General features: G+C 44.0%; 2 protein-coding genes across 2 annotated transcripts; both read left to right on the top strand.

Annotated features, from left to right (window-relative positions):
* The first annotated feature begins 3,819 nt into the window (after positions 1 to 3,819).
* lpcat3 (lysophosphatidylcholine acyltransferase 3) lies at positions 3,820 to 27,348 on the top strand. The gene is made up of 13 exons (XM_072460728.1): positions 3,820 to 3,971; positions 11,068 to 11,175; positions 15,379 to 15,485; positions 16,344 to 16,437; positions 16,567 to 16,604; positions 18,340 to 18,512; positions 20,328 to 20,436; positions 20,516 to 20,602; positions 20,885 to 21,051; positions 23,111 to 23,258; positions 23,334 to 23,489; positions 25,518 to 25,651; positions 25,751 to 27,348. The coding sequence occupies exons 1-12, from the start codon at positions 3,887 to 3,889 to the stop codon at positions 25,635 to 25,637; spliced, it is 1,392 nt and encodes a 463-aa protein (XP_072316829.1). The 5' UTR covers positions 3,820 to 3,886; the 3' UTR covers positions 25,638 to 25,651; positions 25,751 to 27,348.
* A 2,977-nt stretch (positions 27,349 to 30,325) lies between these two features.
* On the top strand, positions 30,326 to 99,930 carry clstn3 (calsyntenin 3). Its single transcript, XM_072460080.1, has 19 exons — positions 30,326 to 30,446; positions 34,034 to 34,100; positions 49,911 to 50,033; positions 56,322 to 56,532; positions 62,106 to 62,314; positions 68,703 to 68,852; positions 71,098 to 71,283; positions 74,169 to 74,456; positions 76,611 to 76,723; positions 77,541 to 77,700; positions 80,561 to 80,608; positions 80,941 to 81,089; positions 82,928 to 83,076; positions 90,177 to 90,403; positions 91,204 to 91,365; positions 91,727 to 91,872; positions 92,613 to 92,748; positions 93,810 to 93,994; positions 95,716 to 99,930. Exons 2-19 carry the CDS (start codon positions 34,043 to 34,045, stop codon positions 95,863 to 95,865), a joined length of 2,850 nt encoding a protein of 949 aa, XP_072316181.1. The 5' UTR covers positions 30,326 to 30,446; positions 34,034 to 34,042; the 3' UTR covers positions 95,866 to 99,930.
* Positions 99,931 to 103,584: the final 3,654 nt, after the last annotated feature.

Raw genomic sequence — 103,584 nt, 5'->3', positions numbered from 1 at the left:
TAATAATACTAATAAAAATAATAAATAAAACATACAAACACTAACAGTAATACTAATAATAATACAAATACTACCACTGCTGCTGCTACTACTACTAAATAATAATAATAATAATGATAATAATACAAACACTAATACTAACAGTAATACTAGTACATAGTAAAGTGAATAAAGGCACAGGAGGAGTGGTAAAAGGAGGAGACTCTAATAATAATAATAATAATAATAATAAATATAGCCGCAAGCGGCAATGATCGGCCCTCGCCACGCCGCCGCCACGCCGCAAGAGGAGGGGGCGCTAACGCGCCCCAATTGTCCTTTTATTGCGCCTACTGCTGAATCTGTGACGCTGTCACATCTTCTCCCCTTTGTTTTACCATGAAAAAGCAATTTTATTTTGAATTCTTGGCACAATGTGCGGCTTTGCCGCACAGACACCGTGACTCTTTGAATAAAAATGTGGATCACTTTTGATGGTCCACCCCTGAAGATGAGTCTCACCAAATTTCAGGTTAATAGGGCTAACGCCCTAAGAGGAGTTTGTGAAAGTCTAAAGTGTAAACATGTTCTGGCGATTTCCCCATTGGAATAACATGGAAGGTTTCGGTCATCGTTACGGCAACGCCATAACAATTATGACATGGCTCTCATTGACTTTTTTGATGGGGATGCTAAAATTGAGTTGTGTGTCAAATTTCATATAATTTCGCAAAACTAAACATTTAACCTCCATATAAAATCTGTAGGGGGCGCTGTGGCGCCAAATGAATTTATTTCACTTCAAGTGGGTTTAGGGCAAAGAGTTTAACAACTGATTCTAATTTGACGCAATTCGGACTTTATCTGCGCAAACGGCAGAAATTTTAAATATGGGAGATTTCTGAAATTCTAGCTACAGTTTGCGGCTTCGCCGCACAGAGACCGTGAGAGGTATCCATGTAATTTGGATAACTTTTGATGTCCCACTCCTCAGTAGCATTTTCACCAAATTTCAGCTTTTTAGGGCCAACGCCCTGGGAGGAGTTCGTAAAAGTACGACGTTTGGAAAAACTCCAAAATCATGTTTAGCCATTTTTGAAGCAATATGGCCGACATTTGGTTGGGCGGACGGCGTTGCCGTAATAATATTGTTTACTTCTCTTGTCACCATCTACCTCTGCGCCAAATTTCATGATTCTACGATCAGATTTTTTTTGGGTCATTTCCCATCTCTCAATGCATTTTTGGTACATTTGGGGGCGCTGACGCGCCAATTTTTTTTATTTTAGAAAAGGGAAATAGCCAGAATGTAGAGAGGCACGATTTTTAGAGGTGTGAACATTTTTGTGACTTTTCGTCAATGTTCACTGGGTGAAAAATAGGGGGGTTGGTCTCGAGAAGAAGAAGAAGAAGAAGAAGAAGAAGAAGAAGAAGAAGAAGAAGAAGAAGAATATTCCGATGCGAAAACAATGTTTCCCATTTTTCAAATATCATAAACTATACATTTTCGGAAAGCGCTCGCGCTTTCCTACCTCATGGTGTGGGTCCCTGGTCACTGACGGGTACTTTCGTTAATTTTGAGTGGGCTCCGCCCACTTTGTGTTTTTGGCCCTCTATACAGTAATAATGTTCAATTTTTGCATTACATGCTTATATGCACAGAACATGCAAGAGATGGGGAACGTATTCGTGAGCTACTTAGCGCAAATGAGTGCTTTATATGGGGATGACGACCGCTTCGCGGTCGTCATCTCAATGTAAAGTGCTCGTTTAGTGCGCACTTTTGCACGGGCTTCGCCCGTTTACAACGGTAATGTTCCATTTTCCTACTACTAATTAGTATGCACGGGGCGTGCATGAGTGAAGGAGTGCGTTAGTGAGTGTTTGGAAGTGGGCGAGCGCTTCGCGCTCGATTTCGTGCGCACTACGTGCGCACTTTCGCAGCCGTGCTTTGCACGGCCTTACGAGATTAATAGGCCTCTCACCAGCTTGTGGCGCTCGGGCCTAAATATAGCCGCAAGCGGCAATGATCGGCCCTCGCCACGCCGCCGCCACGCCGCAAGAGGAGGGGGCGGTAACGCGCCCCAATTGTTCTTTTATTGCGCCTACTGCTGAATCTGTGACGCTGTCACATCTTCTCCCCTTTGTTTTACCATGAAAAAGCAATTTTATTTTGAATTCTTGGCACAATGTGCGGCTTTGCCGCACAGACACCGTGACTCTTTGAATAAAAATGTGGATCACTTTTGATGGTCCACCCCTGAAGATGAGTCTCACCAAATTTCAGGTTAATAGGGCTAACGCCCTAAGAGGAGTTTGTGAAAGTATAAAGTGTAAACATGTTCTGGCGATTTCCCCATTGGAATAACATGGAAGGTTTCGGTCATCGTTACGGCAACGCCATAACAATTATGACATGGCTCTCATTGACTTTTTTGATGGGGATGCTAAAATTGAGTTGTGTGTCAAATTTCATATAATTTCGCAAAACTAAACATTTAACCTCCATATAAAATCTGTAGGGGGCGCTGTGGCGCCAAATGAATTTATTTCACTTCAAGTAGGTTTAGGGCAAAGAGTTTAACAACTGATTCTAATTTGACGAAATTCGGACTTTATCTGCGCAAACGGCAGAAATTTTAAATATGGGAGATTTCTGAAATTCTAGCTACAGTTTGCGGCTTCGCCGCACCGAGACCGTGAGAGGTATCAATGTAATTTGGATAACTTTTGATGTCCCACTCCTCAGTAGCATTTTCACCAAATTTCAGCTTTTTAGGGCCAACGCCCTGGGAGGAGTTCGTAAAAGTACGACGTTTGGAAAAACTCCGAAGTCATGTTTAGCCATTTTTGAAGCAATATGGCCGACATTTGGTTGGGCGGACGGCGTTGCCGTAATAATATTTTTTACTTCTCTTGTCACCGTCTACCTCGGCGCCAAATTTCATGATTCTACGATCAGATTTTTTTTGGGTCATTTCCCATCTCTCGATGCATTTTTGGTACATTTGGGGGCGCTGACGCGCCAATTTTTTTTATTTTAGAAAAGGGAAATAGCCAGAATGTAGAGAGGCACGATTTTTAGAGGTGTGAACATTTTTGTGACTTTTCGTCAATGTTCACTGGGTGAAAAATAGGGGGGTTGGTCCCGAGAAGAAGAAGAAGAAGAAGAAGAAGAAGAAGAAGAATATTCCGATGCGAAAACAATGTTTCCCATTTTTCAAATATCATAAACTATACATTTTCGGAAAGCGCTCGCGCTTTCCTACCTCATGGTGTGGGTCCCTGGTCACTGACGGGTACTTTCGTTAATTTTGAGTGTTTGTGTTTTTGGCCCTCTATACAGTAATAATGTTCAATTTTTGCATTACACGCTTATATGCACGGAACATGCAAGAGATGGGGAACGTATTCGTGAGCTACTTAGCGCAAATGAGTGCTTTATATGGGGATGACGACCGCTTCGCGGTCGTCATCTCAATGTAAAGTGCTCGTTTAGTGCGCACTTTTGCACGGGCTTCGCCTGTTTACAACGGTAATGTTCCATTTTCCTACTACTAATTAGTATGCACGGGGCGTGCATGAGTGAAGGAGTGCGTTAGTGAGTGTTTGGAAGTGGTCGAGCGCTTCGCGCTCGATTTCGTGCGCACTACGTGCGCACTTTCGCAGCCGTGCTTCGCACGGCCTTACGAGATTAATAGGCCTCTCGCCAGCTTGTGGCGCTCGGGCCTAATAATAATAATAACACTAACACTAATAAATACAGTACTAGTACATATAGTAAAGTGAAGGCACAGGAGGAGTGGTAAAAGGAGGAGACTCGAGCCTATAAAGCGCCGCGCTCGCGCCGCTGTGAATCAGGAGACTTCAGTCACGTCGCGTGGACACGTTTCCGCCCCCAAGAAAGATGGCGGCTCCCTTGTTGGAGAAACTATCGGAGTCCTTAGGATCGCCAGAACCAGCTGTTCGCCTCATTTTGTCGATCCTAGTCGGTGAGTAACGCGTTCCACTGACTGAGAGTCGCACGCGGACGCCCGGGCGACGCCGCACGAGCCCGCGGGCGGACGACACGAGCGTTTACCGCGCGTGTAGAAAGTCAACTCGCCGCTAATCTCTGCCAAGTCTGCAAAGATCTGCTCTCGGAAGGATGCGCCGGAGCGACACGGCGGTGCGCGCACTCGAACCGAACCGCGTGCTAAACGACGGTTCGGTCCCCGGCGTCGTCCACGGCCCGGTCCCCGCGGCTCTGTCAGTCCAGAACACCCGCCTTGTTGTTGTTGTGGAGCCGCTGGGACCGGTGGGGGGGTTTAAACCGTGGCCTGAGACGGGAGAACGTGCGCCTCTCGTCGGGTGTCAGACGTGGCCCCGGACCGCCGTGTGCAAAGACGTGTGGAGGGATTAAGGCTCGAGGATTGACGTAAACACCACGAGCCCCACGAGCCACTGCTGACATGTTTCACGGTTTATTTATTTATTTCAGATGACAATGCGTTACATGAGTGGCCGAAGTATTGATGGTGTTCGAGTGGGTTCCTTGCCTGCTGCTTGTGGCCTCTGGGAGTGTTGTTGTTGTGGTTGTGGTTGTTGTTGTGGTGGTGATGTGTCCTCCTCCTCCTTTAAACTATTGCAACTATTCATATTTGAGTATATTCATAAGTACTTTGGCCTTTTTGACATGTCCACTGTGTTTATCGCTGACGCTGCGATAAGTTAATCTGTTTCGGATGAACAATAAATGACAAATCAAACATTATGGTGATTTGGAGGTGTTTCGATGTAATGTTACGCACAGAATGTTACTGGTGTTTTCAGAGGATGGACACAAACGGGACTAAAACGATATTGTGTCTGAGGGAGCGGTGCAAGAAGCGCAAATGTTGAACTTTAGACGGTTTTATATTGATGACGTAAAAGCTTTTGTCTTGTTTTTAAAACTTACTCTTGCACAAATGCTTTGACTGCGAGTAAGAGCGTGTGAAAACCACCGTTAAAAGTGCAAGTTCTTACACGTATTCGGATAAGTTTGTGCGACCTTCCTCTGATCGTAATCGTGCTTTTATGACGTAATCGTGCTTTTGAGATGTAATCGTTATCGGAACTATGCAGACTCTAAAGACCTTTTTATGACAGAGACGGCGGCGTTATTGAATTAAAAAATGTCAAAAAAGAAGAAACTATTTCAGATTTTGCCTCAATAATAACCTTCTTTCATAAATAAACCTCAGGTCACGATAACCAATATAAAGACTTTAAAATCCATAGCAGTGACCACTTATTTATGTTTGTGAACTGTCCTCTAAATGAACTAAAATAATAACAAAATGTACTTCTCTTTTTGTGTAAACATAGAGCATTATTTTAAGCCTTATTGCTCGTCTATATCTGTGTTTATTTGTCATTGTTTAAAAAGACAAATTGATCCCGATACCTGGGGAAACTCTGATAATAACACGTCGCAGAGTCGCGAGTTTGAATCCCGACTTTGCTGCATGTCCTCCCTCCTCTCTCACCCAGAGTCATACTGACTCTCCGGTCTCAAGACTACGGGGCCAAAAAAAGAAATAAAATAAATAAATGTATGTAAAAGGTCATTTTAAACATAATCTCTGTAAAACAAGAGGCCAGATGTGTAATAAGGATTTACAAGGTTATAAGGTTAAATACATGTAATAACAATAACTATAATTAAAGCCGCAAGCGGCAATGATCGGCCCTTGCCACGCCGCCGCCACGCTGCAAGAGGAGGGGGCGCTAACGCGCCCCAATGGTCCTTTTTATTACGCCTACTGCTGAATCTGTGAAGCTGTCACATCTTCTCCCCTTTGTTTTACCATCAAAAAGCAATTTTATTTTGAATTCTTGGCAAAATGTGCGGCTTTGCCGTACAGAGACCGTGACTTTTTGAATAAAGATATGGATACCTTTTGATGGTCCACCCCTGAAGATGAGTCTCACCAAATTTCAGGTTAATAGGGCTGACGCCCTGGGAGGAGTTTGTGAAAGTATAAAGTGTAAACATGTTCTGGCGATTTCCCCATTGGAATAACATGGGAGGTTTCGGTCATCGCTACGGCAACGTCATAACAATTATGACATGGGTCTCATTGACTTTTTTGATGGGGATGCTTAAATTGAGTTTGTCAAATTTCATATAATTTCGCAAAACTAAACATTTAACCTCCATATAAAATCTGTAGGGGGCGCTGTGGCGCCAAATTAATTTATTTCACTTCAAGTAGGTTTAAGGCAAAGAGTTTAACAATTGATTCTAATTTGACGCAATTCGGACTTTATCTGCGCAAACGGCAGAAATGTTAAATTTGGGAGATTTCCGAAATTCTAGCTAAAGTTTGCGGCTTCGCCGCACAGAGACCGTGACAGGTATCAATATATTTTGGATAACTTTTGATGTCCCACTCCTCAGTAGCATTTTCACCAAATTTCAGCTTTTTAGGGCCAACGCCCTGGGAGGAGTTCGTAAAAGTACGACGTTTGGAAAGACTCCGAAGTCATGTTTAGCCATTTTTGAAGCAATATGGCCGACATTTGGTTGGGCGGACGGCGTTGCCGTAATAATATTTGTTACTTCTCTTGTCACCATCTACCTCTGCTCCAAATTTCATGATTCTACAATCAGATTTTTTTTGGGTCATTTCCCATCTCTCAATGCATTTTTGGTACATTTGGGGGCGCTGACGCGCCAGTTTTTTTATTTTAGAAAAGGGAAATAGCCAGAATGTAGAGAGGCATGTTCACTGGGTGAAAAATAGGTCGGTTGGTCCCGAGAAGAAAGAAAGAAGAAAGAATAACATTCCGATGCGAAAACAATGTTTCCCATTTTTCAAATATCATAAACTATACATTTTCGGAAAGCGCTTGCGCTTGCGCTTTCCTACCTCATGGTGTGGGTCCCTGGTCACTGACGGGTACTTTCGTTAATTTTGAGTTTTGAGCCCACTTTGTGTTTTTGGCCCTCTATACAGTAATAATGTTCAATTTTTGCATTACATGCTTATATGCACGGAACATGCAAGAGATGGGGAACGTATTCGTGAGCTACTTAGGGCAAATGAGTGCTTTATATGGGGGGCTTCGCGGTCGTCATCCCAATGTAAAGTGCTCGTTTAGTGCGCACTTTTGCACGGGCTTCGCCCATTTACAACAGTAATGTTCCATTTTCCTACTACTAATTTTTATGCACGGGGCGTGCATGAGTGTAGAGTGCGTTAGTGAGTGTTTGGAAGTGGGCGATTTCGTGCGCACTATGTGCGCACTTTCGCAGCCGTGCTTTGCACGGCCTTACGAGACTAATAGGCCTCTCGCCAGCTTGTGGCGCTCGGGCCTAATAATAAAAGCTTTACTATGAGGTAAATTCTTATTACTTTGACAGATGAGTTTACTGGACATCTGGGGCTTTTTTTTTTTTTACTTGTTTGAATTAGTTTTATTTGTTTCAATATATTTCTAATGCATTTTATTTATCAAAAGAAGAAGAATTAAAGAGCATTATTGTTGTCTTTGTTCTTTTTATTACTGGGGCTGAAATGAGTAACTTTAACAACTTATTTACTGAAAACACCTCTGTCTTTTTTTGAGTACTTTTGACTAGTTTTGAATAATTGTATTAGTTTCAAGACCGTTCCAACTCTTTTCAACGCGTTTTATTCGTCCGACGTACAATTTAAGCGCACATAGACGTTTAAAGTAAAGTAAAATCATCCGTATTTGCTAAGGCTGATTAAATTTTATGCGTCAATTTTAACCACTTAATAGGTAACGGCACGACATGGACGATAAACGTTGGCCGGTGATCGAAAGAACACAGTGTAATAGTCAAATATAAGATTTTCTCGGTCTGTTTAACGCGTGGCAGTGATGAAAGAACAGCCTGTGCTCACACGCGTCCACCTCGGATTGAGTAATGTCCGAATCCTCTGCCTTCTGCCTGCTCCTTGCTCCGGCGTTGCCCAACAACAGCCGTTGCGTCATATTGCGGCCGCATCGTAACGTCGTAACGCTCGGGCGATTTCCACACGACTGGAGTTCAGCGAAATGTTGTGTTTATGTGTCGTTTACAGTCACGGTCTCCTCAGAGCTGCTGCTGCAGAGCCTCATATACCTGATGTACTGGACTGTGTCTTTAATGCTTTTTATTGTGACTTTATGTTTTATTAATATGTTAAGCAGTATTTCGGCTGATTTATTTATGTATTTATTTATGCTAGCTCCTGGATGCATTTAAAATATAAACTGCCACATTTCCCAGTTTATATTTTCAAATTCATCTTGTTATAAATGAATAAAAAATAAACGCATAAATAAATAAGTTAAAATGAATTAATAAGTAAATATAATTCAGCCAAAATACAGCTTTACATATCATTCATTCAGAAAAAAAAGAGAGAATGATACGTTAAGTTGTATATCGGCTGAATTATATTTATTATTTATTTGTTATTTAAAAACAACAGATTAATTTCACGTTTGCAGTTTATATTTTGAATCTATCGAGGGCCTTGAAAACTGAACAAAATGTAAGGCTATCAGGGATGTCACGATGTCAAATGTTAGCGCTCGGATTATTGTGAGAAAAAGTGTCACAATTTAACGATTATTCGCGATTTATTATTGCGACGCGCTACTATTTCTCAAGTTACTGACCAGATTTAAGTCATTTTACTTTCCGAAAGACAAAATAAAGATAAATGTGACAAAAATGGCAACAAATAATACAAAATTTGTCTTCTAAATTTTTCACGTTTGACTTGTTGGTTCTTACGATTGTACTGCGACTTGAATAATCCTGATTATCGATTAACCTAATAATTTAGACATCCACAGCAATATCACTCATACACATTTTTGAAGGATTACAGCCTTTTTGTGTAGTGTTGTTTCTTCTACTACTACGACTACTACTACTACTACTACTACACTGGATACTACACTGATTAACACTGATTTTTAATGACTACAAAGCAATAAAAATATTTCATAAACGTTACAATGTCATTTTCAACACAAAATCAAAATACTATTTTTGTATCTGCGTTTTTGAGTATTTATTTTCAGTATACGACATTTAGTATTGACTATCAGCCTTGTTTTCGATACTTTTCACAAGCGTCACATACTTTACACTGATCATATACAACTTCTTTAACTTATCCTTGAGCTGGTCTTTCCCAAGCTTCTAATTTCACATTTCTTAAATACTTTTGTCATTGTATTTCAGTCATTCCGAGGCCGCATTTCCTGAGTAAATGAATGAGAGAATGTGACGTGGCGTTTACCTCTCTGTACTCTTTTATTATGAGTGCAAACAATGGCTTACTTACAAATCCACTGTCACGTTTTAAGCTCTATATTTGCAAGTTGCTGTGCTCAAAAGCAACAATTCAGCCACTATTTTGAATGCTTTTCCCCTACTTTTATCATTCAAATTTTGTCACATTTAAGACAACCTTTTATAGTATTTATGAGCTATTGTGTCAGAGTCATTTCCTTTTGTGGATCAATAACGTTTTTCTATTAATTGACGCCGTAGCTTTTGTAAAATACACCGTTTTGACCACAGTTTGTCACCATCGGCTTCAAATGTTTCGATGCACTGCTGCCTTTTTTATGTTTTATTTACGCCGATGCCTTTTATTATTGATGAAGCAGTTTGTATTGTTGTTGTCGCGGGCGGTGCTCGGCCAATGGCGTCACTCAACTGAACGTCACGCGACTGAACCGCGGGCGGGTGTTTTGTCGAAAGCACAGTCACGCGTTTGTCCTCGCTCTGGGTTCGGGACCCGTATCTTCACCTCGATTTACCACTCTGGCAGACGCACTCAAGCGACCGCCGGTCACCCCAAAGGTCGCCACCGGCCCCGCGGTACATTTAGGGACTGGCAAACCCGCAGCCGTCGGCGTTTAGTCTGTTAAGCGGTCGATGGCGTCTCAGTCGGCCAAATGTTCGATTCTTTGAGTAATCGTTTTATTAGAATTTGAAGGATTTGCATGAACAGCAGCAGCACGTTTTTTATTGTAATCTGCCTTTTTGAGATAAGATGAGATAACCTTTATTTGTCCCACAATGGGCAAATTCCAGTGTTGCAACACAGATTAGGAACAGAAGTAAATAATAAAAAACATAACTTATAAAAACACTTGTAGAAAAACTCTTAAAACAAGTTTTACCAATTTTTTTTAAAAAAAACCTCTTATACGCTTAATAAATATAATAATAATAATAATAATAATAATAATAATAATAATAATAATAATAACACTCTTATTTACTGCTGTTATATGGACCAGGATGATTTTTACTTCATTTACTTGTACTTCGCATAGTTGTTTTTGCCTGGGATTTCTAAAATTTAAAAACAAAATGTCAGAGCTTTTGTCAGAGCCACGCCCACTATATTAGTTCATTAATCGATGCACAGAGTCTGGCTTTTGTCGACCAGTTTACAAATAATTTATATACATTAACAATAATATGGATGATTTAATATATTGCCCATCATTTTACAAGCTAACATTTTAACTTCTAAACTTATCTTGGATTTATTCCATTACTAGGAGTTCATTTTTTATTTTTTCCCCTTCAAACGTAGCCGTTGTCCAGCAGAGTTTTCCAAAGCAGAATCTGATTTTAGTACAAAAAAACCATGATCGCGCACCTTCTTGAGCAAATCCCTTCATCGCTTCATGTTGTGAACGATTTGTTTGGACGATGGCATCAAAAAGAACAAAAAAATGCGACAAATTTTCTAAACCGAGACGTCCGTTTTTGCAAATTAACTTTCAGCTCTTATTTACAACAAATTGCTTTGAAAAACATGCAATCTAACTGTGGCTGAAGTGCACGTTTGAACAGCAAAGCATTCAGTTGTATTAAAGTGCGGTAGAAAATATGCTCCATTTGAGTCTGAAAACGATAGAAAATGGCATAAAGAACCCAATTGTCAGTGAAAAATGTCACATGACCCTTGTGCAAACTGATACGGCTCTAAAAGGACACGTGTCGAGCTTTGCGTGTGTAAAACTAGCCTTGCCCGAGTCCTTCTTTTAACACGTGTTTGTGTCTGTTTTCAGGATATCCTTGTGCGTTGATTTATCGGCGTTTTCTTTTCTACCAGCCGCCCACTGTTCTCCACCTGTTCCACACGCTTTTTGGACTCTCCCTCGCCGCTTTCAACTTCGGTAAGACCCTGGAACAACTGTGTGTTTGAATGAAAATGAACGAAGCAAGTATAAATGTCCCTTGAAGAAAATAAAAGAAAAATCAAGGTTAACATAAGCTATTTTGTCTGTGATTTCATGGTATTTTAAACTGACAAAGCATGAAAAGTGTGGCTTCCCTCTGTTCCGAAAGCGTCTACACTTCCTCTTGATTGAGTTTAGTTCTTCTCACATTTATTTCTAGACCTGCAACAATTCATCGACTAATTGTGACTAGTCGATGATAAAGAGTAATCGTATATCTGGACAATACAAACTCTAAAACGCACAAAAACTGACGTTATTCAACCAAAATATGTGATAAAAGTATACGCAATTTGACTTCCAATGCTTAAGGTTAATGCCTCGTATGAGCTGGTCTTTCTCAAGCTTATTATTTCACATTTCTTGAATTTGGAAAGGCAGAACGTTTCGTGCTTCTAAGCCCTGTTTCACACGTAACCTTTGACCTCACGACTTGCTCCGATTAAGAAGGAATTGCCACTTTTACATACATCTCTCAGTGTATTTTATAGTTATTCAGCCATTTCGAGGCCGGTTTTCCTAAATAATGTGATCAATGCGACGAGGTGTTACCTGTTCTTTATTATGAGCGCAAACAGTAGCTTACTTACCAAAATTACATTTTTTAAGGATTATATTTGTAAGTTGCTGTGTTCTTGTCGTTCAAAAACAGATGTGCGTTAGCTCTAAAACACACAGGAAAAGCCCTTTTTTCAATAATAAACTGACATAAATCAAAATGTCAAAAAATAATAAACAATTGGTCATTTCCATCAATAGATCACTTTATTTAGTATTCTCTGTTTAGAAGGCTTCAGTCACCACATTTCAACCTGTTATTCAGTTAGAATTGTGTTTAAAAGAAGAACATGTAAATAATTCCGCTGAACATGTAAATAATTCCGCTGGACACAATAGCCCATTGTGCCGTGTCCAAGGGCAGCCGTGCAGCAGGTGCCTGGGGAGAGGGTCAGAACACACGCTGGTCAAATTGCACGAAGGCCACTGTAAAGTCCAGGAAGAGCCACTTTAACACTAAAAGCTTTGGTCGAGTTTAGTCTGGGACAATTAGTTAAATCTAGGGAGGGGGCAGTGGAGACTGTGTCCATCATTAAAGATATAAAAGCTCCACACATCAGGTGGAGGCGTCGCCGAGAGGGTCTTTTTAAGAAAATACATACGCTCAGCACAGACGTGTGCAGAGGCAGATAGCGTGCTGACGTCCAGGGACCGTCAAACATGGGAGAGAATCAATCTAAAAGCGATGTGTCCGTCCCGGAGACACCTGGCGGTATTTTCAAATAAATATGGGAAAGAGTGTGGGCCAGTGTGGGCCAGTGTGGGCCAGTGTGGGCCAGTGTGGGCCAGTGTGGGCCAGTGTGGGCCAGTGTGGGCCAGTGTGGGCCAGTGTGGGCCAGTGTGGGCCAGTGTGGGCCAATAGATGTGGTTTTCTAAGCAGAGATAAGATTCTAAGCAGAAGACTCATGTCAGCAAAACTGTTGCATTGAATGAATAGAAATGAAGTCTTGATGTTTTAATAGAAATCATCGTTTGACTAGTCGACTACTGAAATAATTTTTAGTCGCAGCCTTAATAATCACCACATCAAAATTTTAACTGAACCCGGACTAGAACGGGACAAACCTCAAACTGGGCTCAAACCCGGATTAAACCGGTACAAGTGAAGTAATGTCCTCTTTCTGTTTTTATTTATGAGCCGCCATGTTTGTTTTGACGTTTCTCTGATTAACTCTTGTCGATCCCGCCCACCGCTCCCACACTATTCATCTTTTGTAAACCAGTGGACGCGTGTTGTCTTTGCTGACCTGGCAACGCTGGTAAGACCAGATAAATGACTGCGAGTGCAAAAGAGGCCGGAGCCAGTTATCACAGATTGACAGCAGTTATTTACTGTGAGGCTAGAAAAGTCCAAACTGTGAACCAAAAACTCCCATAACTACATTTTCTTTTCTTTTATTATATCGTCTTTTTTTTCTTCTTCAATTTTGGAAATATAAACTTATACAAAACAAAGAACAAGACAAGAGAGCAGGCGCAAGAGAGAAAATAAATAATCATCATCATAATACTAATAAGACAATTAATAATAATAATAATAATAATAATAATAATAATAATAATAATAATAATAATAATAATAATAATAATAATAATGAAAAAAGAAATACAAAATAAATATTAATATTAAATTAATAAAATAAATGCAATAAAAGTAATACAATGAATAAAATAATACAATAAAAATAATACAATAAAGATAATAAAATGAAATAAATACAATAAAAATAATAACACAATCAACACAAAAGGCACACACTAATAATTCAAAAATCAAATTGTAGCACAGTCTGTCCTACATATGTGTCCTCATAACTAACTACAGTTTCAATATCTGGTTTTAATGGAACATTTTTTTTAAAAATCCTGAAAGTTTCATTCATGTGGCACAAATTCTTTATTTTTTTTGGCTTAAATCTCCACATGATGAGCCAGAAGGCAAAACGTGTTGCCGCCTGGATTCGACTAGGCAAACCGGTCGCCGCCTCCTCCTGGATAATTCCCTTTTACAGATCTTTCTTTCTTCTTCCCATAACGTCTGCTTGGACTGGGTCATAAGTGCGGTCTAAAAATGGCCAATTCTTTGTCTGCACGGCGACTCTTCAAACCCTGAGCTAAAAACGACACTCCCCGAACCAGCACACGTGTTCTGAGGCTTCAACCGTGCAGCTGAGAGCGTCATAAAACTCACCTGTCGTTCAAGTATTTCAGGCTTTGACATTTACAACTCTTCCCTTCTCTCTGTTGTGTCTGTCAAAGTGCTCCAACAGCGACTCTCTCCTGTGTCGTTTGTAACTAATTAAAGCTTTTGTCTTTTATCTCCGCCGCTCTCGGACGCCGCAGCAGGTTTGTCACTTCTTCTGTTCGCTCCTCGGGCCTCGGAGGCAGAGCTTTTTATTTTACAGCAAATATAAGTCATTCTACCGCTGTGACCTCATCGCGTTACGGACCTAAAAGCCCGAGTAAAGGCGTGGTGGATGTATTAAAGCTGTGGTAGAACACGCTCGTCTGAATGACTCGCTGTTACGCGGCACTCGACTTTTCAACGCTTGGCCCTCGGTGTCACAGCAGTCTGGACGCCCCGGGCCCGAGTGCGTGGAGGCGGGCGGTAATATCCACGTTTTGTAGAGGCCAATCACGGCAGGATTAGAGAAAGTGTTTTAAACGGGGGGAAGCAGGAAGTAGGTGCAGTATTTAAAGTGCCTCTGACAGGTCGGACGACTCATTGAACTGAAAGGCAGATGAGGTTTATACATTTGAAATTGTGCTAAACATTGTAAAATTGTCATCACGAAATAGCGTGTTTATAATTTCACTTCCTGTTTGTGATTGATGGCATCGCAGTAGGAAATTACCCAGCAAACACTTGGCAAAAACTCATCTAATGTCACACATTGTTTTTTATTTGACAAATAAAACTATATGAGAGCAACTTTATTTTGTTGAATTCATGTGAAATCATTCTTTTGCTCTTGTTTTTTTTGTCTCTCCCTCTCCCCCCCTCTCTCTCTCTCTCTGTTTGTCTTTCTCTCCCTCTGTCGTTTTGTCTCTTTCCGTCTGTTTTTTGCTCTGTCTTTTGCTCTGTGTTTTTGTCTCTCTCTGTTTCTTTCTCTCTCTGACTTTTGTCTCTTTCTCTCTGTCCCTCTCTTTTTATCTTTCTCTCTCTCTCTCTGTCTCTGTCTCTTGCTCTCTTTCTGTCTGTCTCTTTCTGCCTTTCTCTTTGTCTTCCTTTTGCTCTCTCTATCTTTTGTCTCTCTCTTTCTCTCTGTCCCTCTCTTTTTGTCTTTCTCCGTCTGTCTCTTGCTCTCTTTCTGTCTCTGTGTCTCTCTCTGTGGCTGTGTCTTTCTCTCTGTGTCTGTCTCTTTCTCTCTGTCTGTCTTCCTCTTGCTCTCTGTCTTTTGTCTCTCTCTTTCCCCGCTTGACTGTCTATATTCCGTTTCTTTCATTCATAAATGATCGCTTCTTCTTCTCTCTTTCTGAGTCCATTTTCCTTTTCATTCCGCTTATTCTATTGATGTCTCTTTGCTCTCTCTCTCTCTCTTTTACATACAACTATTGACTCTTCTTCTCTCTCTGCCGCAGGAACTCAGCTCAGTCACTCTACAGCATGTGTCCTTGTACAGTTCTTGATGCTGAGGCTCATGGGAAGGACCATAACGACGGTCCTCTGCAGCTTTTTCTTTCAAATGGTAAACGTCACATTTTCAGTCCGCGTGTGCTCGGAAAAAACTCACGCTGCATTTCAAGCTGTACTTTGACCTTATTTTACAGGCAAATGAATTCAAACGTTTTTACATAAGCTTACAGAAGAATGGTTTAATTATTAAATAAGATTTAATCCTGTTGGAGATGGAACATTAGAGGCTGAATACCACTGAATACTGCAGAGACAGAGGGCTGCTTTTCCTGAATGTACTTCTAACAGAGTGGATGGACTGTTTAGTAGAGATCTAACAAGGTTACGGTTTATTCTGCTCGACATAACAAAAGTAGAAATGATATCGAGAAGATGTTTAGTATTGCAATTGTTCTAATTTATTTAATTTATTTAATTTATTTAATTTATTTAATTTATTTAATTTATTTAATTTATTTAATTTATTTTATTTATTTTATTTATTTTATTTATTTTATTTATTTTATTTATTTTTTATTTTTTGAGATTTATTTATATTTATTTTATTATTATTGCCAAAGCACGTGGTTTGGAGAAGAGTTCAGACTTTGGATTAAATTTACAAAATGTTTTTCATTAAATGACACTGATTTAAAAGTCGGTCTCATTGATATTAAGGAAATTAATATTGAAAGCTCTTTTTTGTTGTCTGTCCTTTTTATTAAATTAAAATTCTAAAATTCTGCTTAATCAAACACAAAAATAAGTGGCTTTTAAAACATGAAACGCCAAACATGACTTTTCTTCCTCTTTTGACGACACATGTAAAAATAGTGTCACATTTCTGTCGCTTCACGCTTGCTTCTTCAGGTTTTAAATTACTTTGAAGCTTCTCTTTTCTTTAACGTCTTTTTAAAATACTTGTGTTCAGATTTACCTGTTGGCTGGATATTACTACACAGCCACAGAAGAGTACGACATCAAGTGGACGATGCCTCACTGCGTCCTCACACTCAGACTCGTAGGTGAGTTCAGACTCTTTTATGAACTTAAAGTTAAACTGGTGTTTGACTCGACCGGTTCCTTTTTTTTGAATGAAACCACAATGTCAGTGTAAAAAGTCCAGATTAAAGTGGTGCCTCTTCTGATGACAGGTCTGGCCTGGGACTACTATGATGGTGGACAGGAAAACGTGAGTCTGGCTTTATTTGGTTCCATTTTAAACCCTTTATTTATCTATTTTAAACTTATTATTTTGACTCTTCTCACATTGTGTAGCTGTTGTTTTTAAGTACAAATGAAAAGAGGGACAATAAGTGACCATTATTATGATTCTGTATCTCTTCTGTCTCACAAAGCTTCAGTCTCATCACACACGGTGGAGAAATGAAATATGATTGCAATATTTGATATTTAAATATATAATACCTTGAAATATCAAAAACTTCGGAAGGTTATGCTTAAAAAAATCTCATTAAAAAGTAAAATAAACAAATAAAATATATATAAAGAAAACATTCAAAAACAATATGCAACTTTCTAGTAGTAAGAAGTGTAAGTTTACTTAAAAATACAGACACTCACAGCGGCCCTGAGGGCCTCGGGGCATTAGGTTCACAGGGCCTCAGGACCACAGGGTCAGGACCTCAGGGCCACAGGACCTCAGGGCCTCAGGACCACAGGGTCTCAGAGCCACAGGGCCTCAGGACCACAGGGTCAGGACCTCAGGGCCTCAGGGCCTCAGGATCACATGACCACATGGCCTCAGGACCACAGCGTCAGGGCCTCAGGACCACAGGGTCAGGGCCTCAGGACCACAGGGTCAGGGCCTCAGGACCACAGGGTCAGGGCCTCAGGACCACAGGGCCTCAGGACCACAGGGTCAGGGCCTCAGGACCACAGGGCCTCAGGACCACAGGGTCAGGACCTCAGGACCACAGGGTCAGGACCTCAGGACCACAGGGCCTCAGGACCACAGGGCCTCAGGACCACAGGGTCAGGGCCTCAGGACCACAGGACCTCAGGACCACAGGGGGTCAGGACCTCAGGACCTCAGGACCACAGGGTCCGGACCTCAGGACCACAGGGTCTCAGGACCACAGGGGGTCAGGACCTCAGGACCACAGGGGGTCAGGACCTCAGGACCACAGGGTCTCAGGACCACAGGGTCAGGGCCTCAGGACCACAGGACCTCAGGACCACAGGGGGTCAGGACCTCAGGACCACAGGGTCCGGACCTCAGGACCACAGGGTCTCAGGACCACAGGGGGTCAGGACCTCAGGACCACAGGGGGTCAGGACCTCAGGACCACAGGGGGTCAGGACCTCAGGACCACAGGGCCTCAGTTGCTCAGTTGGACTATTTAGAGACGCCGACTGAGTTTTAGTTTGAACTCTTGAGCCGCTTCAAATACTAAACCCTGAGGGTCTGAGAGGAGACACAGGATAAAAGCAGATCAGATAAACAAATGGGACTAAGACTGTTCAGACTTTCTAAACCAATAAAAGTCCTTCAGCCCCTGAAACTCTCAAGAGCCAGTGCAGATGCTTCAGCTCAGGGTTGTGCTCGCTCTGCCTGGAAGGTTCAAAGGTGCCAAGTTTTCTCTGCCAGACCAGAAAAACGAGCATGGCTGTTCAGCATGGTTTGGAATGAATGCATGGATTAATGTGTCTGCCCCGGACTGTTCTGACAGGTCAGCTCTGTGGAGAGACTCACTGTTAAAAAAAAAAGCATGTTTTTGATGGTATTTTCGAGCAGCAATGTAATTGAATAAAGGATCACTTTAATGCCATACTGTGGGACATTCCAGGCAGATTAAAAACAAGATGTTGATCCAGAAAAACGACATAGCAGTTCCCTCAGTAACCGTGACAACGTGCCAGGGTTCATAAAGCATAACTTAAGGCTCTTTCTCTCTCGTCTCCAGCTGAACGCGGAGCAGAAGAAGTCGGCCTTGTCGTCGGTGCCGTCTCTGCTGGAGATCTTTGGCTTCTGTTACTTCTACGGAGGCTTCCTGGTCGGGCCTCAGTTTACACTACGCAGCTACCAAAGACTGGTCGCCGGGGAGCTCACCGACTGCCCCGGGAAACCCCCCAACAGGTACAAGGCAGGAGACCCCACGCCCTGAAGGGTCCTGGGTAATGTCAGGTCACAATGCACATTTGAAATACCTCCAGGAGTGTTCATATTCCAGAGTGAAATATGAAGTAATACAAGATTCACATGTAGTTCTGAACTCGGGTACCACTTTAAAGAATGTTCTGTCATAAACTGTTTATAAGGCATTAATAAGCACTAGTTATTAGTCTGTGCACTTTAGGCGTTTAACAGCATTTGTAGGTGGCTGGAAATACTTTTATAAATGTCAATGAGTCATCAACAAAAACATGTGTGTTATTAAACCATGAACTAAATGTTTGTTAGAGCATTAACACGATGCTTATTTAACTAGTTTTAACAACCATGAGATAAATGCTTGTGAATTAGTGCCTATGCACAAGTAACTAGTGCTTATAAACACTTATTTAAATGGTTTACTAAGGGACTTTATCTTCTATGTTTGTGGAGGTCTAAACTACAGCAGGTTTTACAGAATAAAAGCAGGGAATTTGAATATTAATTGTTCAGTGGTGGAAAGTAATGAAAAGTACTGTACTTCAGTAAAAGAAAAATGAGGTATCTGTACTTTACTTAATGTGGATACTGTTTACTTTTACTTTACTGCATTTTATTGCAGGAATCTGTACTTTCTGCTACATTTTTAACTGCTCTGAAAAGTAAAAAGTACTTTTCATATGATTTTTTCATGAGTTATTTTTCGACTAAAAATCTGGAGTTCGAGCAAGATAAGATAATCCTTTATTGTGTGGACAATAAAGGATTATCTTATCTTATCAATCAAAAATATACACATTCAGTGTACACAAATGTATACACTAATATACACAAATTCAGTGGAAAATTAAGAAATGTATTTGAATTGACCTTGAGTCCCAACGTCTAACTTCACAAAATCTGTGTGAAATACCTTTACCTTTTTGCTCCAAGTACATTTTTAAACAGGTACTACAATGCTTTTACTTAAGTAGGGTTTTTGTTTTATGTGATAGTTTTACTTTCTCTGCATTTTAATGATTATTCATGATTATTTACACCAAGCACAGACAAACAAACAAACAAACATTTAACTTTCTCTCATTCAAAGTGTTTAATAGATAGTTTTTTGTACATGACCCGCTTTTTAAAATCAAACTTTAGTCAATAATACACTTATGTAATAAAATGCATATTAACACAATCAGCTGGACATTAAAGCGCGTTACATTCAGGTGTTGACTGAACTGAAATCTCTCATTTTTGCTTCTAAAATTGCCACACAATTATAAGTTTGTACAATTATATTGTGACTAGAAACTCGCAGTTCCCAAATAAAACTTGTTTAACGATTACCAAGAAATAAAGAGTTGCACATAATTCATCTTAGAACAACCATCACGGTCTAAACTGGCACGCTATAGAGGCGCCGGACCATCTTTATCAGCGACCCATATATCATATCTGTAAACGATAACGAGGTAGAATGACATGACATTTCTTCATTACAATAGACGCCCCCTGGTGGAGATGTCTGGGTCTGTTCTGTGCTCGAACGTAGAAACATAGTCCGCTTTTCCGCAAGCGACAGGCGGATTTAAGCGATGAGAGTGACGCATGAACTCTCAAGAGCAGCAGCTGGCTAATACGATAATAACATGACGGTATCGAATGTGAACTGTAATCCAATCAAAATCACGGCCCAGAATCTAAGTCGGTAAAAATGTAAATTGCTCGTCTCGTATTTTGAGCTTTTGTCTTCAGATCGCGTGGAATTGACCTCGTGTTTGACTGTCTGGACGTTGCCTTTTTCTCTTCCAGTAATGTCCCGGCTTTGAAAAGGTTCGCTCTGGGCTTCCTGTGTCTGGCACTTTACACAATCTTCAGTCCGTATTACCCGGACAGCTACTTCTTAACGGACGAGTTCGAGGTGAGCGCTTGGGACCGGATGTTACTGATGTGTGTGGGGGAAATGGATCTTAATCACTGCGTTTGTCCGTCTCCTCCAGGCGCAGCCGTTCTGGTACCGCTGTGTCTTCATCCTGCTCTGGGCCAAATTCGGCCTGTACAAATACGTCAGCTGTTGGGTGATAGCGGTGAGCCATTTCCTCAAATAAAATGTCTGAATTGGGGCTAAACCCGGCTCCAAACACGGCCCAAACACGGCACCGAACGAGGCCCAAACACGGCCCCAAACCCGACCCAAACCCGACCCAAACCCGACCCAAACCCGACCCAAACCCGGCCCAAACACGGCACCAAACGCGGCCCAGACCGAGCCTTTTTTTGTGTTTCCCACGAGGCGCCGGATTAACATTTCTCTTTCCGGTTGGTCTTGTTCTGAGGCGATTACCCGCTGGCGCGTCTTTTCTCCGCAGGAGGGAGCGTGCGTGCTGACTGGGCTCGGTTACAACGGCGTCGACGAGGACGGGCGGCACCGGTGGAACGCCTGCGCCAACATGAAGGTGTCAGTGTTCGAGACCACGCCCCTCTTCCAGGGGACCATCGCCTCGTTCAACATCAACACGAACGCCTGGGCCGCCAGGTCAGTGCCCTCGCCCCGGAGGACGCGCCGATTACTGTGAACGATTACTGTGAACGATTACTGTGAACGATTACTGTGAACGATTACTGTTGTCGATTACAGTGGCCCATTACAGTGGCCCATTACAGTGGCCGATTACTGTTGTCGATTACAGTTGTCGATTACAGTGGCCCATTACAGTGGCCCATTACAGTGGCCCATTACAGTGGCCCATTACAGTGGCCCATTACTGTTGTCGATTACAGTGGCCCATTACAATGGCCGATTACTGTTGTCGATTACAGTTGTCGATTACAGTGGCCCATTACAGTGGCCCATTACAGTGGCCCATTACAGTGGCCCATTACAGTGGCCCATTACAGTGGCCCATTACAGTGGCCCATTACTGTTGTCGATTACAGTGGCCCATTACAGTGGCCCATTACAGTTGCCCATTACAGTGGCCGATTACTTTTCTCGATTACAGTTGTCGATTACAGTGGCCCATTACTGTTGTCGATTACAGTGGCCCATTACAGTTGCCCATTACAGTGGCCGATTACTTTTCTCGATTACAGTTGTCGATTACTGTTGTCGATTACTGTTGTCGATTACAGTTGTCGATTACAATGGCCGATTACAATGGCCGATTACTGTTGTCGATTACTGTTGTCGATTACTGTTGTCGATTACTGTTGTCGATTACTGTTGTCGATTACTGTTGTCGATTACTGTTCTCGATTACTGTTGTCGATTACTGTTGTCGATTACAGTTGTCGATTACTGTTGATACTGAACATTTAACCTTGCTACATCATTGTCTCGTGCCTTTAACTGGCTTGACGTTCGTTAGTTCTCAGAGCGCCCTCTTCTGTCAGCAGAGGGAATGAACTATGAAAAGGCACCTCCATGAAGCCATTAAGCAGCGTGACCAGATAGATGGACTGTTATCCTCTGTCACCCACAGCAATGACTCGCAGCTTTGTTCAAGTGCAATACTTCGTTTCACATTTAAACGAAACACCGTCGGCCTTCACGCTTCTGAGGACAAAGTACAGACAAACTATGTGCGCACTTTTGAATTCCTCTACTTTCTTAGTTGCTATGCTACGACAGCTTCTCGCATCGGCAGCTCGCCTCTGCGTCATTTCAAAAGTTCACATAGACTTTGAAGAGAAATGCCCGTCTCTATTTCTACACATTTCTACACATCCACAAGAAGTTTGAAATTGTTTCTTGAGGATGTGAAAATATAAATTTGTGTAATGTTCAGCAAAGTTATCAAAAAGCTCTTTAAACGTTTGATGAAAAGGAAAAACTGTGATGTGAGTTTCCACATCACAGTGACCAAGAACAGACATTTAATCTTGAAATGCAGTTTAAAATAATAACAGATGAGAGAACATGGTGAATAGGTGTACGTATGCTAACGCTAACACCTTCAGCTACATGACGTATGCTAACGCTAACACCTTCAGCTACATGACGTATGCTAACGCTAACACCTTCAGCTACATAACGTATGCTAACGCTAACACCTTCAGCTACATGACGTATGCTAACGCTAACACCTTCAGCTACATAACGTATGCTAACGCTAACACCTTCAGCTACATGAGGCACAGACAGAACTGTGGTAAGTGTCTGGTATGTTAACGTAACAAATGAACAGTTATTCAGATAACTATAGCATAAAGAACATGCTAACAAGTTTACCAAAGCATCAGTTTTACCCCAAATCACTAAATCCATTGAATTCTTCTTCCTCTGTGTCACTTCTAAACAACTCCACAAACTCCAGAGGAAGAGGAAGTGCAGAGTCTTCTTCTGCGTCGCTTAGAGCCTAGAGCGCCCTCTTGTGAAATGCTGTTGCCAGTGTGAAAATAACAAATAATATCACATAAGTCGCTCTGGAGTATAAGTCGCACCCTGTCCAAAACTATGAAAAAAGGTGCGACTTATAGCCTGAAAAATACAGTATTTGCTTTCTACGTCCAACTTTTACCTCAATAAGAGCAGCTAATCTTGACATGTCGACTTGTAAAATAATCATTAGTTCTGTCTCTTCTCTCTCCTTTAGACACGTGTTCAAGCGGCTGAAGTTCGTGGGCAACAAGACCGTTTCTCACGTGACCACGCTCTTCTTTCTGGCCATTTGGCACGGGCTCCATTCGGGGTACATCATGTGCTTCTCCATGGAGTTCTTCATCGTCATCCTGGAGAGACAAGTGAGCTCTTGGGCGTTGGCGTGAACTGCGTGTTGTGTTTCTGTCGTGTTCACGTGTTTCCTGTGTCTCCGTCAGGCTCAGGCTCTGGTCCGGGACAGTCCGACGCTGACGAGGCTCGCCAACAGTGCGCTGTACCCGCTCATCTATGTGGTGCAGCAGTTTGTACACTGGTTCTTAATGGGCTACTCCCTAATGCCCTTCTGTCTCTTCTCCTATGACAAATGGCTTAAGGTAAGTCCAGGCCTCTTTTAAAGGGGCGCAATGTGGGCGCAATGTGGGCGCAATGTGGGCACGGTGTGGGCGCAATGTGGGCACGGTGTGGGCACAATGTGGACACGGTGTGGGCACAATGTGGGCACGGTGTGGGCGCAATGTGGACACGGTGTGGGCACGGTGTGGGCGCAATGTGGGCACGGTGTGGGCACAATGTGGACACGGTGTGGGCGCAATGTGGGCGCAATGTGGGCACGGTGTGGGCACGGTGTGGGCGCAATGTGGGCACGATGTGGGCGCAATGTGGACACGGTGTGGGCGCAATGTGGGCACGGTGTGGGCGCAATGTGGATACGGTGTGGGCGCAATGTGGACACGGTGTGGGCGCAATGTGGGCACGGTGTGGGCACAATGTGGGCACGGTGTGGGCGCAATGTGGACACGGTGTGGGCACAGTGTGGGACGAAAAACACATGTAATTGAATAAATGAAAGGTTACATTATAGATGAAGCACTAACATGTTCATGAGTCAAGCAGGATACGGACCCTCCACCAGTGTCCCTTTAGTGTCCCTTTAGTGTCCCTTTAGTGTCCCTTTTAGTGCCCCCTCAGTGCCCCTTTAGTGTCCCCTCAGTGCCCCCTCAGTGTCCCTTTAGTGTCCCTTTAGTGCCCCTTCAGTGTCCCTTTCGTGCCCCTTTAGTGCCCCCTCAGTGTCCCTTTAGTGCCCCCTCAGTGCCCCTTTAGTGCCCCCTCAGTGTCCCTTTAGTGTCCCTTTAGTGCCCCCTCAGTGTCCCTTTAGTGCCCCCTCAGTGTCCCTTTAGTGCCCCCTCAGTGTCCCTTTAGTGCCCCCTCAGTGCCCCTTTCGTGTCCCTTTAGTGCCCCTTTAGTGTCCCTTTAGTGCCCCTTTAGTGTCCCTTTAGTGTCCCTTTAGTGCCCCCTCAGTGTCCCTTTAGTGCCACTTTAGTGTCCCTTTAGTGCCCCCTCAGTGTCCCTTCAGTGTCCCTTTAGTGCCCCCTCAGTGTCCCTTCAGTGCCCCTTTAGTGCCCCCTCAGTGTCCCTTTAGTGTCCCTTTAGTGCCCCCTCAGTGTCCCTTTAGTGTCCCTTTAGTGCCCCCTCAGTGTCCCTTTAGTGCCCCCTCAGTGCCCCTTTAGTGTCCCTTTAGTGCCCCCTCAGTGCCCCTTTAGTGCCCCCTCAGTGTTCCTTTAGTGCCCCCTCAGTGTCCCTTTAGTGCCCCCTCAGTGCCCCTTTCGTGTCCCTTTAGTGTCCCTTTAGTGCCCCTTTAGTGTCCCTTTAGTGCCCCCTCAGTGTCCCTTTAGTGCCCCCTCAGTGTCCCTTTAGTGTCCCTTTAGTGCCCCCTCAGTGTCCCTTTAGTGCCCCCTCAGTGTCCCTTTAGTGCCCCTTTAGTGTCCCTTTAGTGCCCCCTCAGTGCCCCTTTAGTGCCCCCTCAGTGTCCCTTTAGTGCCCCCTCAGTGTCCCTTTAGTGCCCCTTTAGTGTCCCTTTAGTGCCCCCTCAGTGCCCCTTTAGTGCCCCCTCAGTGTCCCTTTAGTGTCCCTTTAGTGCCCCCTCAGTGTCCCTTTAGTGCCCCCTCAGTGCCCCTTTCGTGTCCCTTTAGTGCCCCCTCAGTGTCCCTTTAGTGTCCCTTTAGTGCCCCCTCAGTGTCCCTTTAGTGTCCCTTTAGTGCCCCCTCAGTGTCCCTTTAGTGTCCCTTTAGTGCCCCCTCAGTGTCCCTTTAGTGTCCCTTTAGTGCCCCCTCAGTGCCCCTTTAGTGCCCCCTCAGTGTCCCTTTAGTGTCCCTTTAGTGCCCCCTCAGTGTCCCTTTAGTGCCCCCTCAGTGCCCCTTTCGTGTCCCTTTAGTGCCCCCTCAGTGTCCCTTTAGTGCCCCCTCAGTGTCCCTTTAGTGCCCCTTTAGTGTCCCTTTAGTGCCCCCTCAGTGTCCCTTTAGTGTCCCTTTAGTGCCCCTTTAGTGTCCCTTTAGTGCCCCCTCAGTGCCCCTTTCGTGCCCCTTCATAGAGCTGTATCTGATGCCAGTGTGCTGTTGTTTCAGGTCTACTTGTCGGTCTACTTCAGTGGGCACATGTCCCTCATTATAATCTTTTTAACGTTGCCGTACCTGCGAAAGGCGTTGGTGCCGAGGAAAGAGTCCAGTTTGAAAAAGCAGGAGTAAAAGTGCTTCACCAGGTGAGAATGAGCTGCTTTGTTTCAATCACATTTATGACCAACAATAACTCATCATCATAATAATAATAATGATAATAATAATACACTTGTTCTCTGCAGGTTTTTCTGAGGAGATTCACTCAAGGAACTGTGACTTTCTGGAGCTGAACGGGCAAATCTAAGGCATTTAGTAATATATGTTATATAAATTCTGTATATATAATCTGTATATATATACACGTCAGTGGAGAATAAATGTATATTTTTTTGTTGCTAGGGAGGTTTTATAAACATTGACAAATGTTTACAGGAAATAGCCGTTGTGCCACATGGGTTTGTGGGCCAATAAGGTGTGATTTCCTGTTTTGTATTTTTGAAGAAGAGGGACTTTATGAACTTGAAACTTGCTGTCCGCTCTGATTTGCACTGCCCGTTCATGGGTCTGGAGTTTTCAGAAACTGCATCTAGGTTAGTTTTCTTTCATGTCACACTTCGCGGTCACAGAATTGCACAGGAGTTCAGACACGTGTTTGTTTCTCTGATGTGACATGCCACATGTTGAATTGGAATTGCAGCTTTGGTACAGAAGATGAATCAGGGTTTGCTCTGAGCTGCCAGTGGTTAAAGAAGCACTGTAAACACTGTACACAACACACCAAATCAAATGGCCTTGAAATGATGAATGTTTTAGAGTACAACTGTTCGGGTTCAATTTTTTTAAACAAAGTTTTCAAATGCTTTTTGGAAAAAAAAAGGAATTTTGTAGTTTTGAAAACATTGTATGGATTCAAAGCATCTCCCTGTGTTGTTGTTTTGCCTTGTTCCCCTGTGTGTGTGTCTGCCCATCCACTGCCATCCTGCGTCTGCTCATCCTCATCCACTGCCATCCTGCGTCTGCTCATCCTCATCCACTGCCATCCTGCGTCTGCTCATCCTCATCCACTGCCATCCTGCGTCTGCTCATCCTCATCTGCTGCCATCCTGCGTCTGCTCATCCTCATCCACTGCCATCCTGCGTCTGCTCATCCTCATCCGCTGCCATCCTGCGTTTGGAGGCATGGACGGAGGCATCCTCTGCTGATCCTTCTTGCTGAAGACTCCTGGAGCGGCGTGTGTGGAGCTGTGTGTGTGGAGCTGTGTGTGTGGAGCTGCGTGTGTGGAGCTGCGTGTGTGGAGCTGCGTGTGTGGAGCTGCGTGTGTGGAGCTGCGTGTGTGGAGCTGCGTGTGTGGAGCTGCGTGTGTGGAGCTGCGTGTGTGGAGCTGCGTGTGTGGAGCTGCGTGTGTGGAGCGGCGTGTGTGGAGCGGCGTGTGTGGAGCGGCGTGTGTGGAGCGGCGTGTGTGGAGCTGCGTGTGTGGAGCTGCGTGTGTGGAGCTGCGTGTGTGGAGCTGCGTGTGTGGAGCGGCGTGTGTGGAGCGGCGTGCGTGGAGCGGCGTGCGTGGAGCGGCGTGCGTGGAGCGGCGTGCGTGGAGCGGCGTGCGTGGAGCGGCGTGCGTGGAGCGGCGTGCGTGGAGCGGCGTGCGTGACATTTCTTTCATGAAGTGGTTGTGGACACAGACCTCATTTTGGACTGGTCCTCATGTTGTTTGTCACGCTCGTTGTAATCATTCACTGGTATTAATTATTGACCTTTGCCTTATCATTCTAAATATTGAGAGAATATGTGGAGAGTGATTTAAATAGTTTTATAATGTTATAAAATGCTGCGTTTCAAAGTTCACCTGTGAGTGCTGTTTTTTGTCTTTTATGAATATAAATTTAATATATACTGCACAAGTTACAAAAACTGACGTTTCTTTAGGCGACAACTGTCAAAAAAATAAATGGACTTAAATGAAAATGAATCCTCAACATACAACAATTATGTAAAAAAACTACAATGGGAACGAAAACAATACTTTATTGTAGAGGCAAATGGGTTTTGATAATTATGTATTAACTCTTCTGCTGTTGGTTATTATTGCGTTATTAAATACTTTTCAGAGTCTATATAGCTCTTTATTTCAGTAAGTAAAAGTTACATTCTGGGATTCGATTGGGAATGTTTCATTTCTGTATAAAGCACATAAAAAAACTGCTCATTTTTACCAAAATGATGACCAACAAAAGGCTAAACACCAGCATTATCAGTAAAATAAAACGTACAAGAACAGACAAAGTGAAGATGTCATGGAGTCTCTAGACTTCTGGTCAAATGCAAAGCAGAAAAGGTGCGTTCTCAATAGAAAAAAATATCTGGGGCTGGGCAATCCATCCATCTTCTTCTGCTTATCCGGGGCTGGGTCGTGGGGACCGCAGTCTAAGCAGGGACTTCCTCCAACTCCTCCAGGGGATCCCGAGAGACATAGTCCCCCCAGCGTGTCCTGTATCTTCCCTGGGGCCTCTCCCCAGTGGGACATGCTCGAATCACCTCCCCAGGGAGGCGCCCAGGAGGCTCCGGAACAGATGCCCGAGCCACCTCAGCTGAAGGAGCAGCGGCTCTACTCCAAGCTCCTCCCGCGTGGCCGAGCTCCTCACCCTATCTCTAGGGGAGCGCCCAGCCACCCGGCGGAGGAAACTCATTTCGACCGCTTGTATCCACGATCTTGTTCTTTCGGTCATTATTCAAAGCTCATGACCATAGGTGAGGGTCATGACCCTAGGTGAGGCTCATGACCCTAGGTGAGGGTCATGACCCTAGGTGAGGCTCATGACCCTAGGTGAGGGTCATGGCCACAGGTGAGGCTCATGACCCTAGGTGAGGCTCATGGCCACAGGTGAGGGTCATGACCACAGGTGAGGCTCATGACCCTAGGTGAGGGTCATGACCACAGGTGAGGCTCATGACCCTAGGTGAGGGTCATGGCCACAGGTGAGGATCATGACCACAGGTGAGGGTCATGACCACAGGTGAGGCTCATGACCCTAGGTGAGGCTCATGACCACAGGTGAGGCTCATGACCACAGGTGAGGGTCATGGCCACAGGTGAGGCTCATGACCACAGGTGAGGGTCATAACCACAGGTGAGGCTCATGACCACAGGTGAGGGTCATAACCACAGGTGAGGCTCATGGCCACAGGTGAGGGTCATAACCACAGGTGAGGCTCATGACCACAGGTGAGGCTCATGACCATAGGTGAGGGTCATGACCACAGGTGAGGCTCATGGCCACAGGTGAGGGTCATAACCACAGGTGAGGCTCATGACCACAGGTGAGGCTCATGACCACAGGTGAGGGTCATGACCACAGGTGAGGCTCATGACCCTAGGTGAGGCTCATGACCACAGGTGAGGCTCATGACCACAGGTGAGGCTCATGACCACAGGTGAGGCTCATGACCACAGGTGAGGCTCATGGCCACAGGTGAGGCTCATGACCCTAGGTGAGGCTCATGGCCACAGGTGAGGCTCATGACCCTAGGTGAGGCTCATGGCCACAGGTGAGGCTCATGGCCACAGGTGAGGCTCATGACCCTAGGTGAGGCTCATGGCCACAGGTGAGGCTCATGACCACAGGTGAGGGTCATAACCACAGGTGAGGCTCATGACCACAGGTGAGGGTCATAACCACAGGTGAGGCTCATGGCCACAGGTGAGGCTCATGGCCACAGGTGAGGCTCATGACCACAGGTGAGGGTCATAACCACAGGTGAGGCTCATGACCACAGGTGAGGGTCATAACCACAGGTGAGGCTCATGACCACAGGTGAGGCTCATGGCCACAGGTGAGGCTCATGGCCACAGGTGAGGGTCATGGCCACAGGTGAGGGTCATGACCACAGGTGAGGCTCATGGCCACAGGTGAGGGCAGGAACGTGACCGTAAATCCAAAGCTTTCTTTAAAGGATGGCCTGAGCAATATTGACAAAAATCAAAATCACAACATTTCTTTCCCTGATTCATCCCGATTACGACAATATGATTGAATTGAATATAAGTGTTTTGAGCAGACACATGTGAAACGTCTGCAAAGTGAATCACAAAAGTGCAGAAAAACCACCTGATCAACATCACTTTTTTATGTTTAATCAGCTCCTTTTGCATATTTTCCCCTTTAAACGATAAAGCGTGCCTGATTTAAAAATAACCCTTCTCTGTATCATCTAAAGTTCAATATTCGACCCACTTCTACATCTTCATCTCTCTCTTGTTTGGTCAGTGTCCGCGGCCTTGACATGACGTCATTTTGCGGTCTAAATAAACGGCTCCGGACACGGCACCGGGACATTCAGCCTGAAAAACCGTTACAAACGAGACCGACACGTCACATCGCGTTAGTCTCCTGCCTCCATCCGTCTCCGCGGGTTCGAGGCGGACACGCGCGGGCCCCGCATCGTGGCCCCGCGCGCGGCTCCTCCTGAGTCACGGTGAATGTGCGTGGTACAGCAGAACGCAGCCGGAGCCCGCGGTGCGCCACGGGCCGACGGGGGCCGGAGCGACGGAGACGGGAGAGGAAGAGAAGGACGCAGTGTGGGCGGGTTGAGAAACGCGGAGAGGGAGGGCACGTCGTCAGCGTAACAGCCCCGTCGCCGTTAACCCCCCCTCCCTCCCGCCCTCCCTCCCCGCTCTTCTCTCACCGTAGCCGCGCCGAAAAACAAGGGCATCCATCTCCTCTCCTCTCATCCAGCGCCCGCGGACGTGTGTTTTTGGCTCCTTCTTCATCTTCTTCTTCTTTTTTTTTCCAATCCCCCCGCGTCGATTCGTCCCCCGCGTCCGTGCGCCGCGCCGCGATCGTGCCGCGCGCGCTGTTCCGAGAGCCGCGTTTGAGCCGAGGGCAGGGGCGTGAGAGGCGGATGCGGACGGGGCACCATCCAGGAGCATCAGCAGTGTCGCCACGGTAATGCCGCCGCCGCCGCCGCCGCCGCCGCAGCATCCTCTTCCTCCCCATCACCGTGTGCGCCGCGCGACGGTCCCGAGTCGTGTGCGCGCGCGACATTTTACGCGGCGCGGTTTTCACGGGTGTCGCAGAGCCGCGTTTTTATGTTTCATGCACCGACCTGTGAGAGAATGTGCCTTTAACCCGTGCTGGACGCGTGGTGACGTCCCTCCTCCCGCGGGCTGAGGAGATGCGGTTTACGCGCAGAAATACGGAGCGCAAAAAAAAAGACCCCCAAGGACCCGTTTGATCATCTGGGGCCACGTCAGGAGCCGTTACCTCTGTAGCACCTTCAGGGGAGAACGTCTGCGCCAGGACGGCTCTTACACGACGTTTACTCGAGCTGAAAATAACCCGTGTCTGTGTCAGCACCGGGCGCGCTCCCTCCGCCGCGGACCTGACGCGCCGCGGACCTGACGCGCCGCGGACCTGACGCGCCGCGGACCTGACGCGCCGCGGACCTGACGCGCCGCGGACCTGACGCGCCGCGGACCTGACGCGCCGCGGACCTGACGCACCGCGGACCTGACGCGGGTTTGACACGCACCGAGCTTTGACAAATGTGTTTGTCTCGAGTGACAGGCACGAGCCGCACACTCACGGCAAATGTACAAGAGTTTAGACTCTTTTACTTAGTGCTCGGGTCCATTTAGAGTCCCTGTCCTGTGTGGATCTGTGTGATCGATTCCAGGGTTTAGTCCTGGTTTTGGCACGGTTCAACCCAGGTTTAGTCCTGGTTTTGTCCTGGTTTAGTCCTGGTTTAGCCCTGGTTTAGTCCTGGTTTAGTCCTGGTTAAGTCCTGAGTTAGACCTGGGCATAAAGGGCTAATGCCTGATTTAATCTTGTCCAGGTTTAGTCCTGGTTTAGTCCTGGTTTAGTCCTGGTTTAGTCCTGGTTTAGTCCTGATTTAGTCCAGATTTAGTCCTGATTTAGTCCTGATTTAGTCCTGGTTTAGTCCTGGTTCTCAAAGTTCTACCTAAGTATTACCTAAGATTATATTTTGTAACACCAGATCAAAACCCAGACTCAATCAAGGTTGAATCAGGTCTAAAATGAACAAAACCAGGTCTAAAATGAGACACAAAGGATAAGGATGTTCAATAAATGATCAGCCAATGTTCGACCAAACCAATCATAGAAATGTCACTAAACATGTGAGACGTACTCGAACGGAAGAGTGTTCCGCGTTCCACAGTTTGAGACGCGCTGGATTAGATCATGCGCAGCTTCAGGTACTATTTTTATTTGTGTAACAAATTCACCAACATTTGTCCGACGCCTGAAATGTCGTGTTGAACCCAAATACAAAGTGCGGAGCGAAGATCGCTGCAGACGACGTTTTCTCTATCGCATGTTTTTATTAGTGTCTTTCCTCTAAACTTACATCATGTTAACCCTGGTTTAGTCCTGGTTTAACCCTGGTTTAGTTCTGGTTTAATCCTGGTTTAGTCCTGGTTTAGCCCTGGTTTAATCCTGGTTTAGTCCTGGTTTAGCCCTGGTTTAGCCCTGGTTTAGCCCTGGTTTAGTCCTGGTTTAGTCCTGGTTTAGTCCTGGTTTAGCCCTGGTTTAGCCCTGGTTTAGTCCTGGTTTAGCCCTGGTTTAGCCCTGGTTTAGTCCTGGTTTAGCCGTGGTTTAGCCCTGGTTTAGTCCTGGTTTAGTCCTGGTTTAGTCCTGGTTTAGCCCTGGTTTAGCCCTGGTTTAGTCCTGGTTTAGTCCTGGTTTAGTCCTGGTTTAGCCCTGGTTTAGTCCTGGTTTAGCCCTGGTTTAGTCCTGGTTTAGTCCTGGTTTAGTCCTGGTTTAGCCCTGGTTTAGCCCTGGTTTAGTCCTGGTTTAGTCCTGGTTTAGTCCTGGTTTAGCCCTGGTTTAATCCTGGTTTAGTCCTGGTTTAGCCCTGGTTTAGCCCTGGTTTAGTCCTGGTTTAGTCCTGGTTTAGCCCTGGTTTAGTCCTGGTTTAGCCCTGGTTTAGTCCTGGTTTAGTCCTGGTTTAGTCCTGGTTTAGCCCTGGTTTAGTCCTGGTTTAGCCGTGGTTTAGTCCTGGTTTAGTCCTGGTTTAGTCCTGGTTTAGTCCTGGTTTAGTCCTGGTTTAGCCCTGGTTTAGCCCTGGTTTAGTCTCTGCGATGCCAGTTCTGATCCGGACACTGGCCTCTTGGGTTTATAAAGCTCATGTCTTGTTACTATGACCTGCTGATGTTGATGTGTGTCCTCTGTTTCCTGCCCTCCCCCTTCTCCTCCCCCATCCCCCTCTTCTCTCTCTTCTCTCTCGCCCCTGTCTTCTTCTCTTTCACTCTTCTTTCCTCCTCCTCTCTCCCCTCTTCCTCCTCTTTCGCCAACCTTCTTTTTTACTTTCACATTCTCAATTTTCTTTCTCCCGTTCTCCATCTTCTCCTCTCTCCTCACTGTCTTTTGCTTTCTTTCTTTCTTTCTTTTCTTTCATTTTTTCTATCCTTTCCCTCCCCTGTCTCCTCTTTAACTCCTCATTCTTTCTCCCTTCGCTCCTCTTTTTCTTTCTCTCTTTCCCATCTCTCTCCTCTTCATTTCCCTCTTTCTCTCCTCCCTCTCTTCCCTCTCTCCTCCCTCTTTCTCTCTTCCCTCTCTCCTCCCTCTCTTCCCTCTCTCTCCTCCCTCTTTCTCTTTCTCTCCTCCCTCTCTTCCCTCTCTCTCCTCCCTCTTTCTCTTTCTCTCCTCCCTCTCTTCCCTCTCTCTCCTCCCTCTTTCTCTTTCTCTCCTCCCTCTCTTCCCTCTCTCTCCTCCCTCTCTTTCCCTCTCTCTCCTCCCTCTCTTCCCTCTCTCTCCTCCCTCTCTCTCCTCCCTCTCTTTCCCTCTCTCTCCTCCCTCTCTTTCCCTCTCTCTCCTCCCTCTCTTCCCTCTCTCTCCTCCCTCTCTCTCCTCCCTCTCTTTCCCTCTCTCTATTCCCTCTCTTTCCCTCTCTCTCCTCCCTCTCTCTCCTCCCTCTCTCTCCTCCCTCTCTTTCCCTCTCTCTCCTCCCTCTCTCTCCTCCCTCTCTTTCCCTCTCTCTACTCCCTCTCTTTCCCTCTCTCTCCTCCCTCTCTTCCCTCTCTCTCCTCCCTCTCTCCTCCCTCTCTCTCCTCCCTCTCTTTCCCTCTCTCTCCTCCCTCTCTTCCCTCTCTCTCCTCCCTCTCTCCTCCCTCTCTTCCCTCTCTCTCCTCCCTCTCTCTCCTCCCTCTCTTCCCTCTCTCTCCTCCCTCTCTCTCCTCCCTCTCTTTCCCTCTCTCTCCTCCCTCTCTTCCCTCTCTCTCCTCCCTCTCTCTCCTCCCTCTCTTTCCCTCTCTCTACTCCCTCTCTTTCCCTCTCTCTCCTCCCTCTCTTCCCTCTCTCTCCTCCCTCTCTCCTCCCTCTCTCTCCTCCCTCTCTTTCCCTCTCTCTCCTCCCTCTCTTCCCTCTCTCTCCTCCCTCTCTCTCCTCCCTCTCTTCCCTCTCTCTCCTCCTTCTCTCTCCTCCCTCTCTTCCCTCTCTCTCCTCCCTCTCTCTCCTCCCTCTCTTCCCTCTCTCTCCTCCCTCTTTCTCTTTCTCTTTCTCTCCTCCCTCAGTTGGACACAATGAAATATCTCTCCTTCCTCCTCCTTTGCTTGACTTCGGTTGCTAGTGGCAACAAAGGTCAGTTCCTCTTCTGTTATTTCTGCCTGTTCAATCGTCACATGCCACGATGTCGCACCGGGAGATTTCACACCAAACTTCATGTCAAAAACACACGTTCATCTTTCCATTTGAAGTGTTTAAAGGACACAGATTATGCAAAACAGGGGAAAATACCGGAATCCCATGCATTTCAGAACATGTTTACAGAGTTCAATTATTATCATTTATTTGGGATTGGCTCAAAAGTGTTCTTAAATGACTCTCGTTTCGTTGCCGTCGGATACCGGCGCCACATTTTGAAGCGAGTGTCAAAAAAAGAATTGAGTCTTAGTTTTCGAGCTGACGGAGAAGATGTTGAACTTTGTGCCAGTGTTTGTTTCATGTGAATATGACAGAGAGATGAACCATAAACCAGGTCAAAACAACCCCAACTTTTAACTAACCAAGAAAAAAATTATAATGATAATAATAATAGTAATACAATAAAAAATATAAAATAATAATAATAATATAATGATGATAATAATAATAATGCATTTGAGTACTTTTAATTTAATGGACAAATCTCAAAGTGCTACAAAAACCGTCAGAACATTAAAAAACATAAGAAAATAAAAACATAATACATTAAAAGATTTAATAACACACACAAATAAGGCAACATTTGACCTTTCCTGAATAGTTTTAGTAAAGTGTTCATAGAACTGCACATGGGAAGTGTTAAGAAACAAGAATAAACTCACAGTGGGTTTGTAAACAATGCCGTGTTCCGCGTTTGAATAGAGTGTGTTATGTGCGTTATACGTGCGTTATGCGTGTGTTATGCGTGTGTTATGCGTGCGTTATGCGTGCGTTATGCGTGCGTTATGCGTGCGCTATGCGTGTGTTATGCGTGCGTTATGCGTGCGTTATGCGTGTGTTATGCGTGCGTTATGCGTGCGCTATGCGTGTGTTATGCGGGCGTTATGCGTGCGTTATGCGTGCGTTATGCGTGCGTTATGCGTGCGCTATGCGTGTGTTATGCGTGCGTTATGCGTGCGTTATGCGTGTGTTATGCGTGCGTTATGCGTGTGTTGCGCTTGTGTTATGCGTGTGTTATGTGCGTTATGCGTGCATTATGCGCGTGTTATGCGGGCGTTATGTGTGCGTTACGCTTGTGTTATGCGTGTGTTATGTGCGTTATGCGTGCGTTATGCGTGCATTATGCGGGCGTTATGTGTGCGTTATGCGTGCGTTATGTGTGCGTTATGCGTGCGCTATGCGTGCGTTATGCGTGCGTTATGCGTGCGTTATGTGTGCGTTATGCGTGCGCTATGCGTGCGTTATGCGTGCGTTATGCGTGCGTTATGTGTGCGTTATGCGTGCGCTATGCGTGCGTTATGCGTGCGTTATGCGTGCGTTATGTGTGCCTTATGCGTGCGTTATGCGTGTGTTATGCGTGCGTTATGTGTGCCTTATGCATGCGTTATGCGTGCGTTATACGTACGTTATGCGTGTGTTATGCGCTGCGTTATGCGTGTGTTATACATGTTATGCGTGCGTTATGCGTGTGTTATGCGTGCGTTATGCGTGCGTTATGCGTGTGTTATGCGGGCGTTATGCATGCGTCATGCGTGTGTTATACGTGTTATGCGTGTGTTATGCGTGCGTTATGGGTGCGTTATGCGTGCGTTATGCCTGCGTTATGCCTGCGTTATGCGTGTGTTATGCGTGCGTTAAGCGTGCGTTATGCCTGCGTTATGCGTGCGGTATACATACGTTATGCCTGCCTTATGCGTGCGTTATGCGTGCGTTATACAGTATGTGTTATGCGTGCGTTAAGCGTGCGTTATGCGTGCGTTATGCGTGTGTTATACAGTATGTGTTATGCGTGCGTTATGTGTGCGTTATACAGTATGTGTTATGCGTGCGTTATGCGTGTGTTATACAGTATATGTTATGCGTGCGTTATGTGTGCGTTATACAGTATGTGTTATGCGTGCGTTATGCGTGCGTTAAGCGTGCGTTATGCCTGCGTTATGCGTGTGTTATGCGTGCGTTAAGCGTGCGTTATGCCTGCGTTATGCGTGTGTTATGCGTGCGTTATGGGTGCGTTATGGGTGCGTTATGGGTGCGTTATGCGTGCGGTATACGTACGTTATGCGTGCGTTATGCCTGCCTTATGCGTGCGTTATGCGTGTGTTATACAGTATGTGTTATGCGTGCGTTAAGCGTGCGTTATGCGTGCGTTATGCGTGCGTTATGCGTGTGTTATACAGTATGTGTTATGCGTGCGTTAAGCATGTGTTATGCGTGCGTTATGCGTGTGTTATACAGTATGTGTTATGCGTGCGTTAAGCGTGCGTTATGCGTGTGTTATACAGTATGTGTTATGCATGCGTTAAGCGTGCGTTATGCGTGCGTTATGCGTGTGTTATACAGTATGTGTTATGCGTGCGTTAAGCATGTGTTATGCGTGCGTTATGCGTGTGTTATACAGTATGTGTTATGCGTGCGTTAAGCGTGCGTTATGCGTGTGTTATACAGTATGTGTTATGCATGCGTTAAGCGTGCGTTATGCGTGCGTTATGCGTGTGTTATACAGTATGTGTTATGCGTGCGTTAAGCGTGCGTTATGCGTGTGTTATGCGTGTGTTATGCGTGCGTTATGGGTGCGTTATGCCTGCGTTATGCATGTGTTATGCCTGCGTTATGCGTGTGTTATGCGTGCGTTATGGGTGCGTTATGCCTGCCTTATGCGTGCGTTATGTGTGCGTTATACAGTATGTGTTATGCGTGCGTTATGCGTGCGTTAAGCGTGCGTTATGCGTGCGTTAAGCGTGCGTTATGCCTGCGTTATGCGTGTGTTATGCCTGCGTTATGCGTGTGTTATGCGTGCGTTATGGGTGCGTTATGCGTGCGGTATACGTACGTTATGCGTGCGTTATGCCTGCCTTATGCGTGCGTTATGCGTGTGTTATACAGTATGTGTTATGCGTGCGTTAAGCGTGCGTTATGCGTGCGTTATGCGTGTGTTATACAGTATGTGTTATGCGTGCGTTAAGCGTGCGTTATGCGTGCGTTATGCGTGTGTTATACAGTATGTGTTATGCGTGCGTTAAGCGTGTGTTATGCGTGCGTTATGCGTGTGTTATACAGTATGTGTTATGCGTGCGTTAAGCGTGCGTTATGTGTGCGTTATACAGTATGTGTTATGCGGGCGTTATGCGTGTGTTATGCGTGCGTTATGCGTGTGTTATACAGTATGTGTTATGCGTGCGTTATGCGTGTGTTATGCGTGCGTTATGCGTGTGTTATGCGTGCGTTATGCGTGTGTTATGCGTGCGTTATGCGTGTGTTATGCGGGCGTTATGCGTGTGTTATGCGTGCGTTGTGCGTGTGTTATGCGGGCGTTATGCGTGTGTTATGCGTGCGTTATGCATGTGTTATGCGGGCGTTATGCGTGTGTTATGCGTGTGTTATGCATGTGTTATGCGGGCGTTATACAGTATGTGTTATGCGTGCGTTATGCGTGTGTTATGCGTGTGTTATGCGTGCGTTATGCGTGTGTTATACAGTATGTGTTATGCGTGCGTTAAGCGTGTGTTATGCGTGCGTTATGCGTGTGTTATACAGTATGTGTTATGCGTGCGTTAAGCGTGCGTTATGTGTGCGTTATACAGTATGTGTTATGCGGGCGTTATGCGTGTGTTATGCGTGCGTTATGCGTGTGTTATACAGTATGTGTTATGCGTGCGTTATGCGTGTGTTATGCGTGCGTTATGCGTGTGTTATGCGTGCGTTATGCGTGTGTTATGCGGGCGTTATGCGTGTGTTATGCATGTGTTATGCGTGTGTTATGCGTGCGTTATGCGTGCGTTATGCGTGTGTTATGCGGGCGTTATGCGTGTGTTATGCGGGCGTTATGCGTGTGTTATGCGTGCGTTATGCGTGTGTTATGCGGGCGTTATGCGTGTGTTATGCGTGCGTTATGCGTGTGTTATGCGGGCGTTATGCGTGTGTTATGCGGGCGTTATGCGTGTGTTATGCGTGCGTTTCGAGGAGGACGGATGTGTTTTCTCCATTTGTGCGGCTGCCGGTTCATCAATCACAAGCCGATTTGTATCTGTGTTTGTCAAACTGCGGCCAAGGAAACGGAAAGAGTCTGCAGAGGAAAGAGAGAGAGAGAGAGCTTATGAAAGATTGAAGGAGCGATGGAGTGTCAGAGACCAGAGGAAAGAGAGCAGACACTGGAGCAAACGACAGCACAGGGAACGAACGACAGATAAGAAAGAGAGAGAAGAGAGAGAAGGGAAGAGGGAGTGAAGGGAGAAGGAGAGGGAACGGGTAAGGAAGAGAGAAAGAGAGAGAAATTGTTGAGATTTGCTAAATTAAAATACCAGGTTTTTCGTCATAATTGAAGGTCACATACTTCGAGTACATTTGTGCAGTATTTTTGGCACAGTATCGGCAACAAATACCACTTGTACTTCTTGTGGCGAAGTCTAATACTCGGAAGTGAAAACAGCTCTCGGCTCCGCCCTGTTCTTTGCTCCTCTCTAGCGCCCCCCCCAGACCGCCTCCCATCGCCATGTGGCGACACGGAGTGTAGAGGGGAGACAGAGAGGGAGAGAAGGGAGGAGACAGGGTGAGACAGAGAGGGAGAAAAGGGAGGAGACAGGGTGAGACAGAGAGGGAGTGAAGGGAGGAGACAGGGTGAGACAGAGAGGGAGAGAAGGGAGGAGACAGGGTGAGACAGAGAGGGAGAGAAGGGAGGAGACAGGGTGAGACAGAGAGGGAGAAAAGGGAGGAGACAGGGTGAGACAGAGAGGGAGAGAAGGGAGGAGACAGGGTGAGACAGAGAGGGAGAGAAGGGAGGAGACAGGGTGAGACAGAGAGGGAGAGAAGGGAGGAGACAGGGTGAGACAGAGAGGGAGAGAAGGGAGGAGACAGGGTGAGACAGAGAGGGAGTGAAGGGAGGAGACAGGGTGAGACAGAGAGGGAGTGAAGGGGGGGACAGGGTGAGACAGAGAGGGAGTGAAGGGGGGGACAGGGTGAGACAGAGAGGGAGTGAAGGGGGGGACAGGGTGAGACAGAGAGGGAGTGAAGGGGGGGACAGGGTGAGACAGAGAGGGAGTGAAGGGGGGGACAGGGTGAGACAGAGAGGGAGTGAAGGGGGGGACAGGGTGAGACAGAGAGGGAGAGAAGGGAGGAGACAGGGTGAGACAGAGAGGGAGAGAAGGGGGGGACAGGGTGAGACAGAGAGGGAGTGAAGGGGGGGACAGGGCGAGACAGAGAGGGAGAGAAGGGAGGAGACAGGGTGAGACAGAGAGGGAGAGAAGGGGGGGACAGGGTGAGACAGAGAGGGAGTGAAGGGGGGGACAGGGTGAGACAGAGAGGGAGAGAAGGGAGGAGACAGGGTGAGACAGAGAGGGAGAGAAGGGAGGAGACAGGGTGAGACAGAGAGGGAGAGAAGGGAGGAGACAGGGTGAGACAGAGAGGGAGTGAAGGGAGGAGACAGGGTGAGACAGAGAGGGAGTGAAGGGGGGGACAGGGTGAGACAGAGAGGGAGTGAAGGGGGGGACAGGGTGAGACAGAGAGGGAGTGAAGGGGGGGACAGGGTGAGACAGAGAGGGAGTGAAGGGGGGGACAGGGTGAGACAGAGAGGGAGTGAAGGGGGGGACAGGGTGAGACAGAGAGGGAGTGAAGGGGGGGACAGGGTGAGACAGAGAGGGAGAGAAGGGAGGAGACAGGGTGAGACAGAGAGGGAGAGAAGGGGGGGACAGGGTGAGACAGAGAGGGAGTGAAGGGGGGGACAGGGCGAGACAGAGAGGGAGAGAAGGGAGGAGACAGGGTGAGACAGAGAGGGAGAGAAGGGGGGGACAGGGTGAGACAGAGAGGGAGTGAAGGGGGGGACAGGGTGAGACAGAGAGGGAGAGAAGGGAGGAGACAGGGTGAGACAGAGAGGGAGAGAAGGGAGGAGACAGGGTGAGACAGAGAGGGAGAAAAGGGGGGGACAGGGTGAGACAGAGAGGGAGTGAAGGGGGGGACAGGGTGAGACAGAGAGGGAGAGAAGGGAGGAGACAGGGTGAGACAGAGAGGGAGAGAAGGGGGGAGACAGAGTGAGACAGAGAGGGAGAGAAGGGAGGAGACAGGGTGAGACAGAGAGGGAGAAAAGGGGGGGACAGGGTGAGACAGAGAGGGAGTGAAGGGGGGGACAGGGTGAGACAGAGAGGGAGAGAAGGGAGGAGACAGGGTGAGACAGAGAGGGAGAGAAGGGGGGGACAGGGCGAGACAGAGAGGGAGAGAAGGGAGGAGACAGAGTGAGACAGAGAGGGAGAGAAGGAGGAGACAGGGTGAGACAGAGAGGGAGAGAAGGGAGGAGACAGCGTGAGACAGAGAGGGAGTGAAGGGAGGAGACAGGGTGAGACAGAGAGGGAGTGAAGGGGGGGACAGGGTGAGACAGAGAGGGAGTGAAGGGGGGGACAGGGTGAGACAGAGAGGGAGAGAAGGGAGGAGACAGAGTGAGACAGAGAGGGAGAGAAGGGGGGGACAGGGTGAGACAGAGAGGGAGAGAAGGGAGGAGACAGGGTGAGACAGAGAGGGAGAAAAGGGAGGAGACAGGGCGAGACAGAGAGGGAGAGAAGGGAGGAGACAGAGTGAGACAGAGAGGGAGAGAAGGAGGAGACAGGGTGAGACAGAGAGGGAGAGAAGGGAGGAGACAGAGTGAGACAGAGAGGGAGTGAAGGGGGGGACAGGGTGAGACAGAGAGGGAGAGAAGGGAGGAGACAGGGTGAGACAGAGAGGGAGAGAAGGGGGGGACAGGGTGAGACAGAGAGGGAGAGAAGGAGGAGACAGGGTGAGACAGAGAGGGAGAAAAGGGGGGGACAGGGTGAGACAGAGAGGGAGTGAAGGGGGGGACAGGGTGAGACAGAGAGGGAGAGAAGGGAGGAGACAGAGTGAGACAGAGAGGGAGAGAAGGAGGAGACAGGGTGAGACAGAGAGGGAGAAAAGGCTGGGGACAGGGTGAGACAGAGAGGGAGTGAAGGGGGGGACAGGGCGAGACAGAGAGGGAGAGAAGGGAGGAGACAGGGTGAGACAGAGAGGGAGTGAAGGGAGGAGACAGAGTGAGACAGAGAGGGAGAGAAGGGAGGAGACAGGGTGAGACAGAGAGGGAGAGAAGGGAGGAGACAGGGTGAGACAGAGAGGGAGAAAAGGGGGGGACAGGGTGAGACAGAGAGGGAGTGAAGGGGGGGACAGGGCGAGACAGAGAGGGAGAGAAGGGAGGAGACAGGGTGAGACAGAGAGGGAGTGAAGGGAGGAGACAGGGTGAGACAGAGAGGGAGTGAAGGGGGGGACAGGGTGAGACAGAGAGGGAGTGAAGGGGGGGACAGGGTGAGACAGAGAGGGAGAGAAGGGAGGAGACAGAGTGAGACAGAGAGGGAGAGAAGGGGGGGACAGGGTGAGACAGAGAGGGAGTGAAGGGGGGGACAGGGTGAGACAGAGAGGGAGAGAAGGGAGGAGACAAGGTGAGACAGAGAGGGAGAGAAGGGGGGGACAGGGTGAGACAGAGAGGGAGTGAAGGGGGGGACAGGGCGAGACAGAGAGGGAGAGAAGGGAGGAGACAGAGTGAGACAGAGAGGGAGTGAAGGGAGGAGACAGAGTGAGACAGAGAGGGAGAGAAGGGAGGAGACAGGGTGAGACAGAGAGGGAGAAAAGGGGGGGACAGGGTGAGACAGAGAGGGAGTGAAGGGGGGGACAGGGCGAGACAGAGAGGGAGAGAAGGGAGGAGACAGAGTGAGACAGAGAGGGAGAGAAGGGAGGAGACAGAGTGAGACAGAGAGGGAGAGAAGGAGGAGACAGGGTGAGACAGAGAGGGAGAGAAGGGAGGAGACAGAGTGAGACAGAGAGGGAGAGAAGGAGGAGACAGGGTGAGACAGAGAGGGAGAAAAGGGAGGAGACAGGGTGAGACAGAGAGGGAGAAAAGGAGGAGACAGGGTGAGACAGAGAGGGAGAAAAGGGAGGAGACAGGGTGAGACAGAGAGGGAGAGAAGGGAGGAGACAGGGTGAGACAGAGAGGGAGTGAAGGGAGGAGACAGGGTGAGACAGAGAGGGAGTGAAGGGGGGGACAGGGTGAGACAGAGAGGGAGTGAAGGGGGGGACAGGGTGAGACAGAGAGGGAGAGAAGGGAGGAGACAGAGTGAGACAGAGAGGGAGAGAAGGGGGGGACAGGGTGAGACAGAGAGGGAGTGAAGGGGGGGACAGGGTGAGACAGAGAGGGAGAGAAGGGAGGAGACAAGGTGAGACAGAGAGGGAGAGAAGGGGGGGACAGGGTGAGACAGAGAGGGAGTGAAGGGGGGGACAGAGTGAGACAGAGAGGGAGAGAAGGGAGGAGACAGAGTGAGACAGAGAGGGAGAGAAGGGAGGAGACAGAGTGAGACAGAGAGGGAGAGAAGGAGGAGACAGGGTGAGACAGAGAGGGAGAAAAGGCTGGGGACAGGGTGAGACAGAGAGGGAGTGAAGGGGGGGCAGGGTGAGACAGAGAGGGAGAGAAGGGAGGAGACAGGGTGAGACAGAGAGGGAGAGAAGGGAGGAGACAGGGTGAGACAGAGAGGGAGTGAAGGGAGGAGACAGAGTGAGACAGAGAGGGAGAGAAGGGAGGAGACAGGGTGAGACAGAGAGGGAGAAAAGGGGGGGACAGGGTGAGACAGAGAGGGAGTGAAGGGGGGGACAGGGTGAGACAGAGAGGGAGAGAAGGGAGGAGACAGGGTGAGACAGAGAGGGAGAGAAGGGGGGGACAGGGCGAGACAGAGAGGGAGAGAAGGGGGAAGACAGAGTGAGACAGAGAGGGAGAGAAGGGAGGAGACAGAGTGAGACAGAGAGGGAGAAAAGGGAGCAGACAGGGTGAGACAGAGAGGGAGAAGGAGGAGACAGGGTGAGGAGGGAGGAGAAAGTGGGAGGAGTAAGCGGCGGCGAGAAAGCGAGATGCGGCGGTTTGACGCAGGCGGGGCCAGAGTGGGTCGTCTCAATCTCCGTAATCCCGAGTGTAATCCGGGGCCCGATGCTCAGATTAATGCTTCACACCGGGAGGGGGAGGGGCCGCGGGGGGAGGAGGGGCCGCGGGGGGAGGAGGGGCCGCGGGGGGAGGAGGGGCCAGTGTCAAGTGGAGACCTTGAAAAACTCATTATTGGGATTAGAAGCTTCATTCGCTCGACCCATTTGTCGCCAAGACGAGAGTCGAGTTTGGTTTTTTTATCATTTATTTTTTTCAATTATCGTTGTGTTAAAGGGACGGCGTTTTAAAGTCACAGCGTTTTAAAGTCACAGCGTGTTAAAGGGACGGCGTTTAAAGGGACAGCCTTTTAAAGGGACGCGTGCTGGTTTAAACTATGACACGTTTGGCAGGTTTGCATAATTATACGGTTAACGTCAGTTTCAATATTCGGGCATGATCAGCTTGAATTCATCGTAACGAGTTAGTAACTGATAGAATAATTGCGCTTGTGTTTTGCGAGTGGTTTTCTGGATCGTGCAGACGCTAAAACGCCTTTAATGACAAAAACAGCAGCGTTATTAAATCAAAATGTCATGAAAGAATAGAACATTTGGGATTTTTAACAATAATTCACTTTATTCCATCCTAAATATTCTTCAGAACTTTCTCCTGGCGCAATATTTCAACCTTTATTTGATTCTAAATTAGGGTTTTCACTATGTCACGTTTTTGTGTTACGATTATTGTGAGAAAAAACATCACGATTGAACGATTATTCACGATTGTTGAGACTGTGAGAAATGTTTCATTTTCTTTCGTTCTCGTGGTCTGACACACACGATTTCTCCAGTTTGTGTCGGTTTTACAAAACTGAATTCTCTGAAAAACAAAATAAAGTTAAATGTGACAAAAACAGCCGGATAAAAAAACGTTCTTAACATTTCAACCAAAAAAAACCCCCAAAAAATTACAACAAAAAATACTTCAATTTGCTTCTAAAATTGTCACGATTATTATGATTTGGTTCAATCACGATTATCGATTAACCTAATTATCTCGACATTCCTGTTCAAAATGTATTTATGGCCTCGACTTTTTAAAACAATGACATAAAAATCACTGAGAATTGAATTAATGAATTAAAATTGAGCTTGAAGTCCGAGTTCTCAGGCAGAATGGTTTACAAAACAAAAACAGACACAAAGCTCAACGTCTTCTTCATTTGCCTCTGAAAGTTGTGCCATTATTCAGCCTCAAACACGTCATTGTTGTCGACTTTATGACTTTAAGATGAATATGATAAGTTTGTGGAGCCGATCCAAACAAATAATAACGTTTTCAAATTGTTTTAATCTTATATAATATGGATAATTCTTTCAAAAGCAGTGAATCTCCCGCAGGTCCAATCAAATTAAAGATAAATGTGTTTAAAGTCACTGCGGACGCTATTTTTAAAGTGTATAAGTAATTTTTCCCTCACTTTTAATGAAAATCGACTGATATTTCTACACATTTCCACAAATATAATTCAAAAAAAGCCAATAACGTTTAATTTAATTCAATTTGTTCTTGCAAAGCAGCAGCAGAATGTGAGAAAATCAAAGGTAAAAGGAACAGAACTGTAAATCATGTCGTTTTGAGCGGTTTAGATTGATTTACTTTGTGATCCAGAACTCTGTCATCGTTCATGAAGTGAGAGAAGTGCTCTTGAACTGAGACTCGCTCGTCTGTTTGGAGGATTTATGATCTTATTGCGAGCTAAACCATCAGAAATGTAATGACACAAACTGCAAAAAGCAATTTGTGAGTTCAAATGTCCAAAATGAAGAACGTCTGATCTTGATTTGAGAAGCTTTGTCTTATTGAGTCAAGTAATAAATGAAGACGTTCTTATTTCAAGCTTAAATGTCTTAAAGGGACAGCAGCTCTTATTGTTTCAATAAAGGAACTACAGTCACTCCTGAACCCGCGTATCCAGGACCTTCAGCTGTGTCAAGAGCCCTCAGCTGAAGGCTCTTGACACAGCTGATGTTTCTGGACACAGTGGAAGGCTCTGGACACAGCTGAAGGCTCTGGACACAGTTGAAGGTCCAGAACCCTCAGCTGAAGGCTCTGGACACAGCTGAAGGCTCTGGACACAGCTGAAGGCTCTGGACACAGTTGAAGGTCCAGAACCCTCAGCTGAAGGCTCTGGACACAGCTGAAGGCTCTGGACACAGTTGAAGGTCCAGAACCCTCAGCTGAAGGCTCTGGACACAGCTGAAGGCTCTGGACACAGTTGAAGGCTCTGGACACAGTTGAAGGCTCTGGACAGGGCTCTGGACACAGCTGAAGGCTCTGGACACAGCTGAAGGCTCTGGACACAGTTGAAGGTCCAGAACCCTCAGCTGAAGGCTCTGGACACAGCTGAAGGCTCTGGACACAGTTGAAGGCTCTGGACACAGTTGAAGGCTCTGGACAGGGCTCTGGACACAGCTGAAGGCTCAGGGCTCTGGACACAGCTGAAGGCTCTGGACACAGCTGAAGGCTCTGGACAGGGCTCTGGACACAGCTGAAGGCTCTGGACACAGCTGATGTTTCTGGACACAGTTGAAGGCTCTGGACACAGTTGAGGGCTCTGGACAGGGCTCTGGACACAGCTGAAGGCTCTGGACACAGCTGAAGGCTCTGGACACAGTTGAGGGCTCTGGACAGGGCTCTGGACACAGCTGAAGGCTCTGGACAGGGCTCTGGACACAGCTGAAGGCTCTGGACACAGCTGAAGGCTCTGGACAGGGCTCTGGACACAGTTAAAGGCTCTGGACACAGCTGAAGGCTCTGGACAGGGCTCTGGACACAGCTGAAGGCTCTGGACACAGTTGAAGGTCCAGAACCCTCAGCTTAAGGCTCTGGACACAGTTGAGGGCTCTGGACACAGCTGAAGGCTCTGGACAGGGCTCTGGACACAGCTGAAGGCTCTGGACACAGCTGATGTTTCTGGACACAGTTGAAGGCTCTGGACACAGTTGAGGGCTCTGGACAGGGCTCTGGACACAGCTGAAGGCTCTGGACAGGGCTCTGGACACAGCTGAAGGCTCTGGACACAGCTGAAGGCTCTGGACACAGTTGAGGGCTCTGGACAGGGCTCTGGACACAGCTGAAGGCTCTGGACAGGGCTCTGGACACAGCTGAAGGCTCTGGACACAGCTGAAGGCTCTGGACAGGGCTCTGGACACAGTTAAAGGCTCTGGACACAGCTGAAGGCTCTGGACAGGGCTCTGGACACAGCTGAAGGCTCTGGACAGGGCTCTGGACACAGCTGAAGGCTCTGGACACAGCTGAAGGCTCTGGACAGGGCTCTGGACACAGTTAAAGGCTCTGGACACAGCTGAAGGCTCTGGACAGGGCTCTGGACACAGCTGAAGGCTCTGGACACAGCTGAAGGCTCTGGACAGGGCTCTGGACACAGTTAAAGGCTCTGGACACAGCTGAAGGCTCTGGACAGGGCTCTGGACACAGCTGAAGGCTCTGGACACAGCTGATGTTTCTGGACACAGTTGAAGGTCCAGAACCCTCAGCCTCAGATTGAGACACACCAAGTGTTTCTCCCTCTCAGTTTGTCACGGCTCATGTTCAGCTGAACAGGGTGAACTACATAGACCATGATCCTTTGCTCCAGTTTTAAATCCTTCTTCATTAAATGTGATTATGATTCACATTAAAGGCACATCTAAGATTCTCTTCCTGCTCAACATTACAATAAATATCATAGCGTGAAATACATAGAGTGAGATTTCTTTAGGATTGGGATAATTGTCTTGAACCTTTTTAAGTGAAACATTCTCCTTCCTCCTCGTTAAATTCGTCTTTAATCGCTCTGCAGAGAACGTGCCACACACGGATGAATTATGAACGTGCTATTAACGGTTACGTCCTCCACAAACCGCCGACACCGTGCATTTTCCCGCCGCCGCCGCCGCGTCGAGACGATTGACAAACGCCTTCTTTGAACCGCGGCGGGATGTGACCTCGTTTAGAAGCGGAAAAGACTGAATTTACAGAAAGATGAAGGAACAAACTCAGATGACATTAAATACAGAGCAGATTTGACGATTAATGAACATTTTAACACGTTCAGATAAGGACTGTACGATTACATTTGATGAAGTCAAAATTGTCATTTGAATAGATTTAAATTATTTAGGTACTAATATGTAAGGGAATTAAATGTCCTTGTGTCTCAATAACTCAACACCATAAAGATGATGAAAAAACTGTTCTTTTTTTAGACTTTATCTTTTACCAAAAATAACACACTTTCTTTATGTTTCCGTGTGGTCTTAAACTAGCTCTGATAAAGTTCTAAAAATGTTCAGGAAATTCCACATTTTGTCCTGTATTATTTTCTTCAGTATCAATACTTATTTTACACGTGGTGTTTCAGGTTTCAGGGTGGTTGAGCCAGGGTCTCACAAAGACAAAGAGGATTCTAACAGCCCATTAAGATTCTGAATAGGCTAGCTCGGTAGATACAAGGGGGGAGTTTCTATTGAAACAAACAACTCTTTCTACTTCAGGAAGGCTCCGCCCAATGGGCGGGTCTTACCACAGAACAGTATTAATATCGGAGTTCTCGACCTAAATTCTGTTATTGACAATGACTCTTGGATGAGAGTCGAAACGTCTATTTTTTCAAACTGAGTCCAGATGACTACAACTGAAGCTTTTTCTACCACGTTTACTTATATTACAGGTATACTTATTTTACACGTATACTTATATTACAGGTATACTTATATTACAGGTATACTTATATTACACGTATACTTATATTACACGTATATTTATATTACAGGTATACTTATATTACACTTATACTTATATTACAGGTATACTTATATTACAGGTATACCTATATTACAGGTATACTTATATTACACGTATACTTATATTACAGGTATACTTATATTACAGGTATACTTATATTACAGGTATACTTATATTACACATATACTTATATTACACGTATATTTATATTACAGGTATACTTATATTACACTTATACTTATATTACAGGTATACTTATATTACACGTATACTTATATTACACGTATACTTATATTACAGGTATACTTATATTACACGTATACTTATATTACAGGTATACTTATATTACACTTATACTTATATTACAGGTATACTTATATTACACGTATACTTATATTACAGGTATACTTATATTACACTTATACTTATATTACAGGTATACTTATATTACAGGTATACTTATATTACACATATACTTATATTACACGTATATTTATATTACAGGTATACTTATATTACACTTATACTTATATTACAGGTATACTTATATTACACGTATACTTATATTACACGTATACTTATATTACAGGTATACTTATATTACACGTATACTTATATTACAGGTATACTTATATTACACTTATACTTATATTACAGGTATACTTATATTACACGTATACTTATATTACAGGTATACTTATATTACACGTATACTTATATTACAGGTATACTTATATTACACTTATACTTATATTACAGGTATACTTATATTACACGTATACTTATATTACACGTATACTTATATTACAGGTATACTTATATTACACGTATACTTATATTACAGGTATACTTATATTACACGTATACTTATATTACACGTATACTTATATTACAGGTATACTTATATTACACGTATACTTATATTACAGGTATACTTATATTACAGGTATACTTATATTACAGGTATACTTATATTACACGTATACTTATTTTACACGTATACTTATATTACAGGTATACTTATATTACAGGTATACTTATATTACACGTATACTTATTTTACAGGTATACTTATATTACACGTATACTTATTTTACACGTATACTTATATTACAGGTATACTTATATTACAGGTATACTTATATTACACGTATACTTATTTTACACGTATACTTATATTACACGTATACTTATTTTACACGTATACTTATATTACAGGTATATCATTCAGCAGCTCACGTTTAATGACGGCTTTTTGAAATGTGTCATTATTTGTCAATGTGGTTAGACATTTCTATTTCCCTCATGTGTAAATACCGTATTTTCCGGACTATAAGTCGCACTGGAGTATAAGTTGCACCAGCCAAAAAATGCATAATAGAGAAGAAAAAAAACATATATAAGTTACACTGGAGTATGAAATGCGGTTGCAAGTGTGAAAATAACAAATAATATCACACATAAGTCGCTCCGGAGTATAAGTATACAAGTGTAAATATAAGTATAAGTCGCACCCCGGCCAAAACTATGAAAAAAGGTGAGACTTATAGTCCGGAAAATACGGTAAACGCTCAAACGTCTTGAAACCAGTAAAATTTTGTGCGTTACAGAAGCAATTCATTTCAACCGGCTCCAAACTACTCAAAATGAATAAATATTCTCGATTCAGGTCATATTTAAGGCCAGATACATTCGTTTTTAGTGTGTCACGCTTAACGACCCTGTGTTTGTTCAATTACCGCTGTTTTGTGGCTAAAAAACACTGTGTAAAACCTCACTTTTGGTCACGTTACGAACAATTTCTCGCTCGACCAAACCCACTGTCTCCCTCGACACCCCCCCGCCCCGCCGCCGTGCCTCCCGTCCTCTTGCCCCCCCGTCCTCTGGCCCCCCCGTCCTCTGGCCCCCCCGTCCTCTCGCCCCGCACATTCACATGCGTGTCCTTGATCAGGGAGCGCGGTTATAAATAGACGCTTTGGTTTCCCACTAATTGCTCTGTTTAACCCAAATCCGCTTTTGCCCTCCTTTTTCCTCCCTTTTCTTCTCAGCCAATAAGCACAAGCCATGGATCGAGACGGAGTACCAGGGCATCGTCATGGAGAACGACAACACCGTCCTGCTCAACCCGCCGCTCTTCGCCCTGGACAAGGACGCGCCGCTGCACTACGCCGGTAAAAACACGCCCACCCGCTTAATTAGGACGTGCAAAAATACTTAGGTCTCGATTGAGGAGTGAAAGCGTGATGAAGTATTGAAGTATTGCAGTATTTTATCTTGATATTTTCCCCTTCTTGAAGTATGATTTGCCAATTTGGGATGTCAAGATTTATTTAATTGTAAAGACTGAAAAGTGATAATTGTGGCATTTTTAGAAGACATTTGTAATATTTCTTTAATTTATTTCTTTAATTCAATTGAAAGAAAAGACAATTTTCAAACTAAATTAAGTCTTCTTTTTTTTAATTTCAATTTGAATAAATGTAATGATTTTAGAAGCCAAATTAAGTCATTTCTTCTCACCATTTCCTCAAAAAAATAAAAAACCTAAATGTTAAATGCTTTTTTAATCTCACTGTTTATGTAAATGAATCATTCAGTCACACATTGAGTCATCGTTTTGGTCGTGACGTTAACGATCGCCAAATAATCGTTAAAATTGCCACGTTTATTCTCACAATAATCGTTGATAATAATATACGAAATTGTGACATTTTTCCTCATTTTAATCAGTTTTTTTTCTCTTATTCGAAGTAAAACGCTTGTTCCACCGGCAATCTTAGTTTAAGTTAGTGAAAATGTACTCAAACCAAGATAAACACAAATATTCCCAGCACTTCTTCACATATGATCTTGTTTCAGATGCGATTTTCCAGTGTAAACGGCACAAACAGAACAAGGTCACGACTATCACTGTCTTTTACAGTCGTTTTCTCCCTTTCGCTGCTGGTTTATTTTATTTTATTTATTTATCGGGGACAATGCGCATAAGAACATCGACCCACACAAAAGAGGAACTATTTCAGGTTGTATTGCACATGATATAATTCCTGCTGCATCGTCATAATTATGAACTCTACATGAAACAATAACACGTACAGTTGGAACAGTTGTGGTTTCAGATCCGAATGATTTAACTTGAAGCTGAGAGATATTTTCAGCTAAAAACGACGTTCAAAATTGATTTCGCTCCAATAACAAAGACTTTTAATCAGCGCGACAAATACAGTCAAATGTATTCCTCCAAAGTCTGAACCGCACGACTCAGAATGATATGATTATATGTGTTCATCCCCGAGAGGAAAGTCTTTCATGTGGAACCTGTCAATTCAAGACAGATTAAGTGCACAGCCTCATTTTGACGTCCTACACAACATGCCTCTGCAGTAATGTGGGGGTTTCACATCTTCTTCCACAACAGTCAAAAGGCAAAATCAATAACAAGAATAAAACGTGTTCGACATTTAAATGAGTCGATCATTATGAATTATGTGTTGATTTGACTTTTGTGATTTGGGAATTAGGTTTGGTCACGCCAACTTCAAACATCTGGCATTTTCACACAGTCGTTTTCACACAGTCATTTTCACAGAGTCATTTTCACACACACACACACACACACACACACACACAGTCATTTTCACACACAGTCATTTTCACACAGAGTCATTTTCACACACAGTCATTTTCACACACAGAGTCATTTTCACACACAGAGTCATTTTCACACAGTCATTTTCACACAGAGTCATTTTCACACAGAGTCATTTTCACACACAGAGTAATTTTCACACACAGAGTCATTTTCACACACAGTCATTTTCACACACAGTCATTTTCACACACAGAGTCATTTTCACGCACAGAGTCATTTTCACACACAGTCATTTTCACACAGAGTCATTTTCACACACAGTCATTTTCACACACAGAGTAATTTTCACACACAGAGTCATTTTCACACACACAGAGTCATTTTCACACACACAGAGTCATTTTCACAGTCATTTTCACACAGTCATTTTCACACACAGTCATTTTCACACACAGTCATTTTCACACACAGAGTCATTTTCACACAGAGTCATTTTCACACACAGAGTCATTTTCACACACAGAGTAATTTTCACTTACAGAGTCATTTTCACACACAGTCATTTTCACACACAGAGTAATTTTCACTTACAGTCATTTTCACACACAGTCATTTTCACACAGAGTCATTTTCACACACAGTCATTTTCACACAGTCATTTTCACACAGTCATTTTCACACACAGTCATTTTCACACACAGTAATTTTCACACACAGTCATTTTCACACAGTCATTTTCACACACAGAGTCATTTTCACACAGAGTCATTTTCACACAGAGTCATTTTCACACACAGAGTAATTTTCACACACAGTCATTTTCACACAGAGTAATTTTCACACACAGTCATTTTCACACACAGTCATTTTCACACACAGAGTCATTTCCACACAGTCATTTTCACACACAGTCATTTTCACACACAGAGTAATTTTCACACACAGAGTCATTTTCACACACAGAGTCATTTTCACACACAGTCATTTTCACACACAGTCATTTTCACACACAGTCATTTTCACACAGTCATTTTCACACACAGTCATTTTCACACACAGAGTCATTTTCACACACAGAGTCATTTTCACACACAGAGTCATTTTCACACACAGTCATTTTCACACACAGTCATTTTCACACACAGAGTCATTTTCACACACACAGTCATTTTCACAGTCATTTTCACACAGAGTCATTTTCACACACAGTCATTTTCACACACAGAGTAATTTTCACACACAGAGTCATTTTCACACACAGAGTCATTTTCACACAGTCATTTTCACACTGAGTCATTTTCACACACAGTCATTTTCACACAGAGTCATTTTCACACAGTCATTTTCACAGAGTCATTTTCACACAGTCATTTTCACACACAGAGTCATTTTCACACACAGAGTCATTTTCACACACAGAGTCATTTTCACAGAGTTGGAGTGACACAATCAGTCGAACCCTGTCGGATCAGAGACGTCCCAAAGCTCCTGTCGTCAGGATCTGGCTCGGCTCACGCGGCTGAACCTTAAATAGGTCGACGCCTGTGATTCCGCGACCTCGAGGCTAAAGTTTGTGCCACGTTGAATCGGCAAAGTAAATATAGAAATAATACTCAAAATCCTATCTGGAAGCACACAAACCTGAAGATTGACGGTTCGACTCCTGCAGGACGTGACGAGTCAGAGTAGATAAACTAAAAAACACTCAAACGCATCAGTTATTCGCCCTAACGAGGGGTTGGGTTTGGCACGGCCCCTGGCAAAAGCTCTTAAAATGATTTGCATGTCGTACAAGAACAATTAAATAGACAGATTAAGCACAATTTGAAACTTTTGTTTGTTTGTTTACGGAGTTGTGGCTGTAGCGGTTTGTGTACAGGGAGAAGAGCAGAGGGGAAAGTACACAGCCCTGTGGAGAGCCTGATTAAACTGTCCAGTCTCTTTCCAATCCAACTCACTCCATGGTTGATTCTTTCTGTTGTATCCTCATAAAAACAATAAAATAATTAGTTAACTATTTAAAGATTTGATCAAATGCAAGACAATTGACTAATTAATCGACTAAAACGGTAAAGAACAACTCTAGATGTTTGGGGCGGGAACAAATAATGCAATTGAAAGCGCTTTGGGTCGTGTTATAAACCTAAAGTGTTTCTATTAGCTCCCCAGATTTTCACTTACCCAAGTAAATAATCAGAAATAACTGAATAAATTAAATTAAATATATAAATCGATCACTAGCCGCTCTACATTTTCAGTTGTAGCACCCGCTAAGATTGAGCTGGTGATGTCAGTGTGAGCTGCGATTCCCAAAAGGCCGTCTGAATATGAACAGCAGTGTGTTCCATCTATTTATAGACTTTCATAGTGAAATCGTAGCTGGTTTGGCTGGATCCGCAGCTCCGAGCGCATCACGTCTCATTTACCGACCGAGAAATCCAGCTTTTCTGGTCAGAACGGGTCAGATTTCACATGTGAGACGTGTGCCATGTGTTAAGTGAGAGACAAGGCAGGATTTAAGTCTTTTAAACCGTGTGTTTTAAAGGGAGTTGACACGTGATGTAAGTTAGACGTGTTTAACGAAGCGGCGTGGTGCAAAAGTCAAGTTATATTACTTCTATTACTTCTATTACTTCTATTACTTCTATTACTTCTATATACTCATGTGACATGGTCAATGTATTCATTAGATTTAGATCAATATCAACCAATTTTAGCCACTTCTAGCTGATTTTTAACAAGAAAATCCAACTAAAAATTTGTATTCTGTACAAAAGTAAAGCGTACTTATGACGCATTATATATTATTTATTCTAACTTGATACTTTTGCATATTGTGTTGAGCTGTGGGGTTTTACTTTCAAGACCTTAATCAACAATCCACACGCCTGATAAATAAAGTAGGATGTTTTGAATGTAAAAATCCATTATTGTTAAGGGAGTGTCTGCAGGGCCGCGGCGCGCGGCCGAAACTGCGCCGCTATTTGACCGCGTTTTAGTGCCGTTTTAGACCGCGCCGGGTTAAGGTTGGGGTTAGGGTTAGGGTTAAGGTTAAGGTTAAGGTTAGGGTTAGGGTTAGGGTTAGGGTTAAGGTTAAGGTTAAGGTTAGGGTTAGGGTTAGGGTTAGGGTTAAGGTTAAGGTTAGGGTTAGGGTTAAGGTTAAGGTTAAGGTTAGGGTTAGGGTTAAGGTTAAGGTTAGGGTTAGGGTTAGGGTTAAGGTTAAGGTTAGGGTTAGGCTTAAGGTTAGGGTTAGGGTTAGGGTTAAGGTTAAGGTTAGGGTTAAGGTTAGGGTTAGGGTTAGGGTTAAGGTTAGGGTTAAGGTTAAGGTTAGGGTTAAGGTTAAGGTTAGGGTTAGGGTTAAGGTTAGGGTTAAGGTTAAGGTTAGGGTTAAGGTTAAGGTTAAGGTTAGGGTTAGGGTTAAGGTTAGGGTTAAGGTTAGGGTTCGGGTTAAGGTTAGGGTTAGGGTTAAGGTTAAGGTTAGGGTTAAGGTTAAGGTTAGGGTTAGGGTTAAGGTTAGGGTTAGGGTTAGGGTTAAGGTTAAGGTTAGGGTTAGGGTTAGGGTTAAGGTTAGGGTTAAGGTTAGGGTTCGGGTTAAGGTTAGGGTTAGGGTTAAGGTTAAGGTTAGGGTTAAGGTTAAGGTTAGGGTTAGGGTTAAGGTTAGGGTTAGGGTTAGGGTTAAGGTTAGGGTTAGGGTTAGGGTTAAGGTTAAGGTTAAGGTTAAGGTTAGGGTTAGGGTCAGCCATGAGGCTATAACGGGTTAGGGTTAAGGTTAAGGTTAGGGTTAGGGTTAGGGTTAGGGTTAGGGTTAGGGTTAGGGTTAAGGTTAGGGTTAGGGTTAGGGTTAAGGTTAAGGTTAAGGTTAAGGTTAAGGTTAGGGTTAGGGTCAGCCATGAGGCTATAACGGGTTAGGGTTAGGGTTAAGGTTAAGGTTAAGGTTAGGGTTAGGGTTAGGGTCAGCCATGAGGCTATAACAGGCTATAAGGGAAATGCCGCGGTCCCTGAAACCGCGGCTCTCCAGCCATGGCCTATTGTTAAAACAGATCTTATGAAATTTAAAGTATTTAAAGCAAAATACTCTCCCAGAAGGTGTTCAAAAATACTTAAAACTTCCAAAAACTAAATATAATTCAAGCGATGAATGTAAATTGGAGTGGAATAATCTTAGTCAAGAGATGGAAGCGTGTAATTCTTTATTTGTATTTAAAAAGAAAGCGTCTCAAAGGCCATCAACGCTTTTGCGATAATCGATATATTGCACGTGATATTCTGCGATACGTCGTTATTTTCAAAGAACCAAATACGTTTTAGCTGCAGTATTTCTTTGTCAAACCGCGACCTGCGCCAACTCAATGTGAAATACACCCAGAGTAGCAAGATTGCAGCCGAATCTAGTAAAATATTCACGGCGATATATCGATAGAGCAGCCCGTGATGTCGATACTGAATCACCACATTTAGTGTCACGATATATCGATATTTCGCTATTTTTGCACTGCCCTAAACCCCAAAAACAAACGTGTAATCTGCAGTAAATTTGATCTGTATTATTGTGAAATTGTAGTGTTTTCCTGTCTATTGTTTACAAATTCTGCTTTTATTTTCTATTTTTTGACTCTAGATTAACAGTAGAATTTGATGAACAAAAACACATTTAATCAGTTGTAGTACTTTGCGTTACTACATAATATATTTTGTAATTTTGTTGCTGAAAGAAGAATAAGAATCAAGTATCGTCTGCATTATATTTCTGCACTTTTCTGTTAAATTTACGTTGTTTATTGCTTTTTTTCTTGGTTTTATGTGAAAAACTAAACTAAAACCTGTGTTCTGGATGATTGCCTCTCTAAACGTGTGTGTTGTCGTCCAGGTGAGATCTGCGGCTTCAAAGTGCACAATGGCCCCTCGGGGTCCGGGACGGTCCAGTTCGAGGCGGTGGTTCTGGACCGGTCGACGGGCGAAGGTCTGGTCCGGTCCAAAGAGCCTCTGGACTGTGAGAGCCAGCGCGAGCACAGCTTCACCATCCAGGCCTACGACTGCGGCGAGGGGCCCGACGGGGCCAACAGCAAGAAGTCACACAAGTCAGTAACAACGCTACAGACAACACGCTACACACAACACACAACATGTGACACAGCACGTCACACAAGTCAGTAACAACACGCCAGGCAACACGCCACACAACACAACACGCCACACAAGTCAATAACAACACGCCACGCGACACAACACGCCATACATGTGACATAACACGTCACACAAGTCAGTAACAACATGCCACGCGACACAACACGCCACACAACATGTGACACAACACGTCACGCAAGTCAGTAACAACACGCCAGGCAACACGCTACACACAACACAACACGCAAGATGTGACATAGCACGTCACACAAGTCAGTAACAACACACCAGGGAACACGCTACACACAATACACAACACGCCACACAGCACGCAACATGTGACACAGGATGTGACGCAACACGTCACGCGACACGCCACGCAACACAACATGTGACACAGCACGTCACACAACATGTCACACAACACGCCACACAACACGTCACACAATACGTCACACAACACGTCACACAATACGTCACACAACACGTCACACAACACGCAGCACGTCACACAAGTCAGTAACAACACACCGCGCAACATGTGACATGGCACGCCACACAACACGTCACACAACACGTCACACAACACGTCACACAACACGCCACACAACACGCCACACAATACGTCACACAACACGCCACACAATACGTCACACAACACGTCACAAAACACGTCACACAACACGCCACACAACACGCCACACAACACGTCACACAACACGTCACACAATACGTCACACAACACGTCACACAACACGTCACACAACACGTCACACAACACGCCACACACCACGCCACACAATATGTCACACAACACGCCACACAATACGTCACACAACACGCCACACAACACGCCACACAACACGTCACACAACACGTCACACAACACGTCACACAACACGTCACACAACACGCCACACAACACGTCACACAACACGTCACACAACACGTCACACAACACGCCACACAACACGCCACACAATACGTCACACAACACGCCACACAACACGTCACACAACACGCCACACACCACGCCACACAATATGTCACACAACACGCCACACAATACGTCACACAACACGCCACACAACACGCCACACAACACGTCACACAACACGTCACACAACACGTCACACAACACGTCACACAACACGTCACACAACACGTCACACAACACGCCACACACCACGCCACACAATATGTCACACAACACGCCACACAATACGTCACACAACACGCCACACAACACGCCACACAACACGTCACACAACACGTCACACAACACGTCACACAACACGTCACACAACACGCCACACAACACGTCACACAACACGTCACACAACACGTCACACAACACGCCACACAACACGCCACACAATACGTCACACAACACGCCACACAATACGTCACACAACACGCCACACAACACGTCACACAACACGTCACACAACACGCCACACACCACGCCACACAATATGTCACACAACACGCCACACAATACGTCACACAACACGCCACACAACACGCCACACAACACGTCACACAACACGTCACACAACACGTCACACAACACGTCACACAACACGCCACACAACACGTCACACAACACGTCACACAACACGTCACACAATACGTCACACAACACGCCACACAACACGTCACACAACACGTCACACAATACGTCACACAACACGCCACACAACACGTCACACAACACGCCACACACCACGCCACACAATATGTCACACAACACGCCACACAATACGTCACACAACACGCCACACAACACGCCACACAACACGTCACACAACACGTCACACAACACGTCACACAACACGTCACACAACACGCCACACAACACGTCACACAACACGTCACACAACACGTCACACAACACGCCACACAACACGCCACACAATACGTCACACAACACGCCACACAATACGTCACACAACACGTCACACAACACGCCACACAACACGTCACACAACACGCCACACAACACGTCACACAACACGCCACACAACACGCCACACAATACGTCACACAACACGCCACACAACACGTCACACAACACGTCACACAACACGCCACACAACACGTCACACAACACGCCACACAACACGCCACACAACACGCCACACAACACGCCACACAACACGCCACACAACACGCCACACAACACGTCACACAACACGTCACACAACACGCCACACAACACGTCACACAACACGCCACACAACACGCCACACAACACGCCACACAACACGCCACACAACACGCCACACAACACGTCACACAATACGTCACACAACACGCCACACAACACGTCACACAACACGTCACACAACACGCCACACAACACGTCACACAACACGCCACACAACACGCCACACAACACGCCACACAACACGCCACACAACACGCCACACAACACGCCACACAACACGCCACACAACACGCCACACAACACGCCACACAACACGCCACACAACACGTCACAACAATTGTACCAGTTTCTGTTTCAGGTTTAGATTCTTAAACGACTCTTGAAGTCAGTCTTGATCTAAGTCATGAAGGAAATGCCACAAACGAGACTCGTCAGAGCTCGTCCTGGAGCAGGATTCATGTCATGTCAGATCAGCAGATCATTTCCCCTCGTTTACATCTTTAAAAAGAAGGTTTATTCTTCTTCACATGAGCTGTTTGTGTGTTTCACTCAGAGTGAAATATTAAACAACAAACACAAATTAATAACACAAAGTAACATTTTATAATTGTTGAAGAAATTGGCAAGATTAAATTACAATTATTGCTTTAGTGGGTAAAAAACAACAACAAATAAAACAGAGCAATGTAGTTTATTCGATCCAATGCAGTGAAGAAAGTTGTAAAGAACGTTACATAGGTGAGACGAAACAGCCTCTACACAAGAGGCTTTATCAGCACAGAAGAAATACAAGTTCAGGACCTCAGAGTGCCGTGCATCTCCATCTTGAAGCCTCTAATCACTCGTTTGAAGACGGTGAAGTGAAGGTTTTAAGCAGGGAGAAAAGATGGTTTGAAAGAGGAGTCAAGGAAGCTATTTTTGTTAAAAAAGAAAGACCTTCTTTAAACAGAAATGGAGGGCTAAGGTTTAATCTTCCTGTTATTTATAATGGGTTACTGAACCCCTGGAAAGGTAGAGGACCAGGACAAGGACATGTAGATGCTAATCAGGTACTCAGGGTGGTTGAGCCAGGGTCTCACAAAGACAAAGAGGATTCTAATAGCCCATTAAGATTCTGAATAGGCTCGGTAGATACAAGGGGGGAGTTTCTGTTGAAACAAACAACTCTTTCTACTTCAGGAAGGCTCCTCCCAATGGGCGGGTCTTACCACAGAACAGTATTAATATCGGAGTTCTCGACCTAAATTCTGTTATTGACAATGACTCTTGGATGAGAGTCGAAACGTCTATTTTTTCAAACTGAGTCCAGATGACTACAACTGAAGCTTTTTCTACAACAAATTAAGTAATTTTTTTCTTTAAAAAAAATTATATATACTGTTAAACCACTTCTTTCCACTGATATTATTTTTGGAATTAATATTATCTGAATATTTGTATCATACATATTTAAACATTTACGTGCCGGTGACCGAGAGGGGTATTTTTTCTGCAAAACTTTACATTTCAAAGTGTTCTTTTGGACTGAAAACAACTGTGACATGAACATGAATGGTTTTTAAATGGGCCTTAATTACCACAGAGCTGTTTTTTTATGTATTTAATAAGTTCAATGCACATCAATGAACATCTGAATTGAACAAATGCAAATACAAAATCTTGGAGCAATGTTAAGAAGTATTAGCCTCTGACGCGCCTTTAAACTGTTGTATGTCTTTTTTTATCGAACAGGACAGTGAAGCGTGAAATTGGGACGAGAAAGGGAAGGTCATTCAGCAAAATGTCTGAGGCAGAATCTAACTCGCTGTCGGCCAAAAGAATAAGTCTTTGGGGAAAATGAGTGGGAAATTGACTGGAGGAGCCACAGACACACAATCTGATGTACAATAAATGAGGCCTTTTCCCTTCAGGTTCATCCATCTGGATTTTCTGGTTGATTTCTCTGTTTTCTTTTCTGAAACAAAATAAAAATGGCTTTGACAATGGAGTTTATTAACAAGACTTTTAATCGGTGCCATTTAACAACCAACAATAGTTAAAGGCGGTATTGGATGATTTTTCGGTGATTTGTGAACGCAGGTGGAAGTGCTCATGCCACTCCCCCGTGCGGACTGATACAACACACATGTGCGTTTGTTTATTAGCGCAACGGAGCGCATCACATCGCTCGTCTCCCGTAGATTTCTGTCCACTTCTGCGTCAGCTCGAACTGTCTTTCTCCGTCTTCATTTTGCCCCGTACACTGAGGGAACTATATTATGATAGATCCATGCGCTTAGGCACGTGGAAACGTGGGAACGAGCCTGACGCGGCTGCAGGTGAGCGGTAGGTGCGTTTTATGATTGATACGTGGCAGGACAAATGATTTATCCACTCCACGAGGAAATATGATAAAACTGCTGAAAAAAATCGTCCATACCACCTTTAAGTCTGAACCACATGATTTTACTCTGTGGACCGCTCCATTGAAATCACCCAAACATATACCTTATATTCCGGAGTATAAGTTGCACCAGCCCAAAAAAAAAATACATAACAGAAAAGCAGAAAACATATATAAGTCGCACTGGAGTATAAGTCGCATTTTTTGGGGAAATTTATTTGATCAAATCTAAGACCAAGAACAGACATTTAATCTGTAAATGCAGTTTAAAATAATAAGAGATGAGAGAACATGGTGAATAGGTGTACGTATGCTAACGCTAACACCTTCAGCTACATGACGTATGCTAACGCTAACACCTTCAGCTACATGACGTATGCTAACGCTAACACCTTCAGCTACATGACGTATGCTAACGCTAACACCTTCAGCTACATGACGTATGCTAACGCTAACACTTTCAGCTACATGACGTATGCTAACGCTAACACCTTCAGCTACATGACGTATGCTAACGCTAACACCTTCAGCTACATGACGTATGCTAACGCTAACACCTTCAGCTACATGAGGCACAGACAGAACTGTGGTAAGTGTCTGGTATGTTAACGTAACATATGAACAGTTATTCAGATAACTATAGCATAAAGAACATGCTAACAAGTTTACCAAAGCATCAGTTTTACCCCAAATCACTAAATCCACTGAATTCTTCTTCCTCTGTGTCACTTCTGAACAACTCCACAAACTCCAGAGGAAGAGGAAGTGCAGATTCTTCTTCTGCATCGCTTAGAGCCTAGAGCGCCCTCTTGTGGTTGTCAGTGTGAAAATAACGAATCATATCACATATAAGTCGCTCTGGAGTATAAGTCGGCCAAAACTATGACAAAAGGTGCGACTTATAGTTGGGAAAATACAGTAGTTTCATTGTGATTGACCTCTCTTTCGTCTCCCTCGTGTCTCTCTGTCTCCAGGGCGACGGTGCACGTGCGTGTGAACGACGTGAACGAGTTTTCCCCCGTGTTCGTGGAGCGGCGTTACGAGGCGTCGGTCCCAGAAGGCCGTTTGTTCGAGCGCATCGTTCGCGTGGAGGCCCTGGACGCAGACTGCTCTCCTCAGTACAGCCAGATCTGCTTCTACGACATCATCACTCCCAACGTGCCCTTCGCCATTGACAACGACGGTGAGCGCCACAGCAAAGCGGCAACACGTTAGCTATTGTCTCTCAACTGTTCAAATGGTTTATATATATAGTCTTGTGATTAATGCTCAAATCAACAGAACTGAATAAATACTGTAGTTTTATATTACAAGTGCTGCTAATCCATTAAAGAATATCTGATTAATCTCATTCCATTAATTGCATATATATTAAAATAAAAATTGTTGTGTTTTGGAGCACTGCACAGTATTTCCTGTATATCTCCTGTATATCTCCTGTACATCTGCTGCATCTGTATCACTGTTATGTCTGTGCAACTTATGGACTTAAATATATTATAATGCAAAAACCTCTGTTTCCCAGACCTTTCCCCAGTCACGTGAAAGATAAAGAGTGTGCAACAAAATACAATGTTTGTGCCACTTCCTCATACCCCGTTGATGATATTAATCTACTGAGAGTAATCTAAGAAACCGAACAGGAAAAATATGAATACAAAAAATAGGGGAAACGGTGCTCAAACTGTTCACATACTGTTCAGAACGTACTGTGCACATAACGCGGCCGTAGTCGAGGCCCTTTATTCTCACTTGCAGGTGCCACTGGCTCCTGCTGACGCGCAAAAACTCCAGGGAAATAACACATGACCTGCGTCTTCTGCACACACTTTGATGAAATGTTTGACCGGATGAATCATTTTAGCGCTTATTTTCCTCTCTGTGCGCGACGTTCCGCTCGACATCTCTGCGGCGGCTTTAGTTTGTCACAACCTTTTGTCGCAACCGACCGAACACTTTTGTACATTGAGCCGTACATTAACAACAACAATGAATCGACTGTTAAGAATAATCATTGTCGTGTTCTGATAATCGTACTGGTCATCTGGACTGTGCGGACTCTAAAGCACATACAAAAACACGTTCATTTTCATCAATAATACACCGTTAATATTTGTAACATTCTCTACATGTACAATGTACAAAATAAAGAATAATGGAGAGAATAATCGCTGGAAAGTCGACTCCTAAAATGACCGTTTGTTGCAGTCGTTTACTGGGCTCGCTTCACTTGACTCTGTGCTTAGTAAGTCACATTCACGTCCTTTAGGGGCCGGGGCCTGTTTAACATTCTGTGCAATAATCATATTCTAAACTCCCAAACGTCCTCAATGAAGGAAAAACAAGCGGCCGCCTCTGGGGAGCAGCCGATGTGGCGGCAGAAACAGCAGGTTGTTAATTCCTGCGGCAGGTAGACTCCCCAAATGTGTTAGAAGTGTTGTTTGCGCGCGGGCGGATTGTTGTTCTGCGGCGGCAAAAACACAGGAGAGTGTTTATTGTAGGTTTAATATATTTGCGGGTCCTTTGACGGGTCCAGGGAGCATTAATTATCAGCAGAGGTGGAAAGGAAGTAATTACAAACACACACAATCGACAGTGACAGGCTTTGTTGTCGTTCAAATGCAGCGACTAGAACAGAATGTTGTTGCGTTTGAGCTACGTTCACACGATTTATACAATAATATAATGCATCGTTTTTAGCTTTAACACAGTCTCTGCGTTTACTTTCACGGCAGGAAAACGGGATAAATGGCCAAGTGCAGGTTATTAAATGTACGTGAACCCAGGAACTATGATTCAGGCCTTTAACATCCCAATAAGGCTGTCATCTGGAGACGTTTGTGTGCAGAGTTATTATTGATGCAGACGAGGAGACGTTTCAGCTGTAAGAGAGAAACAGAGAAATATAACGAGAGTTTGAACCTGGACTCACTTGTGTTAAACTGCAGCTGCTCCACAGCAGGCAAGCACTAAACCAGGACTAAACCAGGTCTAAAGCAGGTCTAAACCAGGTCTAAAGCAGGTCTAAAGCAGGTCTAAACCAGGTCTAAACCAGGTCTACCCCAGGTCTAAATCAGGTCTAAAGCAGGTCTATACCAGGTCTAAAGCAGGTCTAAAGCAGGTCTAAAGCAGGTCTATACCAGGTCTAAAGCAGGTCTAAAGCAGGTCTAAAGCAGGTCTATACCAGGTCTAAAGCAGGTCTAAAGCAGGTCTAAAGCAGGTCTATACCAGGTCTAAACCAGGTCTAAAGCAGGTCTATACCAGGTCTAAACCAGGTCTAAAGCAGGTCTAAAGCAGGTCTAAAGCAGGTCCAAACCAGGTCTAAATCAGGTCTAAATCAGGTCTAAACCAGGTCTAAACCAGGTCTAAAGCAGGTCTAAACCAGGTCTAAAGCAGGTCTAAAGCAGGTCTAAACCAGGTCTAAACCAGGTCTACCCCAGGTCTAAATCAGGTCTAAAGCAGGTCTATACCAGGTCTAAAGCAGGTCTAAAGCAGGTCTAAAGCAGGTCTATACCAGGTCTAAAGCAGGTCTAAAGCAGGTCTAAAGCAGGTCTATACCAGGTCTAAAGCAGGTCTAAAGCAGGTCTATACCAGGTCTAAACCAGGTCTAAAGCAGGTCTATACCAGGTCTAAACCAGGTCTAAAGCAGGTCTAAAGCAGGTCTAAAGCAGGTCCAAACCAGGTCTAAATCAGGTCTAAATCAGGTCTAAACCAGGTCTAAACCAGGTCTAAAGCAGGTCTAAACCAGGTCTAAGCCAGGTCTAAATCAGGTCTAAACCAGTTCTAAACCAGGTCTAAACCAGGTCTAAACCAGGACTAAACCAGGTCTAAACCAGGTCTAAACCAGGTCTAAACCAGGTCTAAATCAGGTCTAAAGCAGGTCTAAACCAGGTCTAAAACAGGTCTAATCCAGGTCTAAACCAGGTCTAAACCAGATCTAAAGCAGGTCTAAATCAGGTCTAAAACAGGTCTAATCCAGGTCTAAACCAGGTCTAAACCAGGTCTAAATCAGGTCTAAATCAGGTCTAAATCAGGTCTAAATCAGGTCTTAACAAGGTCTAAATCACGTCTAAATCACGTCTAGACAAGGTCTAAATCAGGTCTAAACCAGGTCTAAACCAGGTCTAAACAAGGTCTAAATCAGGTCTAAACCAGGTCTAAACAAGGTCTAAATCAGGTCTAAACCAGGTCTAAACCAGGTCTAAAAGAGGTCTAAATGATTCTATCTTCTTGACTGCTCTAGAGCCTGTTTTTGCTGAGACTGTGGCTTTGTGCAGAACTTGCTCTTAGATATTTGGTGTGTGGTTCCGGTCCAGCAGCGCAGCACAGAGCGCTCAGTTCCACCTTGTTCAGAAGCTGCCGGCATGTCACTGTCTATTTTCTGTTCGCTGCTCGTGTCTTTCTTTCATCCACATGTTACTATCTTTGTTGTCTGCTGTTAGCTGTCAGAACACAGACCGACTTTCAAGAGGTTTTGGCTATCTCATAATTATTGTTAGAATCACTTATGTTGTCTTTTAAAGGGATTCATGCATGTTCTCCTGCCATCCAGACGCCGTTGTTCCAAAAATTCCGGTTTCCCCCGTTCCCCTGTACACGCCCACTACCCAGTACTCTCTACAAATATTTTTAATGATACACGTGGGGTTCAGCAGCGTCACTTTTGGGCTCAAATGAAAAAGAAATAAAAAAGAATCCTCTGCTCATTGTAGTCACCATGGCTCAGTTACATGTTGGTTTGTTGTGATGATGTTTAAGAGAGTCACAAAGTAGCAGAGGAACTCGGTTTGGATCAAGACTATTTTCCAACTTTATTTTCCTGAGGTCCAGATTTTGTGAAAATTACACTGAACCAGGATTAAAACTTGGACTAACTAAACTATTGAACAGACGGGCAACATTTAGAGTGCCTGGGCTGGTTGAATAGACCTATTGTTTTTTTGTTTTTTAAATCAATATTGCAATTGCTGTAAATTGTCACACTGGTGCCGTTCATGGATTTCAGGCAAATTATTCCTTCCCGATTTGAGGGGTTTTATGAGGACCTTTCCCCAACGAACAGATACAACATTTTAAATTGAATTGCGCTCTCGCTTTGACGACGGACGAACGTTGCCATGTCAAATCCTTCATAAAGCAGATAAAAGCAGAGTATGCAGCAGCGGCGCGCGGTCAGGGCAATCAAGGCAAGCAGTGATTGACCAATGAAATCTAAAATGACCGTCTGTCACTCACAACTACATGAATTCTTCTAAAATATATCCAAATAAGCCTGTTTTTACCCCACAGCCGCTGGGCATTACTGCAGGAAGCTTGGTTCTTCTTCTCCTGCAGCGGCTCAGTCTGTGGCCGTGTTCAGAGGCCCTTGTTCAGAGGCCCGTGTTCAGAGGCCCGTGTTCAGAGGCCCGTGTTCAGAGGCCCGTGTTCAGAGGCCCGTGTTCAGAGGCCCGTGTTCATAGGCTGTGTTTAGAGGCCCGTGTTCATAGGCCCGTGTTCAGAGGCCCGTGTTCAGAGGCCCGTGTTCAGAGGCCCGTGTTCATAGGCTGTGTTTAGAGGCCCGTGTTCATAGGCCCGTGTTCAGAGGCCCGTGTTCAGAGGCCCGTGTTCATAGGCTGTGTTTAGAGGCCCGTGTTCATAGGCCCGTGTTCAGAGGCCCGTGTTCAGAGGCCCGTGTTCATAGGCCCGTGTTCATAGGCCCGTGTTCAGAGGCCCGTGTTCAGAGGCCCGTGTTCATAGGCTGTGTTTAGAGGCCCGTGTTCAGAGGCTGTGTTTAGAGGCCCGTGTTCATAGGCCCGTGTTCATAGGCCCTTGTTCATAGGCCCGTGTTCATAGGCTGTGTTTAGAGGCCCGTGTTCAGAGGCTGTGTTCAGAGGCCCGTGTTCATAGTCCCGTGTTCAGAGGCCCGTGTTCATAGGCCCGTGTTCATAGGCCCGTGTTCAGAGGCCCGTGTTCATAGGCTGTGTTTAGAGGCCCGTGTTCAGAGGCCCGTGTTCATAGGCCCGTGTTCAGAGGCCCGTGTTCAGAGGCCCGTGTTCAGAGGCCCTTGTTCAGAGGCCCGTGTTCAGAGGCCCGTGTTCAGAGGCCCGTGTTCAGAGGCCCGTGTTCATAGGCCCGTGTTCATAGGCCCGTGTTCAGAGGCCCGTGTTCATAGGCCCGTGTTCATAGGCTGTGTTTAGAGGCCCGTGTTCAGAGGCTGTGTTCAAAGGCCCGTGTTCATAGGCTGTGTTTAGAGGCCCGTGTTCAGAGGCTGTGTTCAGAGGCCCGTGTTCAGAGGCCCGTGTTCAGAGGCCCGCGTTCATAGTCCCGTGTTCAGAGGCCCGTGTTCATAGGCCCGTGTTCAGAGGCCCGTGTTCATAGGCTGTGTTTAGAGGCCCGTGTTCAGAGGCTGTGTTCAGAGGCCCGTGTTCAGAGGCCCGTGTTCAGAGGCCCGTGTTCATAGTCCCGTGTTCAGAGGCCCGTGTTCATAGGCCCGTGTTCATAGGCCCGTGTTCAGAGGCCCGTGTTTAGAGGCCCGTGTTTAGAGGCTGTGTTCAGAGGCCCGTGTTCAGAGGCCCGTGTTCATGGTCCCGTGTTCAGAGGCCCGTATTCAGAGGCTGTGTTCAGAGGCCCGTGTTCAGAGGCCCGTGTTCAGAGGCCCGTGTTCATAGGCCCGTGTTCAGAGGCCCGTGTTCATAGTCCTGTGTTCAGAGGCCCGTGTTCAGAGGCCCGTGTTCATAGGCCCGTGTTCATAGTCCCGTGTTCAGAGGCCCGTGTTCATAGGCCCGTGTTCATAGGCCCGTGTTCATAGGCCCGTGTTCATAGGCCCGTGTTCAGAGGCCTGTGTTCAGAGGCCCGTGTTCAGAGGCTGTGTTCAGAGGCCCGTGTTCAGAGGCCCGTGTTCAGAGGCTGTGTTCAGAGGCCCGTGTTCAGAGGCCCGTGTTCAGAGGCCCGTGTTCATAGGCCCGTGTTCATAGGCCCGTGTTCATAGGCCCGTGTTCAGAGGCTGTGTTCAGAGGCTGTGTTCAGAGGCCCGTGTTCATAGGCCCATGTTCATAGGCCCATGTTCAGAGGCTGTGTTCAGAGGCCGTGTTCATAGGCCCGTGTTCATAGGCCCATGTTCAGAGGCTGTGTTCAGAGGCCGTGTTCATAGGCCCGTTAGCATTTTGGAAACACATCCCTTTGCAATTATGTTAGATTGATTATTAAATATTATACAATTAGTGCCATGAATTTGTGTTTCCCTTTAACCATCACCACACACACACACACACACACACACACACACACCACACACACACACACACACACACACACACACACACACATACACACACACACACACATACACACACACACACACATACACACACACACACACACACCTCATGCATTCCCCGCACATTTGTAACCGTCTAAACTACAAGGTCAGATGAGGTTTTCTGCAGAGTCCGGCGCCATGGAGACGGCCCGTTTTGCCTGGCGCGCAACAATGACAAACAACGGGCGCATTGCTCACACGTAATGACTAACACGTCTCGATTCCTGTTCTTTCCCCCTCGTCTCGCTCTCTGTCCGTCTGTTTGCTCTCGCAGGGAACATTAAAAACACAGAGCCCTTGGATTCGAAGCACCAGCGTGTTCACACTTTCTGGGTGACCGCCTTCGACTGCGGGAAGAACCGCGCTCAGGCCGACGCGCAGGTGGTGGTCACGGTCAAGCCGTCCTGCAAACCCGGATGGATCGGTGAGAGGACTTTACACTCGCATTTTGAAGTCTTTTCACACGATAGCGAGTTTATTTATTTAATTAATGGCAAAAATACAGAAAGAAAGTGTGTTGTGTTTAGGGGAGGAAGAGTTTTGTTGATAAGTACAAGAGGGAACTTCTTACATCAAGAGATACCGTATTTTCCGGACTATAAGGCGCACCTTTTTTCATAGTTTTGGCCGGGGTTTTGCGACTTATAATTATATTTATACTTATACTTATACTCCGGAGCGACTTATATGTGATATTATTTGTTATTTTCACACTTGCAACCGCATTTCATACTCCAGTGTAACTTATATATGTTTTTTTCTTCTCTATTATGCATTTTTTGGCTGGTGCGACTTATAGTCCGGAAAATACGGTACATGTGAGACTGATACAAAACCTTCACTTTCAAGAAAAAAATAGAATGAATATTAATGAACCGGCCAATGCACTGTTCAATTCTATGATTTATGGACCTAAACACGTACAAAATATGTGTAAGATAAACATAATCACTACTGAGTGTGTTCAGAATCAGATAGAGCCGATACAAACTTAGATATTATTTATCATTTTGTTTATCTGTTAAAGTTAGACCTCTGGAACAATTGTACAGTTTCCTTTTGCTTATTAAAGTAGTAGTAGTAAAGAGTAAAGTCAAATATACAGTACGTTTCCAAATATACAGAATGTTTTCCACACTTTATGTTGCAGTCTTATTACAAAATGGATTCTTTTCATTATTTTCCTCTACAAACAATACACCACAATAACAATGTGTAAGATGTGTTTGAATGTTCTGCAAATGTATTAAAAAAACACACAAACCGAGACAGAAGCCACTCCTCAGAAACAGGCTCATCACAGTCCGACTCTCAGAGCGTTTGAAACACAAAGTTCTGATGAAAGAAAGATTGAACTCTTGTCTGGAGAGCAGGCCTCACTCTTCACCTGACCAGTGCCATCCTCACAGTGCCATCCTCACAGTGCCATCCTCACAGTGCCATCCTCACAGTGAAGCTGCCAGTGCCATCCTCATAGTGCCATCCTCACAGTGCCATCCTCACAGTGCCATCCTCACAGTGCCATCCTCACAGTGAAGCGGCCAGTGCCATCCTCACAGTGCCATCCTCACAGTGCCATCCTCACAGTGCCATCCTCACAGTGCCATCCTCACAGTGAAGCGGCCAGTGCCATCCTCACAGTGCCATCCTCACAGTGCCATCCTCACAGTGAAGCTACCAGTGCCATCCTCACAGTGCCATCCTCACAGTGCCATCCTCACAGTGCCATCCTCACAGTGCCATCCTCACAGTGAAGCGGCCAGTGCCATCCTCACAGTGCCATCCTCAAAGTGCCATCCTCACAGTGAAGCTGCCAGTGCCGTCCTCACAGTGCCATCCTCACAGTGCCATCCTCACAGTGCCATCCTCACAGTGCCATCCTCACAGTGAAGCGGCCAGTGCCATCCTCACAGTGCCATCCTCAAAGTGCCATCCTCACAGTGAAGCTGCCAGTGCCGTCCTCACAGTGCCATCCTCACAGTGTCGTCCTCACGGTGAAGCGTGTTGTTGAGCAGCAGGAACTGGGAGACTGGATCAACAGAAAGATGAATGCAGCAGTTACAGAGACAAACCTGATGAAAACCGGCTCCAGAGGCTCTGGACCTCAGACGGGGCCAAGCTTCATCTCCCAATAAGACAACAACCTAAGCAGGACTAAACCAGGTCTAAATAAGGACTTAATCATGTCTAAATAATGACTAAAAGCATATTTAAAAAAACTGTGATCTTTTACTGTAGAGAATGTCTTTGCTTCAGATGTACTGCGTGGGCTGCAAAGATGAATCACTTTTGAGAGAGTTTTATTTTTAAGTCATCAATGTTGAATAAATAGCAACAAGATCATTCTAGTTTTAACGGCTGGACTAAAAACAAACAGACACTGCTATAATTGCAATATCTTCACCAATATTAAGATTATATTTGAATCCAGATCACATTGCTGATTTAGTTTTTTCATTTTGGGGACACAAACCAGGGCTATGCTATGGCTAAACCAGGTGTAAATCAGGGCTAAACCAAACTATGGCTAAACCAGGTCTAAACCATGGCTAAAACAGGGCTAAACCAGGGCTATACCATGGCTAAACAAGGGTTAAACCAGGGCTAAACCAGGGCTAAACCAGGGCTAAACCAGGCCTAAACTAAGACTAACCCGGCATGTTTTCCAGGTTGGACTAAGCGCGTTGAGTACACCCCTGGGTCCGGAAGCATCCCTCTGTTTCCCAGCCTGCACCTGGAAACCTGCGAGGAGACGGTTTGGAACATCCAGGCCACCGTAGAGCTGCAGACGGGACACATCGGGAAAGGCTGTGACCGCGACAGTTACTCGGACCGCTCAGTGCGCCGCCTCTGTGGTACGACTCACCCTGCGCCGCCACACACTGGTTAAACATAATATTAACACATCAAACTTGTACACTGGTAAAACACAGGCCTCTAAATGAGTTAGCCATGAGAAAATAATAATAATAATATAGCCGCAAGCGGCAATGATCGGCCCTCGCCACGCCGCCACCACGCCGCAAGAGGAGGGGGCGCTAACGCGCCCCAATTGTCCTTTTATTACGCCTACTGCTGAATCTGTGACGCTGTCACATCTTCTCCCCTTTGTTTTACCATCAAAAAGCAATTTTATTTTGAATTCCTGGCAAAATGTGCGGCTTTGCCGCACAGACACCGTGACTCTTTGAATAAAAATGTGGATAACTTTTGATGGTCCACACCTGAAGATGAGTCTCACCAAATTTCAGGTTAATAGGGTTAATGCCCTGGGAGGAGTTTGTGAAAGTATAAAGTGTAAACAGGTTCAGGCAATTTCCCCATTGGAATAACATGGAAGGTTTTGGTCATCGCTACGGCAACGTCATAACAATTATGACATGGGTCTCATTGAATTTTGTTGTGTGTCAAATTTCATTAGTTGAGTTCGTAAAAGTACGACTTTTGGAAAAACTCCTGAGTCCTGCTTAGCCATTTTTTAACCAATATGGCCGACATTTGGTTGGGTGGACGGCGTTGCCGTAATAATATTTTTTACTTATCTTGTCACCATCTACCTCTGCGCCAAATTTCATGATTCTACGATCAGATTTTTTTTGGGTCATTTCCTCTCTCAATGCATTTTTGGTACATTTGGGGGCGCTGATGCGCCAATTTTTTTTTATTTTAGAAAAGGGAAATAGCCAGAATGTAGAGAGGCACAATTTTTAGAGGTGTGCAAATTTTTGTGACTTTTCGTCAATGTTCACTGGGTGAAAAATAGGGGGGTTGGTCCCGAGAAGAAGAAGAAGAAGAAAGAAAGAATAATATTCCGATGCGAAAACAATGTTTCCCATTTTTCAAATATCATAAACTATACATTTTCGGAAAGCGCTCGCGCTTTCCTACCTCATGGTGTGGGTCCCTGGTCACTGACGGGTACTTTCGATAATTTTGAGTGGGCTCCGCCCACTTTGTGTTTTTGGCCCTCTATACAGTAATAATGTTCAATTTTTGCATTACATGCTTATATGCACGGAACATGCAAGAGATGGGGAACGTATTCGTGAGCTACTTAGCGCAAATGAGTGCTTTATACCGTTTACAACGGTAATGTTCCATTTTCCTACTACTAATTAGTATGCACGGGGCGTGCGTGAGTGAAGGAGTGCGTTAGTGAGTGTTTGGAAGTGGGCGAGCGCTTCGCACTCGATTTCGTGCGCACTACATGCGCACTTTCGCAGCCGTGCTTCGCATGGCCTTACGAGATTAATAGGCCTCTCGCCAGCTTGTGGCGCTCGGGCCTAATTAACACATCAAACTTGTACAGTGCTTTTTTGGACTCTCAAAAACTCTCTAAAATACGAGAAACAAAGCAAAAAGACAACAATACTTTAATTTGTGGTGTTTCTGGCAAGCGATTAACAATTTAAAACCGAATATTGTGTCTTTTGAAAGGGAAAAAGTCCTGAAAATGTTGCAACAGGAAGCTGAAACTCATAAATATTGAATTTCATGCTTCTTTGGTTAGATCAATGTTTTGTTACCGAAACTACACAGACCATGATCATTTGCTTCAATTCAGTGCAGACAACAAGAAAAATAAACGTTTTTCAGCAAACAAAAGTAATTTTAAAAGGGAAAATCATGTGTACAATTTGCAATAAATAGAAATGAATATTGTGGTAATATTGTACCGTGAGATTTGGATGTAGTTGCATGTCCAGCATCCATAAAGTAATGTAAGTGAGTTATTACACTTTTAGTTACCATGTTACCTCTTATTATCACCTGAGTTAAGCTCCACACATTTCAAAAATAAGAACGACACAGGGAGGTCATTATTATACTCGTGAGGAGAGAATGTGAGGAGGTCTCTGAGCTCTCTCTGCATCTCTCCTCACTTTTATTGGTTTGTGAGTTTAGCAGTCCAGTGTCAAAAGTTCACAAGACACACTCCACATGTGGTTTAATGGTCCCGAGATAAACACACAATGTTAGTTATTACAAGTCCTTGTCTAGACATTAACCTCATATATCTTCTGCCCAAACTTGATTTAATGTGTAAAGAGAAGGATCCGCTCTGACCATCTTTTACTGCAATGACCAATACAAAAACACTTATATGAGGTCATACTTTCATGGTTATATATTGATACAAATGATAAAAACCTATCCTTTGGTCACATTTTAATCCATCATCACCTCATAATATCAAGATGTAAGTTTAAAATATTTGTATGTATTGATTTTACAATTTTAATTTTAATTCTTATAAAATCGTTTTACATGGTGTAAAAGCTGCTGTTTACATTTTGTGTCCCTCAATCAGAAAGTCATCTCCACATCCAAACTACTAAAGTAATGTGGAAATACATCTAAAAGGACAAAACATTAAATAATGCTCAAAATCTGGTCATCTCAAAGAACAAAACGAGAAAAATGAGCTTTTGTCACTGTATAATAAATAAATGAATAAATAATATTAGTAAAAACATATAGAGTATGTTAAAATAAGATATATTGTGCAAGAATGTGTAGAATAAGTAAATACAATACATGTTCACCGAGATTTGACAGTGCAAAACAGTTGAATAGCAGTTATAGCAATATCGATTTACATCGATTATTCAACAGCTTTTAGTAAAGGAATGTTACAGTATATTTCTCAAGCACCCGCAGAAGTATGGTCCGAGTTGTGTATTGCAGTAATGTAACCGAGTACTACACAGCCGTGGTAATACGTCCTTCCTCCGAGCAGGTGCCGTGAGGGGCGAAGTGGACCTCCTGCCCCCTCCGTCCCCGGCCGCCAACTGGACCTCCGCCCTGCTCACGCTGCCCTCCTCGGACTCCTCGCTCGTCTTCTCCTTCAACGGGTCGAGCCATGTGGCCGTGGTGCCGGAGCCCGTGGTGGCCAGTCTGTCCGGGGACCACTTCACCCTGCAGCTGTGGATGAGGCGAGGGGGCGCCAGCATCCAGGCCAACCCGTCCCAGACCCGAGGGAGCCGCAAGGAGGAGGAGACCATCGTGTGCACCACGGTCAAGAATGGTGCGTTCAGGGGCCTCGGTGTTTTCACGACGCGCTAAATGGTGGAATGTATTTGAATGCTACACTTTAACTCGAAGCTTGTGCACGCTCTGGAACTGGTGGATGTTGTGTACCACTTGGGAAGACAACTCGGGGAACTATGGTTACACGCTGCTGCCCGACCTCCACACGCGACGCCACATTTACACTAAAACGTAGTGAACGCGATTATATTTCAGATTTTACCCCAGTTTGACCCTTTTTGTGAAGTTTATAATTGTACTTCCTGGTTGGACATGAGCAGCAGATGTGACATAGGTAGAGGTAATTCCACAACTGTTACCTAGCAACCAGACTGTAAACAAGAAGCAAAATCCATATAAATGACACAACAGTAACAGATTTGACAAACAAAAAATCCATTTAACGCCGTTATTTTGTTGATTGATGGTTTAAACTGTCAGAAAAGTGTGTCAGTTAAGCGTAAACTGTCTCTGTCGCACATTGATGACATCACAGAGGGATTCAGCCATTTTTAACTCAAAATGTCTTCACAAGCTGCAAAGTAAAACTATGATAAATATTTGCCACAGTTGCTATACCACCAAACTAAGTCATAATTAGAAAAACAGGAGAACCTTCTTATGGACTTTAAACATTTGAGCTCTTTTGGCTAAACTTTACTACATTTAGGTGTTTACAACAGATTAGCACAAGAAAGCAACGACAAATCTTACTTGTTAGCTCTTTTAAACACTATTACAAGAGGGGACTCAGTGATTTTATAATTAAAATATAATTAAAATGACACCACAGGAAACAGTTGATCAGTTAAATATATGTTACAATGAAACATCCTCAAAACATAAACCACAAAAAGCATAATCCGAGCAGAAACAACAGAAACTAAAACCACCTCACACATTTCAAAAGCTTCCCTTTGTAATCAGCGTTTGTTATTCTGTGGCGAGCCGTGTTTATGACAGATTTTCCCTTTAAAATTCACTGAACGTTCCCAAAAAGTCACAAAATAAACTAGTGTTTGACGCTTCAAGGTGCTTTTGAGAGACGCAGCCCAAAGCTGCTCGACCCCGTAACGCGCTCGACAAAAGAGGAGAGAAAAATTACAATTGTGGCGGCGAATCGTGTTTCATGTTAACAATCTGGAACAGACCAGAAGCTGAACAGAAGTGTAAAATGATGAATAACTCTGATAATAACTCACATTCTTGCTCCATCCAGGTTTCTGCAGCAGATAATTCAAAGCAGTCAACATATTATATTGTTATATTCTTTATGCTCAGTTATGTTTTCAATGACATTAACTCGTTGGCGAAAATAAAGTCTCACTATTTTCGTCAGGATTCAGGTACATTTAGGCCAGAACAAGATCATAATTTCTCACAAAATGCTGACTTGACATTGTGATAAATAAATGTTGAGCCGACAAAGTTAAAAGGAAGACAGCGCACGTTGGCGACAGCTGTTTCCCTCTGTTTGTGGACGCACGGCACTCGCATCCAGATTGAAAATATGATATTTCCAGTGTATTATGCATCAAACATCAGCTAAAACATTACATTACATAAAGAGGGCGTAAAATGCGGTGTAGAGACAAAAACAAGTGAAATAAAACCATCAAACAAGAAGTAGTTTATAGCTTTAGCCAGCGCCACAAACTTGTGATTTTTTTTTTTTTTTTTGTGAATTTCTGAAATCGACCTTATGACTAAAAAGTGTAGTTTAGGTACGATTTAGAATTAATCTCTTAAAGGAGAAATTGTGGGGTAAAAAAAACTTTTATGAGCTTTTACTCTTGCTTTTATGGAGCTTTTACTCTTGTTGCAACAAAGTAACTGAGGCTCGAGTGCTTAGAAAAGTCCTGTTTTCACCTACCCCCTATCCACGCCCACATCCCTGTACTGAGTTGTGATTTTTTGAAGACGCCAATCGCCACTTAGCCACAAAATAAAAACATGACAATCTGCTGCTCGTTTCAGTGAAATGTTTCTGTGAAGACGTTTTACCACCGTATTACAGTTAAAATAAACTGAATGTTAAATGAGGATCTACTTGAGATATAGCTCCATTCTAAGAACCTTGAGAAAAAAAAGTGTAATATGTCTCTTTAAGAAAACTCGCCCTTTATTTAACCTTGTGCGTTGTGTTTCCCAGACGACTCCTTCTCCCACTACTCGCTGTCGGTGCACGGCTGCAGACTCTCCCTCTTCTACTGGCCCGACGTGTCTGCGGCTCGTCCCGTCAAGTTCCTCTGGAAACTGGAGCAGGTGCGCGGAATCTGTCTCTTACATTGCAACATTCACTAGCAACGACCACGACCCCAGCTACGACGCAAAGTGTTTATTGACGTACGAGAAACATGAACAACACAAATGTACAGCTGTAGGCTCCCGGGCCTCGATACCCCCATCTAGGAGATTAATTGGAATGATTAGAATGATTAAAAGAGTGAGGGGCACGAAGTCACGAACGCTGATGTGTGTGACCTGGATGCTTAAATAGTGTAGCCGCAGGAAGGGGCGTGAACGGGGTGTGGTCCTGCTCCCGGACTTAATGTAGCAAACTTATCTTCATTTCGAAACAGTGACATTTGTTTTGTTTCAGGTAATATAATGTTTTTTGGGGGGGAAGTAGTGTTTATTTGAGACGGGGAACCAGAAAAATGGCAATTGTTGGTTTTGAAGTCTTTAATTTAAACAAAATTAAAGTAAAAAGAGGCAGAAAATCTCCAAAACAAGCATATAAAGTGATTTTTCTGCACTTGTGTGGTTATTTTATGGCCCGTTCAGTTTTTGTTGCTTGACTTGAACCTCGACAAAGACATTAACAGAGACATTTCTAGTAAATTGTTAAAATATCGTCTGAATCGTTGTCAGATAATGCCAGAAAATGCCCAAATCACTGTATTATCATCAGTAAATTATCCAGACCAACATTTGTAGCCTTTCCTCTCGGATATTCAGCATTTCTTGTGGGTTTGTGCTTCCTGTTTGATCGATCAGCGTGTCAGTCTGGTCAATAATTTAGAGAGCGTTATCTGATATGTTCGGTGTAATTCATTTGTGGGTCGGTTTTCCCGCTCAGGTGTGCGACAGCGAGTGGCACCATCTCTCCCTCAGCGTGCAGTTCCCCTCCGTGACCTTGTATGTGGACGGCGTGACCTTTGACCCCGCCCTGATCCACGACAACGGCGCCATCCCGAACCCCGCCCCGCGGCAGAGGATGTTCATCGGAGCGTGCTGGGGTGAGTGTCAACAAGCGAGAGCAAATATTATATGGAAATTTAGATAAATCGTGAATGATGTTTTGAAGAAATGCTAAATTTGAAGGAAAAAAGCTGACAAAAAATATATATATATACAATAATACAAATTATAATAATAAATAATAACAATAATTCAAATAATGGTAAAAGGTGATATTTCTGCACTTTTGTGATAATTGAAAAAAAAAAAAAAAATCACATTTCACATTTGTCCAATAATTAAACCTCAACCAACACATTTAAAGACATGTTTTAGCACATTTATGTTAAATTTTACACAATATCGTCTGACTGTCGTAATCATAATCCTCGAAAATGATTGAGATATTCAGTTTTGTCGATATTGCCCGGCCCTAGATGCTAAAACCATCGTTAAAACCTCGAGCTCCAACGTCACGCGCAGCAATTCCCAGTTGACGAAATGCACTCCAACGACGTAAAGTGTTTATCTCGTGTCTTTTCCCGGCTCTTGGCGCGTCGCGTTCAGAAATAATGACCCAAACTGCTCTCGTCACATCAGCCCTTTTGCCTCTTCACATTTCTGTCGCGACACATTTCAAACTCGCACCGGAGACAGCGATCTGGCATTTTCCCCGCGAGCAGCGGCGGCGGCGGCGGCGGCGGCGGCGGCGGCGGAGGCCAATTATGCCCCCGCTCATCGTAAACCGTCTGAAAACAATTTGCCCGCGCGTGTCGTTCCGTCGCCACGTTCGCTCATAATTAGCTTGACGCGCGTCGTCGTGGCGCTAATAATATAACGGACTTATCAATTATTCAGGGCCGCGACACGAGAACACGACCAGACGGATTCGCCGCAGAAATACTGGAAATCTACTCTTGAAATTAGAATATCTGGATTTAATTTAAAGGTGCACTACGTAACCTTTCTGGAGATGTTGTGAATGGTGTTGAACTAGCATTATCATTAGCATAGCACTATCTAGCATTTATTTCGTTTTTTTTTTCCCCTGTTGCTACAAAATAACCTTCATTCTTACCGTGAGTGATGTCGCCTCTCCACAGATCTGACCTGTAGCTTGGCCTGGCGTCACCTTCTTGTTTCTATGGGGATGGATAAGTTAAAGGACACACGTTATGCTGTTTTAGAAGTTAAAAGAGCCTCAAACCACATCAATTACAGTGATGATTTGATAAACATTAATACCTAATATATAAATGGCTATAAATGTGCCACTTGTCTGTAAACTGTTCCTGCATTTTCAATGGAATGTCGCTTATTGATGACATCACAGAGGGATTCTGTTCTCAGCTCTACTTTCTGTATTTTTTTCAACTTTTATGTTTAAAATTTTCTTCACAAACTGCAACTTGACTGAAGTAAAACTATGTCAAATATTTAGCACAGGAACTAAACAATAAAACAAAGTCATTATTAGAATGACATAAGAACCTGCCACATGCACTTTAAGTAAATGTATAAAATGATATAATAAAATAGACTAATATAGGCGTAATAGGATATTATTGTATGTTGTTACGTGTCAGTTCGGTGGAGAGGCGAGTCTGTCCACAGTAAGAATGCACGTTTTTCAAGCTGTTTTTGAGAAATAAACCTGTAACTGTATAAATGCAAGATGGATGAGTTTAATGCCAAACTGTGGAACACTTTTAACGCTTCCATGGAGACAAGAAAGTGGCTACACCGTGCACCTTTAAAATTATTCTGAATTCAAATCATTTTACCTCATCCAGCTCTTCATTTCTTGCCGTTTTTTCTCCTGTTTTCTCGCTGCTCGTTGTGGTTTAAAATGTAACTTGCCAAAGCCCATTAGGATAAGAATGTCCTCGTGCCGAGCGTTCAACACAAGGGTGTGAGATCTCCAGATAATGAGGCGGCTCGGCGTCTTCCAGCGCTCTCACCATTTTCATGTCAACGTCTTTATCGCCTTGTTATCTGCATGTTTATGAATTTGTTTTTCAAGTGTACTCAGAAAACGTTTATCCTAAATTGTCTCTTAAGTTTTATGTTGCTCAAAATAAATCAAACTAATGATGAAGTTAAATAGCATCATTATTTTGCTGTAACAAATACAATATATTTGAAGTTAAAGCTCTCGTCCTGGTTAGATCCTGATTTAGTTCTGATGTAAACTTTTAGTTTGGTTCTGTTCAAGTCCTGGTTTAGACCTGGTTTAGTCCTGTTAAGTCCTTGTTTAGTCCTGGTTTAGACCTGGTTTAGTCCTGGTCTAGACCTGGTTTAGTCCTGGTTTAGTCCTGTTAAGTCCTTGTTTAGTCCTGGTTTAGACCTGGTTTAGTCCTGGTCTAGACCTGGTTTAGTCCTGGTTTAGTCCTGTTAAATCCTGGTTTACTCCTGGTTTAGTCCTGGTTTAGTCCTGGTTTAGTCCTGGTTTAATCCTGGTTTAGTCCTGGTTTAGTCCTGGTTTAATCCTGGTTTATTCTTGGTTTAGTCCTGGTTTGGTCCTGGTTTATTCTTGGTTTAGTTCTGGTTTGGTCCTGGTTTAGTGCCAAAATTAATCTCCAAATTCCAATGTATTTTTTCTGTTTTATCTCTACTATTACTGTATATTTTTTAGGCCTGCAACTAAAACTAACAATTATTTCGATTGTACACTGAGATGTTTTGAATACATTAACAACCAAATAAAGGTTGAAATATAGAAAGAGAATATGGTGGAGAATGGTATTTTGTTTTACATTTTAGAGTCTGTACCGATCTTCATGATCAAAATGATCATGTGATTATTAGTTGTAGTCGACTCTTCACATCCATTATTTCCCAACATTTCCATTTTTCCTGTGGTTTAGTTTCTGTGTCTGCATCGCCTCTTCTGACCTTTGTGTTGTTGTTCTTTTGCAGAGCCGGAGGAAGAGCCACGGGAGATCCTCAACAACACCATCCCTGAGGGTAAAGACTTTCTGTTTTTATAACAATCATTTCTGCACAAACAAATGCAGAGGTGCAATAGTAGCTCCTGAAACCATGTGGGACGTTCACATCTCAGGCTTGAACTAAGTTAATACAAATGTCATGATAATTGATGTATAAAGTGCAGACTTGTAATTATAGAGATCAACCATAAAAACAAGGTCAAAACGTCTGTAGTAGTAGTAGTAGTAGTAGTAGTAGTAGTAGAAGCAGTAGTTGTAGTAGTAGTAGTAGTAGTAATAGTAGTAGTAGTAGTAGAAGCAGTAGTAGTAGTAGTAGTAGTAGTGGTAAATGTCCTGTGTTTTGTTTAGTGAAGTACGTGGGCGGTTACCACGGCCTGTTGTCGGGGGTGACGGTGCGTCCGGGCAGCGTGGAGCCTCACAGTGTGGTGGAGTGTCTGTACGCCTGCAGGGAGGGGCTCGACTTCGGAGACCTGGAGACCCTCGGCTCCGGCATGAAGGTGGGCACAGTATGACGCAGTATAACACAGTATAACGCAGTATAACACAGTATAACACAGTATAACGCAGTATAACACAGTATAACACAGTATAACACAGTATAACGCAGTATAACGCAGTATAACGCAGTATAACGCAGTATAACACAGTATAACACAGTACAACGCAGTATAACGCAGTATAACGCAGTATAACGCAGTATAACGCCGTATAACGCAGTATAACGCAGTATAACACAGTATAACACAGTACAACGCAGTATAACGCAGTATAACGCCGTATAACGCCGTATAACGCCGTATAACGCCGTATAACGCAGTATAACGCAGTATAACGCCGTATAACGCCGTATAACGTTATAACACAAACACAAAGGAGGAACTCATGAAACTGCGGGGAACAGTCGTCTTACCCGGAGATCGTCACGTTATCCCGGCGGACATCCTAAGATTTTTATAAGAGAGTTATTTGTTCTTTTCTTCTGTATCTATCTCTGTATCTACCTGCGTTGCATCAATGAAATTTCCCCATGTGGGACAATAAAGGATTATCTTATCTTATCTTATCTTATAACGCCGTATAACACAGTAAAACTCAGTATGACGCAGTATAACGCAGTATAACGCAGTATAACGCAGTATAACACAGTATAACACAGAATAACACAGAATAACGCAGTATAACACAGAATAGCGCAGAATAACACAGTATAACGCAGTATAACGCAGTAAAACGCAGTATAACGCAGTGTAACACAGAATAACGCAGTATAACGCAGTATAACACAGTATAACGCAGTATAACGCAATATAACGCAGTAAAACGCAGTATAACGCAGTATAACACAGTATAACACAGTATAACGCAGTATAACGCAGAATAACGCAGTATAACGCAGTATAACGCAGTATAACACAGTATAACGCAGAATAACGCGGTATAACACAGTATAACGCAGAATAATGCAGTATAACGCAGAATAACGCAGTATAACGCAGTATAACAGTATAACACAGTATAACGCAGTATAACACAGTATAACGCAGAATAACGCAGTATAACACAGTATAACACAGTATAACACAGTATAACGCAGTATAACACAGTATAACACAGTATAACGCAGTATAACACAGTATAACGCAGAATAACGCGGTATAACACAGTATAACGCAGAATAATGCAGTATAACGCAGAATAACGCAGTATAACGCAGTATAACAGTATAACACAGTATAACGCAGTATAACACAGTATAACGCAGAATAACGCAGTATAACACAGTATAACACAGTATAACACAGTATAACGCAGTATAACACAGTATAACGCAGAATAACGCAGTATAACACAGTATAACACAGTATAACGCAGTATAACGCCGTATAACGCAGTATAACACAGTATAACGCAGTATAACACAGTATAACACAGTATAACGCAGTATAACGCAGAATAACGCAGTATAACGCAGAATAACGCAGTATAACGCAGAATAACGCAGTATAACGCAGTATAACACAGTATAACACAGTATAACACAATATAACACAGTATAACTCCTTAATGTTTTATAGTAGGTTGTTTAATTTCCCCACTCATAGACTTTTCGAACATTTCAAAAAGAGTTTAAAGGTCAAACGGAGGTCAACCATTAAACCATTAAAATGATCAGATATTTGAAACATGCATTTAAAACAATGCATTGTTACTGCAAGTGAGGTCCCCCCCTGCACAGATCTGGCCTGTAACACCTGCTTGTTTCTATGGAGATGGACATGTCCTTCAAGTCGTGTACAGTACTGTCACTAAGCGAGCGCCCCCTTGTGATCGGCAGGTGCACGTGAACCCGAGCCAGTCGGTGCTGGTGCTGGAGGGCGACGACATCGAGAGCTTTAACCGCGCCGTGCAGCAGGTCACATACAGGAACTCTCTGCGCTTTGCCACGCCCGGAGTGAGACCCCTCAAACTCACCACCTCACTCAGGTACAACACACTCTGGCACAAATGATCATCATGTTTGGCTAACTAAGTATTACAATGTATATTCCTTATTAGTTATAATCGCAATCATTATTTTGTTAAATTTGTGGTGTCTGATACAGTTTATGCTGTGCCAGGCTTGTTGTAGAGATTACCGTATTTTCCGGACTATAAGTCGCACCGGAGTATAAATCGCACCAGCCAAAAAATGCATAATAGAGAAGAAAAAAACATTTATAAGTTACACTGGAGTATGAAATGCAGTTGTAAGTGTCAAAATAACAAATAATATCACATATAAGTTGCTCCGGAGTAAAAGTATAAATGTAAGTATAAGTCGCACCTCGGCCAAAACTATGAAAAAAGCTGCGACTTATAGTTCGGAAAATAAGGTAATACAAAGAATATTGAGATAATATTTCTTGTCAGCGTTGGCCACTCCTATAGATTATAATGAGTTACACTGTGGACATTGGCTTCATTAAACGAGGACTTTGTTTCAGCTCAGATAAGTTTGTGTCTATGAAGCGTTGATAAGACAGAATATCTTATCTCGGTTCATTCAGACAAACACAAGTCGCCTTTAAAGAGATAAAGTTTTTCCCCTTTGGTTAAACGTTATCTTGGACCCTCAGGTTGATATCGTGTGTTGGTGGGGGGGTTCACCACCTGCTTGTTTCCATGGAGATGTTACTGCTTTGCCTGGAATGTTCCACAGTACGGCATAAAGCATTTTAAAGCATATTAAAGCATATCTATCTAGAATTTATTCAGTTAGAGGTGCTTTTTTGGTTGCTTTCTTTTACATTTTTACTTTGACCGATGTCGCCTCTCCACAGATCTGACCCGTAACCTCTGAGCCTCCACTAGAATCATTATGCAGTGCGCTTTTAAGACACGTACATGGGTTTTTGCTCCCTGAAGAAACTCTCTCTCTCTCTCTTTCCGGGTCAGCGCGCAGCCATTGCTCAACAACTGTGAATGTGCACGTGGCTTTAGCAGTCACTTTTAGCCGATGAAATATTGATTTGGCCTCTGGAAGTACAATCCGCCGCGTACCGTATGTGTGGGAAGCTTGTACTTTCACCCAAAACCAGCCGCCAAGAATAACACATGCATTTTTGACCAGCTCCAGACAGATACGGCATGTTTTGTTCTCAATTAAATGCCGGAATCCTTTCAAACCCGCGCGGCATTTCAATAATTAACAGCGAAACAATGACGAGATTGTAAAAAGAAAGGCCAGGTCAGACATTTAAATATAAACATATATTTTTTTCTGAGTATTTGGGATTCTCTCTGTTTTCGACACGTTTCAAGGTCGTGCGTTTTCCCTCCTCGGTTCGGTCTGTCAGGGTTTTATTGCACGTGGAGCATCGGCGTGATTTCAGGAGTTGTTCCAGATGGCGGAACAGCGGGCTCCAGCAGAGGCTCCAGCAGAGGCTCCAGCAGAGGGCGCTGTGAGCAGCTGCTTCCTCCGACACCGCACGTTTAACAGACGCCGGTGCAGAAGCGTCCTCGCCGGCAGCTCTTCTCCCGGCAACAGAATCAATACCGAAGCGAGACTCAGAAGAGAAAAGACAAGACGCTCGTTTGAACAAGTGTGGATGATATTACAGAAGTATCACAGTTGTTTTATTTTGAAAAGGTCGGCTTTTTGTGCTTTTACTTGTGTCGAGATCAAGTACAAACAAAAAGGTCAAGACAGAGAGCAAACAAAATGGGTGGAGCCTGTTCAATTCATATTAATATTGTTTCGCTGTTGGTTTAAATTGTCCAGTTGTTTAGAGTCAAGAACTTTTCAAAAATATATACAAATAAACAACAAAAAACACGACACAGAGAGTCAAAAAACTTCAGCACACGTATAAACATATCAGACTTGTCTTGGCTACTGATTGTACTGCACTTTTTACTCCGCGTACACAAAATAAAGTTCCCCAAAAACACAAAAATAAGGAACAACTTACCCGTGACTAGGCTTTTTGAATATTACATATTGCAGTATATTTTTGCGTCGTCTCGATAACAATATTCAGATGATATTTTAACACTTACTGTGCTAAAATGTGCCTGTATTTCATTTATTAGGCCCGAGCCCCAGCAGGGCGGAGGGCCTATTGCTCCCGCAACGCTGCCGAAGGCAGCGTTGCAACTGTCTGCCCCGCAACTGTGTACCCCGTTGCCCCTGGCAAGTACAGTGAACTAGCCCATGCCGAAGGCATGGAACATGCATACTTACTCCTGCTATGACAGAAAAAGTCAACAATGAGTGAATGGGCGTAGCCCATTCACTCATTGTTGACAACAGCAGCGCGAAGCGCTGCATTCCTCCAAAAACCCTCCTGGCATTGTCCTGTACGCGAGAATCCATGCCGCAGGCATGGGCCATGCTTGTATCTGCTCAAATCAATGGAAGTCTATGGGGAGTGGGCGGGGCATCCCGACGGAATGGGGAGTGACGAGCGCGTAAGCGCTCGTAATGATGATTCCACCCCATGGCGGCATGGGGAAAGCTTAGAGCTTTCAAACGATGTATAATTTGTTGTTATAGTGGAAACGGCTATATTGTTTTTGCTAAAAATATTATTATTAGGCCCGAGCGCCACAAGCTGGCGAGAGGCCTATTAATCTCGTAAGGCCGTGCGAAGCACGGCTGCGAAAGTGCGCACGTAGTGCGCACGAAATCGAGCGCGAAGCGCTCGCCCACTTCCAAACACTCACTAACGCACTCCTTCACTCACGCACGCCCCGTGCATACTAATTAATAGTAGGAAAATGGAACATTACCGTTGTAAACGGGCGAAGCCCGTGCAAAAGTGCGCACTAAACGAGCACTTTACATTGGGATGACGACCGCGAAGCGGTCGTCATCCCCATATAAAGCACTCATTTGCCCTAAGTAGCTCACGAATACGTTCCCCATCTCTTGCATGTTCCATGCATATAAGCGTGTAATGCAAAAATTGAACATTATTACTGTATAGAGGGCCAAAAACACAAAGTGGGCGGAGCCCACTCAAAATTAACGAAAGTACCCGTCAGTGACCAGGGACCCACACCATGAGGTAGGAAAGCGCGAGCGCTTTCCGAAAATGTATAGTTTATGATATTTGAAAAATGGGAAACATTGTTTTCGCATCGGAATATTCTTCTTCTTCTTCTTCTTCTTCTTCTTCTTCTTCTTCTTCTTCTTCTTCTTCTTCTTCTTCTTCTTCTTCTTCTTCTTCTTCTTCTCGGGACCAACCCCCCTATTTTTCACCCAGTGAACATTGACGAAAAGTCACAAAAATGTTCACACCTCTAAAAATCGTGCCTCTCTACATTCTGGCTATTTCCCTTTTCTAAAATAAAAAAAATTGGCGCGTCAGCGCCCCCAAATGTACCAAAAATGCATTGAGAGATGGGAAATGACCCAAAAAAAATCTGATCGTAGAATCATGAAATTTGGCGCAGAGGTAGATGGTGACAAGAGAAGTAAAAAATATTATTACGGCAACGCCGTCCGCCCAACCAAATGTCGGCCATATTGCTTCAAAAATGGCTAAACATGATTTTGGAGTTTTTCCAAACGTCGTACTTTTACGAACTCCTCCCAGGGCGTTGGCCCTAAAAAGCTGAAATTTGGTGAAAATGCTACTGAGGAGTGGGACATCAAAAGTTATCCAAATTACATTGATACCTCTCACGGTCTCTGTGCGGCGAAGCCGCAAACTGTAGCTAGAATTTCAGAAATCTCCCATATTTAAAATTTCTGCCGTTTGCGCAGATAAAGTCCGAATTGCGTCAAATTAGAATCAGTTGTTAAACTTTTTGCCCTAAACCCACTTGAAGTGAAATAAATTCATTTGGCGCCACAGCGCCCCCTACAGATTTTATATGGAGGTTAAATGTTTAGTTTTGCGAAATTATATGAAATTTGACACACAACTCAATTTTAGCATCCCCATCAAAAAAGTCAATGAGAGCCATGTCATAATTGTTATGGCGTTGCCGTAACGATGACCGAAACCTTCCATGTTATTCCAATGGGGAAATCGCCAGAACATGTTTACACTTTATACTTTCACAAACTCCTCTTAGGGCGTTAGCCCTATTAACCTGAAATTTGGTGAGACTCATCTTCAGGGGTGGACCATCAAAAGTGATCCACATTTTTATTCAAAGAGTCACGGTGTCTGTGCGGCAAAGCCGCACATTGTGCCAAGAATTCAAAATAAAATTGCTTTTTGATGGTAAAACAAAGGGGAGAAGATGTGACAGCGTCACAGATTCAGCAGTAGGCGCAATAAAAGAACAATTGGGGCGCGTTAGCGCCCCCTCCTCTTGCGGCGTGGCGGCGGCGTGGCGAGGGCCGATCATTGCCGCTTGCGGCTATATTTATTATTATTTTTCTTGTTCTTCTTCAGCGCTTTGAACTCTAATTTGACCCCCTGAACATGCTCAAAAACTCACCAAACTTTACCCAAAATTCAAAATCGGCGAAAAATTTTGTTTTTTCTGGGCCATTTTTTTTTTCGTTAAAAAATGGCGCGACAGCGCCACTGACAAAAGTCAAAATACATTGCGCCTATGGGAGACGCCCCGAGGTCAACTTTGTCGTAGAGCTACGAAATTCGGAACACGCATTCCTCTCGTGAGGACAAAAAACAAATATTATTGTGGCCACGCCCCCAGAATTACCCTATGCCCGCCATCTTCCTTTGAAAATGAAAACACACTGTGTTAGCCATTTTGTTCACGTCAAACTTTGACGAACTCCTCCTAGGGAGTTTTGCCCACCGACTTCAAAATTGGCGTACGTCCTCTGGACAAGTGGGGCATCTAAAGTTATCCAATTTTTTGAGATACCTTTTACGGTCCGTGTGCGGCGCAGCCGCAAAGTTGGACAACTTATTTTGGGATATTGCAGATCTAAAAATTGCTCCCATTTGATCAAAACAAGTCCGATTAGGACCAAATTTGAATCAGTTGTTAAACTTTCTAGTTTGGACCAATTTATGATGACAAAATTGAAATGGGCGCGATAGCGCCCCCTACAGAGTGACCTTTAAATTAACATTGAAGGTCAAAAATTAGTTTTACCAAAATGTTCTAAACTTTACCCAAAATTCTATTTTGGCGTCCCGATCAAAAAAGCCAATCAGACAAATGCCTAAATTTTTACGGCGTAGTCGTAGCGATGACAGAAACCTCCCATGTTATCCCTATGGGAAAACCACTAAATCTCTCGAATATCCACATTTTTATGTTTTACACTTTGACGAACTCCTCCTAGTGCGTTTTGCCCACCAACCTCAAAATCGGTGTACGTCCTCTAGACAAGTGGGGCATCTAAAGTTATCCAAATTTTAAGGATAACATTTACGGTCTCTGTGCGACGGAGCCGCAAACGTTTCCCAGAATTCTGACTATTTGGCCTTCAGAGTGGCCTATAAACAATATAGCTTTTCCAAATGACATGATATTTTGAACAAAATTCTAATTTGCCATCCTGATCATAAAAGTATGAGAGCCAAAGTCATATTTTGTACGGCGTAACCGTAGCGATGACAGAAACATCCCATGTTATCCTTATGGGAAAATCGCAGAATTGCTCAAATCACCACATTTTTACGCTTCACACTTTAATGAACTCCTCCTAGGGCGATAGCCCGATCAAGTTCATATTTGGAGAATATCATCTACACAAGCGGGGCATCAAAACTTGTCCATATTTTGATTCTAAGTGCTACAGTCTCTGTGTGGCGGACCCGCAAATATATGTCAGAAATGGGAAAACAGCGAAATCTCTAAAATGACCACATTTTTACGCTTCACACTTTAACAAACTCCTCCTAGGGCGATTGCCCGATCAAGCTCATATTTGGGGAAAATCATCTACACAAACGGGGCATCAAAAGTTATCCATATTTTGATTTTAAGTGCTATGGTCTCTGTGCCGTGGAGCTGCAAATATACTGTCACAAATGGGAAAACGCCAAATCTTTGAAATGTTCAAATTTATGCTTCACACTTTAACAAACTCCTCCGTGGGCAATAGCTCGATCAAGCTTTACTTTGGGAAATATCATCCACACAAGCGGGGCATCAAAAGTTATCCATATTTATATTCTAAGTGCTACGGTCTCTGTTCGGCGGCGCAGCAAATTTGACTGACACTTGTGTTCATTTGCACTGGATTCGCCATGTCCAATGTGTCGCCGTCTGTCAAGTTCTTTTTTAATTCAACACACAATAAGGGCGCCATCTTTATCAAGTCGAAAGCGCAGAGTCGGAAGGCCGGCGGCCCGCGAGGGCCGTTGGATGCCGCTTGCGGCTTTAATTTTGGTTGCTGTTCATGTAAATAGTGAATGGACCTTAAAGTTAACCGCAAGAAATATCACTTTATTCTCTAGATTAGAAGATTACACTGCAATGATTAATGGACTTATTGTGACAAGGCGTCTAAGACAAATAATCACAGTCATATTTTGATAATCTGGACTGTTCCGATTCTAAAACGCTCACAACGAGATCTTTTTAAAACAAACACAGCAGCATTATTACCTAAAAATGTCAAAAAGAATAAACAATGTTCCAATTTTTATTAATAATACATTTTGTTAATTAATATTCTTTATCTTGAAGCCGTCAGTCACTGTATTTCAACCTTTATTTGGTTTAATATTGTGTTTTGAAAGTCTCAATGTCAAATGGAAATAATCGTAAACTGCTGATTAACCAACTACTAAAATAATTGTCAGTTGTTTGTTTTTTAGGTCATTTTAATCGTTATGATTAGAGGTTGTATACACTTAGTCTTATTTTACATATCCAGAACAACAATTGAGATATTACCGTATTTTCCTATAAGTCGACACCTTTTTTCATAATTTTTGGCCGGGTGCGATTTATACTTCTATTTATACTTGTATACTTATACTCCGGAGCGACTTATATGTGATATTATTTGTTATTTTCACACTTCATACTCCAGTGTGACTTACATATGTTTTTTTCTTCTCTATTATGCATGTTTGGGCGACTTATACTCCGGTGCGACTTGTAGTCCAGAAAATACGGTATATTATTCGCGTCGGTGTCGTGTTGTTTTCCCGCAGATGCTTCAACGAGGAGAGCTGCCTGTCGCTGAAGCAGCTGGAGGGCTACCTGGTGGTGCTCCAGCCCGACGCCCCTCAGATCTCCCTGTCGGGGGTCGGGCCTCACCTGGCTCGCCCCGCGCCCGAGTTCGAGAGCCCCCGCGGCGTGCCACTCTTCCCCGAGCTGAGGATCGTCTGCTCGCTCTCCCACGCTGTCAACACGGCGGCGCAGGGGATGGAGGGAGGAGGTGGGGCTGTACACACACACACGGCCACGCCCCCGAACGCCGTCCCGTGAGCCGCGTGATCCACTGACCGCCACACGCACGTTCCCTTTGATAGTTTTTACCGAACCGTGCAGTCACATTTAGACTTTTTCTCAACCCAAAGTCCTCTTCATGACTGATCAAATACAGCAGAATTCAGGAAATGTAACTGTCTCTTTGTGAAATGTCCGGGTGAGGACCTCCAGACCCCCTTTCAGGAGTCTTTCTCCTCGTATCTGTAGAAAATGTAGAATATGCACATCGCAGCGTTGTTCTGTTTTGACACGTGGCATTTATTTTGACTATGAACATTTTTCAGTCAAATGTTGTTTGTTTTGGGCGGGGTCAGATATGTTCCAAGGTTGACCACGCGCCATGTCCAGAGATGAACACACTTGCAGACTCCATTGTCATATAATAAGAAAATAGGATGTAAATCTGTAAAAAAAAAAAGTCATCCGATCGACACTGCTAACATTTCTCAAATCACAAATATTCAATTAAATAAGGAAATTATTCAGACATTTGCTTTTGGCATTTTCAAGCCAGGCTTATTGTCGCTAATGATGTGTAATTCTTAATCAGCGTTAATTCATCAGTGTCTCTTCTCTCTCACCTCTCTCCTCTCCCCCTTCTCTCACTTCTCGCTCCCTTTCCCCCTTATCTCTCCCCTCTCTCTCCTCTCTCTCCTCTCTCTCCTCTCTCTCCTCTCCCTCCTCTCTCTCTCCTCTCTCTCTCCTCTCTCTCCTCCCCCCTTCTCTCTCTTCTCTTCCCTCCATCAGCTCTCATGTCCGACGCTGTGGCCCACACCCTGGACGGCTGTGAGGTGCAGCCTTTGGGGGAGGAGCTTAACTCGGAGAGGGAGGAGCTTCTGGTGGACATGGACGTGGTGCGTGAGCGAGGGCTGGAGATCATCAACACTACGGCCTACATCGCTATCACAGGTAAAACGGTAGCTCGTGTAACTAATGTAGCTAATGTTGCTAATGTTGTTAATGTACCGTAACTATGGTTCTGTGAATCACGGATGACACGGATGACAAGGCTGAAAACTACGGCTGTGGTCAATTAAAGACATGAGCTCTCACAATATGATCTGACCATTCATCTGACCATTTCCCTCGCGCCGTAAACACGTACCAACCATCAGATCTGATTCATGCGTTATCTGATTTACCTTATCTCATTTATTTGACTAATTACCTCCCTCCACGTCCTCTTCTTTCTGCAGTTGTGCAGATAAAACATGATTACATTATTTTCCTCTTCTTTTTGAACATTATCTTCATGTTATGTCCTGCGCAGGAGCCGAGTCCATCTCCGTGTATGAAGATGTCCTTCGCTCGGTCAGATATCGTCTGGCCAAAGGCTCCGCCCGCTTTGAGAGGCGTTTCCGTTTGTCCTGCTCCGAGATGAACGGCCGATACACCAGCAACGAACTGACTCTGGAGGTGAGAAGTGACACACAATCTACTGTCCCGGCCTCATCAAAGACACCTACAAAACTGTGTAAACGATGCCATTTCAATGGGGGATTTGCGTTTAAGATAAAATATCATAAAATCTGATGAATGAACGTGATTTAGGAGAAAGAAAACTGCTCCGATACATCAGATACACACGGTCAGAAAACAGTAACAAGTGTATTTTGCCTTATCTGTTTCTTTTTAGGAGTTTATTACACACACTTTGCACATTAGATGACGGCAAAATCCAGATAATCAGGCTTCACTGGACAAATACTTAGAGACATGCAGACCCCGTGATCGTTTTTCATTTAGTCTTCATCGCAAATGAGTACCGTATTCTCCGGACTATAAGTCGCACCGGAGTATAAGTCACACCAGGCAAAAAATGCATAATAGTGAAGAAAAAACATATATAAGTTGCATTGGAGTATAAAATAAGGTTGCAAGTGTGAAAATAACAAATAATATCACATATAAGTCGCTCTGGAGTATAAGTCGCACCCCGGGCAAAACTATGAAAAAAGGTGCGACTTATAGTTCGGAAAATGCGGTATTTCTGTGACGCTCCAATTGAATTTTGAGGCTATAAAACTGTACTTTCCCGTCCATTACGAGAGCCAAACAAAGCCTTATTGCTCGTGCCTCCTGTCGGCTGCGTTCCAGAGTTGTGACAGGGTCTGTTGTCGTGGCGATCCCGTCCCTCACTCCTCTTGTGTCCTCAGGTGAACTTCCTGCACTCGCTGGACAGCCTGTACCACCCGTCTCACCTCCTGGCCTCGCAGCAGCAGTTCCTCCACCCGTCGCATCACGCGGGGGAGCTGAGCGGGCACACACTGCCCAGTCCGCACCGCAACTCAGGTGACGCCCGCTCAGAAGCGTTTCACCGGTCAGAAGCGTTCACCGGTCAGAAGCGTTTCACCGGTCAGAAGCGTTCACCGGTCAGAAGCGTTTCACCGGTCAGAAGCGTTCACCGGTCAGAAGCGTTTCACCGGTCAGAAGCGTTCACCGCCCGTACACGACCTAACGGGGACGCGCTATCCCGAAATCCACTCTTATGAGCTTTAAACCTAGTCACGACAGCGTTTCCTCATCGTTAGTTCACTCAAAGTTGTATTTTGATTGTTTTTTACGCGTGTTTGAATAATCCTGTTTCGTCCCGTTTTCACCTACCCCCTGTCCACGCCCACATCCCCCGTACTATTCTGCAATTATTTGAAAACATTGAGACTTAGAGTGGCACGTGTCGGATTCTGAAATGTCACTTGGCATCTTTGCAAAATACAAATAAACACGTAAATGACGATCTTCCGCTTGTTACGGTGAAATGACACGATGAAGAGGCGGGGCTTATCAGTACTGCAGTTTCGAACAGGAAGTCGATGGATCTGTTTGATCTGTTTCTGTTACTAAGCGGTTTTACTTCAATATTGCTGTTTACGATGACCAAAATGTAAAATAATGATCTATTTACATTATTCTTCGATAATTAGAACCTTGAAAAAGCTAAATATGTCGTCTTTACTGAACTGACAAAGCCTCTTGAATGCCAAAAATGTTTTCCTCTGAAGTTTGGTGCTTTTTATCTTAAATGCAAAAGACTTTTATATTTTAACTAGCGAGCGGTGCATGTTGGACTAATTTTGCCATCAGATAACTAGAATAATCCAATGAATCAATAGTTAGCAACAGTTAATCAATGGATTTTTAGAGTAACTGTCGCATTTCAAAGACAAAATACTGTCAATTTCAAATTAACCCTTTCAATCTTTAACATTTTATCTTTGTCACTGTTTTTTTTGTTCCGTTTTTTACTATTTTGTCAAAACCATAAAGAACTCAGCTGTAACTGTTAGCGTCAATAGCGTGATCGGGTTTTTAGCGTGCACGTGAACATGTCCCGCGTTCTGTCCTCTCTCCAGTGGTCCCGGGAGCTGCCACCGTCATCATCATGGTGTGCGTGGGCTTCCTGGTCGTCATGGTGATCCTGGGCGTTTTCCGGATCCGCTCCATCCATCGCCGCGGTGAAGGCAGCAGAGGCGGAGCCAAGGAGGGCAGCGGCCAATGGGACGACTCCGCGCTCACCATCATCGTCAACCCCATGGAGGTAAACGTTACGCTGGAATAAATACCACCTTAAATAAGATCGTACGTGATGGAATAAATACCACCTTAAATAAGATCGTACGTGATGGAATAAATACCACCTTAAATAAGATCGTACGTGATGGAATAAATACCACCTTAAATAAGATCGTACGTGATGGAATAAATACCACCTTAAATAAGATCGTACGTGATGGAATAAATACCACCTTAAATAAGATCGTACGTGATGGAATAAATACCACCTTAAATAAGATCGTACGTGATGGAATAAATACCACCTTAAATAAGATCGTACGTGATGGAATAAATACCACCTTAAATAAGATCGTACGTGATGGAATAAATACCACCTTAAATAAGATCGTACGTGATGGAATAAATACCACCTTAAATAAGATCGTACGTGATGTAATAAATACCACCTTAAATAAGATCATACGTGATGGAATAAATACCACCTTAAATAAGATCGTACGTGATGGAATAAATACCACCTTAAATAACATTGTACCTGGATCGGTGCTCGGAATAAGTCGTGTTTATCTTGTTTTGATTATATTTTGACAACTTTAAAGTAAAATTAACAATCGATCAAGCATTTTCTAGTCGGGAATGAGAAGAAAATGCTACTACGCTTGTAATAATCACAAAACCTACTTGTTCCAGTGACAAATGCTTTTAAAAAAGTCAAAATATACTCAAATCTAAATAAGAGTTGTAATTTGCTTCATATACGGGCGTTCTCAATCAAATGTAGAAATCCTGAGCTGTTTTTAAGTCCATAAATCATGGCCAGGCTCGTTCTCTGAGACTCGGAGCGTTTCTGCCGTCGCTTTGCTTTCGTTTCCACTGCGTGATTGTATTTACGTGTCGGTCGCGTTGATTAAATCGTTCACTTTTGTTTGTTTTCTCCTGGTTCATTCTCACTGTTGCCAGTAGATGGCGCGCTAACACCAAATCTCAGTATGTGGAGCTTGTATTTTCTAAACACAGGCTTTATTTTAAGCTCTAAAACATGAGATGCATGATAAGCATGTTTAAAGGCCAATAATATTACAAACAATACGTAATATGTGTCCTTTTGATTATGTCATGGCTAAAGATGCACTCTGTAACTTTTCTTCGGAACTTTACACACAAGCAATTATCAAAATGTAGACAATAACGTGTATTTTGTTTTGAAGATATGCTACATTTGAATATTGATCAGATCATTTACAAAAATGCTAGAAAAATTTTAAAAATGTTTATGAATGGTTATATTTCTTTCTTATATTTCTTTATTTCTTGCTTTTTAATTGTTATTAGAACATAGATCAACAAAAAAACAAGCAACAACACAACAACAACAACAACAACAACAGAAAAAACAACAACAGAAAAACACCAAAAATTAGTAAACAAGTAACGGAGTAAAAGTAGAAAATAAGGGCGTGAAAATCTGAAAAATTGAAAAATCTGAAAAATAAATAAAAATAAAAATAAATAAATAAAAGTAAATAAATACAAATAAATACAAATAAATAAAATAAAAATAAGGTGGTATTTCTGCATATTTGGATATTTTTTTTACATTTGTCTGATAATTAAACCTCAACTAATGAACATGTTTAAAGATCTGTTTTTGATGGATTGGCATAATATCCCCCTCGGTTGATTTCCTTGGAAACATGCCCAGTTGTGTTTGTAACGCGGGTAAACTCTCCGCCCCTCCCGCAGTCCTACGAGTCCCGCATGGGCGTCGCCGCGGACACGGAGGGCGAGGGCGAGGAGGAAGAGGAGGCGGCCGAGTCTCCGGACGACGCCAGCGACGACCAGAGAATCATCATCAAGAAGGAGGGACGAGACAGCAACGCGCGCCGCTACTAAAAAAAACAAAACCCACACGTGTATTTATCTGCACCAGTTACCATGGAAACCACATGCCGGCTTAACCGAGCACACACTCAAACACAGAGCTGAGGTGGGCGGTACGGACAAAGACTCCAATTCAGTAGACTTGTTTTTACTTCTTTTTTATTCACTTCTATTTTTCCGTCTGGTTTCAGTTTCTTTCAATCGTCAGTGGAATAATCACTCTTTTTCTGATTTTAAGCAAGCAAAATTGCCTAAAATACAAACACTTTTTGAATCATATTTGAAAAGATATTCCACAAAACAAGTCAAACAAACTTCGCCGCAAATTCCATAAATCTAACCATGAGTTTACAAAACAAATCTGACTTTTACGACTAAATAAACGCTAAATAAATACGATTATTACGCGTATTTCTTAGATAATTTTCACTTAATGCGCTGCCAGATCACTTCACGTATTTCAAGGACATTTTTGCACAAAACAAGTGTATATTTTCTACTTTTAAGCAGGTGTAATTCTGCAGTGTCGACGCGCTAATTAACGAAAACGCATAAACAAGTTCAGGCCTTTCTAGTTGTTTGAAATACCGACACGTAAGAGATAATTTGCTGCTTCAAAAAGAATATAAAACGCATTTCCAAAGTGTTTTTACCGTTAGAATAGCGCGCCGTGTCGCCCACCTCCGCTCACACACGTCGAACGACATCTATTATAAGGAATGTACGCTTTCAGACACTTCGCACAACACCTCCACGTCTAATATAATGCCATTTGTGACCTACAGCCAAACAACGGGCTCTTGTCTCCACCTTATTGTTGAATGGCACAATGTATACAGTCAATGTAACCACCTGATGAAAAAAAAATGAAAAAATTAACAAAAAAAAACACAAACCACACTGCGAAGAGTGAATGTCGAGGTGAAAATGACACAAATTCAGAATGTTGCGAAAAGTTTGACTCGTTTGGCAGTTTAGGGACATTTCCGACTGGTTTAGAGCATAATTTAGCCAAAAATGAGTTTGTAAAATGTCCCAAAAGGTGAAGAAAACACCATTTCAGATTATAGATTTTTTTTAGTGTTAAATGATTAAGTCTCGTCAAGTAAATGCGTCTGGACTTGTCAAATCGTCTCAAAAGTTCTGAATTCGAGTCATTTGAACTAGTTTAGATGTGACTTCTCGCAGTGGCAGAAACGTAATGTAAACGCACCCGTGCTAAATCACACGATGGTAATGTGTTTGTACAGTGTAACGGCGGCGGTCCAATGAGAGAGACTTTTTTTAAAACGACCTTTTTGTTTCACGATGAAGAAGGATCAGAAATCAGTCGGCCCAGAACTCGCCGGCCTCGCGCCGCCGTCGTTCTCGCACGAGTTCCCGGTCCAGGCGCGGCGTGCGGGCGTGGAGTCCGGGCGCGGCGTCCGGGCGCGGCGTCCGGGCGCGGCGTCCGGGCGCGGCGTCCGGGCGCGGCGTCCGGGCGCGGCGTCCGGGCGCGACGTCCGGGCGCGGCGTCTGAAGCCGGGCACGAGCTCTCCTCCATTTCTCAACACTGCGTTTATCTGATGAAACCTGCAAAATGTGGACGCTGCAGAAGAATGTAACTAAAACAGATCTGGACTAGGACTGATACAGGTCTACATCAGGACTAAACCAGGACCAAACCAGGACTAACCCAGGACTAAACTAGGTCTAACCCAGGTCTAACCCAGGTCTAAACTAGGTCTAACCCAGGTCTAACCCAGGTCTAACCCAGGTCTAACCCAGGACTAACCCAGGACTAAACCAGGACTAACCCAGGTCTAACCCAGGTCTAACCCAGGTCTAACCCAGGTCTAACCCAGGACTAACCCAGGACTAAACCAGGACTAACCCAGGTCTAAACCAGGTCTAACCCAGGTCTAACCCAGGTCTAACCCAGGACTAAACCAGGACTAACCCAGGTCTAACCCAGGACTAACCCAGGACTAAACCAGGACTAACCCAGGTCTAACCCAGGTCTAACCCAGGTCTAACCCAGGTCTAACCCAGGACTAACCCAGGACTAAACCAGGACTAACCCAGGTCTAACCCAGGACTAACCCAGGTCTAACCCAGGTCTAACCCAGGACTAACCCAGGTCTAACCCAGGTCTAACCCAGGACTAACCCAGGACTAAACCAGGACTAACCCAGGACTAAACCAGGACTAACCCAGGTCTAAACCAGGTCTAACCCAGGTCTAACCCAGGTCTAACCCAGGACTAAACCAGGACTAACCCAGGTCTAACCCAGGTCTAACCCAGGACTAACCCAGGACTAAACCAGGACTAACCCAGGTCTAACCCAGGTCTAACCCAGGTCCAACCCAGGACTAACCCAGGACTAAACCAGGACTAAACCAGGACTAACCCAGGTCTAACCCAGGACTAACGCAGGTCTAAACCAGGACTAACCCAAGTCTAAACCAGGTCTAAACCAGGTTGTACAGATGATATGAAGGCGGCGCACACTATTGCAGGTCACTACAGGATAAACTCGTGCTTTTAGTAAACTCAGTGCTCCGGCGCGGCGCCATTAGCCTTTGACACTCGTTGTCGGAAAAGGCTTTTTGTCCAATTATCGTCCGCGTTGCCGAAAGACCCTCTGACTCCTCACGATGACCAGTGGATTGTTTCTGACCCAGAACCACTACTGCACTCTCAAATCTACTGCGACACACACAGCCAAAAAACAACATCACAATTAGACAAAAATATCTTGAATTAAGCAGTTTTGAGTCTTTTTCACAAGTTTAGATTCATTTACACAGAATATATATATCAGTTGTTTCACTTTTGTTGACTTTAAATACAGTTATTAAGTCATCTTTTTCCATCTTTTATGTTGAGCCAAAGCAAATATTTTAAGTGCTGAAAATGTATCCTTCCAGTTAACGTGAATAAATATATCCAGATGGACAAGCAAAGATGAGATAATACATTTATGCAAAGTCAACATGTATTTTGTTTCTGACTGACAGCAAAATTCTACTAAAATGAGATCAAAATAATCATTATTACAGATAATTTCACCTTAAAACATGAAAAACCAATTCAAACCAGTCATAAAAAATCACCAAATGCATCTAAAATTGTGAAAAAACACTTAAAATCTAGCTAAACGTGTAAAATCCAGGTGTTTTTTAGCTAAAGTGGTCGTTGTTGTTGCCACGCACACCCCGGCGCTACGTGTCCCCTGCTGTACCCAGAATGTAGGCTCAGCGCGGGCAGTTCTGATTGTATTGTATGAATTTTTATGTACATAGGATGATGAATATTATATAACGTTATTATTATTACTACTACTATTGTTGCGGACAGTCTGTATACTCCCATCTGCACAATTACAAGAAAGAGCAGTTTATAATTTTATATTTTTGTTCCCATCAGCCGAGTCCATGGTGGTAGCATCGGTTTAAAAAAAAAAAAAGGTATATGATGAAATAATAATATAGTAGTAGTGACGAGGCCGACATCTCCGCCTGGTTTATTATGTGTAATATTGTTGTAATTTAAGAGTACCTGAAATACAAACGAGTGACAAACGCCCTAGACAACTGTACATCTCACGTGGTCCATTGCTCCATCTTTTTCGGGTAAAAACTGAAGCTGTATTTAGCATTTTTATGACGGTTTTACTCACGCAGAATTGAAAAAAAACCTTTTTGTTATGAGAATGTAAAAAAACGATGTGCTCCTCCCACCTCTCCCCCACCTCCGCCCACCTCCTCCCACATCTCCGCCCACTTCCACCCCTCCCTCTGTGTCTCTTGCTGTTACGTCTCAATGTGCAGTGCTAAAGCCTGTTGTTTTTTTGAGTGTGATGTGAAGAGGGAACGATAACATTGCGTCGACAGAAAAAAAGAAAAAGACTGGTATCGGCGATTACTGCGATACTACCGGGATTTACTGCGTCGCTACCGGGATTTACTGCGTTACTATAGCGACGCGGAGTGGGCACAGCGGCGGCGGACGGACGGACGATGCTGACCAATTGTTGTCGATGATGAAGACCTGTCAAAACATTACGAAATTCATAATAAAATCACTATACGACGTCTCGCTTTCGTTCATTCATTTGGGTTGGTTTGGAGGGAAGAGGAAAGCCCGTAATCTGTGGGTTGTTTTCACGTTTCAGATAGTGTGATGATGATGTTGCGCTGTCATAGTCGCTTTTCCTCTTTATTACATAGTTATTACACACTCGAGTTGAACGGTCGGGTTCATATCACGCCACATATACATGATTTTACCTGAGTTATTAAACAGTATATGTTGAGTCCTGTAGCATGTTGTGATGCAGCTGAAATGGAAAGTCAATACAAGTAAAAGCTGTAGGCCTTATGCCAGGGCCTTAGTTTACACTGTGGATCTGTCTGTTGTGGCCCTTTTGCACCATCTAGTGGCGGATTGTAAAAGTGTTTACACTGAGGTCACATGACCAGTGGTGGAAAAAGAACTAAATTTAAAGTAACTTTTACTTGAGTAAATAGTAAAAGCATTACATGAAAAAATTAAAAAGTAAAACTTTCTAAGCAACTGTTTTAAAATGTACATTTAGAGTCAAAAGTACCAGTAATTGTATTTTCTTTTTTACTATTTTATTTTTCATCAGAACATAAAACATACACAAACTCAACAACAATTATTACACCAGAAGTGGGGGTAAAAAAACAAAAGCAAAACAAAAGCAAAACAAATTATACGGGAAATAAAATAAAATAAAATTAATAATAATAATAATAATAAATAAAAAACTCAAGAGCGTGCTAGACTTGGTGAGGCTTAAGTTTTAGGAGCAAAAGTTGTGAATAAGGGCGTGGCATCAGAAAAAAGGGGGGAAAGAGTAAATAAATAAAAAGACATTTCATTAGTATACGTATCCATTCATAAACGCCCACATATATATATATATATTTACACACATGTGCACATAGTCGGCCATATATTCATATATATACACATATACGTACCTCTCCCCTACATATACATACACAAAGAGGAATTACTCAAGATAATTGTCCCATTTTGACTATTGTCTTTTAAATTTGTCTATTTTTAAGTTGAGTCCTGAGGTTATTTGTTCCATTTTGCATATGTCTGTTATATTTATCCAGTCCTGTGACGTTGGAGCGGTTTGAGTCATTCATTTTTGTGTAAGCGCTTTCTTCCCAGCCGCCAGGAGTATATTCCACAGATCGTCTTCCTTTGTGTCCTTTGCAGGAGGTTTGAGGCCCAAGAACACAATTCCAAAGTTAAAGGGGATGGTGGTGTTAAAGACAGTCTGCATTGCTTTATTGATTTCTGTCCAGTATTTTTTTAATGATGTGACAGTCCCAAAACACATGATAATGGTTTGCCTCCTGGTTTCCACATTTTCTCCAGCATTCTGCCCCTCCCTGTGAATAATGTGCCCTTGGTCCTCCAGTAAATGTATTTTCAAACAGATTTTGAGAACTATTGTAGCGTGAAAAATCTGGTGAAAAAGAATTTGTTTAATTTTTCAGAAACGAGTGAATGGATTTCCTAATATTTCTTTGATTTGTTTTATATATTTTAGTTTGCTAAAACAGTCATGAAAAGTACTTTTACTTTTTAGTCCTGTGAACAAATTCAGTGGAGTAGAAAGTTCAGCTAAGTGATCTCAAATGTAGTGAAGTAAAAGTAAAAAGCATCAACTGTAAAATGTACTTAAGCAAAGTACAGATACATAAAAAGTACAGTACTTTTTCTTTTGTACTCGGTTACTTTCCACCATTGTATATAACCCAGGAATAACGAGAATATAATAATCAGATAACAATAATATGGTGTGTTTACATGCCCAAGAGAAATCTGATCATCACAAACACCTTATGACCTGTCAATGATTGTGGATTTTTTAGATTAACTCTTGTATTTGGAAGAATATAAAATGACTTAAGAAAGTGCAATGAATTTTAAATATTCTGATCACTCCAGAAATCAGATTATGATCAGATTTAGCATGTGAACTATAACCCACACTGCCACCACCAAATTCCCTCTCAATATCATTGGTTCTTATCTGATTAAATAAAGGTGGATACATAAATACATGAATAAATATAATAGTCTATGTTTTTAAATTAGGCCTGTATCGTCAGACGCTACAAACGTTCAAATGAAACAAAGACATATTATGTGTATTTGTCTAAAACACTGGACTCAGGGTCATCAGCTGGACTTTAGTCTCCTGCTGCTGCGCATTTTCTCTGGTGCGTAAAGAGTTTTCCACATGACGCTTAATAAAGCTAGAGAGACCAGGGGTTCTGCTGTCTCATGGTGGCGGCCATCTTGTGATTGTAACAGCAGAATTCTAATAGAAAATTATGTAAAAACTAAAATAAAAACAAGGTAATTTCAGCCCCTTTCCCTCGTCCTCTTATTTAGACAATGTCAACACCGGTGCATTAATGTCACGAGCATTATTAAAGTGAGAATCACATCAAAAACATGATGATCATATTTATGACGTTTGGGGTGTGCTGGCATTCACGATTGTATTATGATGGCACCTTTTTGTCCAATTTCTCTATGTGCTCTAAAATGAAAATTAAGAATCATATGGGGTTATTGCACATTTACAGAGTCTGTTCCTCCATGTCCCGCCACATTCAAGATGCCTTCCTATTTTTTTGCAGTTTTAGGTGTTAAATTATTATTTTCTAAAAACTCAATCTGGTTGTTTTTATTGCATTGAACATGTTCTAAAAACATTTGCCCTCACTGTGAGCGGGCTTACATTTCCACAAGCCAAACTTCCATGGAAATGTCCTCCTGGTTGTTAATAACTGTGACGTGTTTTTAAAGTCCATAAATCATCGGCAGATTCGTTTTGTGAATTTCTAATCGTCTGATAATGATCAGCACAGCTGTGTGCTCAGACCTGGAAGTGAGAGGCAGCTTGAAACATGTGTTGAATGTGTGTGTAATTCCCTCTGCAACCAGTAGATGTCAGAAAATGAAGGCCAAAACTCCAAAAAACAAAACAAAGCCCTGGAGGAAACGACAAAGCTCCAAATGTAATGTTTTATTTGTTATAAAAAAATGTTTTTTTTTAGTTCTCAAACATTATGTGGCAAACTAAAGGTACCAAAGAGTTTCGATTTTTTGAAATTATTTTTTGTTATAATACTTCTGTGCCTGTACACCTAATTCTGCAACACTGGAATTTCCCCATTGTGGGACAAATAAAGGTTATCTCATCTTATTGAAGGCTAATAACAAGAAATAGATGTATAATAAAATAGAAATAGTGCATCATATTTGCCCTTTTTAACCTCCAGTACAGTAAAGTTCGTAGCGTTGCTTTAATCCAGGGGTGTCCAAACTTTTTTCACTGAGGGCCTCATTTTGAAACTTATACGGAGCAGAGGGCCACAAACAAGCCAACAATGTCAAATTTGTGAGTGTATCATTCGAAATTTTGCATTTGATATTGTTTGGATGCACCTCCACTCCTACTATAAGACTTGGAACATTCATATTAGGTTGTTATAACATCAACATGCTTGAATTTTTTCCCATTTTACTGTAAAAAGCACTACTTTTTGTTGTTTGGGCCAACTTAGCAGGAAGCCTGAGGGCCATCAATAATTGGTCTGAGGGCCGCATTTGGCCCCCGGGCCGTAGTTTGGACATGCCTGATTTTGATTAAAGTTTAATCAAAAGTCCAGTCTCTTACAGTCAGA

Source organism: Eucyclogobius newberryi, unplaced genomic scaffold (genome assembly GCF_026437365.1).
Source record: "Eucyclogobius newberryi isolate DKJ021-1_F unplaced genomic scaffold, fEucNew1.0.hap1 SCAF_3, whole genome shotgun sequence".
Lineage (NCBI taxonomy): Eukaryota > Metazoa > Chordata > Actinopteri > Gobiiformes > Gobiidae > Eucyclogobius > Eucyclogobius newberryi.
The sequence above is the reverse complement of the archived record's forward strand: the minus strand, read 5'-3'. Positions and strand labels throughout refer to the sequence as shown.

Excerpts from the sequence above, each read along its gene's own strand:
- lpcat3 (XM_072460728.1), top strand. The coding sequence starts at position 3,887 with ATGGCGGCTCCCTTGTTGGAGAAACTATCGGAGTCCTTAGGATCGCCA. Across the intron at positions 16,438-16,566 it reads CCTCACACTCAGACTCGTAG|GTCTGGCCTGGGACTACTAT; the intron begins GTGAGTTCAGAC and ends TTCTGATGACAG. Across the intron at positions 16,605-18,339 it reads ATGATGGTGGACAGGAAAAC|CTGAACGCGGAGCAGAAGAA; the intron begins GTGAGTCTGGCT and ends TCTCGTCTCCAG.
- clstn3 (XM_072460080.1), top strand. The coding sequence starts at position 34,043 with ATGAAATATCTCTCCTTCCTCCTCCTTTGCTTGACTTCGGTTGCTAGT. Across the intron at positions 68,853-71,097 it reads CTGCAAACCCGGATGGATCG|GTTGGACTAAGCGCGTTGAG; the intron begins GTGAGAGGACTT and ends CATGTTTTCCAG. Across the intron at positions 77,701-80,560 it reads GTTCATCGGAGCGTGCTGGG|AGCCGGAGGAAGAGCCACGG; the intron begins GTGAGTGTCAAC and ends GTTCTTTTGCAG.